The sequence below is a fragment of the Pristiophorus japonicus genome, chromosome 5 (assembly GCF_044704955.1).
Source record: "Pristiophorus japonicus isolate sPriJap1 chromosome 5, sPriJap1.hap1, whole genome shotgun sequence".
Lineage (NCBI taxonomy): Eukaryota > Metazoa > Chordata > Chondrichthyes > Pristiophoridae > Pristiophorus > Pristiophorus japonicus.
The window spans coordinates 102883354-103027532 of NC_091981.1; positions in this window are offsets into that span (position 1 = coordinate 102883354).

Genomic DNA, 144179 nt, shown 5'->3' on the forward strand with positions numbered 1-144179 from the left:
GGGGTTGCGGAAGGGAGTCGTGAGCCAGGTGGAGAACGGATAGCCATTGTCTGACGTGGGTTTGATGTGGTGGTTCAAAGATTACTGGTACACCGGACTGCCGCAGCATTAAGGTATCATGCTAGAATGCCAGGCATTCAGCATCAAGATGCACTGGATGTCATCGCACACCAACTGCACATTAAGTGAATGGTAGGCTTTACAGTTACAGAACATCTCAGGATTGGTATGTAGCATCCGCAAAGCCACATGTGTGCAGTCGATGGTGCCTTGCACCATGGGGAAGCCTGATATCCTGGCAAAGCAACATGTGCATTCATCCTGTGACTGTTTAGAGGGAAGACAATTGTTGTGAATGGAGAAAGAGTCAGGCTGAACACTGTGAGCTCAAAATAAAGTGTGACCTTAGTCTTTTATTGCAGGTCTCCAGAGTGCCTCTCCAACCTGTGAAGCCTTCTTAAATACCTGTGCTCCCAAGCTACAAAAGGCCAGCGTGAGTCGGGGAGGCCCTGCAGGAGGTCGAGAGGTGGAATGGCAGCGTCCCAGGCCTACAAAAAGCCAGCGTGAGTCGGGGAGGCCCAGCGGGAGGTCGAGAGGTGGAGCGGCAGTGTCCCAGTGGGATGAGGGCAGAGTTGGCTAAAGTAGACTGGGCACACAGACTAAACGGTGGCACAATTGAGGAACAGTGGAGGACTTTTAAGGAGCTCTTTCATAGTGCTCAACAAAAATATATTCCAGTGAAAAAGAAGGGCGGTAAGAGAAGGGATAACCTGCCGTGGATAACCAAGGAAATAAAGGAGAGTATCAAATTAAAAACCAATGCGTATAAGGTGGCCAAGGTTAGTGGGAAACTAGAAGATTGGGAAAATTTTAAATGACAGCAAAGAATGTCTAAGAAAGCAATAAAGAAAGGAAAGATAGATTACGAAAGCAAACTTGCGCAAAACATAAAAACAGATAGTAAAAGCTTTAACCGATATATAAAACGGAAAAGAGTGACTAAAGTAAATGTTGGTCCCTTAGAAGATGAGAAGGGGGATTTAATAATGGGAAATGTGGAAATGGCTGAGACCTTAAACAATTATTTTGCTTCGGTCTTCACAGTGGAAGACACAAAAACCATGCCAAAAATTGCTGGTCACGGGAATGTGGGAAGGGAGGAACTTGAGATAATCACTATCACTAGGGGGGTAGTGCTGGACAGGTTAAAGGGACTCAAGGTAGACAAGTCCCCTGGTCCTGATGAAATGCATCCCAGGGTATTAAAAGAGATGGTGGAAGTTAGAGCAGATGCATTTGTTATAATCTACCAAAATTCTCTGGACTCTGGGGAGGTACCATCGGATTGGAAAGCAACTAATGTAACACCTCTGTTTAAAAAGGGGGGCAGATAAAAGGCAGGCCGGTTAGTTTAACCTCTGTAGTGGGGAAAATGTTTGAAGCTATCATTAAGGAAGAAATAGCGGGACATCTAGATAGGAATAGTGCAATCAAGCAGATGCAACATGGATTCATGAAGGGGAAATCATGTTTAACTAATTTACTGGAATTCTTTGAGGATATAATGAGCATGGTGGATAGAGGTGTACCGATGGATGTGGTGTATTTAGATTTCCAAAAGGCATTCGATAAAGTGCCACACAAAGGGTTACTGCAGAAGATAAAGGTACGCGGAGTCAGAGGAAATGTATTAGCATGGATAGAGAATTGGCTGGCTAACAGAAAGCAGAGAGTCGGGATAAATGGGTCATTTTCGAGTTGGAAATCGGTGGTTAGTGGTGTGCCACAGGGATCGGTGCTGGGACCACAACTATTTACAATATACATAGATGACCTGGAAGAGGGGACAGAGTGTAGTGTAACAAAATTTGTAGATGACACAAAGATTAGTAGGAAAGCGGATTGTGTAGAGGACACAGAGAGGCTGCAAAGAGATTTAGATAGGTTAAGCGACTGGGCTAAGGTTTGGCAGATGGAATACAATGTCGGAAAATGTGAGGTCATCCACCTTGGAAACAAAAACAGTAAAAGTGAATATTATTTGAATGGGGAGAAATTACAACATGCTGCGGTGCAGAGGGACCTGGGGGTCCTTGTGCATGAAACTCTTTTGAGTTTACCTGAAAATAAACATAAACATTAAAACCATGCCACCCGCCTGGGTGACACAGCAGACATTTTCAAGGCCCCTTTTTTTTTTTTCCTTTTTTTTGGTTTTTTTTTGGGGCGCTAAAATCAAAGTTTTCCAGTGCCCCCTACAAAAGGGGAGGGGGACACTAAAAGCACCGGCAATGAAAACAAATTAAACTTTAAAACGTAAAATCAAATTAAAATTTGGTTGCCGGGCGTGATGATGCACTCCAGTCCCTCCGGTGCCCAACTCTCGCGGAAGACCGCGAGCGTACCGGTGGACACCGCGTGCTCCATCTCCAAGGACACCCTGGACCGGATGTAAGAGCGGAAGAGAGGCAGGCAGTCAGGTTGAACGACCCCCTCGACCGCCCGCTGCCTGGACCGGCTGATGGCACCCTTGGCCGTGCCCAGGAGCAGTCCTACGAGGAGGCCTTCGGACCTACCCGCTCCCCTCCGCACAGGGTGCCCAAAGATCAGGAGAGTGGGACTGAAGTGCAGCCAGAATTTCAGGAGCAGCCCCTTCAAATAATGGAAGAGGGGCTGCAACCTCGTGCACTCAATAAAAACATGGAACACGGACTCCTCCAGACCGCAGAAATTGCAGGCGGCCTGGGAGTCCGTGAACCGGCTTAAAAATTTATTGCACGGCACTGCTCCGTGCACCACCCTCCAGGCCAAGTCCCCGATGAATAGTGGGAGGACCCCTGCGTAGAGTGCCCTCCATCGGGGACCCCCGCCTCCTCCGGACGGCAAGATGATATCCTTGTGCATGAAACTCTTTTGAGTATATCCTTGTGTATGAATCCCCAAAAGTTAGTTTGCAGGTGCAGCAGGTAATCAGGAAGGCGAATGGAATGTTGGCCTTCATTGCGAGAGGGATGGAGTACAAAAGCAGGGAGGTCCTGCTGCAACTGTACAGGTTATGGGTGAGGCCACACCTGGTACTGCGTGCAGTTTTGGTCACCTTACTTAAGGAAGGATATACTAGCTTTGGAGCGGGTACGGAGACGATTCACTAGGCTGATTCCGGAGATGAGGGGGTTACCTTATGATGATAGATTGAGTAGACTGGGTCTTTACTCGTTGGAGTTCAGAAGGATGAGGGGTGATCTTATAGAAACATTTAAAATAATGAAAGGGATAGACAAGATAGAGGCAGAGAGGTTGTTACCACTGGTCGGGGAGACTAGAACTAGGGGGCACAGCCTCAAAATACGGGGGAGCCAATTTAAAACCGAGTTGAGAAGGAATTTCTTCTCCCAGAGGGTTGTGAATCTGTACAATTCTCTGCGCAAGGAAGCAGTTGAGGCGAGCTCATTGAATGTATTCAAATCACAGATAGATAGATATTTAACCAACAAGTGAATTAAGGGTTACGGGGAGCGGGCAGGTAAGTGGAGCTGAGTGCACGGCCAGATCAGCCATGATCTTGTTGAATGGCGGAGCAGGCTCGAGGGGCTAGATGGCCTACTCCTGTTCCTAATTCTTATGTTGTTATGTTCTTATGGGATCCCTTGGGACTCCAGGGACGGAGCCATCTGGTGGCTGTACAGAGTAAATACAAGTCCACATATATAACAACATTCCCCCCCAAAGTCAATAGTGTAACTATTTACAATGTGAGTCGATCTGGGGCCCTTCTTGCCCTGGTTGATTGTTTCGTTGTGAAAGCTGGTGTTGTTGAATCATTTGTTGGGCCCTCGCTGGGCTGCTGTGCAGCTAGCCTTGCTGGGCTGCCTGGTGTGTTGGTTCCTGCAGGGCTGCTGTGGATGATGGGATCTGCTTCGTGGTCAACCGTGGTGTCGGTTGCCACTGGTGTGTGTGTTGGGGGATCAAAAAAGGTAAGCTCCAAGGTGGGTTGCTCAGGGTAGTCCGTGAATCTGAGTTTGATTTGGTCCAATTGTACATTTGAAAGTTTGACTCGAAAAAGCCTGCTCCCCTCTTTGGCCACGACAGTACCAGGAAGCCACTTGGGACCTTGTCCACAGTTTAACACAAATACAGGATCATTGATTTCAATCTCGTGTGACACATTTGCGCTATCATGGAATGCACTTTGTTGAAGCCGCCTGCTCTCTACCTGTTCATGTAGATCAGGGTGAATTAATGAGAGCCTTGTCTTAAGTGCTCTTTTCATGAGCAGTTCAGCAGGTGGGATCCCAGTGAGTGAGTGTGGTCTCATGCAGTAGCTAAGCAGGACTTGGGATAGGTGAGTCTGCAGTGAGCCTTCAATTACCCTATTCAAGCCTTGCTTGATGATTTGCACTGCTCTCTTTGCCTGACCATTGGACGCTGGTTTAAACGGGGCAGATGTGACATGTTTGATCCTGTTACGGGTCATGAATTCTTTGAACTCAGCACTTGTAAAACATGGCCCGTTGTCGCTCACCAGGACATCGGGTAAGCCGTGTGTGGCAAACATGGTCCGCAGGCTTTCAGTGGTGGCAGCGGACGTGCTAGCCGACATTATCTCGCATTCAATCCACTTGGAGTACACGTCTACAACCACAAGGAACATTTTACTCAAGAACGGGCCTGCATAGTCAACGTGTAACCTAGACCACGGTTTGGAGGGCCAAGACCATAAACTTAGCGGCGTCTCCCTGGGTACATTGCTTAACTGCGAGCATGTATTACATCTGTGAACGCAGGACTCCAAGTCCGCATCAATACCGGGCCACCACACGTGGGATCTGGCTATCGCTTTCATCATTCCGATGCCTGGGTGGGTACTGTGGCGTTCATTGATGAAGGTGTCTCTGGCCTTCTTGGGGACCACTACGCGATTGCCCCACAGAAGGCAGTCTGTCTATACAGACATTTCATCTTTGCGCCACTGGAACGACTTTATCTCTTCCTGCATTTCCACTGGGACATTGGACCAGCTCCCGTGAAGCACACAGCTTTTGACTAGAGATAATAAGGGGTCCTGGCTTGTCCAGGTTTTGATCTGCCGGGCAGTGACAGATGATTGCTCACTCTCAAATGCTTCCATAACCATGGCTAGATCTGCGGGCTGCACCATTTCCACCTCCGAGGTGGGTAATGGCAGCCTACTGAGAGCATCGGTGCAGTTTTCTATGCCTGGCCTGTGGCGGATGGCGTAGTTGTATGCAGACAACGTGAGTGCCCATCTTTGGATGCGGGCCAATGCGTTGGTATTTATCCCTTTACTCTCGGAAAACAGGGATATAAGTGGCTTATGGTCAGTTTCCAATTCGAATTTTAGCCCAAACACGTATTGATGCATTTTCTTTACCCCATAGACACATGCTAATGCTTCTTTTTCAATCATGCTGTAGGGTCTCTCGGCTTCAGACAGACTCCTGGATGCATAAGCAACTGGTTCAGTTTCCTGAAATCATTAGCTTGTTGCAATACACACCCGACATCATATGACGACACATCACATGCTAGTACCAAACGCTTACAAGATCATACAACACAAGCAATTTGTTTCAGCATAACAATTTTCTCGCTTTTACAAAGGCATTTTCTTGGCTTTTGCCCCAAACCCATTCACCCCCTTTTCATAGTAAGACATGCAGTAGTTCTAGCAAGGTGCTGAGACCTGTTAAGAAGTTACCAAAGTAGTTCAAGAGTTCCAGAAACGACCGCAGCTCCATCACGTTCTGTGGCCTTGGTGCATTCTCAATTGCCTCCTTCTTCGCGTTGGTGGGCCTGATGCCATCTGCTGCAATCCTCCTTCCCTGGAACTCCACTCAGGTACCAGGAAAACGCACTTTGAGCGTTTTAACCTGAGCCCCACGTGGTTGAGTCGACTAAGAACCTCCTCCAGATTCTGCAGGTGTTCGACTGCGTTGCGACCTGTGACCAAGATATCGTCCTGGAAAACCACGGTTTGTGGGACCGACTTCAGTAAACTTTCCATGTTGCTCTGGAATATCGCTGCCGCTGATCGGATTTCAAATGGGCATCTGTTGTAAACAAAACGATCTTTGTGCGTGTTGATGCAGGTGAGGGCCTTCGATGATTCATCCAGTTCCTGCATCATGTTGGCTGAAGTCAGATCCAGCTTCCTCCCGCCAGCGTTGCAAAGAGGTCAACAGCTTTTGGTAGTGGGTATTGGTCCTGCAGGGAGAAACGATTGATACTTACTTTGTAATAGCCACAGATTCTGACGGTGCCGTCTCTCTTGAGGACTGGGACAATAGGACTGGCCCACTCGCTGAACCCGATCGGTGAAATGATGCCCTCTCGTTGCAGCCGGTCTAGTTCGATCTCTACCCTTTTTCTCATCATGTATGGTACTGCTCTCGCCTTGTGGAGGTGGATCTGCACTTTTGCTCCTTGCAATTTCCCAATGCCTGGTTCGAACAGTGAAGGAAATTTGTTTAAGACCTGGGCACATGAAGTATGGTCAGCGGGCAATAGCGCTCGGACGTCGCCCCAGTTCCAGTGTATCTTTCCCAGCCAGCTCCTGCCGAGCAGCCTGGGACCATCACCCGGTACCAACCAGAGTGGTAGCTTGTGCACCGCTCCATCGTAGGAGACCTTTACGGTCACACTGCTGATTACAGGAATCAGTTCTTTAGTGTAAGTTCTTAGCCTCGTGCGAACTGGAGTTAAGACTGGCCTTGAGGCCTTGTTATACCACAACCTTTCGAAAGTCTTTTTGCCCATGATGGACTGGCTCGTGCCCGTGTCCAGCTACATTGACACCGGGAGTCCATTTAGTTCAACATTCTGCATTGTCGGGGGACAATTCATGGTGAATGTGTGCACCCCATGTACTTCTGCCTCCTCTATCTGAGGCTCTGGTTCGTAGTGATCCTCCGTGAATCTGTCCTTCTCTGCAGGTTTGCAGGTTTAACATGCTTAGCAGCTCGCCTGCACACTTGTAGGAGGTGTCCCGTTGTTCCACAGCCCTTGCAAACGCATCCTTTGAATCGGCATGAATGGAAACGATGATCACCCCCGCCAACAGCGCCAACAAGATGGTAATGGTCTTGCATTCATCACCCTTGATGGTGGACTCTGAGACATCTGCGGATGTGCAGCTGCAGGTCTGTGTGACCTGCCCTGTACGTTATGATTTGAAAATATCACTTTGTTCACAGTACTTGTAGCAGCACTTGTGTGCTGAGAGATTTGCTTACTATTGTCACTGGTGGCAATGGACGCCTGGGCTATTACTATGGCCTTACTCAAGGTTGGGGTCTCTACATTCAAAAGCTTGCGAAGTATGGTTTCGTGGCCAATGCTAAGTACGAAAAAGTCTCTGAGCATGTGCTCCAAAGGTCCTTCAAATTCACAATGTCCTGCAAGGCCTCTTAGCTCGGCGACATAACTCGCCATTTCCTGGCCTTCGGACCTTTTGTCGGTGTAGAACCGGCACCTCACCATCAGAACACTTTCCTTCAGGTTCAACTGCTCTCGGACCTGTGTGCACAAATCGCCGTATGATTTCTCTGTGGGTTTCGCTGGAATGAGCAGATTCTTCATGAGGCCATACATTGGTGCCCCACAGATGGTGAGGAAGATCACCCTTCATTTGGCAGTGCTCTCTTCCCCATCTAGCTCATTGGCCACGAAGTATTGGTCGAGGTGCTCCACAAAGGTTTCCCAATCATCTCCTTACGAAAATTTCTCCAGGATGCCCACTGTTCTCTGCATCTTTGTGTTCGCTATTTGTATCTCGTCACCAGTTGTTGTGTATGGAGAAAGAGTCAGACTGAACACTGTGAGCTCAAAGTAAAGTGTGACCTTAGTCTTTTAATGCAGGTCTCCAGAGTGCCTCTCCAACCTGTGAAGCCTTCTTAAATACCTGTGTTCCTAAGGGTTTATGGGATCCATTGGGACTCCGGGGAATGAGCCCTCTGGTGGCTGTACAGAGTAAATACAAGTCCACCTACATAACAACAATGAAGTCCTTTCTCCTGGAGTAGAGAGCCTCTGTGACTTCCCAGATGCAGCGATGGAGGGTATACTATGAGATGTTAGCTATGTCGCTTGCTGCAGACTTGAAGGACCAGTGGTGAAAAAATTGAGGGCCATGGTGTCTTTGACCCTGCTGCACCATCATTGCCCTGCTCTGAGGCTGCAGGTCTGATTGCAGGAGGTGGCAGTGTTCTGTGACCATCTTCTTGGTGAGTGGAACCTCCTAATACACTGTTCCTGACTTGGGTGCAGTTAAGAGAAGTGTTATCGGAAGACCCTAGTTGGGTAAAGCCTCTTGCTGAGAGCCCTCTTGCCCCTTCTCCTCTTCCCTCTGCAAGCATCTTGTCCTCTTCTTCACTGCCTCCGCTCCATCTCCCTGTCATACACAAGTGCCAGGGGGACTTCAAATAGACCGCCACCCCCCCATGACTGGGACCAAGTGGTGTGAGCAGAACCTTATAAATGAGAAGGAAGGCATTCTCCATTCCACTTGAAGCACCTCTCCCTGTCATCTCAGCAACTTTAAGCAACTCTCGAAAGCTCTGAACAGTTGCACAAACGTACACAGAGCCCGTAGAAATGTAAAAGCAAGTCAACTGCAAGCTGTTGATGATCCCTTTATGTAGCGCTAGTGGGGGATCCTTTCTTCTGCTGAATGCATGTTCTGTTGGTCATGATTAAGAGGGGGCGTTAAATAGAGCGGCGACATCCAAAATGGTGGATTGTGCGTCAAATCAGTGTTGCAGACTCATTGATGCCACCATCTGCCTCATGTCATTATCATCATAGGCAATCCATCGCCCTGGACCATCTGCCCTGGGGTCCAGAGTCAATGTTGAGGACTCCCAGGGCCATCCATCCCAACTGAATACTGCAGTGCCGCAACCTTTGACGGGTCTATCCTGCTGGTGGGGCAGGACGTACCCAGGGATGGTAATGGAGGAGTCTGGGATGTTGGTTGAAAGGTATGATTCTGTAAGTATGACTATGTCAGGCTGTTAAAGTTAAAGTTTAAGTTAAAATTATTCCTTGAGTCCTGAGGCACCCCACTCACACTAACAAGTACCAATTGTTTACTACCCAAAATGTTAGCCTTGGCTCAGTGTGAGCAGTCCTGCCTTTAAATCATAAGGTTGTGGGTTCAAGCCCCACTCCAGTGACTTGAGCACATAATGTAGGCTGGCACTTCAGTGCAGTACTGAGGGAGTGTTGTACTGTAAGAGGTCTTTCAGCTGAGATGGTGAACCTCTCAGGTTGACTAGAACACTATTTGAAGAAGAGCAGGTGAGTTCTCCCTCAGCTAACACCTTAAACAGATGATCTGGTTGTTTATTTCATTGTTTTTTTGGGACCATGTAAGTTGGCTGGTGTTTATTTTTAAATTCGTTCATGGGGGATGTGGGCATTGCTGGCAAGGCCAGCATTTATTGCTCATCGCGAATTGCCCTTGAGAAGGTGGTGGTGAGCCATCTTCTTGAACCACTGCATTACAATAGTGACTTCCTGTCAAAAGTACTTCATTGGTAGTTAAAGCGCACTGGAAGATCCTGAGGTTGAAAAGGGTGCTATAAAAATGCGAATCCTTTCGTTCCTACCCATCAGCCAATTTCTTATCCATTCCAAGTTTTACTTTGAATCTCTACATTTTTGGGCTATATTAGTGGTGTTCTGAGTAGGACGATGGAGGAAGGAGCAAGGTGGATTGGAAATGGGAGATAAAGGGAGGGAGACGGGAGAGGAAAAGATGAGGCGTAGAGGGGGAGGATAAGGGGAAGGTGGAAAGGGACCAATGGAGGTAAGAAATGTCATTTCAATGGAGAAGAGTGTGGGGAACTCTAGAATTGCCTGGGTGGGCGGGGGTGGGGGAGGTAGATTGGGGTGGGTAGGAATGGCTCATAGGAGAATTGTTGGTGGGTGGATTAGGGTTAATTTTCACAAGAAAAGTTGAATTCAATGGAAATGAAAATGTTCTTGAACCAGGGCTGATAATCTTATCAGTGGAAGGGTTGGGATGCATTGGGCCTGGGTTCATTTTCTTCATAGTGGGGCATGGAGGGGGAGATGGGGAAGGCCCAAAGTGGATGGAGAACAGGATAGCAAAAGGCAGAGTGGATGGGGAAATGGGTGGAGAGGAGGGGGCATAGAGGAACGGAGAAGGAGTGGGTGGCACTGGGTTAGGGCTGATTTTTTCAGTGAGAGAGGTTGCCATGGTCCTTAATAAAGAGAAACTGATCTGATATCATCCATTTTACAGTATTGCCCAGCGCAAAATTACTCACATTGAAACAGACGTAAATAAAAGGACATTTATAATGGAAAAAGCATTGATGTAAAGCGTCCACCAATGTGGAAAGATGTCTTATTACACTTTAAGTCACAGTTAGACAATAATTATGTCACAGTAACACCAAATAAACTTTTAAATGATTTGAACAGTCACTCTCCTCCATTTAACAACAAGAAATTGCATTTGTATAGCACCTTTAATATAATAAAACATCCAAAGGCGCTTCACAGGAATATTATCAGACAAAATTGATTACTTTACGCAACAGCCCTGTTCAGTCCTCAAGTGTGACCCTGAGCTTCCGATCGCCCGTCACTTTAATTCTCCGCTCCATTCCCACACTGACCTCTCGGTTCTCGGCCCCCGACACTGTTCCAATGAAGCTCAACGTAAGCTCGAGGAACAGCACCTCATTTTTCGATTAGGTACTTTTCAGCCTTCAGGACTCAACAATTTCAGATCATAACCTCTGCCCCTATTTCTTGCAGACGGCAGCTGTTGATGATTCTGTTATTCCCATTTACACCCCTTATAGACCATTCTTTTGCTTCTTTACTTGTCCCATTACCATCTCCTTTTGCCTTGTACAATCATATCTTTTGTCATTTAATCTTTCCTGCCTTCCACCCTATCACAAACCTTCCCTTTTGTTCTTTCCTCCACTCCCCCCTTTCCCTGCCTCTGCACTTGTTTAAAACCTTGTTATATCTCTAACTTTTTCCTGTTCTGACAAATGGTCATCGACCTGAAACGTTAACTCTGTTTCTCTCTCCACAGATGCTGCCTGACCTGCTGAGTATTTTCTGTTTTTATTTCAGATTTTCAGCATCCTCAGTATTTAGCTTTTGTTTTAATTTAGTATAGATATGACTTAATATAGATAGAAGTATATGTGTGTAATTTAATATAGGTATAATCCTATAACATGTTTGAATCAGTTGTCTGTTTTTGCTTCATTATGGATTGCATTTTTATTTGGTCACAGAAATGGTCGAGGTACATAAAATTCCTGGTAATATGCACGCATGTTTTACCAGGTTAATAGTGCTTTATAATTGCAAGTTGTTGTTGTCTTCTACAGTATCCTGTATCTCAGTAATGCTGCAAGTCTACAGTACAGATTCTCCTGTGTTTGATGTGTGAGGTAGCAGAAGTGTTCATTTTGGAGTTAGGGAAATATGCGACGTAACTCACCTACCTTTCAATTTCCAGTCTCTGCAATACATTGGTACACCGACCAATAATCCCACCAAGACCATCTCAATAAACTTTTTAATCCTAGAACTCCACTCCACAAGGGAATAATAGCAATGTATTATATGTCCATGGTCTTATCAATTACTTTAAAATTACATTCTGTAAACTATTATTTTCATTTGAAAATAATGGACTGACTAAGGGGTCAAAATTCGATTGCTACCGCCAGCTGATACCGCCTGAGTGAAGTGGCAACGGGGTGTGAATGACTGGCTGCCGGCGTTATGCAAGGTGCCGCCTGATGGGAAATTCGGTTGTCCTTTTTCAAGGGTGGAAAGATTTGCCGCCCCGCCGACTACCACCACGGAAATCATGACGTTAGTATGCGTGCAATTCCTTCTTGTCGCCAATCTCGCCAAATTCACTTTTGTCGCCTCACTTACCAGCTGGCAACAATGATGCTTGAAAAAGTTAGCGTGCACAAGTTGGGGAAACTCATCTGGGGTGTTATGTACAGGGAGTTGCAGCCGGCCCGGAAAGCCAGCGGTCCGTGCTGCATTGGCTGCTCGCACAGTTCAAAGGTGCTGGCGGCCTGCGGCTACTGACCCTTAAGCTTCAGAACTAACATCTCGGAGACATTGTTGCCTTCACCATCGGATACATTTGGAACTATGATATCGCTGTTACCTCTGAAAGTTATGGGGGCAGCGATTGCACACCATGTCGTCCTGCGGCAACGTCTTCAAAGGTGCCGGCTGCAGAGATGCTCGCCAAAGGAGAGACCCCAGATGGAGGGGCAGAAGGCCATAAAGTTGCAGGGTTTCCTGTGCGCATTATTGTCACCTTGAGATATCTGAGGGTCAGTGCCTAAGAAGAGGTGGTGACGGAGCTCTGCCACCTCCTGCAGACATACCTGGCAGCTGACATCAGCACCAGGACCTCGCTGTCAGTGGCAGTGAAAATAACAGCAGCCCTCAACTTCTATGCTTCTGGCTCCTTCCAGTCTCCTGTAGGCGATATATGCAACATCTTGCAGTTTGCAGTACATTGCTGCATTCGCCAGATGACCGATGCTCTCTACAGCAAACGAATGGACTACATCAAGTTCAGCATGTCCAGGGAACACCTGGATGAGCGCTGCCGTGACTTCGCCAGGATAGTGTGCTTCCCCATGGTTCAGGGGGCCATCAATTGTACGCATCTGGCATTGCGGGCCTCGCCTCACCTGGCCAGCCTATTCACCTGGCTATCTGCTGAAGTCATTGCGCCCCACCCTCCAAACCTCCGTGCATACAAATAGCAACACAACATTGTGATAAATGAAACAAATTTTTATTTACAGAAAACACCAGTGTGCTGTAAAGAAGCACTAAAGTATGCCATCATCCACAGTAGACAATAATTGAAACCAGTCCCTTTGAAGCATTATCACCTACATCCATGTGCAACTATTCATATTGCTTCATCATTGGAGCAAGGAGATCATTTCTGCCCACTAGCACACACATGTTTACCGGCTCGTTCTTAATGCTTTCCCACCCCTTCACTTTTCCTCCCTCCCAGACCTACTGCTCCTCCTCAATGAGGTCTCAGTGCCTGCAGCAAGGCTGGTAGAAGGTCACTGTGTTGGCGCCACTGCCACAGCTGCTGGCCTAGTAGGACATTCCACACCAGCTCGGGCCTTGGAACTAATGGCTGTGGACTGCATTGTCTCAGCATGGGCGGCAGCACTCTGTGGTGGATGGGTTGCAGAAAGTGGCAGGGGCAAGGGCCGAATGATGTTGGCCTGAGAGAGTACATCACATTCCAACAGGCCTGACACACTGCTACACCCCCGGGGCAGAGCCTCAACATTTGGAGCTATCTGGTTGAGCACAGATTGCTGCCATGCTTCACCAACATTAATTACCTGTGCAAATGATGGGGCCTCAGACATGATGGCAGTGGTCAGTGCCTGCATGGATTCAAGTTGGCTCTGCATCAGGACAGACTGCAACTGCAGCACACCACAGATCTGATTGATGCCACCATGCACTGATGACATGACAGTCTGCAGGCATACCATAGCATCAGCCTGGTGCTCAATGGCTACTGCCACGTCAGCCATACCCCCTGCCACCATGTCTGGAATTCCATGGTCACTTGAATCATCCAATATCCGTTGGTATCTACCTAGGATGGGCTCAATGGGCTGCTGAAACACAAATACAGTCATTGAGGTGGCCTCCACCACACTCAAAGCAAGTGCATTGACACTCTCGGGCACTCCTGACAAAACACCCAGCAGATCGCTGTGCATCTGCAATGACTGTCTTCCGAGATCCTCTAAGTCTGCCTCATCATCAGAGTGCTGCTGAGAATCACTCAGGTGTGCACTCACCCTCCGGGAAGCTGGGCTCCTGATCTCCCCTCCCCCATGGCATTGCTGCTGGCCACTGGTTCCCGGTGCATCACCCACCTCCATCTCTCCAACCCCGACGACTTCCGAAAAAAAGCTGTTGGCTCTGTGAGCACGTTAGATCCTCAGTCATGTCCAGAGAGGTGTCCTCTGCCTCCACATCCTCTGTACCAACACCCGCAATGTAAGGCTGACGTGCAGGCCCCTGGCCGGCTGAGTCATCATCTGAAAGCACAAAGCCAAAGTAGAGTGGTTAGCTCCAGGGGAGGGGGCCAGGAGCGGGAAACGCATTTGAGAACGGCAGTCTTGTGGAAAGAGCTGAACAATTGTGGTGTCAGCCTAAGTGTCCTGCTGGATGCTGCAAAGGAACTCAACATACCATCACGGTCCCCGGGGGGGGGGGCGGGGGGAGGGTTCGGCCTCACCCACCGCCATGGCACCAACTTGAATGCTCATCAGGGCCAAGACGTGTTCCTCGAACGGAGTCAGGACCTGCAGGTCACACTCTCCTCCTGCAGTCTGCATCTGTTCCCTGCAGTTGTGGCCGAGCTTGTCTTGTAAGATTAGATTGAACATCTGAGTTCGAGTCCTTCTATCAGTGTGTCCCAGGTGCCTTACATAGTTTAGTGGATGTAACTGTCTGAGAGTCTTCACACCTCGATGTAACTACCATTCGCTGTGTGGACTTACTTTGGCAATGCTTGAATTAGAGGACCAGGACCTACCAGTAATGGAGAGGCTACCGTCTTCGATATGCATATGAAGACTGAGGAGTTAACAACATCAGGGGTGGGTCTTCAGAACCAACTAGCATGCTTAACAGCACACGCAGGCCCTTGCAGTGGGTGAGGCTTCAAATGGGAACCTTGCATCTGGCCTCACCCGCAGAGCGCATGGATGCCAAAACAGTACATTGAGCTGAGAATGCATATTGAACTCAGAGCTTAGCATGGTGACGGTTCAAATTTAAGATACTCACCCATACCAGCCGCATTATCTTGTTCCACTTTTGTAGGCATTGAGTGGTTGTCCTTACCACCGTGTCACTCGAAGAAACTAGGTCTGAGATCTTCTTCCATAGGCCTCTGTGAGTTTGTCCTCGTTGCCTTTCCAGGGCATCAAGGAGTGCACCCACGACGGTGTCCGAGAACCGATGGGCACGCTGATGAGCTGCTGCTAGGTCTGCCAACCTCACCGTCTGAGTGCGTAGGAAGCGAATATAACCATGAGGTGTTGAGGCGGCCAATCAACGCCTCAATGGAATCCAGGTGGTGCCACTATGTGTATGGTGCAGCTCCAAATGCTGCCTAATGCCTGGATGTTGAGGCCCCGCTTAACGGCCCACTCAACGCCGCTTACCGCCTCCAGGTAAGTGCAACGCCATGATTTTATGCTGCAATCCACTTGTTAGGCGGCAAAAATGAATTTTGAGTTTGAGGCTGCGCCTAACGCCTGGTGGTAAAAAATCATCTCAGCCGGTGACACCATCTCAAAATCGGCGATACCAAATTTCGACCCCTAAGTTTTTAAAATTTCATACTCATAATCCAAAGGTGGCAAGGATCCAATGCTTAATTTTCATATTTCAGGTACAACACAAAGGCTAATATTGTAACATATTGTAACAAAAAAAAAATTAGTCAAAATAAGAGGGATGTTAGTGCTGGAAAATAGAACATTTCTCATTCCAGGTCCCACTTCCAGCATCAAGCGGTTCCAGATCAGGTGTAGCACAAATTTGATGCTGAATAAAGACCCCTTCTACAATGCCCCAAACATGTGCCTCAATCCCAACCTTTGTGCAACATTTCCATTTTGCATCGCAGTCATCAATTTCGACTATTTTAATGCCAAACAGAGCAGTTTTGCACTATGGTCCAAGATCCGCTATGACGTGGAGTGAAAGTATTCAAACCCATTCCTTGTGTGATCCTGACATTCAGCTGTCATAGGAGTCTTCCATCCCCTAAAGCTGGACTGTATTAAAAGCCAGTCCCAGAGGTAAAAGACAGCATGCTAGTCCACTCAAAAGTGCTTTGCCTTTTCTTAATCCTTAACCCACACACTGACCATTCTCATATCTTTTCATTCAAGAGAAGTATCTAATAAACTAATGATAAAAAAATCATGTATCACCAAGCAATGTATGGCATCATAGAAAACACAGATGCCTACATATAGAAATGTTAACATTCATTGAATATAAACTTGTAACTATTCATTTAAAAAAAAGTAATATTCGTGCATTTGGGTTTTGAGAATACAATAATAAAACTGCTTTTCTTAGGCTCCTGATATAGTGAACAACCTATTTATAATACACTCTATTAAGGGTGCTTTAACTTTAAAAATGTGATTTTCTTTCCCTCAATGGCACTTTGAGCTGTTGCATCTACTGGCCCAAAGGGAAGGTAGTGAAAACTCATTTATTGCTTCCCTTCTACATTTCTCTCATCTAAGACAGCATTGCCTTACTTAAGGTAATTGGCAACAGAGTCAGAGGTGACCCGAGGAAAACAATATTTATGCAGTGAGTTGTTATGATCTGGATTGCAATGCCTGAAAGGTTGGTGGAAGCAGATTCAATTCTAACTTTCACAAGGGAATTGGATAAATACTTGAGGAAACATTTGCAGGACTAAGGGGAAAGAGCAGGAGAGTGGGACTAATGGATTGCTCAGGCACGTTTGCCGGTGTGGCAGCGGCCCGAATGGCAGAGGTGGGCGACCTAAACTAAATCATTATCACCTTGCTGTCAGATGCTTAAGCACCTTTTTTAGCCTATCTTTCAAATTTCCTTGGTTACTCACGGGATTCACGCAGCTCGGGAACCACGTCTTTCAGCCTGAGGCAAGAGTTGAGTGGCATTGCTCCACCTGATTAGATAACAGCATGAAATGTACTATAAAACCTCCTATCTCACAGCTGATCACTTTCCTCAGTCAGAAGCTGTTGTTGACTGCGTTCCCAGCATAGAATTAGCTTTCTAGTGTTTGCAGCAAAGTCGCCACCCAGTCTCACTTCATTGGTACAAACTATCACACCATTGACAGATTGCTTCTACCTTCTTAACGTGACCTATCTATTCCATCAGCATGGATGCCATTTATACTGTCTCACCTTGGTCTTCAGAATCGGACCATGATGAGTCCTAACATCAGCAGCACCAGGCACACCAGCAACACCAACAACAACACCACCACCAACCTTCTCCTCAACCACCACCTGATGCTCCACAGGACAGAGGGCATCAGCGCAGGGCTGTGCCACACCAGAGGCGTTACCCCAACACAGGGTATACAGACAGAGGATGAACTTCCTCAACATGACTGAGCAGCTGTGCCAAAGGAGGCTCAGGCTATCGTGCCAGGTCATCACATCTAGGTGCAGATTGCTGGAGGAAAACCTGCAGCCCAGAGGATTGGGTGGATATTCCTTACCAGTGGCTGTCAAAGTCACCAACTTCTTTGTCTCAGGCTCCTTCCAGGGATCTGCAACAGACAGTTGCGGCATCTCGCAGATGGTCTCCCACAGCTGTATCACACAGGTCAACGATGCCCACTTTAATAAGTCAGCCAATTATATCAATTTTTCCACTGATTAAGCCAGTGTTAATGAGCTTGCACTAAGCTTTGCCACTCTGGCTGGCTTCCCATAGGTGCTAGGCATCATCGACTGCACACATGTGGCCAGCAGAGCACTCTATCATAATCCAGAAGTCTTTTTCAACTGCAAGGGCTTCCACTCCCTCAATGTGCAGCTGATCTGCAACCATAGGAAGATCATCATGAACATGGGTGCCAAATTCCCTGGCAGCTGCAATGACTCTTTTGTCCTTTGCCCGTCCACCATTCCACAGCTCTTCGCTCCTCCAAACAGACTTTCTGGCTGGCTGCTTATAAACAAGACTTATCAACTGAAGGCATGGCTAATGGAAACCTTGAAGCGGCCAAGTACTGAGAAGAGATATAATAAAAACCACATTTTCACCAGAAGTGTCATATAGCAAATATTAGGCATGCTCAAAATGTGCTTCAGAAGCTCTGACAGATCTGGAGGAGCCCTTCAGTACGCACCAGCCAGGGTCTCCAGCATCATCGTGGTCTGCTCTGCCCTGCACAACATAGCACAGCAGCGAGGATTCGGGTTGCATGAGAAGCAAGGCTCTGAGCACACAGCCTTTTCAGAGGAAGAGGAGGAGGAGCATCAAGTGGAAGATGAAGAGGAGCAGGAGATGGAGGAACCTACAGCCCAGATCCCACCAACACTCAAGCACATTGCTGCTTGGGAGGCACGGGATGGTCTCATCTTGGCCAGATTTACTTACAAACATAAGAACAGAAGAAATAGGAGCAGGAGTAGGCCAATTGATCCCTTGATCCTGCTCCATCATTTAATAAGATCATGACTGATCTGATCTTGGCCTTAACTCCACTTCCCTTCCCGCTCCCCATAACCCTTGACTCCCTTATCATTCAAAAATCTGTCTTCTCCACCTTAAATATATTCAATGACCCAGCCTCCACAGCTCTCTGGGGTAGAGAATTCCAAAGATTTACTACCCTGAGAGAGAAGAAATTCCTCCTCATTTCTGTTTTAAATGGGTGATCCATTATTCTGAAACTATGCCGCCTAGTTCTAGATTCCCCCTCGAGGGGAAACATCTTCTCTGCATCTACCATCTCAAGCCCCCTCAAAATTCTTATAAGTTTCAATAAGATCACCTCTCATTCTTTTAAACTCCAGTGAGTATAGATAGCCCCAAACTGCTCAACCTTTCTTCATAAGACAACCCCTTCTTCTCAGGAATCAATCTCGTGAATCTTCTCTGAACTACCTCGAATACAAGTATAACCCTCCTTAAATAAGGAGACCAAAACTGTACGCAGTACTCTAGGTGTGGTCTCACCAACGCCATGTACAGTTGTAGCAGGACTTCCCTACTTTTATACGCCATCCGCCTTACAATAAAGGCCAACATTTCATTTGCCTTCCTAATTACTTGCTGTACCTGCATGCGAACATTTAAGTGTTTCATGTATAAGGACCCCCAGATCCCTTTGTACTGCAGCATTTTGTAATCTCTCCCCATTTAAATAATACTTTGCTTTTTTATTTTCCCTACCAAAGTGGATAACCTCACATTTTCCCACATTATACTCCTTCTGCCAAATTTTGGCCCATTCACTTAACCTATCTATATCCCTTTGCAGATTCTTTGCTCCCTCCTCACAACTTGCTTTCTCGCCTATCTTTGTATCATCAGCAAATTTTGCTACATTACACTCGGTCCCTTCATCCAAGTCATTAATATAGATTGTAAATAGTTGAGACCCCAGCACTGATCCCTGTGGCACCCCAATAGTCACTGTTTGCCAACTTGAAAATGACCCATTTATCCTGATTCTCTGTTTTCTGTTAGTTAACCTTTTGTTTATCCATGCTAATATATTACTCCCAACTCTGTGAGCTCTTATTTTGTGCAGTAAACTTTTATGTGGCACCTTATCGAATGCCTTCTGGAAATCCAAATACACGACATCTACTGGTTCAATTTTATCCACCCTGCTCATTACATCCTCAAAGAACTCCAGCAAATTTGTCAAACGTGATTTTCCTTTCATAAATCCATGCTGACTCTGTTTCACTGTATTATGATTTTCGAAGTGCCCTGCTAATACTTCCTTAATAATGGACTCCAGCATTTTCCCAATGACTTTAAGCAGTACACCCATTTGGCTGCCACATTCTGTGCCAGGTTGGCCCACCCCACAGCAACATCATAAAGGATCCCTATAATGACCAAACCATTCTTTTCACACTGACCATCATTGCTGGAGATATGTTTCACAATTCACTGCAACTCACTAAGCCACTTCCAAAGATGCACACAAATTTGTCCAAGACCGCAAAGTGGTGAAAATAAAGATTTTTATGGTTCAGGACGCAATGGAAACTTGACATTAAACATAGAAACATAGAAACATAGAAACATAGAAAATAGGAGTAGGCCATTCGGCCCTTCGCGCCTGCACCACCATTCAATAAGATCATGGCTGAACATTCACCTCAGTACCCCTTTCCTGCTTTCTCTCCATACCCATTGATCCCTTTAGCCGTAAGGTCCATATCTAACTCCCTCTTGTATATATATCCAATGACCTGGCATCAACAACTCTCTGCGGTAGAGAATTCCACAGGTTAACAACTCTCTGAGTGAAGAAGTTTCTCCTCATCTCAGTCCTAAATGGCTTACCCCTTATCCTTAGACTGTGTCCCCTGGTTCTGGACTTTCCCAACATCGGGAACATTCTTCCTGCATCTAACCTGTCCAGTCCCGTCAGAATTTTATATGTTTCTATGAGATCACCTCTCATCCTTCTAAACTCCAGTGAATAAAAGCCCAGTCAATCCAGTCTCTCCTCATATGTCAGTCCAGCCATATGAGTAAAATTATTTATTTTACGCTATTTATATTTTTATAATAAAGGTTACGGTACTTTGATGTTGTAAGTAATAATTTGAACAGGAATAATATTTCAAAAATTAAATAAAATAGAATATTCTGCACAGACAGAAGCTTAACAGATAATCGCAGCACTTTTCCTCTCTCTCTCTTTTTCTCTCAGCCTCCCTCTGCTTCTGAGCATGTGTGATGACCCCTGACCTCTCAAAACGCAGCAAAAAAAACACAAAAAAACCCCACACATGCGCACACTACCGTTGCTAGGGAAGTTTTTTTTCACTTACGTTTAAGATGGCCGATCGTGAGATCACCCAAAAATCACATTGCCCATTTGACATCGCCGGGGTAAGGCCGAATGGAAAATCGCAAAAAAAAATGGACAATGTACTGGTGATCAGCAAGGCCGAGACGTCCCACAAAGCTGGAACATCGCCCATTTTTTTCGGCGAACACCCCCGAGTGGAAAATCTAGCTCATAGGCTTAGAAATTCAAGAGCGCTGGAAATCTGCTGCTGGCACCGTGGGCTGCAGTTGACGGCTGCTGAAATGAACGTGCTGACAGGCCCGGTATATTGGTGCTGTTTGCTAATTAACATTAACGCAGTGCTAAACCTACTCTGCAAGGCCGGTTTTCAGGCGGTTGTCTCAGCAGGACACCCAATGTAGCGTGGCCGCAGCATCATTGCAGCAAGAACAGATTTCTCTTCGAGCAAGGCTGTCATTTTAGAAACCAGTTTCGGTCCCTGAAAGGGGAACTACAAGATGCACTGCAGCAACTTGCCAAGACTTCTTTAACAACACCTCCCAAATCCACAACCTCTACCTCCGAGAAGGACAAAGGTAGGCGCACAGGAACACCAGCACCTCCAAGTCACACACCATCTTGACTTGGAAATACATCACTGCTCCTTTATAGTCGCTGGAACTTCCTCCCTAACAGCACTATGGAAGTACTTTCACCACATGGACTGCAGTAGTTCAAGAAGACGGCTCGCCACCACCTTCTCAAGGGCAATTAGGGAGGGGCAATAAATTCTGCCCTTGCCAGTGATGCCCACATTCCAGGAATGAATATTGAAAAAAACTGCCTTCTAAAATTACAAAATAAAAAACCTTTAAAAATAGGCAGTTTTTAACCTTTAGAGCTCAACTGCCTTCTGGAAAAAAATAAACATTAAAAAGAATTCCCAAATGGGAATCTTCAGCTCTTAAAGCTGATTTGCCTTACACACCAAAAAAAGGAAAAAAGTGCTTCAGCACTAACACAAATGGCTCAGCAAGCCAGGGAAGGAGCACCAAGGGTCCCGCATGGAGCACTCCAGCTTTGTGCAGGGGGCCAACACTGCAAGAGAGGTCCTCTACCCACAGGGGCCGGGAAGCCCTCCAAAAAGAATGATGTGGGACCAGATCACCGAAGCTGTCACTACCAGCATTGTAGCCCCCACCATCTGGCTCCAGTGCCCAAAGAACCTTCATGATCTCAGACCACTGGTCAAGGTCAGTGAATGCATCTTCAAAAGCTGTCTCCTACCAACTGAACCACTAGCCTCACACGCTGCTCAATGCACAATTCCGCCCCCCCCGCACCCCCCACCCCCCACCTCCTCCCAATCACCAACCAACAATCTGTATCAAACACAAAGCATACTTCTCATTCCGAGCTTCATCTCAGCCCCTTGGAGGAGAAGGAGCTGGTCATTCTTGGCAGGGGCATGGCTGAGCCCTTGGCCAGTGGTGGGGCAGAAAGGATACAAGATTCTGATATATTCATACGTTATCCTCCTTCCCACATGCACCTTTTGCTTTCCTGCCCTCCTCTCACAACAACTACACCCTTGTGCCTTCCTCATCTCACACACCCATGAAATGCAGCCTGCCCAGCCAATGGTTGACCAAGAAGAAGAAGAGGAGAGTGAAGAAGAAGACGAAGAAGAAACAGGAACACGAAGAAACATAGAAAATAGGTGCAGGAGTAGGCAATTCGGCCCTTCGAGCCTGTACCACCACTCAACAAGATCATGGTTGACCATCCCCTCAGCACCCCTTTCCTGCCCTTCCTCCACACCCACCGATCTCCTTAGCTGCAAGGGCCATATCTAACTCCCTCTTGAATATATCCAATGAACTGGCATCAATAACTCTCTGCGGTAGGGAATTCCACAGGTTAACAACTCTCTGAGTGAAGAAGCTTCTCCTCATCTCAGTCCTAAATGGCCTACTCCTTTTTCAAAGACTGTGTCCCTGGTTCTGGACTTCTCCAACATCGGGAACATTCTTTCCACATCTAACCAGTCCAGTCCCATCAGAATCTTATATGTTTCTATGAGATCCTCTCTCATCCTTCTAAATTCCAGTGTATAAAGACCCAGTTGATCCGGTCTCTCCTCACATGTCAGTCCATCCATCCCGGGAATCAGTCTGGTGAACCTTCGCTGTACTTCTTCAATAGCAAGAATGTCCTTCCTCAGATTAGGAGACCAAACTGAACACAATATTTCAGGTGAGGCCTCACCAAGGCCCTGTACAACTGCAGTAAGACCTCCCTGCTCCTATTCTCAAATCCCCCAGCTATGAAGGTCAACATACCATTTGCCTTCTTCACTGCCTGCTGTACCTGCATGTCAACTTTCAATGACTGATGAATCATGACAGCCAGCGATAGTGATAGGGGATTCAATTGTAACGGGAATAGATTGATGTTTCTGCGGCCGCAACCGAGACTCCAGGATGGTATGTTGCCTCCTTGGTGCAAGGGTCAAGGATGTCTTGGAGCGGGTGCAGGACATTCTGAAAAGGGAGGGTGAACAGCCAGTTGTCGTGGTGCACATTGGTACCAAAGATATCGGTAAAAAAAGGGATGAGGTCCTACGAGACGAATTTAAGGAGCTAGGAGCTAAATTAAAACCTAGGACCTCAAAAGTAGTAATCTCGGGATTGCTACCAGTGCCACGTGCTAGTCAGAATAGGAATCGCAGGATAGCTCAGATGTATACATGGCTTGAGCAGTGGTGCAGCAGGGAGGGATTCAAATTCCTGGGGCATTGGAACCGGTTCTGGGGGAGGTGGGACCAGTGCAAACCGAACAGTCTGCACCTGGGCAGGACCGGAACCAATGTCCGAGGGGGACTGTTTGCTAGTGCTGTTGGGGAGGAGTTAAACTAATGTGGCAGGGGATGGGAACCAATGCAGGGAGATAGAGGGAAAAAAAATGGAGACAGAAGCAAAAGACAGAAAGGAGATGAGTAAAAGTGGAGGGCAGAGAAACCCAAGGCACAAAACAAAAAGGGCCACTGTACAGCAAAATTTTAAAGGGTCAAAATGTAATTGAAAGGCAAGCATGAAAGCTCGGTGCCTCAATGCGAAGAATATTCAGAACCCCCCCCCCCCCCCAACCCCGCCCAGGAGAGGGCTCTGAGCAAGTTAGAGTGGGTGAGGGCTCAGATGAACAGGACCCCAAGAAAGAATGCGAAAGGCAGGAGGCAACAGAGCAGAGTAGCACTGGGGTAAGTGTAAACCACAAGGTGATAGGAAGGGACAATATGTATGAATATAAAGGGGTCAAAACTAAAAATCATGGTTTAAAAACGAGAATTAAAACACTCTACCTAAATGCACACAGCATTCGAAATAAAGTAAATGAGTTGACGGTACAAATCATTACAAATGGGTTTGATTTGGTGGCCATTACAGAAGCGTGATTGCAGAGTGGCCAAGACTGGGAATTAAACATACAGGGGTATCTGACAATTCGGAAAGATAGACAAGAAGGGAAAGGAGGTGGGGTAGCTCTGTTAATAAAGGATGATATCAGGGCAGTTGTGAGAGATGATATTGGCTCTAATGAACAAAATGTTGAATCATTGTGGGTGGAGATTAGAGATAGTAAGGGGAAAAAGTCACCGGTGGGCGTAGTTTATAGGCCCCCAAATAATAACTTCATGGTGGGGCGGACAATAATCAAGGGAATAATGGTGGCATGTGAAAAAGGAATGGCAGTAATCATGGGGGATTTTAATCTACATATCGATTGGTCAAATCAAATCGCACGGAGTAGCCTTGAGGAGGAATTCATAGAATGCATACGGGATTGTTTCTTAGAACAGCATGTTACAGAATCTACAAGGGAGCAAGCTATCTTAGATCTGGTCCTGTGTAATGAGACAGGAATAATAAACGATCTCCTAGTAAAAGGTCCTCTCGGAATGAGTGATCACAGTATGGTTGAATTTGTAATACAGATTGAGGGTGAGGAAGTTGTATCTCAAACGAGCGTACTATGCTTAAACAAAGGGGACTACAGTGGGATGAGGGCAGAATTGGTTAAAGTAGAGTGGAAACACGGACTAAATGGTGGCACAATTGAGGAACAGTGGAGGACATTTAAGGAGCTCTTTCATCGTGCTCAACAAAAATATATTCCAGTGAAAAAGAAGGGCGGTAAGAGAAGGGATAACCAGCCATGGATAAACAAGGAAATAAAGGAGAGTATCAAATTAAAAACCAATGCGTATAAGGTGGCCAAGGTTAGTGGGAAACTAGAAGATTGGGAAAATTTTAAACGACAGCAAAGAATGACTAAGAAAGCAATAAAGAAAGGAAAGATAGATTACGAAAGTAAACTTGTGCAAAACATAAAAACAGATAGGAAAAGCTTTCACCGATATATAAAACGGAAATGAGTGACTAAAGTAAATGTTGGTCCCTTAGAAGATGAGAAGGGGGATTTAATAATGGGAAATGTGGAAATGGCTGAGACCTTAAACAATTATTTTGCTTCCGTCTTCACAGTGGAAGACACAAAAACCATGCCAAAAATTGCTGGTCACGGGAATGTGGGAAGGGAGGACCTTAAGATAATCACTATCACTAAGGGGGTAGTGCTGGACAGGCTAATGGGACTCAAGGTAGACAAGTCCCCTGGTCCTGATGAAATGCATCCCAGGGTATTAAAAGAGATGGCGGAAGTTATAGCAGATGCATTCGTTATAATCTACCAAAATTATCTGGACACTGGGGAGGGACCAGCGGATTGGAAAGCGGCTAAAGTAATGCCTCTGTTTAAAAAAGGGGGCAGACAAAAGGCCGGTTAGTTTAACATCTGTCGTGGGGAAAATGCTTGAAGCTATCATTAAGGAAGAAATAGCGGGACATCTAGATAGGAATAGTGCAATCAAGCAGACGCAACATGAATTCATGAAGGAGAAATCATGTGTAGCTAATTTACTGGAATTCTTTGAGGATAAAACGAGCATGGTGGATAGAGGTGTACCGATGGATGTGGTGTATTTAGATTTCCAAAAGGCATTCGATAAGGTGCCACACAAAAGGTTACTGCAGAAGATAAAGGTACGCGGAGTCAGAGGAAATGTATTCGCATGGATCGAGAATTGGCTGGCTAACAGAAAGCAGAGAGTCGGGATAAATGGGTCGTTTTCGGGTTGGAAATCGGTGGTTAGTGGTGTGCCACAGGGATCGGTGCTGGGACCACAACTGTTTACAATATACATAGATGACCTGGAAGAGGGGACAGAGTGCAGTGTCACAAAATTTGCAGATGACACAAAGATTAGTGGGAAAGCGGATTGTGTAGAGGACACAGTGAGGCTGCACAGAGATTTAGATAGGTTAAGCGAATGGGCTAAGGTTTGGCAGATGGAATACAATTTCGGAAAATGTGAGGTCATCCACCTTGGAAAAAAACCCAGTAAAAGTGAATATTATTTGAATGAGGAGAAATTACAACATGCTGCGGTGCAGAGGGACCTGGGGGTCCTTGTGCATGAATCCCCAAAAGTTAGTTTGCAGGTGCAGCAGGTAATCAGGAAGGCGAATGGAATGTTGGCCTTCATTGCGAGAGGGATGGAGTACAAAAGCAGGGAGGCTCTGCTGCAACTGTACAGGGTATTGGTGAGGCCGCACCTGGAGTACTACGTGCAGTTTTGGTCACCTTACTTAAGGAAGGATATACTAGCTTTGGAGGGGGTACAGAGACGATTCACTCGGCTGATTCCGGAGATGAGGAGGTTACCTTATGATGATAGATTGAGTAGACTGGGTCTTTACTCGTTGGATTCAGAAGGATGAGGGGTGATCTTATAGAAACATTTAAAATAATGAAAGGGATAGACAAGCTAAAGGCAGAGAGGTTGTTTCCACTGGTTGGGGAGACTAGAACTATGGGGGCACAGCCTCAAAATATGGGGGAGCCAATTTAAAACCGAGTTGAGAAGGAATTTCTTCTCCCAGAGGGTTGTGAATCTGTGGAATTATCTGCCCAAGGAAGCAGTTGAGGCTAGCTCATTGAATGTATTCAAATCACAGATTGATAGATTTTTAACCAATAAGGGAATTAAGGGTTATAGGGAGCGGGCGGGTAAGTGGAGCTGAGTCCACGGCCAGATCAGCCATGATCTTGTGAATGGCAGAGCAGGCTTGAGGGGCTAGATGGCCTACTCCTGTTCCTAATTCTTATGAATTATGAATAAAATCTCGTTGCACCTCCCCTTCTCCTAATCTGCCACCATTCAGATAATATTCTGCCTTTGAGTTTTTGCCCCCAAAGTGGATAACCTCACATTTATCCGCATTATACTGCATCTGCCATGTATTTGCCCACTTTCCTAACCTGTCCAAATCACCCTGCAGCCTCTTAGCGTCCTCCTCACAGCTCGTACCACCACCCAGTTTAGTGTCATCTGCAAACTTGGAGGTATTACACTCAATTCCTTCATCTAAATCATTAATGTATTTTGTAAAGAGCTGGGGTCCCAGCACTGAGCCCTGCGGCACCCCACTAGTCACTGCCTGCCATTCTGAAAATGACCAGTTTATCCCGACTCTCTGCTTCCTATCTGCCAACCAGTTCTTTATCCACGTCAGTACATTACCTCCAATACCATGTGCTTTGATTTTGCACACCAATCTCTTGTGTGGGGCCTTGTCAAAAGCCTTTTGAAAGTCCAAATACACCACATCCACTGCTTCTCCCTTGTCCACTCTGCAAGTTACATTCTCAAAAAATTCCAGAAGATTTGTCAAGCATGATTTCCCTTTCATAAATCCATGCTGACTTGGACCGATCACGTCACTGCTTTCCAAATGCACTGCAATTTCATCTTTAATAATTGATTCCAACATTTTCCCCACTGCTGATGTCAGGCTAACCGATCTATAATTACCCGTTTTCTCTCTCCCTCCTTTTTTGAAAAGTGGTCTTACATTCGCTACTATCCAGTCCATAGGGACTAATCCAGAGTTGATAGACTGTTGGAATATGATCAACAATGCATCCACTATTTCTCAGGCCTCTTCCTTAAGTACTCTGGGATGCAGATTATCAGGCCCCGGGGATTTATCGGCCTTCAATCCCATCAATTTCCCCAACACAATTTCCCGCCTAATATGGATATCCTTCAGTTCCTCCTTCTCACTAGACCGTCGGTCCCCTTGTACTTCTGGAAGGTTATTTGTGTCTTCCTTCGTAAAGACAGAACCAAAGTATTTGTACGACTGGTCTGCCATTTCTTTGTTCCCTATTATAAATTCATCTGAATCTGACTGCAAGGGACCTATGTTTGTCTTAACTAATCTTTTTCTCCACATATCTATCGAAGCTTTTGCAGTCAGTTTTTATGTTGCCAGCAAGCTTCCTCTCATACTCTAATTTCCCCCTCCTAATTAAACCCTTTGTCCTCCTCTGCTGAATTCTAAATTTCTCCCAGTCCTCAGGTTTGCTGCTTTTTCTGGCCAATTTATATGCCTCTTCCTTGGATTTAACACTACCCTTAATTTCCCTTGTTAGCCACGGTTGAGCCACCCTCCCCGTTTTATTTTTACTCCAGACAGGGATGTACAATTGTCGAAGTTCTTCCATGTGATCTTTAAATGTTTGCTATTGCCTATCCACCGTCAACCCTTTAAGTATCATTTGCCAGTCTATTCTAGCCAATTCACGCCTCATATCATCGAAGTTACTTTTCCCCAAGTTCAGGACCCGAGCCTCTGAATTAACTGTGTCACTCTCCATCTTAACAAAGAATTCTACCATATTATGGTCACTCTTCCCCAAGGGGCCTCGCACAACAAGATTGCTAATTCGTCCTTTCTCATTATGCATCACCCAGTCTAGAATGGCCAGCCCTCTAGTTGGTTCCTCGCCATATTGGTCCAGAAAACCATCCCTAATACAATCCAGGAAATCCTCCTCCACCGTATTGCTACCAGTTTGGTTAGCTCAATCTATATGTAGATTAAAGTCGCCCATGATAACTGCTGTACCTTTATTGCACGCATCCCTAATTTCTTGTTTGATGCTGTCCCCAACCTCACTACTACTGTTTGCTGGTCTGTACACAACTCCCACTAGCTTTTTCTGCCCGTTGGTATTCCGCAGCTCCACCCATACAGATTCCACATCATCCAAGCTAATGTCCTTCCTTACTATTGCATTAATTTCCGCTTTAACATTGAAAAAAACACCCAAGTGGCTACCCTTGTGAATCTTTCTCTTATGTGGGCTTCTATGTGGTGCTACACCTGTGGCTTCAGCAGAGGCAGAGGCAGGCTGCTCACTTCCCTGCTGCGACTGCTTCGACACTCTTGGCGGATGTCCTCTTGGTTTTGGAATCTGTGATGGCCCTGCCAAAGTCTGCTCCTCCTGCAACTGTGCAGGGGCTGATTTAGCCATCGCTGTCCAAGGAGGCATCTGGGGCTCTGATTGAAGAGGTGGAAACTGGGGAGATGTGTATGTGCTTTGAGAGGAACCCACTCTTCCATGTCCCCACGTATGGGCCACCCGCACTTCCCTACTAGAAAGTTGCTGGAGGGACATGGAGCCATGAGGACCCAGGTCGATGCTGACATCCCTCCTAGACAGGCAGTCTATGAGCATCTGCCATCTATTCTCCATAGAGACCATGCGCTCCTGTGAGTGGCGCATTAGTTGCTCCATGCAGGTGGTCATTCTATCCATGGAAGAGCCTACAGTCGCCATTTCCTGCGACATGGGTGGTGCACATGTTGGAGATAGACTCCTCCATTGTCTAAATATTTGCAGACATGGCAGTCGCAAAACCTGTCAGAACCCCTGTAGTTCTTCCTGCACCTCTGGATTGCCTTCCTTCTGGATGGCTACCGAGGTTCAGCGTTTGCATTCAGCTGAGCAGAGCTGGGAAAGTCCTATGCCTTCCAGCGATGTGCCTCCACTGCTGTCCCTGTCTTCACCATCTGCTCTTGCTCACTTATGACTTGTGACAGGCTAGGTGACAACACTATATCTCGCATGGTACCCACTGAGGTGTGCATATCTGTACAGGCGCTGGGTGTGCTTATGTCTGGTGACGCTGCACCCTCAGAGGCTGGAGGCTTCTCTGAGGAGTCATTTCCCTGGTCATCCTAGACAGTGGGTGGGGTTCTTGATGGACCTGTGGGAGAGTAAAGAGATGAGTTTGATATGCAATATAAATAATGGGTGCAGATACCATTATGAACATGTTGGCCATTCAGTGGCTGATAACATCAGTTCACATATGAGTGACTGATGTATGCCATGTGGCTGTATAATATGTAATTCTGTCACCAGGTTGCTGAGATGTCTCCCTCTCTCTGTCTCCCACCTCTAGAGGCTCGGCCACTCCCGATGCTTCCTATGCAGCCTCCTTTGCTGTTGTGGGGGTGGCAAGTGATGGAGGCCTACCTTTAGTTCTCTCCCTTTCCCTCTTATTGTGTGCTCTCTTTTCCTGAAGATTGAGTGAGAGTGATGGAATGAGTGTAAGGAATGGATGGGTTACATCTTTAGAGGGAGACCATGATGGATTGGGGTGACAATGCCAAGCGGCTTCTTTGTGTGCTGTTAGTTGGTTTGATTGCAGTAGGATGATGGTGAGTGTGAGGGGTGGCTAGTAAGATGGGGATATGACAATGTAGATAGAGAGAGAGAGAGAGGGGTGGACATGCAAGTTTTTGTGATATGAGTAAGGATGTGTAGTAGTAGGGCTGGAAAGGCAGAATAATGGGGATGTGATGAGAGGCACAGCAGGATGAAGTTAAGTGTGGCTTGTACTCACCTTTTCTGATCGAATGAGATCATTGAAACATTTCCGGCACTGCACCCAGGTCCTCCTGAATACATCACTGCTGTTAATCTCCTCTGTAATTTGGAGCCAGGCTCTTTTTTGTCTCCTGGGGAGGTCTCTTGCGCCCATTTGAAGGGAAGAAGCCTCCCTGCGTGCTTTGACTCCTTCCAAATGCATATGGAGGGAGTCAGCGGAGAACCTGGGTGTAGGCCTCGGCCTTTGTGTAGTCATGTCTCCAAGTGTTTGGAGCAATCAAAGCCTCCAGTGCAGTGACTGCACACTTCTAGATGAGCCTTCAAATGCAACGTGGCCATGGCTCCTTTAAACATCCTGGCTGAAAACGCGTCATCGATAATGTCTTCAGACCTGCACCATTTAATAGGGGCGGGTAAGGTGCAGAGCGGGCTTAATAGGCCCCATTAGTACAAAGTCGATTTCTGCAGTGGGATGACAGCAAGAACGAGATCGCGACCTGCCATGCCGACCGCCCACACCCGACCCACCCAGGTAAGGACAATTCTGGCCCAAGTGTTTTATTTTGGCAACACACACTGAATTACACAAATAAATACATTTATTTGTTTCAACTTATAACATATTCACCTATGTTTATTTTGGGACTGATCATTCGTTGCATTCTAGATATTGTGCTTTCAATTAAAGTAATGGACAGAATCTATAATTTACATGACCAATCCGATCATTTCAGACATCTTTCGTACTTCTTGCCTTTCAAAGTCTATGTCTATTATATAGGTGTGGAGTGGTCTCTGGTTTGTACATCCTGCAAACTTTGGAATCTCTATATTCTGTAAACACCTACACAAGTATTCTGATAACATTCATCTTTGTGACTCGAAGCATTGTAATAAAAAAATCCTTTTCTGTCAAGTACCTTCAGATCTCCAAGGGTAACTGTGGTCATATATATTGTTATTTGCATTTTTCTTTCATCAGAGAGCAGGTGAATTTACGTTAAATACAATTGAGAGTATACTGCTTTTACCATCTTTGTGCAGCAGTTTGAGACATGCATAAAATTGATATTTTTCAAACAATAACAACAATTTGCACTTCTATAGCGCATTTAACGTAGTTGGATGTCCTAAGGCACTTGACAGGAGCATTATCAAATAGAATTTGACACCGAGCCACATAAGGGGATATTAGGGCAGATGAACAAAAGCTTCATCAAAGAGGTAGGTTTTAAAGAGTGACTTAAAGGAGGAAAGAGAGCTAGAGAGGTGGAGAGGCTTAAAGAGGGAATTCTAGAGCTTATGGCCAAGGCAGCTGAAGGCATGGCAGCAAATCACGCAGTGAAGAAAATCGTGGATGTGTAAGAGGCCAGAATTGGAGGAGCCGAGAGACCTGGAGGAGGTTACAGAGATAGGGAAGGGCGAGGCCATGGAAGAATTTTGAAAACAAGGATGAGAATTTTAAAATCAAGGCATTGCCAGACCAGGAGCCAATATAGGTCAGCGAGCACAGGGGTGACTTCTACTTTCCTCTCCAAACAAAGCATCCCCTTTCTCATATGTTTTTCCAGTCATAATATTCTGGACAATTTGAAGACAGTCAATACTGTATATGAAGTCTGATCTCTACATTATGGCACCATTACATGGGAGGAGGAGGCTCCATGAATATCCCCATCTTCAATGATGGCAGAGCCGAGCACGTGAGTGCAGAAGACAAGGCTGAAGTGTTTGCAACCATCTTCAGCCAGAAGTGCCAGGTGGATGATCCTTACCGGCCTCCTCCTGAGGTCTCCACCATCACAAAAGTCAGTCTTCAGCCAATTCTATTCATTCCACGTGATCTCAAGAAATGGTTGAGCACACTGGATACAGCAAAGGTTATGGGCCCTGACAACATCCCAGCTGTCTTGCTGAAGACTTGTGCTCCATAACTAGCTGCGCCTTTAGCCAAGCTGTTGCAGTACATCTACAACACTGGCATCTACCCGACAATGTGGAAAACTGCCCAGGAATGTCCTGCCTACAAAAAGTAGAACAAATCCAATCCAGCCAATTACTGTCCCATCAGTCTACTCTCAATCATCAGCAAAATGGTGAAAGGTGACATCGACAGTGCTATCAAGTGGCAATTACTGACCAATAACCTGCTCACCGATGCTCAGTTGGGTTCTGACAGGATCACTCAGCTCCAGACCTTATTACAGCCTTGGTCTAAACATAGATATGAGATGAATTCCAGAGGGGAGGTGAGAGTGGCTGTTCTTGACATCAAGGCAGCATTTGACTGAGTGTGGCATCAAGGAGCCCTAGTAAAATTTAAGTCAATGGAAATCAGGGGCAAACTCTCCATTGGCTGGAGTCATACCTAGTACAAAGGAAGATGGTTGTAGTTGTTGGAGGTCAATCATCTCAGTCCTAGCACTTTGCTGCAGGAGTTCCACAGGGCAGTGTCCTAGGCTCAACCATCTTCAGCTGCTTCATCACTGACTTTCCCTCCATCATAAGGTCAGTGGGGATGTTCGTTGATGATTGAACAGTGTTTATTTCCAATCGCAACTCCTCAGATAATGAAGCAGTCCATGCCCGAATGCAGCAAGGCCTGGAATTAATTCAAGCTTTAGCTGATAAGTGGCAAGTAACATTTGCGCCACATAAGTGCCAGGCAATGACTATCTCCAACAAGCGAGAGTTGAACTATTGCCCCTTGACATTCAATGGCATTAGCATTGCCAAATCCCCCACCATCAATATCCTGGGAGTCACTATTGACAAAAAACTTAACTGGACCGGGCACGTAAGTCATCATCATCAAAGGCAGTCCCTCAGAGTCAAGGATGACTTGCTTCCACTCTAAAAGTGAGTTCTCAGGTGATTGAGGAGTCCAATGAGAGACCTACAGTCTCTGTCACAGGTGGGACAGACAGTGGTTGAAGGAAAGGGTGGTCAGTTGAAGTCTGCTCCTTCCGCTGTCTATGCTTGGTTTCTGCTTGTTCTCGATGATGGGACTCGAGATGCTTAGTACCCTCCCAGATACTCTTCCTCCACTTTGTGCGGTCTTGGGCCAGGAATTTCCAGGAGTCGGTGAGGATGTTGCACTTTGTCAAGGAGGCTTTGAGGTTGTCGCTAAAACGTTTCCTCTGTCCACCAGGGGCTCGCTTGCCGTATAGAAGCTCCGCGTAGAGCACTTGCTTTGGGAGTCTCGTGTCAGGCATGCAGATGATGTGGCCCCCCAATGGAGCTGATTGAGCATGGTCAATGCTTCGATGCTGAGGATGTTGGCCTGAGTGAGAACACTGATGTTGGTGCGTCTGTCCTGCCAATGGATTTGCAGCATCTTGCGGAGGCAGCGCTGGTGGTACTTTTCCAGCTGCTTTAAGGTGTCTGCTGTATATAGTCCATGTCTCTGAGCCATATAGGAGGGCGGGTATCACTATCACCCTGTAGACCATGAGCTTGGTGCTGAATTTGAGGCCCTGGTCTTCAAACACTCTCTTCCTCAGGCACAAAAGTACTGTGGCTACAAGAGCAGGTCAGAGGCTGGGTATTCTGCGGCGAGTGTCTCACCTCTTGACTCCTCAAAGCCTTTCCACCATCTACAAGGCACAAGTCTGGAATGTGATGGAATACTCTCCACTTGCCTGGATGAGTGCAGCTCCAACAACACTCAAGAAGCTCGACACCATCCAAGACAAAGCAGCCCATTTGATTGGCACCCCACCCACCACCTTAAACATTCACTCCCTCCACTACCGGTGCACTGTGGCTGCAGTGTGCACCATCTACAAGATGCACCGCAGCAACTCGCCAAATCTTGCTCGGCAGCACTTCCAAACCCGCAACCTCCACCACCTAGAAGGACAAGGTCAGCAGGCTCATGGAACACCATCACTGCAAGTTCCCCTCCAAGTTACACACTATCCTGACTTGGAAATATATCGCCGTTCCTTCATCGTTGCTGTGTCAAAATCCTGGAACTCCCTCCCTAACAGCACTGTGGGAGTACCTTCACCACACAGATTGCAACGGTTCAAGAAGATGGCTCACCCACACTTTCTCAAGGGCAATGCTGGTCTTGCCATCAACGCTCTTTTCCCATGAATGAATTTTTAAAAAGTGGGGATGTTAGCCTGGTTGAGGACACTGATGTTGGTGCGCCTGTCCTCCCAGGAGATTTGCAGGATCTTGCGGAGACATCGTTGGTGATATATCTCCAGCGACTTGAGGTGCCTTCTGTACATTGCCCATGCCTCAGACCCATACTGGAGAGCAGGTAGTGCGCTGGCACACTGGAGTGATGCTGAATCTCCGCATCAATGTCTGCCTTTGTTGATAAGAGGCTCCCGAGATATGGGAAATGGTCCACGTTGTCCAGGATCGCGCCATGGATCTTGATGATTGGAGGGCAGTGCTGTGCGGCGATGACAGGCTGGTGAAGGATCTTTGTCTTATGGATGTTAAGCGTAAGGCCCATGCTTTCATATGCCTCAGTGAATACATTGACTATATCCTGGAGTTCAGTCTCAGAATGTGCACAGACACAGGCGTCGTCCGCGTACTGCAGCTCAATGACAGAGGTTGGGGTAACCTTGGACCTGGCCTGGAGGCGGCGTAGGTTAAACAGCTTCCCACTGGTTCTGTAGTTTAATTCCACTCCAGCGGGGAGCTTGTTGATTGTGAGGTGGAGCATGGCGGCGAGGAAGATTGAGAAGAGGGTTGGAGTGATAACGCAGCCCTGTTTGACCCCGGTCCGGACGTGGATTGGGTCTGTAATGGATCCGTTGGTAAGGATCACGGCCTGCATGTCATTGTGAAGCAGGTGAAGGATGTTGACAAACTTTTGGGGGCAACCGAAACGGAGGAGGACGCTCCATAGACCCTCACGGTTGACAGTGTCAAAGGCCTTTGTAAGATCGAAAAAGGCCATGTATAAGGGCTGGCGCTGCTCCCTGCATTTTTCGTGCAATTGGCAGACTGCAAAGATCATGTCTGTTGTGCCCCGTAGGGGCTGAAATCCGCATTGTGATTCCGGGAGGAGCTCCTCGGCCACAGGGAGAAGACGATTGAGGAGAACTCGAGCGACAATTTTCCCAGTGGCTGAAAGCAAGGCGATTCCCTTGTAGTTGCCGCAGTCGGACTTTTCCCCCTTTTTAAAGATGGTCACAATTACTGCATCTCTGAGATCTCCCAGCATGCTCTCCTCCCTCCAGATGAGAGAGATGAGGTCATGTATCCACGCCAACAGCGCCTCTCCACCATATTTTAGCGCCTCAGTAGGGATTCCATCCGCACCCGTAGCCTTGTTATTCTTAAGCTGTTTTATGGCTTTGCCAAACTCGTGCAAATTTGGAGTTTCACTGAGTTGGTGGCGGGTGGCATGCTGCGGGATGGAATCGAGAACACTTGAGTCAAAGACAGAGTCTTGATTGAGGAGATCTTCAAAGTGCTCCTTCCATCGGGCCCTGACAGCCTCGGTGTCCCTGATGAGTGTTTCCCCATTCTTGGCCAGGAGTTGGGTGGGGCCTTGGGAGTTTGGACCGTAGATGACCTTGATTGCAATGAAGAATCCTTGCACTTCGAGCCTGTCGGCCAGTTGTTGTATCTCCTGTGCTTTCTCCATCCAGCACCTGTTCTTTAGGTCCCGAGTGTTTTGTTGGACCTGAGCCTTGAGCCGTCTGTAATGTTGTTTTGCAGCTCCCGAGTTGGGCTGTTGCTTGAGGATCAGAAATGCTTTGCGCTTGCGATCTATTAGTTCTTCGATCTCCTGATGTTTGGGCCTCATGTGAATACAGCAGGTGAGCTGCCAGCAGTGATGCCGCTCCCTATAGACAGCTTAGGAGCATGGAAAATCCAGCAAGGTGGCTGCTAATTTAAGGCAGCCTGCAGCGTTTAAAGGGGAGGTGCACATTTTAAAGGATGACAGTGAAGAACGAGGAAATAGAGCAGCAGGCAACTTGATGTCACCAAGGCCCCCTAATTCTCCGATGCAGCCATGGAGATGCTCGTAAAGTAGGTGAGGAATGAGAAGGAGGTCTTCTTTTCTTCCAACGAATAATGGGTGCCCTGAAAAATTAGTCAACAGCAAGAGAGAAAGGTGGCTGACGAGGTGAATGGCAGCAACATTGGGGTAATTTTAACTGCCAAAAATAAGAACATAAGAAATAGGAGCAGGAGTTGGCCATACCGCCCCTCGAGCCTGCTCCGCCATTCAATAAGGTCATGGCTGATCTGATCATGGACTCAGCTCCACTTCCCCGCCCGCTCCCCATAACCCCTTATCCCTTTATCGTTTAAGAAACTATCTATTTCTGTCTTAAATTTATTCAACATCCCAGCTGCCACAGCTTCCTGAGGCAGTGAATTGCACAGATTTACAACCCTCTGAGAGAAGAATTTTCTCCTCATCTCAGTTTTAACTGGGCGGCCCCTTATTCTAAGATCATGCCCTCTAGTTCTAGTCTCCCCCATCAGTGGAAACATTCTCTCTGCATCTACCTTGTCAAGCCATCTCATAACCTTATACGTTTCGATAAGATCACCTCTCATTCTTCTGAGTTCCAATGAGTAGAGGCCCAAACGACTCAACCTTTCCTCATAAGTCAACCCCCTCATCCCCGGAATCAAGCTAGTGAACCTTCTCTGAACTGCCTCCAAAGCAAGTATATCTTTTCGTAAATACGGAAACCATATGGTGGCTTTGGGTCGGGTGGGAAGTTAAGATGTTAAAAATTTCAAATCAAAGTGCAAGTTGCCTCGAACCCACTCACATCCAGTTTTAACTGAGGTGAGATGAGGGCGGGCGACCAATCCATGACCAGGATGAGGGTCGGTCATTAAAACCTTTTAATCAGGTTGCGTGCCTTTATTTTAACAATGTTTCTGTTTGTAACTGGTGTTGGCTAGTTTCCCAGACCGCAGGAAACCTGGCAGGTAAAAGGAGGAAGGAAGGGCTGGATTTATGAGTTAAGTTCCTTTACAGCACTAGTGAGCTTGGAGGAATAGGAGTGTTTCCACTCCACGGCATTTGGGGAAATCTGTATGTCCGTGTTTCCTGACAATAACTACTTCCCTTAGCTCCGAGGTTGGGGCCACAGTTTCAAGGAGCAACAATGTAAGGAGTAATTTCGTAACCTGACCAGGTCTGCCCAGATAAGATGTCCCTTTACAACTCCCCTACTCTTTGTACAGCCCTGCATCATCCTATTTTAGCCCAAGCACTATAAATGCTCCCCTCCCCGCTTCCCAAGACTCTCCTCCAATCACAACAGAGCACTTTGCTGCACCTCCATCTGTTTGCACTCACACTCTCAATATATGTTACTACTGTCTCAACCATTTCTTTCTTGGCTACACTTGCTGCTTCTTCCTCTCAGCACGCACATGATGCCTTACACTTTTTAAAATCCTTCAACAGGACATTTCAAGAACAGGAAAAGATTCTGCTAGCCTACAAACTCTAAACACCAATGGAGGTAGTAGCCATTGACATATTGGCAGAGAGAAGACAAACAGCACTGGAGATGGAGAGACTGGAGGCCATGCACAGCCAGATGTTTCACTTTCGACTTAACTCTCTCACTCACTCACATACTCAGCATTACAGCTTGGTGTTGCAATGTCCTACCATTCATCTGCTGCCTGCTGACCCTTTCCATTATGTGCTAAATCTTGTTCATCAGTGCTGTTTTAGAAAACACATAATTTGAGGGACTGAACCCTCCTGAAGATGTACTGTCATTCACTCTTACCCTCCCAAGCATAAGCACTGATACCAGCACCCTGCATCGTATAGACGGTGTGTTCGAGGGATCTGAGCACAAGTGAGCAGGAGCTCTGCTGAAGAGGACAGAGATACAAAATTTATGGGCCCTGCATGTAAAAGGAAAATGCAGTTGCTGAATGTATTGGATCATCTGTAGAGTACTTCTGCAATATCTCGGATAGTGTGGAGGAGTCCACTACCAAATTGTGTGGGGTTCTCATGTATGGGATCATGGAGCATGCTGTTACCTCAATGGAAGCTGCAGCTGGGGTCTCCTTGCAGTAGCATCTCTCAGTAATGCTCATACTGGTGTCATGCTGGCTCTGGGCTCCACCATCTCATTTGCCTTGAACAGGCTAGGGGACAAAATAGATAAGGACATCAATCGGATCACACACGCCCTACACGCTGTTCTCCTGCAGATCAGTGGGAGTGCTGAGCCACAGCCCAATAGCAGAGCAGTTATGGAATGGGAATGTGGCTCTCTTTCCTTGCTACCTCCTCAACTAATGCTTGCCCTGGGCCAGACTACCCTGGCAGTTGCTGAGATACTAAAATCTGCTGCCGGGCCCGAATTCTTAGAGGTCGCTGACCACAAGCATCTCAAGGGCCCTTGACTGAGCTTTCCAGCTCTCATGCTGAAGCCACTGAGGAGTACCTCATAGGAACACTATAAGGTAAGAGAGTACTTGAGACTAGCTTACACCAAGATAATAATCCGATGCAGGCATTTGTGTAAGCCAGTAAAATACTGAGACTTTTTGCAATTTTTATGTTCCTGTTGGTGATCCTGCAATATTAGTTGTCTTGAATATCAATGTTGGTCTTTGGGAAGTTGCTAATTATTCAAGGGCAGAAGGGCGAGGAGAGAAGTTGTACCCAACTGTAACGCAGAAAATAAAGAATTATTCAGCTCATGCGCTCTTCAATGAGTTTCTGCTGAAGACCCTTGGCTGCAAGCAGGAGTTGGAACCTTCCTACTTCCTCACCATTCTCAATGTCTTCAGTGTTATCTGTCTCATTATACTGAACATCCTTGTTCTGTGATGCCTCCATGCGTTGTCCCTGTTGCAGAGCAAATCTATGCAACATACAGCAAACCACTATTATATAGGACATTCTTGGTGTGCTGCAGGAAGCCATCAAACCTGTCCAGGCATTGGAATCATGGCTTGAGGACTTGAGGAATGGTTAGCTCCAAGAAGGTTCCAGTCGACCTGTGGATCTAATTGTTGGACAAAAATTATGAAAATATTTGTTCGAGCAAACATGGCATTAGTCACCTCCTTAATGAAAGTATGAACTGTAGACTGACCAATGCTATTGATAATCCCTGTGGAAGCTAGGAAGGATCGGAGGGAAAGAAGTGACGTACTGCAGTGACCGTGACTGTAACAGGTCTAACTGTGCTAGCTGTGCCAGTTTAAGGGTGGCCGCCTAGCCACTGGCAGCTTCCCGCCGCGCGAAGCTGTCAGGGGCACCCACTGGCGGCGGCCGCGCTCCCGCGGGACAATTTCCCCCACAGGGCAGTAAGGGGTTGCTGCCGGTCGGTAAGTCGGGAGGGACGGAAACATCAGGGTGTGGCGGAAACCCGTTCCCACCGCCCCCCCAGCTCAGGGGCAATTGCAGATGGGCCTACCCCCAGCCGGAAAGGCCTTACCGCTCCATTACCGCTCCAAAGAAGGGGGCAATTTCCCCCCTCAAAATCTAATAATGAAAAGGCAGCATGGAATTTAAAAGGGAAAGTCTTGGTTGTCGAACCGAATTGAATTTTTTGAAGAGGTAACAGAGAGTAGACAAGGGTAATGCAGTAGATGTAACTTAGCTCGATTTTCAAAAGGCCTTCGATTCGATACCACATAATAGACGAATGAATACGGTCAGAGAATGTGGAGTCAGGGGACATGTAGCAGAATGGATAGCTAGCTGGCTTCAAGACAGAAAGCAGAGAGTAGGGGTAAAGGGTAGCTATTCATAGTGGCAGAAGGTGGGAAGTGGTGTTCCACGGGGATCAGTGCTGGGACCACTGTTGTTCACAATTTATATTAACGATTTAGACTTTGGAATCAAAGCACAATTTCTAAATTTGCGGATGACACCAAATTGGAGGGGATAGTCGACACAGAGGAGGATTGCAACAAATTACAGTATGTCATTAATAAACTTGTAGAATGGACATATCATTGGTAAATTAATTTCAACATAGAAAAATTATGTATTATATTTTGGTAGGAAGAATAAGGAGGTCACTTATTAGTTGGGAGGTACGAGTCTGGGCGGGGTTGAGGAGCAAAGGCATCTCAGAGTAAAATACACAAATCAATAAAAGTAGCAACACAGGTTAACAAGCAAACCAAACACTAGGGTTTATTTCTGGAGGGATAGAATTGAAAAGTAGTGAAGTTATGCTAAACTTGCATCGAACCTTGGTTAGACCACACTTAGAGTAATGCATACAATTCTGGTCGCCATATTATAAACAGGATATAGAGGCACTGGAGAGGATGCAGAGAAGATTTAAAAGGATGATATCAGAAATGCGAGGATATACCTATCAGGAAAAGATGAACAGGCTGGGTCTCTTTTCTCTTGAAGAGAGAAGGCTGAGGGATGACCTAATTGAGGTCTTTAAAATTCTGAAAAGTTTTGATAGAGAGGATAAGAGAGAATGTTTCCACTTGTGAGCATAACTAGAGGCTATCAATATCAAGAAATCGAATAGGGAATTCAAAAGAAACCTCTTTACCCAGAGAATGGCGAGAATTTTGAACTCGCTACCACAGGGAGTAGTTGAAGTGAATAGCATTTAAGGGGAGGCTAGATAAGCATATGAGGGAGAAGAGAATAGAGGGTTATGCTGATAGAGTTAGATGAGGAAAGACAGAAGGAGGCTCGAGTGGAGCATAAACTTGTTGGGCCGAATGACTTGTTTCTGTGCTGTATATCCTATGCAATGCGATGAAAATATTTCCCAAAACCAGAGGGCTGATTGGCTAGCGGGTGTCCTGTGCAACGATTCAGTTTGTGGCCCTGCATTTTATTAGTTAATAATACTAAATGCTACCAATTCAACTTGATTTCAAATCTACACACATACGATTATTAAAAGCCATGTTTGCAATAGGTAATATAAAAATAGTTGACAAAATGATAAGCGATAGTCAACAGTAGAGCAAATGACATCAAACGATTAGATAAATCCTGAAACACTGATGTGGTTTCAGTATATGAGCCATGACAATGCAGAAACTAGTTTTTGTGCTTTAGCTGCAGGAAAACTTGTATAATATCTGAGTAGTCAACAGAGCTCAAGTTCATTTGAGGTCTCTGCCAGGCCATTTAGATGCTTTTGTGACGTAGTCGACCTTAAATAGTTCTTTATCAATTTCAGTCGAGAAAAGCTTCTGTTGCCTGATGAAACTGTCACAGACACCGTTAACAGCAATCTGAATGTAATACAGAGGTTAGAATAAAGGTGTAGGTGTCTTTATTTGTAAATATAATCAAGCATATCAATTGGTGTTGAGGAAAGCTTTACTGGAAAAGTGTCAATGGCTGCGCGAATTTCAAGTGCCATGTCGGATGGATCAATATTGCCGATTGTTAGGGCCGGATTTTTCCATCATACTTCGAGATTACCTTCTTTGATAGCCTTCTTTGGGCCGTATAATGAGTGACTTTAATATGCACATAGATTGGGCTAACCAAACTGGAAGCAATACGGTGGAGGAGGATTTCCTGGAGTGCATAAGGGATGGTTTTCTAGACCAATATGTCAAGGAACCAACTAGGGGGGAGGCCATCTTAGACTGGGTGTTGTGTAATGAGAGAGGATTAATTAGCAATCTCGTTGTGCGAGGCCCCTTGGGGAAGAGTGACCATAACATGGTGGAATTCTGCATTAGGATGGAGAAAGAAACAGTTAATTCAGAGACCATGGTCCAGAACTTAAAGAAGGGTAACTTTGAAGGTATGAGGCGTGAATTGGCTAGGATAGATTGGCAAATGATACTTAAGGGGTTGACTGTGGATGGGCAATGGCAGACATTTAGAGACCGCATGGATGAACTACAACAATTGTACATTCCTGTCTGGCGTAAAAATAAAAAAGGGAAGGTGGCTCAACCGTGGCTATCAAGGGAAATCAGGGATAGTATTAAAGCCAAGGAAGTGGCATACAAATTGGCCAGAAATAGCAGCGAACCCAGGAACTGGGAGAAATTTAGAACTCAGCAGAGGAGGACAAAGGGTTTGATTAGGGCAGGGAAAATGGAGTACGAGAAGAAGCTTGTAGGGAACATTAAGACGGATTGCAAAAGTTTCAATAGATATGTAAAGAGAAAAAGGTTAGTAAAGACAAACGTAGGTCCCCTGCAGTCAGAATCAGGGGAAGTCATAACTGGGAACAAAGAAATGGCAGACCAATTGAACAAGTACTTTGGTTCGGTATTCACTAAGGAGGACACAAGCAACCTTCCGGATATAAAAGGGATCAGAGGGTCTAGTAAGGAGGAGGAACTGAGGGAAATCCTTATTAGCCGGGAAATTGTGTTGTGGAAATTGATGGGATTGAAGGCCGATAAATCCCCAGGGCCTGATGGACTGCATCCCAGAGTACTTAAGGAGGTGGCCTTGGAAATAGCGGATGCATTGACAGTCATTTTCCAACATTCCATTGACTCTGGATCAGTTCCTATGGAGTGGAGGGTAGCCAATATAACCCCACTTTTTAAAAAAGGAGGGAGAGAGAAAACAGGGAATTATAGACCGGTCAGTCTGACCTCAGTAGTGGGTAAAATTATGGAATCAATTATTAAGGATGTCACAGCAGCGCATTTGGAAAGAGGTAATATGATAGGTCCAAGTCAGCATGGATTTGTGAAAGGGAAATCATGCTTGACAAATCTTCTGGAATTTTTTGAGGATGTTTCCAGTAGAGTGGACAAGGGGGAACCAGTTGATGTGGTATATTTGGACTTTCAGAAGGCTTTCGACAAGGTCCCACACAAGAGATTAATGTGCAAAGTTAAAACACATGGGATTGGGGGTAGTGTGCTGACATGGATTGAGAACTGGTTGTCAGACAGGAAGCAAAGAGTAGGAGTAAATGGGTACTTTTCAGAATGGCAGGCAGTGACGAGTGGGGTACCGCAAGGTTCTGTGCTGGGGCCCCAGCTGTTTACATTGTACATTAATGATTTAGACGAGGGGATTAAATGAAGTATCTCCAAATTTGCGGATGACACTAAGTTGGGTGGCAGTGTGAGCTGCGAGGAGGATGCTATGAGGCTGCAGAGTGACTTGGATAGGTTAGGTGAGTGGGCAAATGCATGGCAGATGAAGTATAATGTGGATAAATGTGAGGTTATCCACTTTGGTGGTAAAAACAGAGAGACAGACTATTATCTGAATGGTGACAGATTAGGAAAAGGGGAGGTGCAACGAGACCTGGGTGTCATGGTACATCAGTCATTGAAGGTTGGCATGCAGGTACAGCAGGCGGTGAAGAAAGCAAGTGGCATGTTGGCCTTCATAGCGAGGGGATTTGAGTACAGGGGCAGGGAGGTGTTGCTACAATTGTACAGGGCCTTGGTGAGGCCACACCTGGAGTACTGTGTACAGTTTTGGTCTCCTAACTTGAGGAAGGACATTCTTGCTATTGAGGGAGTGCATTGAAGGTTCACCAGACTGATTCCCGGGATGGCGGGACTGACCTATCAAGAAAGACTGGATCAACTGGGCTTGTATTCACTGGAGTTCAGAAGAATGAGAGGGGACCTCATAGAAACGTTTAAAATTCTGATGGGTTCAGACAGGTTAGATGCAGGAAGAATGTTCCCAATGTTGGGGAAGTCCAGAACCAGGGGTCACAGTCTAAGGATAAGGGGTAAGCCATTTAGGACCGAGATGAGGAGAAACTTCTTCACCCAGAGAGTGGTGAACCTGTGGAATTCTCTACCACAGAAAGTTGTTGAGGCCAATTCAAGAAGGAGTTAGATGAAGTTCTTACTACTAGGGAGATCAAGGGGTATGGCGAGAAAGCAGGAATGGGGTACTGAAGTTGCATGTTCAGCCATGAACTCATTGAATGGCGGTGCAGGCTAGAAGGCCTACTCCTGCACCTATTTTCTATGTTTCTATGTTTCTATGAAGTTTCCCCAGGAGTTGCTCCGTTTTTTTTGGAGCAACTAGATTTTTTTTGTGTAACTTAAAAATCGCAATTCTCTCCATTTATTGTGCTCCAGTGTAAGTGAGTTAATTAGGTTTTTTTTTAGTTTACTTTTTTTTTTCGAAAGGGTGCGTTACCAGCCACTTACATCTGTTTTGGACATTGAAGCAAGTTTAGCCAGCTAAAAGTTAATTCATAGTGAGAGGATTTGAGTATAGGAGCAGGGAGGTCTTACTGCAGTTGTACAGGGACTTGGTGAGGCCACACCTTGAATATTGTGTACAGTTTTGGTCTCCTAATCTGAGGAAGGACATTCTTGCTATTGAGAGAGTGCAGTGAAGGTTCACCAGACTGATTCCTGGGATGGCAGGACTGACATATGAAGAAAGACTGGATCGACTAGGCTTATATTCACTGGAATTTAGAAGAATGAGAGGGGATCTCATAGAAACATATAAAATTCTGACGGGATTGGACAGGTTAGATGCAGGAAGAATGTTCCCAATGTTGGGGAAGTCCAGAACCAGGGGTCACAGTCTAAGGATAAGGGGTAAGCCATTTAGGACCAAGATGAGGAGAAACTTCTTCACTCAGAGAATTGTGAACCTGTGGAATTCTCTACCAAAGTTGTTGAGGCCAGTTCATTAGATATATTAAAAAGGGAGTCAGATGTGGCCCTTACGGCTGAAGGGATCAAGGGGTATGGAGAGAAAGCAGGAATGGGGTACTAAAGTTGCACAAATGATTAGCCATGATCATATTGAATAGTGGTGCAGGCTCAAAGGGCCGAATGGCCGACTCCTGCACCTATTTTCTATGTTTCTATGTATATGTCCGCTCAGAAAAGCCTTGCGGTGAATTAAGAAATCAGCACAGGTAGCCAGAGATGTGGGGGGCGGTGGGGGGGGCCGGCGGGGAGGGAAGTGTAGTAGCAATCTTAGCCAAAACGGATACTAGAAACGACTATTTTTTCATGTGAAAGCTTGTGATTGAACAAGTGTTCCTTTTACCAAAGTGTTACATTAACTAGTTTGTATATTAAACTGAGACACGGTGGGGGGGGGGGGGGGCGGGGATGTGGGGGGAGGGGCGGAGAGGGACATGGGCGGGAAGGCAGCGGCCGGCCTGTGCGGCAGGCCACACGGCCCGAGATAGGGGTGGCGAGCATGGCGACGCGCTGGGAGGAGCTACTTTTACAAAGGTAAACAACAAATTAATAGCATATAGATGGTGAACTTTTATTCTTTTCCTTTGAAGAGCAGGTTGGCATATCAACTGTAGATATATTACTGTTACATGTTCACATATTATTCAATCAATTCAATCAATTCACTTGTTAATTCTGAAATGAAGTGTGATGTGATGCTCTGCTGCTTTTGAGAGATGGAAGAAAGTTCCTGTGGAGGCATAGAATAAATCCAGTAGCAATTTACAGAGAGCTTTCTGTTCATTATCCTGAACTCGCTGTCAGAAACTTACCTAGAAATCAGAGCCACTGAGTGTGATCTAAATGACAAAGGCCAAAGTAGAAAAGACCCAAAAACGTCAAACATGAATCTCATATCTCCATAGTGGGGCAGCTAATATACTCATCAAATCTGTTTAACAGCGGCAGGCCACTCGGCCCGGCATGGGGTGGCAAGCATCGGGATGCGCTGGGAGGGCGAGGAGCTACTGCGCATGTGCGCAGACTCCACAGCGCATGCGCACAGCTGCCAGCACTGTTTTCGGTGCAGGGCTGTAGCTCCCTCCTCCCCACTCAAACAGAAACGCCACGCCAGGACCAGGGAGACACAGTAGAACTGCCAGAATACGCAGTAAGTTTTTTGCTGCCGTTTTAAGCGCACAAAGTCGGCGCATCTCGTGTTAGTACGCCGGAAAAAGGTGTTGGGGAAACTTGCACCTTTTATTTCTTCGGTGGTATACAGAAAACTAAACAGAGTGTAGAAGCACTCCAGCCAGCTATAGCGTTCGGTGAGGCTGGACAACACCACGTTGATCAAGTAACGAAAGAAGACACTTCGGAACCTGTCTTCGGATGATTTTATGAGGCTGTCTTGTACCTCGTAGTTAAAAATGAGCCTCTTTTCTCCTTTGTCTTTCCTGAGGGAGTTCTAAAACTGCTCCTGTCTGTTTTTCTATTTCTCACAATTTCATCGCCCTTTACAGATGCGAGTTATTTTATCCTATAAGCCTGCATATACTTTCGCACTGCTCCTATGTCATTCCTGACAACATTGATTTTGCTGTTGGGGCTTTGAAGAAACTTGCTTGCACGATTATTCTGGTCCAAGACATCAGACCATATAACAAGTCACACAATGAAGTGTCATGAACCAATCTCTGTTGCAAGGCTCTCTGCTTCCAAGTTTCTGTTCACATATTTTGCTAAAAGTGTAAAATTAATTTTAATAATTACTGTACATTTTAAAGTGCTTGAAATGCAAAGTTTGTAATAATATTCTGAACAACTTAAAAAAATGTAATGGTTATTTAAGGCCCCAAGTTTCCACATGATTTGCTCCTGATTTTTAGGAGCAACTGGTGTAGAACGGAGTATCTTAGAAATCGGAATTCTCGTCATTTAGTTTGCTCCAGTTCCAGTCAGTTAGAACAGTTTCACTTTGGAACAGAATTTTTTTTTCAAAAGGGGGCGTGTCCGGCCACTTACGCCTGTTTTCAAAGTTTCGTCAGTAAAAACTTACTCCAAACTAACTTAGAATGGAGTAAGTGAAGATTTTTGTACGCTTGAAAAAACCTTGTTACACTTTAGAAAATCAGGCGTAGGTTACAAATCAGGCGTAGGGAATGGTGAGGGGGGGGGGGGTGTTTCAAGGGAAGTTTTACAAACATTAAACACTTAAGTTTTACAAATAAAGAGCCATCATCAATAATAAATGATAAATACATCAATAAATCAACCAATAAATCAATCAAAAAAAATTAATAAGAAATAATTTTTTTTTTAAATCAATAAATAAAACATTTTCTACTTGCCGACTGCAGCACCGGGAGCCCTCCAACAGCGTGCTGGGATGCCCCCCTCAGTGTGTCTCTGTCAGTGTCTCTATCTCTCTGTCTGTCTGTGTGTCACTCATTCTCTGTCTGTCAGTGTCTGTGTTTCTGACAGCGAGGGGAGGGGGAGGAGGGGGTAGAGGGAGAGAGGGGGGAGCAGAGGGAGGGAAGGGGGAGGGAAGTTGGAGAAGGGGGAGGGATGGGGGAGAAGGGGGAGGGGGGAGAAGGGGGAGGGATGGGGAGAAGGGGGAGGGGGGAGAAGGGGGAGGGGGGAGAAGGGGATAAAGGGGAGAACGGAGAGAAAGGAGATGGGGGGGAAAGGAGATGGGGGGAGAAGGAGATTGGGGGGGAAGGAGATTGGGGGGGGAAGGAGATTGGGGTGGGAAGGAGATTGGGGGGGAGGAGATTGGGGGGGGAAGGAGATTGGGGGGGGAGGAGATTGGGTGGGAAGGAGATTGAGGGGGGAAGGAGATTGGGGGGGGAAGGAGATTGGGGGTGGGGAAGGAGATCGGGGGGAGGGAAGAGATGGGGGGGAAGGAGATTGGGGGGGAAGGAGATTGGGGGGGGAAGGAGATTGGGGGTGGGGAAGGAGATCGGGGGGAGGGAAGAGATGGGGGGGAAGGAGATTGGGGGGGAAGGAGATTGGGGGGGGGAAGGAGATTGGGGGTGGTGAGGGGGAAGGAGAAGGGGGAGGGAGGCTGAACGGGCCGGGCCCGAGACTTCGGGCAGGGCCCGTCCCCAGCACCAGATTTACAGGTAGGTGGCGTTGGGTCGGGTCGGGGGGGGGTGGTGGGAGGGAGTTCAGTTCGGTTCGGGTCGGTGGGAGGGAGGGAGGGAGGGAGGGAGAGGGAGGTCAGGTCGGCGGGAGGGAGGTCAGGTCGGATCCAGTCCGGGGGCGGGTGGGGTGGGGGGGGGGGAGGCGGGTGTCGGGTCTGGTCCGGGGGCGGGGGGAGTGGGGGAGCGGGTGTTGGGTCCGGTCCGGGGGCGGAGTTGGGGGGAGCGGGTGTCGGGTTCGGTCCGGGGGCGGCGGGGGGGGGAGCGGGTGTCGGGTCCGGTCCGGGGGCAGGGGGGGGCAGGTGGAGCGGGTGTCGGGTCCGGTCCGGGGGCGATGGGGGGGGGGGGAGCGGGTGTCGGGTCCGGTCCGGGGGTGGGGGAGGAGCGGTGTCGGGTCCGATCCGGGGGCGGGGGGTGGGTGGGGAGCGGGTGTCGAGTCCGTCCGGAGGCGGGAAACGGGAGTCGAGTCGGAACGGGAGGAAGCAGGAGCTGGCCGTGGCAGGAGCCTTATTCACGCAGCCCCAGTGAGGCCATTCGGCCAGGGCTAGGGGCTGCGTGCTTCGGGCCCCTCCCACACAGTTTCGGGCGCCTGGAGCTACTGTACTTGCGTGCCCACTGTAGCGCATGTGCAGAGGTCCCGGCACTGTTTTCAGCGCAGGGACCTGGCTCCGCCCCCTACAGCTTGTGCTGCGCTATGCCGAGGGCCAGAGGACCTGCAGGGAGTTGGAGAATCTAGAGGTTTTTTTTAGGCGCACTTTGTGGCGCGAAAAACGGGCGTCTAGGTCGGGACTGCGCCATTCTAGGCGCGGCTCGAAACTTGGGCCCTTAGGTCCTAGGTGACCAATTTGTTGCACCTAAATTTCCGCTTTGAGGATTTCAAATGCCACAGAGGAATTATAAGTAGAACCAATCACAATATTTTGCAAGCTATCGTTTACTGGAATAAAACTTTAACCCCACATTGGTACGGCTGAGCGTGCAAAATCCTGAGTTCCTTAATTTTTTCTTAATTTGGTTTTCTTAACCACTGACTCCATCCCTCTCCCCAACTTTTGTCTGAGGTTGAACCAGACTGTTCGCAACTTTGGCGTCATATTTGACCCTGAAATGAGCTTTCGACCACATATCCACACAATAACTAAGACCGCCTATTTCCACCTGCATAACATCGCCCGTCTCCGCCCTTGCCCCAGCTCATCCGCTGCTGAAGCCTTCATCCAATCCTTTGTTACCTCTAGATTTGACTATTTCAATGCACTCCTGGCTGGCCTCCCACATTCTACCCTATGTAAACTAGAGGTGATCCAAAACTCGGTTGCCCATGTCCTAACTCACACCAAGTCCCGCTCACCCATCACCCCAGTCCTCACTGACTACATTGGCTCCCGGTTAAGCAACGCCTCTATTTCAAAATACTTATCCTTGTTTTCAAATCCCTCCCGATCGTCGTAATCTCCTCCAGCCCCACAACCCCCATAGATATCTGTGCTCCTCTAATTCTGCCTTCTTGAGCATCCCTGACTATAATCATTCAACCATTGGTGGCCTTCTGTTGCCTAGGCCCTAAGCTCTGGAATGCACTGCCTAAACCTCTGCTTCTCTACCTCTCTTTCCTCCTTTAAGATGCTCCATAAGGACATAAGGACATAAGACCTGCAAAAGGACATAGACAGGCTAAATGAGTGGGCAAAAATTTGGAGATGGAGTATAATGTTGGAAAGTGTGAGGTCATGCACTTTGGCAGAAAAAAAATCAAAGAGCAAGTTACGATTTAAATGGAGAAAGATTGCAAAGTGCTGCAGTACAGCTGGACCTGGGGGTACTTGTGCATGAAACACAAAAGGATAGTATGCAGGTACAGCAAGTGATCAGGAAGGTCAATGGAATCTTGGCCTTTATTTCAGAGCGGATGGAGTATAAAAGCAGGGAAGTCTTGCTACAGTTATGCGGGATATTGGTGAGGCCACACCTGGAATACTGCGTGCAGTTTTGGTTTCCATATTTACGAAAGGATATACTTGCTTTGGAGGCAGTTCAGAGAAGGTTCACTAGGTTGATTCTGGGGATGAGGGGGTTGACTTATGAGGAAAGGTTGAGTAGGTTGGGCCTCTACTCATTGGAATTCAGAAGATTGAGAGGTGATCTTATCGAAACATATAAGATTATCAGCCAAGATTGTATTAAATGGTGGAGTAGGCTCGAGGGGCCATATGGCCTACTCCTGCTCCTATGTTCTTATAAAACTTACCTCTTTGACCAAGCTTTTCGTCACCTGCCCTAATATCTCTTTATGTGGCTTGGTGTCAAATCTTTTGGGGGGAAAATTCAGGGCACAAACTGTCATGAATGTAACCAGCATACTACTGTAAACCTTATACAATTGTAACCCTCATGTAACCACTACATACTGTACATACTTACTAGAAATGCACACCTTGACCACAGGGGGTGTACTTGTGGGAGACACTTCTTACCTGGAGATTCAGGTATATAAGGGGAGGTCCCTTGCAGGGCCAGCACTGCTTGAACCCGGTAATAAAGGTGAAGGTCTGCAGTGCATGCCTCGTGTGATTATGTTTAAGAATTAAGGACTCAACACCTGGCGACGGGAAACAGGAATCACTGAACCCAGAGGATGGCCACCGGTAGCTCAGAGGAATGTTACTGTGTGGGTGAAGACTGGGACAATTTTGTGGAGAGACTCCAGCAGACCTTTGTCACGAAGCACTGGCTGGGAGAGGATGCGGCGGACAAGCGGAGGGCGCATCTACTAACAAGCTGCGGGACAAAAACGTATGCGCTGATGAAGGACCTGCTCGCACCCCACAAACCGGCCAACAAGTTTTTTGAAGAGCTCAGCCAGCTGATCAGTGAACACCTAAAACCAGCGAGCAGCATACACATGGCCCGGCACCGGTTCTACGCACACCGACGTCGGGATGGGCAAGACATCTCGGACTTCGTGGCAGACTTGCGGCGCTTGGCCAACCTCTGTAAGTTCTCAGACGCCTGCAAGGGGGAGATGTTGAGGGATTTTTTTCATTGAGGGCATTAGCCATGCCAGGATCTTCAGGAAGCTCATAGAGACCAAGGACTTAACTCTAGAAGGGGCAGCATTGATAGCTCAAACTTTCATAGTGGGGGAAGAAGAGACCAAGAGAATTTATGCGAGTAGTCCTGGGTCCAACGTGGCGACGGACCAAGGAATTAATGTGATAAACGCGGCTCAAGATCTCGCAGTCAGGCAAAGGCATTTTGAAACTGCAGCAGTCAGACAAAGGCATTTTGTAACTGCCCAAGCTGAAACTGACTCTAAGGTGGGCCCCCGACAGGGACAATGGAGAGGGGAGCGGCAGTTCATGCCATCAAGGGGACCATTAACACCCACCATCAGAGTATTTAGAAACAACCAAGGGAACAATCAGAGAGGAATACCTGCTAACAGTCCTTTTGTGAACAACGATCTCAGCCAATGCTGGAGATGTGGGGGCAGACATTATACGAAAAGCTGCAAATTCCAGCAGTTCGTCTGTAGGAATTGTAATGCCAGAGAACATTTGGCTAGGGTTTGCAAACAGCCGGTAGCGAGGCTAATCTATGAAACAGAGGAATCAGGCGAGGGGCTTGCAGTGCAGGACAATGCCTGGGGTAAAGCCATGGATGCTGAAGTTCAGCGGGTTCATGTGGCTGACGTCCACAGCTCATACACCAAAACGCCACCCATGATGATGAAAGTTTTATTGAATGGCATCCCGGTGCACATGGAGCTGGACACGGGAGCTAGCCAGTCCCTCATGAGTGCACAACAATTTGAGAAACTATGGCCACACAGAGCTAGCAGGCCCAAACTGGAACAAATTAATATGCAGCTACGGACGTACACCCAAGAGATCATTCCAGTGCTAGGCAGTGCAAACGTGGTGGTAACACAGAATGGGTCACAGAACCAGCTGCCACTCTGGATTGTTCCGGGAAATGGCCCCGCGCTTTTGGGAAGGAGCTGGTTAGCTGAGATGAACTGGAAATGGGGGGTTGTGCACGCCATTTCATCTGTGGAGCGAAGCTCATACTCACAGGTACTACAAAATTCAGGTCACTGTTTCAACCTGGTGTCGGAACGTTCAAGAGCGCAAAAGTAGTTATACGCATCACCCCGGACGCCAGACCAGTGCACCACAAAGCCAGAGCGATGCCGTACGTGATGCGTGAGAAAATAGAGAGTGAACTGGACAGGCTGCTCAGAGAAGGCATAATTTCGCCCTTTGAATTCAGTGACTGGGCAAGTCCCATTGTTCCTGTCCTTAAAGCGGATGGCTCGGTTAGGATCTGCGGTGACTACAAAGCCACCATCAACCGGGTGTCCCTGCAGGACCAATACCCGCTCCCGAGGGCGGAGGGCCTTTTTGCCACATTGGCAGGTGGCAAGCTGTTCACTAAATTGGACCTCACTTCGGCCTACATGATTCAGGAACTGGCTGAAGAATCCAAGCTTCTGACCACCATCACGACGCACAAGGGATTATTCATCTACAACAGGTGTCCTTTTGGCATCCGTTCAGCGGCCACCATCTTTCAGAGAAACATGGAAAGCTTGCTGAAATCCATTTCCGGCACAATCATATTCCAGGACGACATCCTAATAACGGGTCGAGACACCGAGGAACACCTCCACAACCTGGAGGAGGTGCTACGCCGATTGGATCGGGTAGGCCTGCGGCTGAAGAAAGCCAAGTGTGTGTTTTTGGCCCCAGAGGTCAAGTTTTTCGGCAGGAGGGTTGCCGCAGACGGGATCCGGCCTACCGAATCCAAAACGGAGGCGATCCGTCGTGCGCCCCGGCCCGGCAACACATCGGAGTTGCGATCGTTCCTGGGACTTTTGAACTATTTCGGGAACTTCCTGCCAAACTTAAGCACATTGTTGGAGCCATTACACATGCTCCTGTGTAAGGGTTGCGAGTGGTTTTGGGGGGACTGTCAAGAACATGCTTTCAACAGGGCGTGGAACCTGCTTTGTTCTAACAAACTGTTAACGTTGTATGACCCCTGTAAAAAACTAGTTTTAACATGCAATGCATCATCATATGGGGTTGGGTGTGTGTTGCAGGAGGGCAATGGAGACGGACAACTCCAACCGGTGGCAGAGCGTGGGTACGGCATGGTCGAAAAGAAAGCACTCGCTTGCGTTTATGGTGTGAAAATGCACCAATACCTTTTTGGCAGACCATTCGAGTTAGAAATGGACCACAAGCCGTTAACTTCTCTGTTGTCCGACAGCAAGGCGGTCAATGCAAATGCGTCAGCTCACATACAGCGATGGGCTCTCATGCTGGCTGCATATGACTACACCATACGGCACCGGCCAAGCACCGAAAACTGCGCTGATGCGCTCAGCAGGCTTCCACTGGCCACCACCGAGGGGGCGGCGGAGCAAAGCGCTGAGATGGTCATGGCCGTTGAGGCTTTTGACACTGCAGGCTCCCCCATCACAGCCCGCCAGATCAAACTCTGGACCATCAGAGACCCTTTCCTGTCCATGATAAAGAAATGTGTCCTGACAGGGGATTGGGCGCCCACGCACGGGGCGTGCCCCGAGGAGGTCAGACCATTTCAGAGACGGATGGATGAGCTCTCCATCCAAGCCGACTGCCTGCTATGGGGCAGCCGAGTGGTCATGCCCCAGAAGGGGAGGGAAGCATTCACTACTGTAAACCTTATACAATTGTAACCCTCATGTAACCACTACATACTGTACATACTTACTAGAAATGCACACCTTGACCACAGGGGGTGTACTTGTGGGAGACACTCCATAACTGGAGATTCAGGTATATAAGGGGAGGTCCCTTCCAGGGCCAGCACTGCTTGGGCCCGATAATAAAGGTGAAGGTCACAGAGTGACTGTGTCTGCAGTACGTGCCTCGTGTGATTATGTTTAAGAGTTAAGGACTCAACACAAACGATTTTTTGCCCGCGCGCGGCGCCACTACCGACTCCCACGAAATTCCACGGGAGTTTAGCAGTGGCACTGCCAGTAGCGCCCTGCTCCTGCCGGTAGCACCCCAGGTCACCGAGCGATGTTATCACCGAGCGCAGCGGACCGTTTTCGCCCTGGAGCAAAAATTTGGCAGAATATAGCAGCATACCGGGCATTAGGCTGCTCGCAAGGTGAAAATTAAAGGGAAGGTGCGGCGCTGAAAATGTTTTAAATGGCCGACTTACCAGTCGTAGCCTTCTCATCTTCATATCGCGGTGTCCATGCCATGATGTTGCAGGCTGGCACTCTGCTTCTGTGCTGAGCTGCTGCAACGGCACCCCGCTCCCTGGTCATCATCATCATAGGCAGTCTTTCAAAACGAGGATGACTTGCTTCCACACCAAAAAGGGATGAGTTCACAGGTGCTTCAATGAAGGACCTAATATTCCAGGTCCTGAAATACATCTTGAAGGGTGGAAGATGCCTGTGCATGGATTTTTTTTAACGTGTGGTGGTCGTTGCACACCAGCCATCACACGGGCTTGACAGAGCTAGGTCTTGTTCCAGTGGCAAGGATTAACCAAGACGACTGGAGACTAGCTCTGCTGCACGGACCTCCATCATCATAGGCAGTCCCTCGGAATCAAGGAAGACTTGTTTCCACTCTTAGCATGAGTTCTTAGGTGGCTGTACAGTCCAATATGAGAACCACAGTCTCTGTCACAGGTGGGACAGATAGTCATTAAGGGAAAGGGTGGGCAGGGAGCCTGGTTTGCTGTACGCTTGATTTCTGCATGTTCTCGGCGATGATACTCGAGGAGCTCAGCGCCCTCCCAAATACACTTCCTCCACTTAGGGCGGTCTATGAACAGGGACTCCCAGGTGTCAGTGGGGATGTCGCACTTTATCAGGGAGGCTTTGAGGGTGTCCTTGTAACGTTTCCTCTGCCCGCCTTTGGCTCATTTGTCGTGGTTGAGTTCGAGTAGAGCGTTTGCTTTGGGAGTCTCGTGTCTGGAATGTGAACTATGTGCCCTGCCCAGCGGAGCTGATCAAGTGTGGTCAGTGCTTCAACGCTGGGGCTGTTGGCTTGGACGAGGGCGCTAATGTTTGTGCGTCTGTCCTCCCAGGGGATTTGCAGGATCTTGCGGAGACATCGCTGGTGGTATTTCTCCAGCGACTTGAGGTGTCTACTGTACATAGTCCATGTCTCTGAGCCATACAGGAGGGCGGTTATTACTATGGCCCTTTAGACCATGAGCTTGGTGACAGTCTTGAGGGACTGGTCTTCAAACGCTCTTTTCCTCAGGCGGCCGAAGGCTGCACTGGCGCACTGGAGGCAGTGTTGGATCTCGTCGTCAATGCCTGCTCTTGTTGAGAGGAGGCTCCCGAGATAGGGGAAGTGGTCCACGTTGTCCAGGGCCACGCCATGGATCTTGATGTCTGGGGGGCAGTGCTGTGCGGCAAGGGCAGGCTGGTGGAGGACCTTTGTATTACTAATGTTTAGCTTAAGGCCCATGCTTTCATACGCCTCGGTAAGTACGTCGATTATGTCCTGGAGTTCAGCCTCTGTGTGTGCACAGACGTAGGCATCGTCCGCCTACTGTAGCTCAACGACAGAGGTTGGAGTGGTCTTGGACGTGGCCTGGAACAGCTTCCCACTGGTTCTGTAGTTTAGCTCCACTCCAGCGGGGAGCTTATCAACTGTGAGGTGGAGCATGGCAGCGAGGAAGACTGAGAAGAGGGTTGGGGCGATGACGCAGCCCTGCTTGACCCTGGTCCGGACATGAATTGGGTCTGTGGTGGATCCATTGGTAAGGATCATGGCTTGCATGTCGTTGCGGAGCAGACGGAGGATGGTGACGTACTTTTGGGGGCATCCGAAACGGAGGAGGACGCTCCATAGACCCTCGCGGTTGACAGAGTCAAAGGCCTTTATAAGGTCAAAGAAAGCCATGTATAAGGGCTGTGCTGTTCCCTGCGTTTTTCCTGCAGCTGTTGTGCTGCAAAAATCATGTCCGTTGTGCCCCGGAGGGGCCGAAATCCGCACTGCGACTCCGGGAGGAGCTCCTCGGCCACGGGGAGAAGACGGCTGTGAAGGACTCTAACAACGACTTTCCCAGTGGTTGATAGCAGAGAGATTCCTCTGTAGTTGCCGCAGTCGGACTTGTCCCCTTTTTTAAAGATGGTCACGATCACTGCATCTCAAAGATCTCCCGGCATGCACTCCTCCCTCCAGATGAGAGAGATGAGGTTGTGTATTCGCACCAGTAGTGCCTCTGTGCCTCAGCAGGGATTCCATCCGCTCCCATAGTCTTGTTTTTTAGCTGACTTATGGCCTTTTCTACTTCGTGCAGTGTTGGGGTCTCACTGAAGTGGTGGAGGGTAGCATGCTGCGGAATGGAGTCGAGAACACTCGAGTCAAAGGCAGAGTCCTGATTGAGGAGATCTTCGAATGGGCCTTCCAGTGGGCCCTGACTGCCTCGGTGTCCTTGATGAATGTTTCCCCGTTCTTGGCCAGGACCTAGTGTGCACACATATTGCAGTGTGGGTTGGATCGTGCTGCCCCTGGGTCCTCGCCTCTTCTGGGCCCCGAACTCATGCCTCTCCTGGGCCCCGATCACATCCCTCTCCGAGCGTTCGCTGTTCCTTCGCCCCGACCTCGCCACTCCTGCTGTAACTGCCCCCACTTCAATCAGCGACCTGGATTTATGTGACATCAAATCCAGTCGCCCTCTTCGCAGCCATCGCTCTCCTGCAGCAGAACTCGCTGCTCCCTGCAATGGCATGCCACCGCACGTTGCTCCCTCGAATGGCTGGTAGTCTAGTGGTGGCCCCTTCTCCCTAATGAGCCAGACCCACCTCCGAGAGGAAGTGGAGCACAAAATTTTGTATTCCACTTCCTCTCAGGGGTGGTAAGCCCAATTTAGCTGGCGTGGCGGGACTTTTGCGCCTGGTGCAGGGAGTCTCACCTCACAGTTGTTACCGCCCCTGTATGCAACTTAGCACTCTGTCTTATAATACTCCTGTGTAGCGCCATGGGGTGTTTTACTACGCTAAAGGTGCTATATAAATACAAGTTGTATTTTGTTGTTGTTGAAGTCTTTATTTATTTATTTATTATATTTGCTGTTATGGTGGAAGTGTACTACTTTTAACTTGGTGGGGCTGAGTAATCGGCCTCACCAGCAGCCTAAGTACATGTCCCATGCACTCCATGGTACAGTGATAAATGCAGTAGGCTCAGTAGGCCACTGACTAGGAAGACAGGACCAGTTAGCTTAAAGTATTGGTTTACAAACATCAAAAATAAAGTAATACATGATGCACTGCAGAACTTATATTTTGAAGATGAATTTAAAAAAAATGTGCGACATAGAAACATAGAAACATAGAAAATAGGTGCAGGAGTAGGCCATTTGGCCCTTCTAGCCTGCACCGCCATTCAATGAGTTCATGGCTGAACATGCAACTTCAGTACCCCATTCCTGCTTTCTCACCATACCCCTTGATTCCCCCAGTAGTAAGGACTTCATCTAACTCCTTTTTGAATATATTCAGTGAACTAGCCTCAACCTTCTGTGGTAGAGAATTCCACAGATTCACCACTCTCTGCGTGAAGAAATTCCTCCTCATCTCGGTCCTAAATGGCTTACCCCTTATCCTTAGACTGTGTCCCCTGGTTCTGGACTTCCCCAACATTGGGAACATTCTTCCTGCATCTAACCTGTCTAACCCCATCAGAATTTTAAACGTTTCTATGAGGTCCCCTCTCATTCTTCTGAACTCCAGTGAATACAAGCCCAGTTGATCGAATCTTTCTTGATAGGTCAGTCCCGCCATCCCGGGAATCAGTCTGGTGAACCTTCGCTGCACTCCCTCAATAGCAAGAATGTCCTTCCTCAGGTTAGGAGACCAAAACTGTACACAATACTCCAGGTGTGGCCTCACCAATGCCCTGCACAACTGTAGCAACACCTCCCTGCCCCTGTACTCAAATCCCCTCGCTATGAAGGCCAACATGCCATTTGCTTTCTTAACCGCCTGCTGTACCTGCATGCCAACCTTCAATGACTGATGTACCATGACACCCAGGTCTCGTTGCACCTCCCCTTTTCCTAATCTGTCACCATTCAGATAATAGTCTGTTTCTCTGTTTTTACCACCAAAGTGGATAACCTCACATTTATCCACATTATACTTCATCTGCCATGCATTTGCCCACTCACCTAACCTATCCAAGTCACTCTGCAGCCTCATAGCATCCTCCTCGCAGCTCACACTGCCACCCAACTTAGTGTCATCCGCAAATTTGGAGATACTACATATAATCCCCTCGTCTAAATCATTAATGTACAGTGTAAACAGCTGGGGCCCCAGCACAGAACCTTGCGGTACCCCACTAGTCACTGCCTGCCATTCTGAAAAGTCCCCATTTACTCCTACTCTTTGCTTCCTGTCTGACAACCAGTTCTCAATCCATGTCAGCACACTACCCCCAATCCCATGTGCTTTAACTTTGCACATTAATCTCTTGTGTGAGACCTTGTCGAAAGCCTTCTGAAAGTCCAAATATACCACATCAACTGGTTCTCCCTTGTCCACTCTACTGGAAACATCCTCAAAAAATTCCAGAAGATTTGTCAAGCATGATTTCCCTTTCACAAATCTATGCTGACTTGGACCTATCATATCACCTCTTTCCAAATGCACTGCTATGACATCCTTAATAATTGATTCCATCATTTTACCCACTACCGATGTCAGGCTGACCGGTCTATAATTCCCTGTTTTCTCTCTCCCTCCTTTTTTAAAAAGTGGGGTTACATTGGCTACCCTCCACTCCATAGGAACTGATCCAGAGTCAATGGAATGTTGGAAAATGACTGTCAATGCATCCACTATTTCCAAGGCCACTTCCTTAAGTACTCTGGGATGCAATCCATCAGGCCCTGGGGATTTATCGGCATTCAATCACATCAGTTTCCCCAATACAATTTCCTGACTAATAAGGATTTCCCTCAGTTCCTCCTCCTTACTTGACCCTCTGACCCCTTTTATATCCGGAAGGTTGTTTGTGTCCTCCTCAGTGAATACCGAACCAAAGTACTTGTTCAATTGGTCCGCCATTTCTTTGTTCCCCGTTATGACTTCCCCTGATTCTGACTGCAGGGGACCTACGTTTGTCTTTACTAACCTTTTTCTCTTTACATATCTATAGAAACTTTTGCAATCCGTCTTAATGTTCCCTGCAAGCTTCTTCTCGTACTCCATTTTCCCTGCCCTAATCAAACCCTTTGTCCTCCTCTGCTGAGTTCTAAATTTCTCCCAGTCCCCGGGTTCGCTGCTATTTCTAGCCAATTTGTATGCCACTTCCTTGGCTTTAATACTATCCCTGATTTCCCTTGATAGCCACGGTTGAGCCACCTTCCCTTTTTTATTTTTACGCCAGACAGGAATGTACAATTGTTGTAGTTCATCCATGCGGTCTCTAAATGTCTGCCATTGCCCATCCACAGTCAACCCCTTCAGTATCATTCGGCAATCTATCCTAGCCAATTCACGCCTCATACCTTCAAAGTTACCCTTCTTTAAGTTCTGGACCATGGTCTCTGAATTAACTGTTTCATTCTCCATCCTAATGCAGAATTCCACCATATTATGGTCACTCTTCCCCAAGGGGCCTCGCACAACGAGATTGCTAATTAATCCTCTCTCATTACACAACACCCAGTCTAAGATGGCCTCCCCCCTAGTTGGTTCCTCGACATATTGGTCTAAAAGACCATCCCTTATGCACTCCAGGAAATCCTCCTCCACCGTATTGCTTCCAGTTTGGTTAACCCAATCGATGTGCATATTAAAGTCACCCATTATAACTGCTACACCTTTATTGCACGCACCCCTAATTTCATGTTTGATGCCCTCCCGAACATCAGTACTACTGTTTGGAGGTCTGTACACAACTCCGACTAACGTTTTTTGCCCTTTGGTATTCAGCAACTCTACCCATATAGATTCCACATCGTCCAAGCTAATGTCCTTCTGAACTATTGCCTTAATTTCCTCCTTAACCAGCAATGCTACCCCACCTCCTTTTCCTTTTATTCTATTTTTCCTGAATGTTGAATACCCCTGGATGTTGAGTTCCCAGCCCTGATCATCCTGGAGCCACGTCTCCGTAATCCCAATCACATCATATTTGTTAACATCTATTTGCACAGTTAATTCATCCACCTTATTGCGGATACTCCTTGCATTAAGACACAAAGCCTTCAGGCTTGTTTTTTTAACACCCTTTGTCCTTTTAGAATTTTGCTGTACAGTGACCCTTTTTGTTCTTTGCCTTGGGTTTCTCTGCCCTCCACTTTTCCTCATCTCCTTTCTGTCTTTTGCTTTTGCCTCCTTTTTGTTTCCCTCTGTCTCCCTGCATTGGTACCCATCCCCCTGCCATATTAGTTTAAATCCTCCCCAACAGCACGAGCAAACACTCCCCCTAGGACATTGGTTCTGGTCCTGCCCAGGTGCAGACCATCCGGTTTGTACTGGTCCCACCTCCCCCAGAACCGGTCCCAATGCCCCAGGAATTTGAATCCCTCCCTGCTGCACCACTGCTCAAGCCACGTATTCATCTGCGCTATCCTGCGATTCCTACTCTGACTATCACGTGGCACTGGTAGCAATCCCGAAATTACTACTTTTGAGGTCCTACTTTTTAATTTAGCTCCTAGCTCCTTAAATTCATTTCATAGGACCTCATCCCTTTTTTTACCTATGTCGTTGGTACCAATGTGCACCACGACAACTGGCTGATCTCCCTCCCTTTTTAGAATGTCCTGCACCCGCTCCGAGACATCCTTGACCCTTGCACCAGGGAGGCAACATACCATCCTGGAGTCTCGGTTGCGGCCGCAGAAACGCCTATCTATTCCCTTTACAATTGAATCCCCTATCACTACCGCTCTCCCACTCTTTTTTCTGCCCTCCTGTGCAACAGAGCCAGCCACGGTGCCATGAACTTGGCTGCTGATGCCCTCCCCTGATGAGTCATTCCCCCTCGACAGTACCCAAAGCAGTGTATCTGTTTTGCAGGGGGATGACCACAGGGGACCCCTGCACTACCTTCCTTGCACTGCTCTTCCTGTTGGTCTTCCATTCCCTATCTGGCTGTGGACCCTTTCCCTGCGGTACGACCAACTCGCTACACGTGATACTCACGTCATTCTCAGCATTGTGGATGCTCCAGAGTGAATCCACCCTCAGCTCCAACTCCGCAACGCGGACCGTCAGGAGCTGGAGGTGGATACACTTCCTGCAGATATAGTCGTCAGCGACACTGGAGTCATCCCTGAGTTCCCACATGGTACAGGAGGAGCATAACACCCGACCGAGCTCTCCTGCCATGACTTAACCCTTAGATACACTTAAATTGGCAACAACAATGTGAAAAGTTACTCACTGATATAGAAGAGAAAAAAGAAAAACTACTCACCAATCACCAGCCAATCACTTACCCTCTTGGCTGTGACGTCACCTTTTGATTTCTTTCTACTTCTTTTTGCCTTCTCCCTGTAGCTGCACAAGTCACGCCTTTTATAGGCCTCTCCAACGCACCTCCGACGCTGCTCCCGACTGCCACCGACGCTGGGCCCCGGACTCCCTGCTGTGCCTTTTATAGGCCTCTCCAACGCACCTCCTCAACGCTGCTCCCGACTGCCGCCGACGCTGGGCCCCGGACTCCTTGCTGTGCCTTTTATAGGCCTCTCCACACACCTCCTCGACGCTGCTCCTGACTGCCGCCGACGCTGGGCCCCGGACTCCCTGCTGTGCCTTTTATAGGCCTCTCCAACGCACCTCCTCGACGCTGCTCCCAACTGCCGCCGACGCTGGGCCCCGGACTCCTTGCTGTGCCTTTTATAGGCCTCTCCACGCACCTCCTCGACGCTGCTCCCGACTGCCGCCGACGCTGGGCCCCGGACTCCCTGCTGTGCCTTTTATAGGCTTCTCCACGCACCTCCTCGACGCTGCTCCCGACTGCTGCCGACATGTCTGAAGGTAAGAACTGTGGAAGCTAAATATTGGCCTAGAAATGCGATTGTGCCGGTAAATGGGCGCGCAGATGGCAGGGACCCATTCACGTGGTCGCAGGATATGTGCTGGCAGCTCATTGTAATGAGACAGGCATGCAGCCAAGGCTATGCACTCCGCATATTGGCTGCATGGCTGTTTTGAAGTGGGGGGGCTGCGGGTGGTGGGGGTGAATTGGATGTCACTGACTCCACTTAAAGGTAGCCTGAACTCTTAAAGGGGAGGTGTACTGTGGCTGCAGACAGCAGGAGGTATTTGAAACTGAGTGACATGGCTAGAAAACTTGCAGATACAGCCTCCAGTTATTTAGGTGCTGCTTTGGAGACCCTGGTCTGGGTGGTTGGCATTCGGAGGGAGACTGTATTCTCCTCGTGGGGCAGACAACCCTTCAGGCAATAGATGCACAGGCAGTGGGAAGAAGTGTCTCAGGACATCAATTGCAGGAGCTTAGCACCCAGGACCTGGCTGCAATGCAGGAAAAAATTAAATGGCAGAACTCGATTACAGCCTCTCAGGTGAAGCACAAGCACCTGAAACATTGACCCTCCATCAGGTTGAGGCACAAAAAGTGTTTCCAGACATCCCGCTGTGGGTGTGGCCTCCTGTTGTCCTCCTTCCTCTTTTCCCAGCTGCTCCTGCTCACTTCAGTCTTCTTTGCTGCTCCTTATTTCCTCCAGTCCCAAAGGCAGACCCGACTGACCATGCATGAGAAGAAAGAAAGACTTACATTTATACAGCGCCTTCCACGATCTCAGAACGTTCGAAAGTGCTTTACAGCCAATTATGGACTTTTGAAGTGTAGTCACTCTTGTAACGTAGGAAATGCGGCAGCCAATTTGTGAATAGCAAGCTCTCACAAACAGCAATGTGCTAATGACCAGATAATCTGTTTTAGTGATGTTGACTGAAAGATAAATATTGGCTAGGTGCTGAAGATAATACTTCAAAATAGCGTCATGGTATTTTTTATGTCCACCTGATGGGACCTCAGTTTAATGTCTCATCTGAAAAACAGCACCTCCAACAATGCAGCACTCCCTGAGTGTGGCGCCAGCAGACCCGACCTGGTGGGAAACACCAGCAGCAGGAGCGGAGATAAAGGATGGATCAGCCACCGCAGGGAGTAGCGTGAGCCAACCTGAGAAGGCGCCAGAATCAAAAAGGGTGACGAAACCTGCATCACCGGAACCCAGGTAGCTGATTGAAACGAGGTCAAGCCCAGTGGTGGGGTTGGAACCCAGGAAAGGTCGGTGAGCATCGGGATACCCAGAGGTCGGCAAGCAGTGGGTGGTCCGGAGGTTGGCGGGGAGAGGGAGGAGTGGAGGTCGGTGAGGAGAGGGAGGTCCAAAGGTTGGCGAGAAGAGGGAGGAGCAGAGGTCGGTCAGGAGAGGAAGGTCCTGAGGTTGGCGAGAAGAGGGAGGAGCAGAGGTCAGTGAGGCCCGGAGGTCGGCGATGAGAGGGCGGCCCGAAGGTCGGCGAGGAGAGGGAGGCCCGAAGGTCGGCGAGAAGAGGGAGGAGCAGAGGTCAGCGAGGCCGTGAGGGCGGCGATGAGAGGAAGGAGCAGAGGTCGGTCAGGAGAGGGAGGCCTGGAGGTCAGCAAGGTGGGGGAGGAGTGGAGGTCGGCGAGGCCCGGAGGTTGGCGAGGCCCGGAGATCGTGAGGCACGGAGGTTGGCGAGGAGAGGAAGGAATGGAGGTCAGCGAGGTGTGGGAGGAGTGGAGGTCGGCGAGGCCTGGAGATCGGCAAGGAGAGGAAGGAGCAGAGGTCGACGAGCAGCAGAGGTAGGTGAGGAGCGGAGGACGGGAACGACGAGACCCGGAGGTGGCAAGTGGCGAGGAACAGAGATCAGGGCTGACGAGGTCAGGGCCCAGGAGCGGCGAGGTCGAGGACCAGGAGTGGCGCAGCATTGACCAGCAGTGAGGTCAGAGTCCAGGGAAGGAACAACATTGGCCAACAGCGAATTCGTGAGCCTGGCACTGCGTCCTATGAATCCCAAGGAGAGAGGACCTGCAGGAAGGAGAAAGAAGGACAGCAGGAGTATGTATGTGAATGAACTAGGCCCATGCAAAGGAGCCTGGTCTCCAGTCGTCTTGGATACCCTTGCCACTGAACCAAGACCTTGCTCTGCCAAGCCCATGTGGTAGCTGGCATGCAACGGCCACCCCACGTTAAAATAAGAACAAAAGAACATAAGAATTAGAAACAGGAGTAGGTCATCTAGCCCCTCGAGCCTGCTCCGCCATTCAATAAGATCATGGCTGATCTGGCCATGGACTCAGCTCCACTTACCCACCTGCTCCCCATAACCCTTAATTCCCTTATTGGTTAAAAATCTATCTATCTGTGATTTGAATACATTCAATGAGCTAGCCTCAACTGCTTCCTTGTGCAGAGAATTCCACAGATTCACAACCCTCTGGGAGAAGAAATTCCTTCTCAACTCGGTTTTAAATTGGCTCCCCCGTATTTTGAGGTTGTGTCCCCTAATTCTAGTCTCCCCTACCAGTGGAAACAACCTCTCTGCCTCTATCTTGTCTATCTCTTTCATGATTTTAAATGTTTCTATAAGATCACACCTCATCCTTCTGAACTCCAACGAGTAAAGACCCAATCTACTCAATCTATCATCATAAGGTAACCCCCTCATCTCCGGAATCAGCCTAGTGAATCGTCTCTGTACCCCCTCCAAAGCCAGTATATCCTTCCTTAAGTAAGGTGACCAAAACTGCACGCAGTACTCCAGGTGCGGCCTTACCAATACCCTATACAGTTGCAGCAGGACCTCCCTGCTTTTGTACTCTATCCCTCTTGCAATGAAGGCCAACATTCTATTTGCCTTCCTGATTACCTGCTGCACCTGCAAACTAACTTTTTGGGATTCATGCACAAGGACCCCAAGGTCCCTCTGCACCTCAGCATGTTGTAATTTCTCCCCATTCAAATAATATTCCCTTTTACTGTTTTTTTTCCCAAGGTGGATGACCTCACACTTTCCGACATTGTATTCCATCTGCCAAACCTTAGCCCATTCGCTTAACCTATCCAAATCTCTTTGCAGCCTCTCTGTGTCCTCTACACAACCCGCTTTCCCACTAATCTTAGTGTCATCTGCAAATTTTGTTACACTACACTCTGTCCCCTCTTCCAGGTCATCTATCTATATTGTAAATAGTTGTGGTCCCAGCTCCGATCCCTGTAGCACACCACTAACCACCGATTTCCAACCCGAAAACGACCCATTTATCCCGACTCTCTGCTTTCTGTTAGCCAGCCAATTCTCTATCTATGCTAATACATTTCCACTGACCCCACATACCTTTATCTTCTGCAGTAACCTTTTGTGTGGCACCTTATCGAATGCCTTTTGAAAATCTAAATACACCACATCCATCGGTACACCTCTATCCACCATGCTCATTATATCCTCAAAGAATTCCAGTAAATTAGTTAAACATGATTTCCCCTTCATGAACCCATGCTGCGTCTGCTTGATTGCACTATTCCTATCTAGATGTCCCGCTATTTCTTCCTTAATGATAGTTTCAAGCATTTTTCCCACTACAGATGTTAAACTAACCGGCCTATAGTTACCTGCCTTTTATCTGCCCCCTTTTTTAAACAGAGGCGTTACTTTAGCTGCTTTCCAATCCGATGGTACCTCCCCAGAGTCCAGAGAATTTTGGTAGATTATAACGAATGCATCTGCTATAACTTCCGCCATCTCTTTTAATATCCTGGGATGCATTTCATCAGGACCAGGGGACTTGTCTATCTTGAGTCCCATTAGCCTGTCCAGCACTACCCCCCTAGTGATAGTGATTGTCTCAAGGTCCTCCCTTCCCACATTCCTGTGACCAGCAATTTTTGGCATGGTTTTTGTGTCTTCCACTGTGAAGACCGAAGCAAAATAATTGTTTAAGGTCTCAGCCATTTCCACATTTCCCATTATTAAATCCACCTTCTCATCTTCTAAGGGACCAACATTTACTTTAGTCACTCTTTTCTGTTTTATATATCTGTAAAAGCTTTTACTATCTGTTTTTATGTTTTGCGCAAGTTTACTTTCATAATCTATCTTTCCTTTCTTTATTGCTTTTTTAGTCATTCTTTGCTGTTGTTTAAAATTTTCCCAATCCTCTAGTTTCCCACTAACCTTGGCCACCTTATACGCATTGGTCTTTGATTTGATACTCTCCTTTATTTCCTTGGTTATCCACGTCTGGTTATCCCTTCTCTTACCGCCCTTCTTTTTCACTGGAATATATTTTTGTTGCGCACTGTGAAAGAGCTCCTTAAAAGTCCTCCACTGTTCCTCAATTGTGCCACCGTTTAGTCTGTGTTCCCAGTCTACTTTAGCCAACTCTGCCCTCATCCCACTGTAGTCCTCTTTGTTTAAGCATAGTACGCTCGTTTCTGACACAACTTCTTCACCCTCAATCTGTATTACAAATTCAACCATACTGTGATCACTCATTCCGAGAGGATCTTTTACTAGGAGATTGTTTATTTTTCCTGTCTCATTACACAGGACCAGATCTAAGATAGCTTGCTCCCTTGTAGGTTCTGTTGCATACTGTTCCAAGAAAAATCCCGTATGCATTCTATGAATTCCTCCTCCAGGCTACCCCGTGCGATTTGAGTTGACCAATCGAAATGTAGGTTAAAATCCCCCATGACTACTGCCGTTCCTTTTTCACATGCCACCATTATTCCCTTGATTATTGCCCGCCCCACCGTGAAGTTTTTATTTGGGGGCCTATAAACTACGCCCACCGGTGACTTTTTCCCCTTACTATCTCTAATCTCCACCCACAATGATTCAACATTTTGTTCATTAGAGCCAATATCGTCTCTCACAACTGCCCTGATATCATCCTTTATTAACAGAGCTACCCCACCTCCTTTCCCTTCTTGTCTATCTTTCCGAATCGTCTGATACCCCTGTATGTTTAATTCCCAGTCTTGGCCACCCTGCAACCATGTTTCTGTAATGGCCACCAAATCAAACCCATTTATAATGATTTGTGTTGTCAACTCATTTACTTTATTTCGAATGCTGTGTGCATTTAGGTAGAGTGTTTTAATCCTAGTTTTTAAACCATGATTTTCAGTTTTGACCCCTCCTGCAGCCCCTTTATATTCAGTGGCCCTTTTTGTTTTTTGCCTTGGGTTTCTCTGCCCTCAACTTTTACTCATCTCCTTTCTGTCTTTTGCTTTTGTCTCCTTTTTGTTTCCCTCTGTCTCCCTGCATTGGTTCCCATCCCCCTGCCACATTAGTTTAACTCCTCCCCAACAGCACTAGCAAACACTCCCCCTAGGACATTGGTTCCGGTCCTGCCTAGGTGCAGACCGTCCGGTTTGTACTGGTCCCACCTCCCCCAGAACCTGTTCCAATGCCCCAGGAATTTGAATCCCTCCCTGCTGCACCACTGCTCAAGCCACGTATTCATCTGCGCTATCCTACGATTCCTACTCTGACTAGCACGTGACACAGGCACCTTCCACCCTTCAAAATTAAGTTTGGGACCTGGAACGTCAGGACCCTCATGAAACCGCAACAGTGACAGACCGGAATGTCGCACTGCTATCATTGCCAAGGAACTCAGACATTTCGACGTAGACATCGCCACCCTAAGCGAGAGCCGATGGGCAGGGGTAGGCCAGCTCAAAGAATAAGGTGGTGGTGACACCTTTTGGAAAGGTAAACCAGAAGAAGAACACCGCCTCCATGGGATAGGCTTCGCCATAAAAAATGAGCTAGTTATCCTTGCGGGATAAACAAACGCCTCATGACCCTTCGGCTCACCCTAGCCCGGAACCAGTACGTTACAGCCTTCAGTGCGCACACCTCAACACTGGAAGCTACAGACGAGACCAAAGAGGAATTCTACTCCAACTACGAACAATCCCTGTTCCGAGTTCCAACGGGCAACAAGCTGATCCTCCTTGGCGACTTCAACGCCAGAGTTGGAAAGGACACAGACCTCTGGGGAGGTATGATCGGCAGAGAGGTGGGTAGGGAAAACCAGCTCCAATGGTACCCTCCGCCTGACGAAATGCTTAGAACACGGCCTTGTCATAACCAACATCTTGTTCCATCAGAAAGTCAAGTATAAGGCTTCATGGCAACACCCTCGCTCCAAGCACTGGCATCTGGTCGACTACATCATCATCCAAGTGAGGGACTGCAAGGACATGCGTATCACCCGTGCCATGACAGGAGCTGACGACTGCTGGATGGACCACCGCCTAATCTGCTCTGTCATCACCATCAATGTAGCCCCAATGCAGCGACGGTAACAGAAACGCTGCAGCAGGAAAATCAACGCTGGAGCATTCAAAGATCCTGAAAACAAAGTCCGATTCAGCCAGCGCCTCACTGCAAACCTGACGATGCCCAGTGACCCTGAGACGCAGAATGTCCACAGTGCCTGGTCTGTCCTCAAGGCCTCCATAATTTGCACCTATGAAGAGATCCTCAGTCACTCAACCAGGAAACACTAAGACTGGTTCAACAAGAGCGACCAGGAGATCCAAGAGCTAATAAGCCGCACGCGCTAGGCATTCTTGAACTGGAAACAGCAACACAACTCGAGAGCAAGAAAGAAGCTCTACAGATGTCTGAAGGCCGAGGTCCAACAAAAAACCCGCGACCTAAAAAACAGATGGTGGGTGGAAAAAGCACTGGAGATCAAACAACTAGCCGACAGTCACGACGTGTGAGGATTCTTTAGCGCAGTCAAGACCACCTACGGCCCAAGCGCCCAAGGCTCTACCCCACTGCTGGCCAAGAACGGAGAAGTACTCATCAAGGACAGAGAGGCAGTCAGTGCCTGCTGGAAGGAGCACTTCGAAGATCTCCTTAACCGAGACTCTGTCTTCGAAGTGACTGTCCTCGACTCAATCCCGCAGCATGCTGCCCACCACCATGTCAGCACAATCCCAGCCCAGCATAAGGTAGAAAAGGCCATCCGACAACTGAAGAACAACAAGGCCTCAGGAGCAGATGGAATCTCCGCTGAAGCACTAAAACATGGTGGAGAAGCACTATTGGTGCGAATATATGATCTAATTTCTCTTATCTGGAAGAAGGAGAGCTTACCAGGGCATCTCAGAGACACTGTAATCGTGACCATCTTCAAAAAATGTGACAAGTCGGATCGCGGTAATTACAGAGGAGCTTCCCTGTTGTCTGCCACAAGGAGAGTCATCGCAAGAATCCTCCTCAATCGCTTTCTCCCTGTGGCTGAAGAGCTCCTCCCAGAGTCGCAACGCGGATTCCATCCACTAAGGGGCACAATAGACATGATCTTCACCACGCGGCAAATCAAAGAGAAATGCATGGAACAGCGCCAACCCCTGTGCATGGCCTTCTTTGACCTCACAAAGACTTTAGAAACTGTCAACTGTGAGGGATTAGGGAGTGTCCTCCTCAAATTCGGCTTCCCTCAAGGGTTTGGCACCATCCTTCGCCCACTTCACGATAACATACGAGTCATGATCCTGACCAACGGATCCACCACAGACCAATTCGGACCAGGGTCAAGCAAGGCTGTGTCATCACACCAATGCTCTTCTCGATCTTCTTTGCTGCAATGCTCCATCTCACCCTGGAGTAGAGCTAATCTACAGAATACACAGGAATCTGTTCTACCTCCGCCGCCTCCAGGGCAGATCCAAGGTCGTCCCATCCACTGTCATCGAATTACAGTACGCCGACGACACTTGCATCTACACACACTCGGAGGTTGAACTCCAAGTCATCATCAACACTTTCACTGAAGCGTACGAGAGCATAGGCCTTTGGTAAAATAATGGGACTAAAGGCAGACAAGTCCCCAGGACCTGATGGCTTGCATCCTATGGTCTTAAAAGCAGTGGCTGCAGAGATAGTGGATGCATTGGTTGTAATCTACCAAAATTCCCTGGATTCTGGGGAGATCCCAGCAGATTGGAAAACCGCAAATTTAACGTCCATATTTAAAAAGGTGGCAGACAGAAAGCAGGAAATTATAGACCAGTTAGCCTAACATCTGTCATTGTGAAAATGCTGGGGTCCATTATTAAGGAAGTAGTAACAGGACATTTGGAAAAGCATGGTTCAATCAAGCAGAGTCAGCATGGTTTTGTGAAAGGGAAATCATGTTTGACAAATTTGCTAAAGTTCTCTGTGGATATAACGAGCAGGGTGGATAAGGGGGAACCATTGGATGTGGTGTATTTAGATTTCCAGAAGGCATTCGATAAGGTGCCACATAAAAGGATACTGTACAAGATAAAAGTTCACGGGGTTGGGGGTAATATATTAGCATGGATAGAGGATTGGCGAACTAACAGAAAACAGAGAGTCAGGATAAATGGGTAATTTTCCGGTTGGCAAACAGTGACTAGTGCGGTGCCGCAAGGATCGGTGCTGGGTCCTCAAGTATTTACAATCTATATTAATGACTTGGATGAAGAGACCGAGTGTAATATAGCCAAATTTACTGATGATACAAAGATGGGTGGGAGAGCAAATTGTGAGGAGGACACAAGAAATCTGCAAAGGGATATAGACAGGCTAAGTGAGTGGGCAAAAATTTGGCAGATGGAGTATAATGTGGGAAAAAGTGAGGTTATCCACTTTGGCAGAAAAAATAGAAAAGCAAATTATAATTTAAATGGAGAAAAATTGCAAAGTGTTGCAGTACAGAGGGAACTGGGGATCCTTGTTCATGAAACACACAAAGTTAGTATGCAGGTATAGTAAGTGATCAGGAAGGCAAATGGAATGTTGGCCTTTATTGCAAGGGGGATAGAGTATAAAAGCAGAGAAGTCCTGCTACAACTGTACAGGGTATTGGTGAGGCCAAACTTAGAGTACTGCGTACAGTTTTGTTCTCCGTATTGTAGGTGGTTTTCTCAGGCATACCGAAAATGCACCTCCTACTGCAAATTCTGGACGATAGGGATTATAAGGACAGATCAGACTCACATACATGTTTTTTGAGCTCAACCATATTGTGTTTAATAAGATTAACAACACCACTCATAAACAGTACAAAATAGTACAACCCTGGCTTGTCCAATAAGCCCTGCCGTGCTAAGTTACCACGGCCAAAAAAGAGAACCCTCCCGTGAAATAAACTAACACAGGGCCCCCATAAGCACTAAACCCCTTGAGTTTGGTTGGGGCTTACAATCACCCCCTCACACAGCTAAGTGGTCTTGCGGATGTGTAGGCACAGGCAATATGCTCACCCTGATTGCCCGTTGCCTTGCTTGTAGCTTCTTCCTGTAAGTCTCGTTCCTGGTTCCCTACTGCCGATGTAGTATCCAAGTTCCAGTTTGAGTCGAGGTCCGTAGGTGAGGGTTAAAGAGCAGCGCTCAGCTCCTGGCGGTGTTTCGTTGAATGAAACCCATCATCTTTCCTTCCGCCAATACTGACTGGTGTATTGACTCAGGTGATCTGTCTGGACCCCCCACCCCCGTGGCCTGGAGTGGCTCATAACCTTTGAAATCTATGTGAAAAATGATATTTCGTTTTCCCGCTCCCAGGCCTTGCACCTGGCGAGACAATGGGTGCTGATTACTGGATGTCTGTCATTTCCTGAGTTGATGGGCCCCCATTAGCAGGTAATGGGTTTCGATCTCAAACAGATCTTGCTTATCTCCTGGAAGACAATGGCCCGGCCATCTCCTGCCTTCCACCAGTTTCAGTTGGGACTGAGTCGTGACTGTGCTTTAATAATGTGAGGCCATAGTGTCTCTGAGTTATCTCTCGGAGTATTGTTCCCAGTAATCACATTAGATCGTGATGACATCAATCGGCCTGGATTCTCTTCCACCCAGCCTGTCAGTGTGAAATGTCCGTTTGCATATGAATGCACCTTAGTCAGATTAGCTCGGCTCGAAACTCCTGCCAGTCAATCCTATTCCCTAAGCCACTCCCACAAGCTTGCCAAACAGTACAGTTATTTCTTGGGGTTTTGGATTTAAGGATTTAAAGTATTGTTCATAAAAATGGCCATAAAGCTCCAGCATTTAAGGAAGGATCATCATCATCATAGGCAGTCCCTTGAAGTGAGGATGACTTGCTTCCACGCCAGAAAGGGATGAGTTCACAGGTGTTTCAATATTCCAGATCCCGAACTACATCTTGAAGGGTGGAAGATCCTGTTCGTGGATTTTTTTTAACGTGTGGTGGCCATTGCACACCAGCCACCACACGGGCTTGACAGAGCTAGGTCTTGGTCCAGTGGCAAGGATTAACCAAGACGACTGGAGAGCAGCTCTGCTGCATGGACCTAGCATGCACACATATCGCAGTGTGGGTTGGCCTGTGCTGCCCCGGGCCCTCGCCTCTTCTGAGCCCCAAACTCATTCCTCTATTGGGCCCTGGTCACTTCCATCTACAAACTCTTGCACTCCTTCATCCCTCCTGTTATGCCTGCCCGCACTGCAATCAGCGACCTGGCTTCACAGCTGTCGCCCTCCTGCAGCTGCACGCACAGTGGCCCAGGCCTACTGATGGTCTTGCAGGCTGCGACCGTGCTGATTTCCGAAAGGATATACTTGCATTGGAGGCTGTTCAGAGAAGGTTCATTAGGTTGACTCTGGAGATGAGGAGGTTGACTTATGAAGATAGATTGAGTAGGTTAGGCCGATACTCATTGGAGGTCAGAAGAATGAGAGGTGATCTTATCGAAACATATAAGATAATGAGGGGGCTCAACAAGATGGATGCAGAGAAGATATTTTCACTCATAGGGGAAACTAAAACACGGGGGCATAGTCTCAGAATTAGGGGCCACCCATTTAAAACTGAGATGAGGAGGAATTTCTTCTCTCAGAGAGTTGTAAATCTGTGGAATTCTATGCCCCAGGGAGCTGTGGCTGGGTCATGGAATATATTTAAGGTGGAGATAGACGGACTTTTGAGCGCTAAGGGACTAAAGGGTTATGGTGAGCGGGTAGAGAAGTGGAGCTGAGACCATGACCTGATCAGTCATGATCTTACTAAATGGTGGAGCAGGCTCGAGGGGCCAAATGGCCTACTCCTGCTATTTCTTATGTTCTTATGTTCTTACACTAAACATCCGTAAGACAAAGGTCCTCTACCAACCTGCCCCCACCACACAGTACCGCGATTATTAAAATCCACGACGAGGCCTTGCACAACGTAGACCATTTTCCATACCTTGGGAGCCTACTGTCAACAAGGGCAGACATCAACGATGAGGTCCAACACCACCTTCAGTGTGCTAGTGCAGCCTTCAGTTGCCTGAGGAAGAGAGTGTTTGAAGACCAGGACTTCAAATCTGGCACCAAGCTCATGGTAAACAAAACAGTAGTGATACCAGCCCTCCTATATGGTTCAGAGGCATGGACCATGTGCAGCAGGCACCTCAAAATGCTGGAGAAGTACCATCAACGCTGCCTCCGCAAGATACTGCAAATCCATTGGCAAGATAGGCGCACCAACATCAGTGTTCACGCTCAGGCCAACATCCCCAGCATCAAAGCATTGACCACGCTCGATCAGCTCCGATGGACGGGCCACATCGTCCGCATGCCCGATACAAGACTCCCAAAGCAAACGCCCTACTCGGAGCTTTGACACGACAAGCAAGCCCCAGGTGGGCAAAGGAAATGCTTGAAGGACACCCTCAAAGCCTTTTTGAAAAAGTGCAATATCCCCACCAACACCTGGGAATCCTTGGTCCAAGACCACTTAAAGTGAAGGAAAAGCATCCGGGAAGGCGTCGAACACCTCAAATCTCTTCGCCGAGAGCAAGCTGAAACCAAGCATAAACAGCAGAAGGAGTGCACGACAACCCAAGCACCCCACCCACCCGTTCCTTCAACCATTGTCTGCCTGACCTGTGACAGAGACTGTAGGTCCTATTTTGGACTCATCAGTCACCTGAGTACTCATTTTTGTGTGGAAGCAAGTCATCCGCGACTCCAAGGGACTGCCTATGAAGAAGAAGACTACCTCAATTCTGCATTGGAGTGTCTCTGAGGTAGAACTTGAACCCACAGGAAAATAAAATATTTCACCCCGAAAGGAAATCTAATGTATTTTGGCATTCAGCCATTTTCTACAATTACGCACTTCACAGCTGGATTAATAATCCTGACGTTTAGTGCAGCTAATTCCCTTGTTAATGCTTGAGAAGCATTAAAGAACCATTATTACAGGCATTTTATTGATTGGCTGCTGTTTCTCTGTTAAAGCCAACAAAACCACATTCTCAGAATTCAAGGAGTTTTCCTTGAGTATACTGCTGGATTTTGGGAAATATAGTGGTCATGCAGCAGGAAAAGTGGGGAAAGGGGAGATTTTCCACTCTAAATTCCACTCCTATATCTACTCTTGAAATTTTCCTCCACCCCCCATGCGCCGCAGAAAAGATCTCAGCCATCACAGTTAAATAATGGTGAGGAGGCATGTTAGGGAAACTGGGAGATTTCCTGCCTTTCCATCAGTATTGCTGACCTATTTGAAGAATAGGGGTGTTGGTGCTGACTCTGCAGCGACAGAAAGACCATCAAAGATAATGAAGCAGAGAGAGGACCTGGTCCTAACCACTTCTCTCTCTCCTCTGCTCTCCTAATTTTGGCTGCCACAACATTGACATATGCAGAGCCATTTTGCATGCCTTTTTAATATCTACAGGGAACCTCCCTCTTCTAGTGTTGCAGGACCATTGAATTGTTTGACTGTGCAGTGGCAGGCTCCCTCTCTCGAGTGGAGTTATAGCCGGGAGAACTCCCAGCATGTATAATTGGCCCCCATACAGGAAGTTGGGTTAGGGTTACTGCAGAGTTCTGGAGCAGGTAGAAGTCCTCTGATAACTATACTATCCTGGAGGAAAATCCAGCAACTTTGAAAAATGTTAGTTCTGGTGAAGTTGTTAGTGGTTCATTCATGTTGACAAAAAAAAGGCATCTATCTGCGAACTTTTGGGGAGAAAAATTGGAATTTTAACCCCAATCTGGGACTGTGAGATATCTATATTTCCTGGTGGTCCAATCAGAGGAGGATTTTTGTCTGTATTCATTGTGAGCTAATAGGGCCATCTATTCCCTAGCAATCTGATGATGTGACATCTGATCCCTGCTGGTGATTGTGCATCCCGACTCCTTAGAAGTCTTAGGGGAGGGAAAGAAGAGAGGATAGATGTGCATTTATATAGCATCTTATCATGCCTCTGAGAAACATCTCACAGTACTTCAAACACAATGAATTACTTGGAAATACAGTGACTCTGTGGCATACCTGGGCATACAAAATTTAAGCAAATGAACAGACTTTTTATCGCCTGTGTAGTAAATTAGCTATGTTTGCTCTGCAACAGCTGGTCTGCTACCCATTCACTGATGTTCCTCTTGCTGTATACAGTCCTGTCAACATTGTTGTTCAGTACAAACACAGCAGCCATTTGACACAGTAAAAACATAAAGACGAATGACTAATTAATCTTTTTCACGATGTTGGTGTCTATACACCTTGATAGACTACTTCTAGGGTAGGACCTTGCATCCATGTGTTATATATTCTGCTCATTGACTATGAACGGATGGCACATTTAACCCCATATTTCCTATTCAGGATTACATGGTGAATAATGGAGGAGTATTTGATGTCTCTGTAGTCCAGTGTTAGAATGAGTATGCATCAGTATCCCATATAATCTTGTAGTATAACAGCTTTGACTTTGGCCAGGTGTAAATTTTGGCCTTTCCAAAGCACACCAGAAAAGTTGAATCACTACTGCTTACTCATAGGACAATTTATCTATCTGTTTTATAGCAGATCCTTTCTACTGTAATCCTTGTTCTTTATCAGCTCTCCAACATAGTTACCTATGGAAGGGGTTACTTCTTTCTTCATTGCTTTAGATGCAAAAAGAGAATGGAAGTATTACTGCTGTTCTAGCAGCTCTGGAAACAATCTAGCTTTATGGCCTTGTTCATCATAAGGATTTCCTAATCGTTCAGCACTGGGTTTTTTCCTAAGTAACTTGTTAAGGTTGAGGGAAAGAAGCGGTGAAAATTAATATCATAGAGCCGAATATTTGATGGATCTAGTATAAATGTTGGATGGTTGCGAGCAGTTTATAAATTTTCCACACAAATAGGCTTGAACTCTGAGATCCATAGTATGAATATTACTTGCAATTTACATGCAGCAAGCTTCCGTCATGGCAATCTTTATGCTAATTATTTATATTATTGCTCAGAATGGACACATCAAGGCTGTGAAATTTGGGGGTGTAGCGCTGGTCTGGTTTGGCTAAAAAAATGGTGGCTGCTCACTCTGGCACCGAACACAGCACCCACTATTTTGGAGAGGTCGTAAGCACTACTACTGCCTGTGCTCACCTCTCACATGTAAATACGCAGTGTGTGACATCAATCGGCATGCAACACATTCATTGCCGCACAACTCAGATTTTGGACGTTGCTGCTCTGGATACCGTATTCTCCAAACCATGCACGAAAGAACATATGTGCAGCAGTCATACTGCTGTCAGCGCTTCTTAAAGGGACACACACACACATTTCGTGGATTTTAGCCTTTGGACAGGGTTTTTTACATTTTGTTTTAGTAGTGGCTTGGTGCAATACATTTTGGGCCTGAAATTGGTCGATACGGAAGGTCCACCCATTTCTCAGCGGTATGTCATTTCACACTGCCGGCATACCACCAAGACCGAAAAGGACAAAATTGGTGAAAATTTTTTCGGCGGTATGTCAGCAGTCTGCATCGGGCGGTATGTATGTTAGTAGTCAATCCAGATTGACTCTCTGTTCGATGGGCAGTGGGCAATTTTTTTTCCCCCTATTTTATACAAGCATTTTACCTGTGAATTTTACCTGTGAATTTTACCTTACTACTAGGGGGATCAAGGGGTATGGCGAGAAAGCAGGAATGGGGGTACTGAAGTTGCATGTTCAGCCATGAACTCATTGAATGGCGGTGCAGGCTCGAAGGACCGAATGGCCTACTCCTGCACCTATTTTCTATGTTTCTATGTTTCTATGAATTCAGGGTTCAGGGGTCACCTGCACATGCGCAGTGAGTTGAGGAGGAGAGAGAGAGAGAGAGTGAGAAGGAGCAGAAAGGTAGTTGATGGGCCATGAGTTTAAAAATAGATAGCACAGTGCAACAAAATTGGTAGGAATTAATAATTCTTCACTTTGAAGACAAGAAGAGCTATTTAACAAGCCAAAATTAATATCAATAAAAAAATTATGGCAATGTTAAAGAAGACATCAAAGCGCAGGAACATCAAGAAGAAGGGGAGGTTGAGGACGCCTGCCTTCGATGAAATGGAGTTACCTGCCCTTCTGGAACACATAACAGAGAGGTACTCTGAGATGGCCAAGGGTGGGCAAGGAATGCCCACCCCCCTCCCCCCACAAAGGAGTACAACCGAATTTGGAACGAGATTGGGGAGGCTGTGTCCTCTAAAAGTATGATGATACACACCGGGGAAAGGTGACGTAAGAGGTGGAACGATCTAGTAAGGGTAGCAAGAGTAAGTAATAATTTTAGTTATGCACCACCCCAACCCCCATGTGCCATGTACCATGTAAACGTAGGGTCAGTGTCACACGGATGATGTTATTTATCTTAAGGTTGCAGCAATATATTCGTGCTTTCCAGGCAATGACAAGAGGATCAACGCAATGCTTTTTTAATGTGTGTGTGTGTGTGTGTGTGTGTGTCTGTGCCATGTTAAATGGATTGAAGATTTATACTTTGATTTACTTTACTTTCTGCAGAAGAAGACATCTGTAATAGCAGCCGATCAGCGGTGTACGGGGGGAGGACCCACAACCCAGGAGCTGCTTACTGATATTGAGATCCATGCCCTGTCCTTAGTTGTGGATCGCAACTGTGCCACCACCGGCATTGGAGCTGACCCACTCACACAGGATTGTAAGTTGAATAAAATGCAGTCTGTGTTGCGGCCCTCTCATATCATGTAATGTAACTGTAACTGTAATGTTGGCCTGATGTAATGTAATGTAAGTTTATTGTACTGTAATGATGGCTTGATGTAATGTAATGTAAGTTTATTGTACTGTAATGTTGGCCTGATGTAATGTAATGTAGCTTTATTGCACTGTAATGTTGGCCTCATGTGATGTACTAGAATGTTGGGGGCATGTAATGCAATGCATGTATGTATTCTGTCAGTGATACGTAATGCAGTACTGCAGTGGCCCCGACCTGTGAGGAACACCAGAGGCAGGTGGGGGCCTTAAAAGAGCATGGAGGCATGCCACTACAAGACACAGCGCATGCTGCTGGCTGCAGGAGGGCGACAGCTGTGAAGAGGGCGACTGGATTTGACATCACCCAAATCCAGGTCGCTGATTGGAGCATGGGCAGGTACAGCAGGAGTGGCGAGGTCGGGCGAAGGAGTGACGAGGTCAGAGCGAAGGAGCGCCGAGAGTTCGTAGAGCGATGTGATCAGGGCCCAGGAGAGGCATGAGTTCGAGCCCAGAAGAGTCGGGGCCCAGGGGCAGCATGGGCCAGCCCACACTGCGATATGTGTGCACTAGGTCTATGCAGCAGAGCTGGTCTCCAGTCGTCTTGGTTAATCCTTGCCACTGGACCTAGACCTAGCTCTGTCAAGCCCATGTGGTGGCTGGTGTGCAACGGGCACAACACGGTCAAAATACTCACGCACAGGCATCTTCCATCATTCAAGATATAGTTCTGGACCTGGAATATTAGGTCCTTCATTGAAACACGTGTGAACTCATCCTTTTTTGGCGTGGAAGCAAGTCATCCGTGATTCGAGGGACTGCCTATGAAGATGAGTACTGCAGCAGTGGACATTTAAGTAAGACTGCGATAAGTCACTGTACTATGCATTAATGTAACCCTCACCCCTCCCCTGGTGCCAAGCTTTTTTAAATGTTATTTTGTACTTCCAGACTCGGATGATTCATACCACAGCGACGCAGACAACAGATCCACTGCCTCCACCTCTGGTGTCACCCAGCCCTCTCCTGACGAGGAAGATGAAGAGGAACAGGAACAGGAACAGCCACTGATCCGGCAGCCAGTGGAGGTGGAGCTGGGGGTGGAGCCGGAGGAGGATACACCATCTCCATGTGGGACAGCTGGGACATCATCCACCACAGAGTCTTTATTCAGGGGATAGTCCCATGATTCTGCGGGACCAAGCCATGCGCAGCAAGGCACCCCCAGTGTTACAGCGCCTTTGCCGCAGCGACGGAGGTTGGTGCAGGAAAAGTCGATTGCTGTTGGCGTGTGCCAGGACATAGTGCGTCTGTCACAGGCCAGCGTTGACATGGGTCGAGAGCTGCTCAAGGGCATGACTACAATAGCCACTCACTAACATCATGGCTCTATCAGAGCGACAATCAGAGGAAAGGTTCCGTAAGATCGCCGCGATGGAGCGAACCGCCGACGGGATCGGGACATGACACGGAATCCCCCCGTGTCATAGTAGTCAGGTCGACAGCACTTGAGGGTAGGGAGTTGACATCATCTCTCAGCCCTGAAGCCTCGCCTTCCACATCACGAGCTTCTCCTGAAGCCCCAGTTATTGCACCTTCCGGAAATACTAGGGGACCGAGGGTCTTGTGAGAAGGAGGAACTGAAGGAAATCCTTATTAGGCGGGATATTGTGTTAGGGAAATTGCTAGGATTGAAGGCCGATAAATCCCCGGGGCCTGATAGTCTGCATCCCAGAGTACTTAAGGATGTGGCCTTAGAAATAGTGGATGCATTGTTGATCATTTTCCAACAATCTATCGACTCTGGATCAGTTCCTATGGACTGGAGGGTAGCTAATGTAATACCACTTTTTAAGAAAGGAGGAAGAGAGAAAATGGGTAATTATAGATCGGTTAGCCTGACATCAGTAGTGGGGAAAATGTTAGAATCAACTATTAAAGATGAAATAACAGCGCATTTGGAAAGCAGTGACAGGATTGGTCCAAGTCAGCATGGATTTATGAAAGGGAAATCATGCTTGACAAATCTAGAATTTTTTGAGGATGTAACTGGTAGGGTAGACAAGGGAGAACCAGTGGATGTGGTGTATTTGGACTTTCAAAAAGCTTTTGACAAGGTCCCACACAAGAGATTTGTGTGCAAAATTAAAGCACATGGTATTGGGGATAATGTACTGACGTGGATAGAGAACTGGTTGGCAAACAGGAAGCAGAGAGTTGGGATAAATGGATCCTTTTTAGAATGGCAGACAGTGACTAGTGGGGTGCCGCAGGGCTCAGTGCTGGGACCTCAGCTATTTACAATATACATTAATGATTTGGATGAAGCAATTGAGTGTAATATCTCCAAGTTTGCAGATGACACTAAGCTGGGTGGCATTATAAGCTGTGAGGAGGAAGCTAAAAGGCTGCAGGATGAATTGAACAGGTTTGGTGAGTGGGCAAATACATGGCAGATGCAGTATAATGTGGATAAATGTGAGGTTATCCACTTTGGTGACAAAAACACGAAGGCAGAATATTATCTGAATGGCGGCAGGTTAGGAAAAGGGGAGGTACAACGAGAACTGGGTGTCATGGTACATCAGTCATTGAAAGTTGGCATGCAGGTATAGCAGGCGGTGAAGAAGGCAAATGGTATAGAAACATAGAAACATAGAAAATAGGTGCAGGAGTAGGCCATTCAGCCCTTCTAGTCTGCACCGCCATTCAATGAGTTCATGGCTGAACATGCAGCTTCAGTACCCCATTCCTGCTTTCTCGCCATATCCCTTGATCCCCCTAGTAGTAAGGACTTCATCTAACTCCTTTTTGAATATATTTAGTGAATTGGCCTCAACAACTTTCTGTGGTAGAGAATTCCACAGGTTCACCATTCTCTGGGTGAAGAAGTTTCTCCTCATCTCGGTCCTAAATGGTTTACCCCTTATCCTTAGACTGTGACCCCTTTTTCTGGACTTCCCCAACATTGGGAACATTCTTCCTGCATCTAACCTGTCTAAACCTGTCAGAATTTTAAACGTTTCTATGAGGTCCCCTCTCATTCTTCTGAACTCCAGTGAATTCAAGCCCAGTTGATCCAGTCTTTCTTGATAGGTCAGTCCCGCCATCCCGGGAATCAGCCTGGTGAACCTTCGCTGCACTCCCTCAATAGCAAGAATGTCCTTCCTCAGGTTAGGAGACCAAAACTGTACACAATACTCCAGGTGTGGCCTCACCAAGGCCCTGTACAACTGTAACAACACCTCCCTGCCCCTGTACTCAAATCTCCTCGCTATGAAGGCCAACATGCCATTTGCTTTCTTAACCGCCTGCTTTACCTGCATGCCAACCTTCAATGACTGATGTACCATGACACCCAGGTCTCGTTGCACCTCCCCTTTTCCTAATCTGTCACCATTCAGATAATAGTCTGTTGGCATCCATAGCTAGGGGATTTGAGTATAGGAGCAGGGAGGTTTTAGTGCAGTTGTACAGGACCTTAGTGAGACCTCACCTGGAATATTGTGTTCAGTTTTGGTCTCCGAATCTGAGGAAGGACATTCTTGCTATTGAGGGAGTGCAGCGAAGCTTCACCAGATTGATTCCCGGGATGGCAGGACTGACATATGAGAAGAGATTGGATCGACTGGGCCTGTATTTACTGGAGTTTAGAAGGATGAGAGGGGATGACATAGAAACATATAAAATCCTGACGGGACTGGACAGGTTAGATGCAGGAAGAATGTTCCCGATGTTGAGGAAGTCCAGAACCAGGAGACATAGTCTAAGGATAAAGGGTAAGCCATTTAGGACTGAGATGAGGAGAAACTTCTTTACTCAGAGGGTTGTTAACCTGTGGAATTCCCTACTGCAGAGAGATGTTGGATATATTCAAGAGGGAGTTATGGCTAAAGGGATCAAGGGGTATGGAGAGAAAGCAGGAAAGGGGTACTGAGGTGAATGATCAGCCATGATCTTATTGAATGGTGGTGCAGGCTCGAAGGGCCGAATGGCCTACTCCTGCACCTATTTTCTATGTTTCTATGTTTCTGTGTATCACCATCCTCCCGCACCCCCCCCCCTCCCCACCGCCAGTGACAGCAATGGCACTTGGGTGCGGTGCTGGACGCCGGCTTGGTATCAACACGGGGAGGTCCCTGCCCACGGGCACTGGGAAAGAGAAGGTCAGGAGTAAGAAAGGGGGGGAATCGTCCCAAGAGTGGTGCACCATGCGGCTGTGGAAGGGGCAGAGGGCATGGGTGGGGAAAGTAAAGGTTTTTTTTGTTGTAATTGAAGTAAAGTTTATTAAAGTTATAACATTTTTGTTAAAGTTGGTATTAAAGTTGTTAAAGTTTTGTTAAAGTTTTTTATTAAAGATCTTAAAGTTGTTACAGTTGTTTTATAGTTATAATTTTTACAAAGTTTTGAAATTTTTACTGAAGTGTTTGAATTGAATTCAAGCGCGGCGGCTGGTGCAGCGGGAGATGGTGGTGAGCCCTGGCTGGCGGTGGCTGCTATTAAATACACTCGGCCTCGTCTGGCTACCTTCTGGAAATATGCCCGGGTGGAGCTGACTCCTCCTTCCCCCGCCAAGATCCCAGTGGCTGTGGAAAGCTTCAAGGGCCTTGTGGCATCGTTTAAGGCCGGGAGTTACAAGCAAGTAACTGTGAAGGATGCCCTGAGGAACACACTGGTGGCCACTGAAATTGCGATGTGGCTTTACATTGGCGAGGTCATTGGCCGAGGAAGCCTGATTGGATATGACGTCTGAACTCTGTCCTATGTTGACCCAGAATTCCGTTGTAAATGAATGGATAATAGTTCAAATTAAATAAACCCATTATTAGGACTTCGAAAAAAAAACAGTCATGTCATGCTGAATAATTGTCATTCCTCACATCTGGTTCCTCCATTAGACAAGTGGTCATCAATACGGGCTGAGATAATATAGGCCCCATTCTTTTTAAATATCCATAATATTTTTCGATGGAAAAAATATAAATAAAATGCCTTTCTATCTTAATAATTTACTCAGTAAAAGTACTGGGAAAGGGAAGGGCAGGAGTAAGAAATGACGAATAAGGGATTTTGCCGGATGAGGGGAGGTCAACGGCCCGAGGTTATGGAGTGGGGGGGGGTGGGGTAGACGGGGAGAGGAGGTCGGTGCCCTGGGCAGGCCCAAAATGTCAGCGGGCTGCAAAGGGAGTGTTGGCAGGCTCTTGGTGGGCCGAGTGTTGGAGCGGCCCCAGCGAGTGTCGGAGTGGTCCCAGCGGGCCGAGTGATGGAGTGGTCCCAGCGGGCCGAGTGTCGGAGCGGCCCCAGCGGGCCGAGTGTCGGAGCGGTCCCAGCGGGCCGAGTGATGGAGTGGTCCCAGCGGGCCGAGTGTCGGAGCGGCCCCAGCGGGCCGAGTGTCGGAGTGGTCCCAGCGGGCCGAGTGTCGGAGCGGCCCCAGCGGGCCGAATGTCGGAGTGGTCCCAGCGGGCCGAGTGTCGGAGCAGTCCCAACGGGCCGCGTGTCGGAGCGGCCCCAGCGGGCCGAATGTCGGAGTGGTCCCAGCGGGCCGAGTGTCGGAGCGGTCCCAACGGGCCGAGTGTCGGAGCGGTCCCAGCGGGCCGAGTGTCGGAGCGGTCCCAGCGGGCCGAGTGTCGGAGCGGTCCCAGCGGGCCGAGTGTCGGAGTGGTCCCAGCGGGCCGAGTGTTGGAGCGGCCCCAGCGAGTGTTGGAGTGACCCCAGCGGGCCGAGTGTCGGAGCGGCCCCAGCGGGCCGAGTGTCGGAGCGGCCCCAGCGGGCCGAGTGTCGGAGCGGTCCCAGCGGGCCGAGTGTCGGAGCGGTCCCAGCGGGCCGAGTGTCGGAGTGGTCCCAGCGGGCCGAGTGTTGGAGCGGCCCCAGCGAGTGTTGGAGTGACCCCAGCGGGCCGAGTGTCGGAGCGGCCCCAGCGGGCCGAGTGTCGGAGCGGCCCCAGCGAGTGTCGGAGTGGTCCCAGCGGGCCGAGTGTCGGAGTGGTCCCAGCGGGCCGAGTGTCGGAGCGGTCCCAGCGGGCCGAGTGTCGGAGTGGTCCCAGCGGGCCGAGTGATGGAGTGGTCCCAGCGGGCCGAGTGTCGGAGCGGCCCCAGCGGGCCGAGTGTCGGAGCGGTCCCAGCGGGCCGAGTGTCGGAGCGGTCCCAGCGGGCCGAGTGTCGGAGCGGCACGGTCTGAATGTTGGCACGGCCCCAAAGTTGGCTGTGTTCTGCGCATGCGCCCCCGGCCGCCGTAATCATGCCAGATGAGGGGTGATGCCGGATAAGAGAGTCTTGTATAAGGGAGGTCCAATCTGTATATTTTCCAATCAAAATCAAACTCTAAAATCACTGTTAACCTCAGAGATACAGAGCTACTGCTTTAGCTGACAGTTCCCGATTTCCAAAATGGCGGCTCCGTGCACCCCGCCCATTCCCATCCACTCAGGGGGAGGAGGTCGACGTTTCCGATACCTGGACTACTCTGGAGGCTACCTGCAATACGCCCCTCACCATGTCGGTCAGTCCACTGTTCTGTGCTGCATGCTGCACAATTTAGCCATCATGAGGGGCCAGGCACTGGACATTGTACATCCTCCTGAGGGGAGAAGGGTAGAGGGGGGGAAGAGGAGGACAAGGAGGCCGACAACGAGGACAAGAAGGAGGAGGAGGAGGAAGATGAGAAGGACCAGCAGCAGGAGGAGGACGAGCCCATGCCACCACCTTAACCCGCAGGATGACGGCGGAGGAGGCGGCCTCGTGCACCTATAGCCTTAGCTAGAGACTTGCTTCAGCGGCTAATCCATGATCGCTTTGCTGCCTGAAGGCTAAACGACCTGACAGTGTTGACTCTTTGCACCTGTTAGTGTGAAAAAATAATGTACATAATAATGTACGTAATGTGTTGGTTTGTGTTGCTTTAATTCAAAACATAATGTGCAGGATTCTGCTTAAATTTAAAAAAATGATTAGGTTTATTAAACATTTGTACAGTTTTACTTAACTTAAAAATTTAGTATCAAACTATAAACTTTTCAATTAAGAAAACAACAAGTAGCAGCAACAAACAAACGTAACTCTAGCTGCTGCCATCTCTCCTCCCCCTTATTCAAAGACCTTAGAGCTGTGCGCCCCTCTTGCCCCTGTTGTTGCCTCTACCCCTACCTGTGCCCGTTGTCGCAGACTTCTGCTTCCTCACCCTGACCCCAAGGTTTTTTCTGCTTTCTGCGCGAAGGCGCATTTGTTGTTGGTGGGGTTGGACAGAGACAGACCTAGCAGACAGCATTGTGGAAGGCCCGGGTTCCTCTTCGGACTTTTCTTCAGCCTGTGGATCAACCCGTGGCACACTACCTGAGCTTGGTCTGAGGATTGGAAAGTGAGTGTCAGCAGTTGATGCTGGCAATTGCTGTTGGGCAATGACAGCCTGGGTGTGTCCACTTATTGCAGCTGCTATCTCCGACATCCCTTCCCTAATCTGTCCCAACACTGCACCAGCTGCCTCTGACATTCCCTCCCTAACCTCCGACATCCCCTCCATCATCTGTCCCAACATTGCTCCCATTCCTCCAGACAGTATTTCTACTTCTACTGACAGTCCTGCTAATTCTACCCTCATCCCACCCATGGTGTCCAGGAGTGATCGCGTTAGCTCAATGCTCTCCCCACTCATTCCCATGATCTGTCCTATGTCCCCTGCATCCTGCATTTCAGGTTGAGCTCTCCTCCCCACCCTCCTCGGCTGTCTCCCAGGTGTGGCTTGCTGCAACCCACTGGGACCCACAGCCTCAGACTGAACACCATGAAATGTGTTGGTTGTATCGCTCAGCAAAGGGCTTGGCGTCCTCAGGGGGTTCACTGGCTCCAATTCCAATGTAAACATCTCTGTATTGGGGTCTTCCTGCTGCCCTTCATTGTCCAGCTCATCATCGTCCTGAAGTTGATGAAGAATATCTGGACTGACGGCTTCCTGATCTTCAGCTTCAGCTTCCGTCTCTTCCTGATGCGCAACATCTGCAAAACATAACAGAGCAGATGTTTGGTTAGCAGCAGGGGAGGGGGCAGTGGGGGCAGGGTGACATGAGTACGTGAGTCACATAGCGTAGGCTCTTTTCAAAGACCACGATGACAACCCAGACTGCAATTTGCAGGGCTTACCCTCTCTCGGTATCCTGGTCCCAGTATCCATATTGGTGGTTGATCTTCTCGTGTGACATTTAATCAGCGATCCTCTGTTCCACGGCTGTTAGTTGCAGCCTACTTGGCGCATCTCCTCCAGTTTTTGACCTTTCTCAGTTGATTTGTGAGACCTTCCTCTGCAAAGACGAATATAGCACTTTTTAAGAGAGGGTCCTTCTGCTGTGGTGACCACACACACACACATACACACATACACACACACACATATGAATAACATTTACAAATGTAATTGCAGTGCATAAATAAAAATATTACTGACAGTAATGCTTGGCCAAGGTCCTGCCACTTCTTTTTGACCTGCATGCCGCTTCTCGGGGTCATGGCCACTGCATTGAACTCTTCTGCAACTTTAGAACATAAGAACATAAGAAATAGGAGCAGGAGTAAGCCATACGGTTTCTCGAGCCTGCTCCGCCATTCAATAAGATCATGGCTGATCTGATCATGGACTCAGCTCCATTTCCCTGCCCACTCCCCATAACCCCTTATCATTTAAGAAACTGTCTATTTCTGTCTTAAATGTATTCAATGTTCCAGCTTCCACAGCTCTCTGAGGCAGAAAATTCCACAGATTTACAACCCTCTGAGAGAAGAAGTTTCTCCTCATCTCAGTTCGAAATGGGCGGCCCCTTATTCAAAGATCATGCCCTCTAGATCTTGTCTCCCCCATCAGTGGAAAACATCCTCTCTGCATCCACCTTGTCAAGCCCCCTCATAATCTTATACGTTTCGATAAGATCTCCTCTCATTCTTCGGAATTCCAATGAGTAGAGGTCCAACCTACTCAACCTTTCCTCATAAGTCAACCCCCTCATCCCCGGAATCAACCTAGTGAACCTTCTCTGAACTGCCTCCAAAGCAAGTACATCCTTTCGTAAATATGGAAACCAAAACTGCACGCAGTATTCCAGGTGTGACCTCACCAATACCTTATATAGCTATAGCAAGACATCCCTGCTTTTGTATTCCATTCCCTTTGCAATAAAGGCCAAGATACCATTGGTCTTCCTGATCACCTGCTGTACCTGCATACTATCCTTTTGTGTTTCATGCACAAGTACCCCCAGGTCTTGCTATACTGCGGCACTTTGCAATCTTTCTCCATTTAAATAATAACTTGTTCTTTGATTTTTTCTCTGCCAAAGTGCAGGTCCTCACACTTTCCAACATTATACTCCATCTACCAAATTTTTTCCCACTCACTTAGCCTGTCTATGTCCCTTTGCAGATTTTTTATGTCCTATGCTTTTCCTCCCATCTTTGTATCGTCAGCAAACTTGGCTACATTTCACCCAGTCCCTTCTTCCAAGTTGTTAATATAGATTGTAAATAGTTGGGGTTCCAGCACTGATCCCTGCGCTACCCCACTAGTTACTGGTTGCCAACCAGAGAATGAACCATTTATCCTGACTCTCTGTTCTTTGTTAGTTCACCAGTCCTCTATCCATGCTAATATATTACTCCCCAAGCCCATGAACTTTTATCTTGAGCAGTAACCTTTTATGTGGCACCTTGTCAAATGCCTTCTGGAAATCCAAATACACCACATCCACTGGTTGCTCTTTATCCACCCTGTTCGTTACATCCTCAAAGAACTCCAGCAAATTTGTCAAACATGACTTCCCCTTCATAAATCCATGCTGACTCTGCCTGTCCGAATTTTGCTTTTCCAAATGTTCTGCTACTGCTTCTTTAATAATGGATTCCAACATTTTCCCAACCACAGCTGTTAGGCTAACTGGTCTATAATTTCCTGCTTTTTGTCTGCCTCCTTTTTTAAATAGGGGCGTTACATTTGCAGTTTTCCAATCTGCTGGGACCTCCCCAGAATCCAGGGAATTTTGGTAAATTACAACCAGTGCATCCACAATCCCTGCCGTTACTTCTCTTAAGACCCTGGGATGCAAGCCATCAGGTCCAGGGGATTTATCTGCCTTTAGTCCCATTATCTTACTGAGCACCACCTCCTTAGTAATTGTGATTGTGTTAAGTTCCTCCCCCTGTATAGCCCCTAGACTATCCACTGTCTGAATATTGTTAGTGTCCTCTAACGTAAAGACTGACACAAAATATTTGTTCAGAGTTTCTGCCATCTCCATGTTCCCCATTACTAATTCCCTGGTCTCATCCTCTAAGGGACCAACATTTACTTTAGTCGCCCTTTTCCTTTTTATATACCTATAGAAACTCTTGCTATCTGTTTTTATATTTTGCGCTAATTTACTTTCATAGTCTATCTTCCCTTTCTAAATCATTTTTTTAGTCGTTCTTTGCTGGCTTTTAAATGCTTCCCAATCTTCTGTCCTCCCACTAGTTTTGGCCACTTTGTATGCCCTTGTTTTTAATCGGATACCGTTCTTTATTTCTTTAGTTAGCCACGGATGGCTATCTTTTCTCTTACACCCTTTCCTCCTCATTGGAATATATTTTTCTTGAGAGTTATGAAACATCTCCTCAAGTGTACACCACTGTTCATCAGCTATCCTACACTTTAATCTATTTTCCCAATCCACTTTACCCAACTCTGCCCTCACACCTTTATAGTCTCCTTTATTTAAGCTTAGTACGCTGGTTAGAGATCCAACTTTCTCACCCTCCATCTGAATTTGAAATTCAATCATGCTATGATCACTCATTCCGAGGGAATCCTTTACGAGGAGATTGTTTATTAATCCTGTCTCATTACACAGGACCAGATCTAAGATAGCCTGCCCCTGGTTGGTTCCGTTACATACTGCTCAAGGAACCCATCCCTTACGCACTCAATGAACTCCTCTTCAATGCTATCCTGACCAATTTGATTTGTCCAATCAATATGGAGGTTAAATCACCCATGGTTATTGCTGTTCCCTTTTTACAAGCCCCCACTATTTCCTGGTTTATGCTCCGACCAACAGAGTTGCTACTGTTAGGAGGCCTATAGACTATGCCCACCAGTGACTTTTTCCCCTTATTGTTCCTTATCTCCATCCAAACTGTTTCAATACCCTTATCATTTGAGCCAATATCGTTTCTTACTATTGCAGTGATTCCGTCCTTAAAAATAGAGCGACCCCACCTCCTTTTCCTTTCTGTCTGTCCTTCCAGATTTTCAAGTACCCCATAATATTTCATTCACAGTCCTGGTCACCTTGCAACCACGTCTCTGTAATGGTTATCAGATCATACCCATTTGTCTCAATTTGTGCCATCAACTCACCTATTTTGTTGCAAATGCTACGTGCATTTAGACAAAGTGCCTTTAAGTTGTTTTTTTACCCTTTTTTTCCTGCTTGTTTCCTCTCTCCTTCAAACTCACTTTCTTTATTTTTGCTTTCTAATTCCAGCTTTACTCCCCTTCCTATGGAATCTATTTTCAGGTTCCCATCCCCCTGCCAAACTTGTTTAAACCCTCCCAAAAGCACTAGCAACACCCCCCCCCCTCCCCGCAAGGATATTGTCCCGGCTCTGTTGAGGTGCAACCCGTCCGGTTTGTACAGGTCTCACCTCCCCCAGAAGCAGTCCCAATGCCTCATGAAACTAAAGCCCTCCCACCTGCACCATCTCTCCAGCCATGTATTCATCTGCTCTATCCTCCTATTTCAGTACTCATTAGCTCGTGGCACTGGGAGTAATCTGGAGATTACTACCTTTGAGGTCCTGCTTTTTAATCTCTCTCCTAGCTCCTTAAACTCTGCCTGCAGGACCTCATCCTTCTTCCTACCTATGTCATTGGTACCGATGTGGACCACGACCTCTGGCTGTTCACCCTCTCCCCCCAGAATGCCCTGCAGCCGCTCAGTGACATCCTTGACTCTGGCACCAGGGAGGCAACATACCATCCAGGAGTCACACCTGCAGCCGCAGAAACGCCTGTCTGCTCTCCTGACTATTGAATCCCCTACCACTATAGCTCTTCCATTCTTCTTCCTCCCCCCCACCTCCTGTGCAGCTGAGTCACCCACGGTGCCATGGACATGGCTCTGGCTGCACTCCCCAGAGCCAGCATCGCCCCCATTGGTACTCAGAACAGAGTACCGGTTGGAGAGCGAGATGGACTCGGTGGACTCCTGCTCTACCTGCCTAGTCCCCCTCTTCTGTCTGGCGGTTACCCACTCTCTCTTTGCCTGCACACTCTTAAGCTGCGGGGTGACCGCCTCTAGAAATGTGCTATCCACGTTGCTCTCAGTCTCGCGGATGCACCACAGTGACCCCAGCTGCCGCTCAAGCTCCAAAACGCGGAGCTCGAGTTGGTGCAGCTGGAGACACCTCCTACACACTTGGTCGTCCCGGCTGCGCGAAGCACCCAGGACTTCCCACATGTCACAGGATGTGCAATCCACGGGACTGAGCTGCCCTGCCATCCCTCTAGTTATACTCGCAACTATAGAGTAGAGCAAAATTCTAAACCTTAGCACAACACACCCAGCCACTACTCAGCAAACAGCTGATTTAATTAACTGGCTATCCTTAGATAATAAAGATCAAATATATTTACTGGCAGATCCTACTTACAACAATGCCAAAGATTTCCTACGGAAAGAAAAAGAAAAATACACCAGCCAACCTCTTACCCACTTGGCTGTGACGTCACACTTCGATTTTGATTTTTAAAAAATCTTTTTGCCTTTGCACCAGCTGGCTCCTCCCAATTGCTGCTGGCCTTTCTATGGGCCTCGACCTCCCGCTCCTGTGACTCCTCCCGACTGCTGCTGGCCTTTTTATGGGCCTCGACCTCCCGCTCCTGTGACTCCTCCTGACTGCTGCTGGCCTTTTTATGGGCCTCGACCTCCTGCTCCTGATGTCCCCTCTCAGGATGACAGCACTCGTCCTCCCACCCCTGCCACTCCCAATGTCCTTGCTGTTGCCTGTCGGCCATTCAGCCCAGACTGCTGCCGTCCTCACTAAGGTGGTGCAGTCCGCAGTTGGACCTTCTAGGACCAGAGCTGCTCGAGGTCCTCCTGCAAGGCCATCTGCAGTCTCCCCCACTGAAAGACACCAACCTTCCACCAGCCATGCTACAGCCACTGAGGTAGTACTTCTTAGGTGCACTAGACAGGCAAAGCCATACCAAAACAGGCACTAAGAGAATGCACAAGGGTGATCAAAGTGGACACGGTAGCACAGTGGTTATATTACTGGACTACTAATTCAGAAGCCAGGACAAATGAACCAAGTGACATGAGTTCTAAATCTCACCATGGCTGCTGGGGAATTTAAATTCAGTTAATTAAATAAATCTGGAAATAAAAGCTAGTCTCAGTGACCATGAAACTATCGATTGTTGTAAAAACCCATCTGGTTGAATAATGCCTTCAGGGAAGGAAATCTGCCATCCTTACCTGGTCTGGTCTATTTGTGACTCCAGATCAATAGCAATATGGTTGATTCTTAACTGCCCTCTGAAATGGCCTAGGAAGCCACTCAGTTGTAAAGAACCGCTACGAACAGCAATAAGAAGAATACAATTGGACTGATCACCCGGCATCGACCTAGGCACCGGCTTCAGACATGAAAACTGCACAACCAGCCCAGTCGACCCTGCAAAGTCCTCCTCACTAACATCTGAGGCAATGTGTTGTACTTGAACTGTAGTGACCTGAGTGCTTTATTTGTTAACTCCAGAGTGAGGATCACACCTGATGGCCTGCCTTTTATACTAGGCCAGGCACACCTGTACAGGTAACCTACAAGTCTCCCACTGCTGTGCCCTCTAGTGGTACACCTTATGATAGTACCAATAGTAGACATGTAGGATTGTAGGATACATGATATCACTCTCCCCTGAGCCTTTAGTGCAAATTGCCTCTGCATTGACTGTGCTCTGGGCATAGCTCTATGTGTGCTCTATCTGGTTGACCCTTGGCAGGTCGTTTCAATCTAGGGTGGGTGGTTGGTGCAGTAGAGTGCTGATGGTTGCTGTTTGTGTGTGTGTCCCTGACCACTCCATTCTCCACCACCCCCCCCCCCCCCGCCCCCCCGCCTACATATAGTTTATGCCGGAGGCTCGTTGCATTCATATACATTCAAGTTCAGGAAAACAGGTTTGCATTACATTTGTGGTTCCGTTGTGAGACAAGTACGTTAGACTGGTGAGATACCTTATCGATGCAGTGACTGTGCGTGAGGACAAACTAGTTCCAGAGCTGCTGGATGGTGTCCCTGCAGTCTGGTGGCGGCGCAGTGCCCAGTGCTGGCAGTGGGAACCCTGTTGACTCAAGTTGCCTGCTCTTGGGGCTGTTGCCGTGGTCCCTAGTGTCGGGCAGGTTCACAGATGCCTGTCATCTCCCTGTCCTTTCTCTGCACCCTGGGTCGCTGCTGCTCCCTGAGGAGCTGTCGTCTAGCAGTGCACAGGGGACTGCTGACTCGCTGGACTGGGCGTTGTTTGGTTTGGGATCCTGGCTGGTCCCGGTCCCCTTTGGGGGAACTGTGGTAGGTGACCTTTTATTTACAGGTATGGCCTTGGGTGGCGATGGGGTCTGGGGACTGCGCCTTGGCACTGTCTGCTCTTTCAGGCTCATGGTAATTGCTGCCAACGGGTGCCTGAGAGGTGGAGCCGATCTGGGACAGGGTATCGATACTGATGCCGTTGCCCTGCTGAGGTCGCTTGCTCTGCTGGATCATCTCCATGCAGTCGTGCTGAGCAGTCTGTGCCTCGGGTGCCATGCTGGTCTGCTCTCCGGTGCTGGGTCCACCCTCAGGTGAGGGCTTGCTTTGCCTCTGAGCGCAGAGGACGTCGATCGCTGTAGGGATGAAGTCTTCTCACTTCCAAGGGATCTTCTCCATTCACCTTCTGCCGAGCAGCATTGGTCCATCACCTACAACAATCCACAGAGGTAATTTATGCACCACGCCATCATGGAGTACCTTTACATTCTCACTACCAACAACTGGGATGACTTCATCGGTGTAGGTGCATAGCTTTGCCTGAACCGAGACCAACTTGGGTCGTTCAGCTTGATTGTCCCATAGCCTCTCAAAGGCTTTTTGATTCATCACTGACTGGCTCGCCCCCGTGCCCACTTCCATGAAGACTGGAATGCCATCTATCTCAACTTCCATCTTCAGTGGGAACACTCGGTGGTGCAGGTAAACATGCTATGTACCTCCCCATAGGGCTGGGCTGCCTCTCTGACTATCGTTTCATATTCCGTGCTGGATTCATGGCCATCTGCAGACTCTTCATCGACACAGTGAGTCGTATTTCTCTTACACATTCGTTGGAGGTGGCCCTTTGTAATGCAATCTTTGCATACATAGTCTTTAAAGCGGCGCTGGTGTGCCCTGTGGTTTCCTCCGCAACGCCAGCATGGTGTAACTCGATTAGCCCCCTCGGCAGACCCTGAGAGGGTTCGCGCCCTACAGTCCAGCCTCTAAACGGCACCACTCTGTGCACAGTACCTGCCAGGTTCGAGTCCTGAGGGTGAGTCATCTGCCTAGAGCTGCAGGTCGAGGTCATGAATGACTGGCTCACAGAGATGGCCTTCTGCAGTGTGACTGTGGTACCCACCGACAGTAGCTTATGAAGAAGGCCCTCATGGCCAATTCCAATGATAAAAATGTCCCGCAGCACTTCATTGAGGTGGTTGCCGAACTCGCACGGTGCCGCCAGCCTCCTGAGGTCTACGGCGTATTTCGCGATTTCCTGGCCTTCGGGCCATCGGTGGGTGTAAAACCGATGTCTGGCTGTGAAGATGCTCTCCTTGGGCTTGAGTTGCTCATGGATCAGGATTATGAGCTCCTTGTACGTCTTGGCTGCTGTCTTCGCTGGTGCCAGCAAGTCCCTGACGAGGCCATAGACGGTGGGCCCACAACTGTTTAGCAAGATAGCTCTGCGCTTATCAGCCAGTGTGGCCGGGTCATCTCCTGCCAGGTCATTTGCTGTAAAGAAATATTCAAGCCTCTCCCAAAGGCGTCCCAATTATCATCATCAGCAAACTGCTGCAATGTGCCAAAGGTAGCCATTTTCGCGTGAAAGTTCATAATCTCATCGCCAATTGTTGTGTCCTTAGATGCTCTATTAATGACTCCATGAGGCAATGTGTTGTACTTGAACTGTAGTGACCTTAATCCTTTATTTGTTAACTCCAGAGTGAGGATCACACCTGGTGGCCTACCTTTTATACTAGGCCAGGCACACCTGTACAAGTAACCTATAAGTCTCCCACTGCTGTGCCCTCTAGTGGCACACCTTGAGATAGTACCAACAGTAGCCATGTCGGATACATGACAGGGAGAGCTGTCCCACAGATTAGTAAAGCAGCAGTCTGACATAGTCATACTCACAGAATCATACGTTTCAGCCATCATCCCAGATTCCTCCATCACAATTTCTGGGTATATCCTGTCTCACTAGCAGGAGAGACCCACGAGAGCTGGCAGTCCAATGGCGTACAGTCAGGAGGGAGTGGCCCTGGAGCACTCAACATTGACTCTGGACCCCATGAAGTTTCATGGCTTCAGGTTAGGCAGAAAACCTCCTGCTGATTATCACCTACCGCCCTCCCTCAGCTGATGAGTCAGTACTCCTCCATGTTGAACACCACTTGGAAGAAGTACTGAGGGAGCAAGGGCACAGAATGTACTCCGGGTGGGGCACTTCAATGTCCATCACCAGAGTGGCTCAGTAGCACCACGATTGAGCAAACACGAGGGAAAAGCATACTTGACCTCATCCTCACCAATCTACCTGTCGCAGATGCATCTGTCCATGACAGCATTTGTAGCAGTGACCACAGCAAAGTCCTTGTGGAGACGAAGTCTCATCTTCACACTGAGGCATCCTCCATCGTGTTGTGTGGCAGTACCGCAGTACTAAATAGGATAGATTCAGAACAAATATAGCAACTCAAAACTGGGCATCCATGAGGCACTGTGGGCCATCAACAGCAGTAGAATTGTATTCCACCACAACCTGTAACTGCATGGCCCGGTATATCCCTCACTCTACCATTACCATAAAGTCAAGGGACCAACCCTGGATCCATGAGGAGTGTAGAAGATCATGCTAGGAGCAGCACTAGGTGTAGTAAAATGAGGTGCCAACCTGGGGAAGCTGCAACACAGGACTACATGCATATTAAACAGCGGAAGCAGCATGCTATAGACAGAGCTAAGCAATCCCACAATCAACGGATCAGATCAAAGCTCTGCAGTCCTGCCACATCCAATCATGAATGGTGGTGGACAATTAAATAACTAATGGGAGGAGAAGGCTCCATAAATATCCCCATCCTCAATAATGGTGGAGCCCAGCACGTGAGTGCAAAAGACAAGGCTGAAGAGTTTACAACCATCTTTAGCCAGAAGTATCGAGTGGATGATCCATATTGGCCTTCTCCTGAGCTCCCTACTATCACAGAAGCCAGTCTTCAGTCAATTAACTTCACTTCATGTGATATCAAGCAACGGCTGAGCACACTGGATATATCAAAGGCCATGGGCCCTGACAACATCTCGGCTACTCGTGCTGAAGACTTGTGCTCCTGAACTAGCTGCACCTCTACCAAGGTGTTCCAGTACAGCTACAACCCTGGCATCTAGCCGACAGTAAATACTATGGCAACAAGAGCAGGTCAGAGGCTGGGTATTCTGTGGCAGATGTCTCACCTCCTGACTCCCAAAAACCTTTCCCCCATCTACAAGGCACAAGTCAAGCTTGTGATGGAATACTCTCCACTTGCCTGGGTGAGTGCAGTTCCAACAACACTCAAGAAGCTTGACACCATCCAGGACAAAACAGCCCACAAGATTGGCACATCATCCACCACTTGAAGTATTCACTCCCTCCACCACAGACGCAACGTGACTGCAGTGTGTACCATCTACAAGATGTACTGCAGCAACTCGCCAAGGCTTCATCCGCAACACCACCCAAACCCGTGACTTTTTCCACCTGGAAGAACAAGGGCAGCAGGTGCATAGGAACACCACCACCTCCAAGTTCCCCTCCAAGTTACACACCATCCTGACTTGTAAATATATTGCTGTTGCTTCATCGTTGCAGGGTGAAAATCCTGGAACTCCCTTTCTGTGGGAGTAACTTCGCCACACAGACTGCAGCGGTTCAAGGAGGTGGCTCACCATCATCTTCTCAAGGGCAATTAGGGATGGGCAATAAATGCTGGCCTTGCCACATCCCGTGAACGAATAAGAAAAATTATTGTTATATTCAGAATAACTTCACAAGGTTGTATGCTGTAAGTTCAAACTGATGTGACCTTAGTCTCTTTAATCAAACTTCAGAGTGCTGAAGCAGCATGGCAGACAACCTTTTATACTTGCTTGCACTGGGTGTGCAGGTGACCCTTGGGTCGCCAACACATGCGCCCCCTGGTGGAAAGTCTTACATTATTATAAAGTTTACATACATAACATCATTCTCCCTCCCAAAGTCTTCGATAAAGTTATTTACAAGTTGAGGTGATCAGTGGCTCTTCGTTCCCAGGTTGATCACCTGAGTTGAAGTCCAGGCATGGGTGAGTCGGTCGGATCATTGATGCACTGCAGTGTGGCTGGTCTGATCGGACTGTCGGGCATGGTGGGTTCATCCTCGTGATTGACAGCAAGGTCGATTGCTGATTGGGTGTGTGTTGGTGGATCAATGATGGTAATGTCCTTTTAAAACTGTTCTTGGTTGTCAGTGAATCGCAGTTTGGTCTGATCCAAATGCTTTCTGCACGTTTGTCCATTCAGCAGTTTGACAACAAACACTCTATTCCCCTCCTTGGCTAAAACAGTGCCAGCAACCCATTTGGGACCATGACCGTAATTAAGAACAAATACAGAGTCATTAGCCTCAATGTCACGTGATACAGCCGTGCAATCGTGGTACATGTTATGCCGGTGACGCTGGGTTTCTACATGATCATTGAGATCCGGGTGGACTGAGGAGAGCCTGGTTTTGAGTGCTCTCTTCATTAGCAATTCTGCCGGGGGAACCCCGGTAAGCGAGTGGGGTCGTGTCCGGCAGCTGAGCAGAACCCGAGATAACTGGGTCTGCAGGGAACCGTCCGTCATGCGTTTCAAGCTCTGCTTGATAGTTTGGACTGCCTGTTCCGCTTGACCGCTGGATGCGGACATAAACGGGGCAGACCTGACATGCAGGTCATGAACTCATTGAATTCAGAGCTGGTGAAACATAGTCCATTGTCACTAACAAGAACGTCGGGCAAACCATGGCTGGCGAACATGACCCGGAGGCTTTCAATAGTGGCAGTGGACGTACATGATGACATTATTACACATTCAATCCATTTGGAGTAAGCGTCCACTGCTACTAGGAACATCTTTCCTAGACAGGGGCCAGCGAAATCTACGTGGATCTGGACCACGGTTTGGAAGACCATGACCACAGACTCAATGGGGCCTCCCTTGGTGCATTGCTCAATTGTGAGCAAATGTTACATTGGTGTACGTATGACTCCAATTCTAAGTCAATGCCAGGCCACCAAATGTGCGACCTGGCGATAGCCTTCATCATGACTATGCCTGGGTGGGGTACTGTGTTGGTCGTGTATAAATGTTCCCCTGCCTTTTTTTGGCAAAATCACCCCACATGAGATAATCCGATTGGATGGACATTTCATCCTTGCATCGGTAAAACGGCTTAATTTTGTCTTGCAATTCCCCAGGAACAGCCGACCAGCTCCCATTAAGGACGCAGTTTTTTTTACTAGTGATAGCACCGTGTCCTGGCTTGTCCATGTCCTGATCTGGCGAGCCGTGATGGGTGACCCCTTGCTCTCAAAAACATCCATTACAAGAAGCAAGTCTGCGGGTTGCGCCATTGGTGGTGATGGGCAATGGTAGCCGACTGAGGGCATCAGCACAGTTCTCAGTGCCTGGTCTGTGGAGGATTGCAGATAATGTTAGTGCCCATCTTTGGATGCGGGACGAAGCATTGGTGTTAATACCTTTGCTTTCTGAAAACAGCGAAATGAGCGGTTTGTGGTCGGTTTCGAGCTCGAACCGGAGCCCAAATAGGTATTGGTGCATTTTCTTAACCCTGTATACGCATGCTAATGCTTCTTTCTCAACCATACTGTAGGCTCTTTCAGCCTTAGATAAACTTCTGGATGCCGAGGCAACCGGTTGCAGTTTGCTCGACACATTGGCTTAGTGTAACACACAACCGACCCCGTACGGAGATGCAACACAAGCTAGTACTAAATGTTTACATGGGTCATACAATACAAGTAATTTGTTAGAACATAGCAGGTTTCTGGCCTTGTTAAAGGCTGTCTCTTGAGATTTACCCCAAACCCAGTCACCACCCTTACGTAGCAATAAATGCAAAGGTTCCAGCAAAGTGCTCAACCCGGGTAGAAAGTTAACAAAATAGTTGAGGAGTCCCAGGAACGAACGCAACTCCGTCATATTCTGTGGTCTGAGTGCATTCTTGATGGCCTCCGTCTTAGAGTCCGTGGGTCTGATGCCATCTGCCGCAATCTTTCTCCCAAAAACTTCGACCTCGGCCGCCAGGAAAACACACTTGGAGCATTTCAGCCTGAGTCCCACTCTGTCCAGTTGCTTTAGAATCTCTTCCAGGTTGTGCAAGTGTTCGGTGGTGTCATGACCAGTGATCAGGGTGTCGTCTTGAAACACAACGGTGCATGGAACTGATTTCAGCAGCCTCTCCATGTTCCTCTGGAAGATGGCAGCAGCCGAGCGAATCCTAAAGGGCACCTGTGGTATATGAACAGTCCTTTGTTCGTGTTGATGCACGTCAATCTTTTCTAAGATTCAGCCAGCTCCTGTGTCATGTAAGCAGAGGTTAGATCCAGCTTGGTGAACGACTTCCCCCCTGCTAGTGTTGCAAATAGGTCCTCCGCTTTGGGTAGTAGGTACTGGTCCTGTAACGAGACTCGGTTGATCGTTGCTTTGTAGTCTCCACAGATTCTGACCGTGCCATTGCTTTTCAACACCGGAACAATTGGTCTGGCCCACTCGTTGAACTCGACTGCCGATATAATTTCCTCTCGTTGAAGTCTGTCCAGTTCGATCTCACATCATATATGAAACCGCTCGGGCCTTGTGGTGAACGGGTCGTGTATCAGGGACTAGATGGATCTACACTTTGGTGCCTGTGAAGTTGACGATGCCTGGCTCAAATAGCGACAGAAATTTGTTTAGCACTTGGGCGCACGAGGCGTCATCCACCGCAGATAGAGCTTTGATGTCGTCCCAGTTCCATCGGATCTTTCCTAGCCAGCCTCTGCCGAACAGCATTGGGCCATCGCCTGGTACAGTCCATAGTGATAAATCATGCGCAGCTCCATCGTACGATACCTTCACTACCGCACTGCTAATGACTGGTATGAGCTCTTTGGTGTAAGTGCGCAGCTTTGTATGAATCAGGCTTAGTTTGGGCCTTTGTGCCTTGTTGCCCCACAGTTTCTCAAAAGCCTTCTGGCTCATAATTGACTGACTCGCCCCCATGTCCAATTCCATGGAAACTGGAATGCCTTTTAATTTGACTTTCAACATTATCGGAGTGCTTTTGGTGGTGAAGGTGTGTACCCCATACACTTCCTCTTCAACCTCGGGTTGAGTTGCCTCTCTTACTCGTTCAGCGTGATCTGCGCCGGATCGATCACCTTCTGCCGACTCTGCCACATGGTGAGTTGCAGCACGTCTGCGCATTCGCTGGAGGTGCCCCATTGTTCCGCAGCCTTTGCACATGTAGTGCTTGAATTGACATTGATGGGCTCTATGATTACCCTGCAGTGCCAACATGGTGCTAATGGATTCGCATTCACGCCCCACGTTCCTAGGTCTGGCCTCTGCCGGCGTGTAGGCCCTGCCATGTATAGTTCTGCCTGCTGAAGGCATTATTTTATGCACAGTATTTGCCGGTGAGCTTCGTTGCTGAGAAGATATCTGCTTAATGTTATCGTTTGTGGACATGAAAGCCTGGGTTATCGTGATGGCCTTGCTCAGATCTAGAGATTTGCAGACAGCAGTTTGCGAAGAATGACCTCGTGGCCGATTCCAAGCACGAAAAAGTCCCGCAACATTTCCCCCAAAAATCCAACAAATTCGCACGGTCCCGCAAGACGTCTTAGGTTGATGACATAGCTCGCCACGTCCTGGCCCTCGGAGCGATGGTGTGTATAAAAGTGATATTTGGCCATTAAGATGCTCTCCTTCGGCTTGAGGTGTTCCCGAACCAGCGTACACAACTCTATATATGTCTTATCCTTTGGTTTCGTCGGTGCTAGCAGATTTTTGATGAGGCCATATATCGTGGACCCACAAACAGTGAGAAGAATCGCCTTGCGCTTGACCGCATTACTGTCCGTATCCAACTCGTTGGCCATGAAGGACTGCTCAAAACGCTCAACGAAGGCTTCCCAATCATCACCCTTAACAAATCTCTCAAGAATACCAACGACAGCCATAACCGTGTGAAAGTTCGCGATCCATTACTCATCGCCAATTGTTATGTTCAGAATAACTCCAGAAGACTGTATGCTGTAAGCTCAAACTGATGTGACCTTAGTCTCTTTAATCAAACTCCAGAGTGCTGAAGCAGCATGGCAGACAACCTTTTATACTTGCTTGCACGAGATTTGCAGGTGACCCTTGGGTCTCCAACAGGTGCACCCCCTGGTGGCAAGTCTTACACTATTATAACATTTACATACATAACAATGATGACATTGTTATGTAATAAAGTTGGATTGGAATGTTTCTTTTGTGGTGGCTTTTATTTCAGGATTGTGGTCAGTAACAGTGGGAAGGTAAGATGCGGAACTATTGTTGAATGAGGAATTGGGTTTGGGTTCACTCGTACTGCAGTCGGATGAGTTGGTCAGAGAAGGAGTGGGTGACCACCAGACAAAAGAGTAGGACCAGGCAGTAGTGCAAGAGTCCCCTGAGTGCATCTCGCTCTCAAACCAGTATTCTGTACTGAGTACTGGTGGGGGCGATGGTTCCTCTGGGGAATGCAGCCAAAACCAAGTCCACTGCACCAAGGGTGGCTCAGTTGCACAGAGCAGGAGGAAGAAGAGTGCAAGAGCAAGAGTGATCGGGGATTTGATAGTTAGGGGAGCAGACAATCATTTCTGCAGGCGGAGACGTGACTCCAGGATGGCATGTTGCCCCCCTGGTGCCAGGGTCAATGATGTCACCGAGTGGCTGCAGGGCATTCTGCGGGGTGGGGGGGGGAGGAAAGTCCATATCGGCAGCCAGAGGTCGTGGTCCATATTAGTGCCAATGACATAGGTAGAAAGAGGGATGAGGTCCTTCAGGTAGGCTTTTAGGGAGCTAGGAGTGAGATTAAAATGCAGAACCTCTCCAGATTACTCCCAGTGCCACAAGCTAATGAGTACAGAAATAGGATGGTAGAACAGATGAATGCATGGCTGGAGGGATGGTGCAGGAGGGAGGGATTTAGAGTCCTGAGGCATTGGAGCCATTTCTGGAGGAGGTGGGACCTGTAGAAGCTGGACGGCTTGCACCTCAACAGAGCTGGGACCAATATCCACACGGGGTGGTGGGGGGCAGTGCGGGGGGTGGTTGTTAGTGCTCTTGGGGAGGGTCTCAACTAGCTTGGCAGGGGGATGGGAACCTGAGAATAGATTCAGTGGGGAGAGAAGCAAAGCTGGAATTTGGAAGACAGAGAAAACAAGGGCGAGAAAATAAACAACAAGGAAGTTTGGCAGTGCTAAATGGTGTATATACTTCAATGCAAGGAATATAGGGAATAAGATAGATGAGCTGAGAGCACAGATAGACACTTGAGAATATGATATTATAGCTACTACTGAGACATGGCTGAAAGAAGGGCAGGTATAGCAGCTCAACATTCCTGGTTACAGGGTTTTCAGACGGGATAGAGAGGGAGGTAAAAAAAAAGGGGGGGTCGCAGTATTGATTAAAGAAACAATTACAGCTGTGAGGAGGTATGATATATTTGAAGGATCATCAAATGAGGCCATATGGGTTGAATTGAAGAACAAAAAGGGGCAATCACATTGCTGGGAGTGAACTATAGACCCCCAAACAGTCAGAGGGAAATAGAAGAGCAAATATGTAGGCAAATTTCTGAGGTGCAAAAATCATAGAGAAGTAATAGTAGGGGATTTCAACTACCCTAATATTAACTGGGATAAAATTAATGGAAAGAGGGTGTGGAATTCATAAGTCGCTTTCAGCAGACCTTTTTTATCCAGTATGTAGCAAGCTCAACAAGGGAGGGATGGTTTCTGACTTAGATTTAGGAAATGAAGCTGGGCAGGTGGAAGGGGCATCAATGGGAGAGCATTTTGATGCTAATGCTCATAATTCAGTTAAATTTAGGGTAGTTTTGGAAAAGGACAAAGATAGACCAGGAATAAAAGTTCTCAATAGCGGAAAAGCCAATTTTGCTAAATTGAGATGGGATTTAGCCAGAGTGGACTGGAACCAGCTACTTGAAGGTAAATCAGTGTCAGAGCATTGGGAGGCATTCAAAGAGGAGATCCTGAGGGTTCAGGGCAAGTATGTTCCCTTAAAGAAAAAATGTGGGAGTAACAAATCTAGAGCCCCCTGGATATCAAGGGGCATACAGGGTAGGATAAGGAAAAAAAGGGAGGCTTATGACAGACACCAAGGGCTCAATACTGCAGAAATGCTAGAGGAGGAGAGAAAGTGCAGGGGTGTGATTTAAAAGGAAACTTGGAAAGCAAAGAGAGAGCATGAAAATTTTTTGGCAAGTCAGATCAAGAAAAACCCAAAGATGTTTTATAAATACATTAAGAGCAAGAGGATAACTAAAGAAATAATAGAGCCTATTAGAACCCATAAAGTTAGATTGTGTGTGGAGGCAGAAGATGAGGGTTTGGTTCTTAATGAATACTTTCCATCCGTTTTCACAAAAGAGAGGGATGATGCAGACATTTTAATCAGGGAGGAGGAGCATGAAATATTAGGTGAAATAAACATAGTGAGAGAGGAAGTATTAAGGGGTTTAGCAGCTTTGAAAGTAGATAAATACCCAGGCCCAGATGAAATGTATCCAACTGTTAAGAGAAGCAAAAGAGGAAATAGCAGGGGCCCTGACCATCATTTTCCAATCCTCTCTGGCTACAGGTGTGGTGCCTGAGGATTGGAGGAGTGCTAACGTGGTACCTTTATTTAAAAAGGGAGAAAGGGATAGACTGAGTAACTACCGGCCAGTCAGCCTAACCTCGATGCTGGGAAAATTATTGGAAAAAATCCTGAGGGACAGGATAAATCTTCATTTAGAAAGACATGGAGTAATCAAGGACAGTCAGCATGGATTTGTTAAGGGAACGTCGTGTCTAACTAACTTGATTGAATTTTTTGAGGAGGTAACAAGGAGAGTCGATGAGGGTGGTACATTGATGTAGTATATATGGATTTTAGCAAGGCATTTGATAAGGTCCCACATGGCAGACTGGTCAAGAAAATAAAAGCCCATGTGATTCAGGGCAAAGTGGCAAGTTGAATCCAAAATTAGCTCAGAGGCAGGAAGCAAAGGGTAATGGTTGCTGGGTGTTTTTGTGACTGGAAGGCTGTTTCCAGTGGGATTCCGCAGGGCTCGATACTAAGACCCTTGCTTTGAGTGGTATATATCAATGATTTAGACTTGAATGCAGGGGATATGATTAAGAAGTTTGCAGATGAGAGTAAAATTGGCTGTGGGGTTGATAATGAAGAAGAAAGCTGTAGACTGCAGAAAGATATCAGTCTACAGCTTTCAGGTGGGCAGAACATTGGCAAATGGAATATAATCCGGAGAAGTGTGAGTTAATGCATTTGGGGAGGGATAAGCAAGGCAAGGGAATACACATTAAATGGAAAGACACTGAGAAGTGTCATCATAGGCAGTCCCTTGAAATCGAGGAAGACTTGCTTCCACTCAAAAATGAGTTCTTAGGTGACTGAACAGTCCAATACAAGAACTATAGTCTCTGCCACAGGTGGGACAGACAGTCGTTGAGGGACAGTGTGGGTGGGACTTGTTATGTATTTAACCCCTTGTAACCTGTATTACATTACCACCAGAGGGCCTACCTGTTGGAGTCCCAAGGGATCCCAGCATGGTATATAAGTAGGCCACCCACGAGGTACCTGCACTCTGGAGTCTTATTAATGGAGCTAAGGTCACACTTGCTCATTGAACACAGTACTCAGTTTCATCCTTTATTATGAACACATCAATTGCCGACGAGGTAACGAACAACCGCGCGAAAATGCAAAGAACAGTTGGTATCCTGGAGAAGTTCTCAGAAGGGGATGATCTGGATGTCTTCATAGAGAGACTCGACCAATACTTTGTGGCCAACGAGTTGGAAGGGGATGAGAACGCTGCCAAATGAAGGCCGATCCTCCTAACTGTCTGTGGGACAATCTCCGAGCTCCGGTAAAACCAACAGCTAAGTACCATGAAGAATTGTGTATGCTGGTACGGGAGCACTTAAATCCTAAAGAAAGTGTTTTGATGGCGAGATATCGGTTCTACACGTATGAACAGTCGGAGGGCCAGAAAGTGGCAAGCTATGTCGCCGAACTAAGGCGCCTCGCAGGACATTGCGAATTTGAGGGATTCCTAGAACAAATGCTCAGAGACTTTTTTGTACTGGGCATTGGCCATGAGATAATCCTTCGCAAACTGTTGATTGTTGAAACTCCGAATCTAAGTAAAGCCATAACGATAGCCCAGGCATTTATGTCCACCAGCGATAACACCAAATAGATTTCGCAGAGTAAAGAAGTTTCCGCCAATACTGTGCAAAAACTAACATCATTTTTGAGCAGGAATATACATGGCAGTGCAAGCCAGCTGCAGCTGCTCGACCTCAGATAACCCAGAGTCTGCCATCAATCATTAACGCGAGGCAGTTAATACCTTGTTGGCGCTGTGGAGGTGATCATCGGCCCCATCAATGCCGCTTCAAGCACTATGCGTGCAATGGTTGCAGAACAATGGGACACCTCTAGCGAATGTGCAGGCGAGCTGCAAAACCTGCAAACCCTGCAAACCACCATGTTGCAGAGGATGATCGATCTACTGTGTATCAGGCTGAATTGGAGACTCGTACCAAGGAGGCAGAAGTGTACGGGGTACACACATTCACCACAAAATGTCCACCAATAATGTTGAAAATTTAACTGAACGGAATTCCAGTATCTATGGAACTGGACACGGGTGCAAATCAGTCCATAATGAGTAAAAAGGCCTTCGACAGGCTGTAAGGCAAAAATGTACACAGACCCAAGCTCATCCCCATTCACACTAAACTAAGGACTTACACCAAGGAACTAATCCCTGTAATTGGCAGTGCAGAAGTCAAAGTCTCCTATGATGGAGTAGTACGTGAACTCCCGCTGTGGATTGTGCCAGGGGATGGCCCCACATTGTTTGGTAGAAGCTGGCTGGGAAAAATTTGCTAGAACTGGGACGACATCAAGTGCTTTCGTCCGTCGACGACACCTTATGAGCCCAGGTTCTGAGCAGGTTTCCATCGTTGTTTGAGCCAGGCATTGGAAGTTTCTCGGCGGCGAAAGTGCAGATCCATTTGGTTCCTGGTACGCGACCCATCCACCACAAGGCACGGGCGGTACCCTATATGATGCGTGAGAAAGTGGAAATTGAGCTGGACAGTGGAATTCAACGAGTGGGCCAGTCCAATTGTCCCAGTACTTAAAGAAGACGGCATGGACAGAATTTATGGGGACTATAAAGTAACGATTAATTGTTTGTCGCTACAGGACCAGTACCTGCTACCCAAGGTAGACGACCTATTTGCGACCCTGGCTGGAGGGAAGATGTTCACCAAGCTGGACCTGACCTCAGTCTACATGACGCAGGAGCTGGAGGCGTCATCAAAAGGCCTCTCCTGCATCAACACGCACAAAGGTCTGTTCATCTATAACAGATGCCCGTTTGGGATCCGGTCAGCCACGGCAATCTTCTAATGGAACATGGAGAGTCTGCTAAAGTCGGTTCATCACACTGTGGTTTTCCAGGACGACATACTGGTTACAGGTCGGGCCATCATTGAGCACTTGAAGAATCTGGAAGAGGTTCTCAGTCAGTTGGATCGCGTGGGGCTCAGGTTGAAACACTCGAAGTGTGTTTTCCTGACACAAGAGGTCGAGTTCTTGGGACGAAGAATTGCAGCAGATGGCATCAGACCCACTGACGCCAAGACGGAGGCCATCAAGAACGCGCCGAGAACGTGACAGAGCTGCGGTCGTTCCTGGGACTCCTTAACTATTTCGGTAATTTCCTACCTGGGTTAAGCACCCTGCTAGAACCCCTACATGCGCTACTGCGCAAGGGAGACGACTGGATATGGGGGAATTCACAAGAGGCTGCCTTTAAGAAAGCCAGAAATCTGTTATGTTCAAACAAACTGCTTGTCCTGCATAATCCTTGTAAACAATTAGTGCTAGCTTGCGATGCCTCATCATACGGGGTCGGGTGTGTTTTACAACAGGCTAACGAATCGGGGATTTTGCTATCGGTCGCTTATGCGTCCAGGAGTTTGTCCAAGGCTGAATGGGCCTACAGCATGATTGAAAAAGAGGCTCTGACGTGCGTTTACGGGTTAAGGAAAATGCACCAGTACTTATTTGGCCTCAAGTTTGAGCTTGAAACTGACCATGAGCCGCTCATATCGCTGTTCTCTGAGAGTGAAGGGATTAACACCAATGCCTCTACCCACATCCACGCTGTCGGCATATAACTATGTAATCCTTCACAGACCAGGCACAGAGAACTGCGTTGATGCTCTCAGTCGGCTGCCATTGCCCACCACCGTGGTGGAAATGGCACAGCCGGCGGACTTGCTCATGGTAATGGATGCATTCTAAAACGAAAAGTCTCCCGTTACGGCCCGCCAGATCAGGACCTGGACCAGCCAGGATCCTTTACTGTCCTTGGTAAAAAAACTGTATCCTCCATGGGAGCTGGTCCAGGGTTCCAGCGGAGATGCAGGAGGCAATTAAGCCGTTCTACAGGCGCAAAGATGAAATGTCCATGCAGAAGGACTGTCTGTTGTGGGGCAATCGCGTGGTCTTGCCCAAGATAGGCAGAGATACATTCATTTGTGAACTGCACAGCACCCACCCAGGCATTGTAATGATGAAAGCCATAGCCAGATCTCATGTGTGGTGGCCCGGATTCGACTCAGATTTAGAGCCATGCATGCGCCAGTGCAACACTTGCTCTCAGCTGAGCAATGCTCATTGAGAGGCACTGCTAAGTTTGTGGTCGTGGCCCTCCAAACCGTGGTCGAGGATCCACGTGGACTATGTGGGCCCATTTCTAGGTTAAATATTTTTGGTTGTCGTGGACGCTTACTCAAAATGTATTGAATGTGCAATAATGTCTGCCAGCACGTCCACGGCAACTATTGAAAGCCTATGAGCCATGTTTGCCACCCATGGTCTGCCTGATGTCCTAGTCAGTGACAATGGGCCGTGTTTCACCAGTGCTGAATTCAAGAAATTCATGACCCACAATGGGATCAAGCATGGCACACCTGCCCTGTTCAAGCTCGCATCCAATGGCCAGGCAGAACGGGCAGTTCAGACCATCAAGCAAAGCTTAAAATGTGTGACGGAAGGCTCCCTGCAGACCCGGCTATCCCGAGTGCTGCTCAGCTACTGCACCAGACCCCATTCACTCACCGGGGATTCCCCAGCCAAGCTGCTCATGAAAAGGGTACTCAAAACAAGGCTCTCTCTTGTCCACCCTGCTCTCCATGATCACGTGGAGGGCAGGCGGCATCAACAAAGTGTGTACCATGACCGCGCAAATTTGTCACGCGATATTGAGGTCAAGGACCCGGTGTTTGTACTCAATTATGGACATGGTCTCAAATGGCTCGCTGGCACGGTCATAGCCAAAGAGGGAAGTAGGGTGTTTCAGGTCAAATTGGTCAATGGACTAACGTGCAGAAACCATTTGGACCAAATCAAATTGAGGTACACCAACAGCCACGACCAACCCGAAGAAGACACCACCAACTTTGACCCTCCAATACACATACAAGTGGCAACTGACATCATAGTTGACCAGGAAGCCGTACTCACCATCCCCAGTAGCCCGGCAAGGCCGGCCGCTCAGCAGCCCAGTGACGAACTAACCAACTCACCCACACCTGCATTTGTACCGAGACGATCGACAAGGGAGCGAAAAGCCCCAGATCGTCTCAGCTTGTAAATAAGTGTACTATTGACTTCATGGGGGAGTGATGCTATGTATTTAACCTCTTGTAACCTGTATTACACTACCACCAGAGGGCCCACCTGTTGGAGTCCCAAGGGATCCTAGCATCCCTTGGGAGCACGGTATATAAGCAGGCCACCCACGAGGTACCTGCGCTCTGGAGTCTTATTAAAGGAGCTAAGGTCTCACTTGCTCATTGTACACAGTACTCAGTTTCATCCTTTATTATGAACGCATCAGAACTGGATTGCTGCATGCTCCCTCCGCTGCCTGCACCCGGTTTCTGCGTGCCCTCGGCGATGAGACTCGAGGTGCTCAGCGCCCTCGTGGATGCACTTCCTCCATTTAGGGCGATCTTTGGCCAGGGACTCCCAGGTGTCAGTGGGGATGTTGCACCTTATCAAGGAGGCTTTGAGGGTGTCCTTGAAATATTTCCTCTGCCCACCTTTGGCTCGTTTGCCGTGAAGGAGTTCCGAGTTGAGCGTTTGCTTTGGGAGTCTTGTGTCAGGCATGCGAACAATGTGGCCCGCCAAGCGGAGCTGATCAAGCATGCTCAGTGCTTCAATGCTGGAGATGTTAGCCCGGTCGAGGACGCTAATGCTGGTGCATCTGTCCTCCCAGGGGATTTTCAGGATCTTGCGGAGACATCGTTGATGGTATTTCTCCAACAATTTGAGGTGTCTACTGTATATGGTCCATGTCTCTGAGCCATACAGGTCAGTGGGTATCACTACAGCCCCTGTAGACCATGAGCTTAGTGGTAGATTTGAGGGCATCTCAGAGATGCAGTAATTGTGACCATCTTTAAAAAAGGGTCAAGTCTGATTGAGGCAATTATAGAGGAATCTCCCTGTTATCAGCCACTGGGAAAGTCGTCGCTAGAATCGTCCTCAATCATCTTCTCCCTGTGGCTGAGGAACTCCTCCCTGAGTCACAGTGCGGATTTTGTCCCCTACGGGGTACAATGGACATGATTTTTACAGTGCGACAGCTGCAAGAAAAATGCAGGGAACAGTATCAACCCTTGTACATGGCCTTTTTGACCTTACAAAGGCCTTTGACACTGTCAACCGCGAGGGTCTATGGAGCGTCCTCCACCGTTTCAGCTGCCTCCAAAAGTTTGTCACTATCCTCCGCCTGAGAAGTCTAGAGGAACCTTGGCGTGCATGTCCACAGATCCCTGAAGGTAGCAGGCCAGGTAGATAAAGTGGTTAAGATGGCGTATGGAATATTGCCTTTATTAGCCGAGGCATAGAATACAAGAGCAGGGAGGTTATGCTTGAACTGAATAAACACTAGTTAGGCCACAGCTAGTGTACTGCATGTAGTTCTGGTCACCACTTGACAGGAAAGATGTGATTGCACTAGAGAGGGTACAGAGATTCACAAGGATATTGCCTGGACTGGAGTATTTTAGTTATGAGGTAAGATTGGATAGGCTGGATTATTTTTCTTTGGAACAGAGAAGGCTGAGGGGAAACTTTATTGATGTGTATAAAATGATGAGGGGCCCAGGTAGAGTGGATAGGAAGGATCTATTTCCCTTCGCAGAGGGGTCAACAACCAGGAGGCATAGATTTAAAGTAATTGGTAGGAGGTTTAGAGGGGATTTGAGGGGAAATTTCTTCACCCAGAGGGTGTGGGTCTGGAGCTCACTGCTAAAAGGATGGTAGAGGCAGAAACCCTCACCACATTTAAAAAGTACTTGGATGTGCACTTGAAGTGCCGTAACCTATAGGGCTACGGACCAAGAGCTGGAAAGTGGGATTCGGCTTGTTAGCTCTTTGTTGGCAGGTGCGGACATGATGGGCCGAAATGGCCTCCTTCTGTGCTGTAAATTTATATGACTCTATGATTCTATGATCACAGACAGCCAGGGCAAAAATGGGCTCTCTGTGTTGCCTCCTTCCTTCCCCTTCCTATTCCTCTGCTTCCTCCTCCTCCTCTTCCTCCTCATCCTCCTCTTCCTCCTCCTGTTCCACTTCCACTTCCTCCTGTTCCACTTCCTCCTCCTCTTCCTCAGCTGGTTGCATCATACCTGGTGGCAAGGGCTGTGCCCTCATGATGGCCAGGTTGTGGAGCACTCAGCAGATGACGATAAATATTGACAGGCGTTCAGGGCTCCTGCAGAATGGTCCAGGTGGTGGAAATGTTGTCAAAGCACACCAATCGTCTGCTCTATCATATTCTGTGTGGCAGCACGACTCTCATTGCACGCATGCTGCCCACGTGTGGTTTGGTTAAGAATCGGAGTCATGAGCCAGGTGGTCAGCAAAAGGGCAGAGGAGCAGCGCGAGATTGTGGCTGAAGAACGGTGAGAGATTGTGGCGGAGGAACGGTGAGACATCGTGGCGGAGGTGCGGTGAATGTTTGTGGCTGAGGAGCGGCGAGAATCTGTGAACTCATGTGGAAGCAAGATGATGATGATGATGATGAATGTCAGCAAATAGTCCTTGTTGCCCAGTAGCCATCCTCTGGTTTGTCTTGGTAGCTCAAAGACTGTGGGAACAATGGACTGGCACAGAATAAAAGCATAATGACTGCTGCTAGGATACCAGGCATTCACCATCATGCTATGCTGAGCATGTTCGTACACCAACTGCACATTCAGTGAATGATAATCTTTGCAGTTGTGGTACTTCTCAGCATTTAGATGCAGCACCCAAAAAGCAGTGTGAATGTAGTTGATGGGGCCCTGCACCATTGCAAGCCTGCTATCCCAACAATGTCACGTACACACTCCGCCTGATTCTCTCTGATCAGAGAAAAGCCAATGAATTCCCTTCTACTGGCATAAAGCACGTCTGTCACCTCTCTTATGCAGCAGTGGACAGCGAACTGGGAGACGTTACAGATGTTGCCTGCTCTAGTCTGGAAGGATCCTGAAGTGAAGATATTCAGGGCCATGGTCACCTGCTCAGCCACTGGCAGCGCTGTCCTTGTCCTGGACTGAGGCTGCAGGTCTGGTTGCAAAAGGCTGCACAGTTCTGTGAGCACCTCCATTGTAAAGCACAGATGCCTCACACACTGCTCCTGGCTCAGGTTGAGATTACAGAATTGCTCTTGGAAGACCCTAGGTGGGAATGCCTCCTGCTGGGAGTCCTTCTCTCACTCCTCCTCTTCCCTCTGTGAGCAATTTTTCCTCTTCGTAGCTATCTCTGCTTCATCTCCCTGTCATGCTTGAGGCCAAGGGGAATGACAACTGGGTACAAGTGGTCTGACCATAACCCTTGAAGTCAGCACCAAGGCCTTTTCCACTTGCAGCACCACTTCCTGTCACCTCATCAACTTTAAACAACTCTATAAAGCTCCAAACACTTGCACAAACTTAGACAGAGCCAGTAGAAATTAATCAGCGACGAAACAGTAAGTAGTTGAGACCCCTGTAAATATCACTGGTTACACTTCTGGTGCATGCTACCAACGCTGAAGCTAACACCCTCACCAAGATGGCACCCGTAGTTCCAAAATAACGGGCATTACATAACCAAATTTTAGCATCTCTGACATTGCAGCATTCCCTCAGTATTGCACTACAGTGTTAGCCTAGATTACGTACACCAAATTTCTGGATAAGACCTTGAACCCATGAGCTTCTTACTATGAGGTAAGAACACGACTACTAATAAATGTCTTAAGAAGTTGTCAATGCATCATTGATCTTTGTGATGTTTCATAGTTATTTTATGATTTCCGTTTTTCAGCAATGGTCATTTTAAGTACCCGAAGACTGAAATTAAATTACTCAGGCCTAGAAATTGGCCTCCTTAGCACCTCTCGTTATTGCCTCCGGGGGACAATAATGGGGCGCTAACGACTTACTGACCGGTTGTGGAGAGATAAACAACTCCCGCTAACTTCGGCGAGAGGTTTGTGGCAGCGGTAAGATGTTGCACCCTGATCTCTTTTGCCTGGAGATCATGACATCATTGCCATACGCATCGCCCCGGAAGCATCCCAGACCCGAACTTCAGTTCCGCCCCTTGCAGAAGAACTGGGCGAAAAAACCGACAGCTGCAGGAAGTGTTGATCGAGAGGCCGAGCACTTCAGGGGTGAAAGTTAAATGGGTGGTTGCTGAGGTGAGTAGCAAAATTTCTGAAATGGTTTATTTCAATCTTTAAAAATTCTCCTGGGCTGTGATCGATCAACCCAGCACTCTGCTGGAGTGCATGGGGCTGATCGAGTCGATCGCAGCTGCTGTTGGGGACCAGCTAACTAGTCCCAATGCAGAGCCTGAAGAACGCGACAGCACTGCATGGCTTATTGTGCAGTGCTGCGGTCATTCCCTACAAAACAGATACACCGCTTTGGGTACTGTTGGGGGGATGACTCATCAGGGGAGGGCAGCAGCAGCCAAGTTCCTAGCACTGTGGGTGGCTCTGCTGCACAGGAGGGCAGGAAAAAGAATGGGAGAGCTATAGTGATAGGGGATTCAATTGTAAGGGGATAGAGGTTTCTGCGGCCGCAACTGAGGCTCCAGGATGGTATGTTGCCTCCCTGGTGCAAGGGTCAAGAATGTATCGGAGCGGGTGCAGGGCATTATGAAAAGGGAGGGTGAACAGCCAGTTGTCGTGGTGCATATAGGTACCAACGATATAGGTAAAAAACGGGATGAGGTCCTACAAGGCGAATTTAGGGAGCTAGGAGCTAAATTAAAAAGTAGGACCTCAAAAGTAGTCATCTCAAGATTGCTACCAGTGTCACATGCTAGTCAGAGTTGGAATTGTAGGACAGCTCAGATGAATACGTGGCTTGAGGAGAGGTGCAGAAGGGAGGGATTCAAATTCCTGGGACATTGGAACCGGTTCTGGGGGAGGTGGGACCAGTACAAACTGGATGATCTGCACGTGGGCAGGACCGGAACCAATGTCCCAGGGGGCGTGTTTGCTAGTGCTGTTCGGGAGGAGTTAAACTAATATGGAAGGGGGATGGGAACCTAAGCAGGGAGACAGAGGGAAGTAGAATGGGGGCAGAAGCAAAAGATAGAAAGAAGAAAAGTAAAAGTGGAGGGCAGAGAAACCTAAGGCAAAAATCAAAAAGGGCACATTACAGCAAAATTCTAAAGGGGCAAAGTGTGTTAGAAAGACAAGCCTGAAGACCCTGTGCCTCAACGCGAGGAGTATTCGGAATAAGGTGGATGAGTTAACGACGCAGATAGCAGTTAACGGGTATGATGTAATTGGCATCACGGAGACATGGTTCCAGGGTGACCAAGGCTGGGAACTCAACATCCAGGGGTATTCAACATTTAGGAAGGATAGACAGAAAGGAAAAGGAGGCGGGGTGGCATTGCTGGTTAAAGAGGAAATTAATGCAATAGTAAGAAAGGACATTAGCTTGGATGATGTGGAATTGGCATGGGTGGAGCTACGGAATACCAAAGGGTAGAGAACGCTAGTGGGAGTTGTGTACAGACCACCAAACAGTCGTAGTGAGGTTAGGGGCAGTATCAAACAAGAAAGTAGGGATGCATGCAATAAAGGTACAGCAGTTATCATGGGTGACTTTAATCTACATATTGATTGGGCTAACCAAACTGGTAGCAATGCGGTGGAGGAGGATTTCCTGGAGTGTATTAGGGATGATTTTCTGGACCAATATGTCGAGGAATCAACTAGGGAGCTGGCCATCCTAGACTGGGTGATGTGTAATGAGAAAGGACTAATTAGCAATCTTGTTGTGCGAGGCCCCTTGGGAAGAGTGACAATAACATGGTAGAATACTTTATTAAGATGGAGAGTGACACAGTTAATTCAGAAACTAGGGTCTTGAACTTAAGGAAAGGTAACTTTGATGGTTTGAGGCGTGAATTGGCTAGAATAGACTGGCAAATGATACTTAAAGGGTTAACGATGGATAGGCAATGGCAAAAATTTAAAGATCACATGGATGCACTTCAGCAATTGTATATTCCTGTCTGAAGTAAAAATAAAACGGGGAAGGTGGCTCAACTGTGGCTAACAAGGGAAATTAAGGATAGTGTTAAATCCAAGGAAGAGGCATATAAATTGGCCAGAAAAAGCAGAAAACCTGAGAACTGGGAGAAATTTAGAATTCAACAGAAGAGGACAAAGGGTTTAATTAAGAGGGGGAAAATAGAGTACGAGAAGAAGCTTGCCGGGAACATAAAAACTGACTGCAAATGTTTCTATAGATATGTGAAGAGAAAAAGATTAGTGAAGACAAACGTAGGTCCCTTGCAGTCGGATTCAGGTGAATTTATAATGGGGAACAAAGAAATGGCAGACCAATTGAACAAATACTTTGGTTCTGTCTTCACGAAGGAAGACACAAATAACCTTCCGGATGTACTAAGGGACCGAGCGTCCAGTGAGAAGGAGGAACTGAAGGATATCCTTATTAGGCAGGAAATTGTGTTAGGGAAATTGATGGGAATGAAGGTCGATAAATCCCGGGGGCCTGATAGTCTGCATTCCAGAGTACTTAAGGAAACGGCCCTAGAAATAGTAGAAGTATTGGTGATCATTTTCAAACAGTCTATCGACTCTGGATCAGTTCCTATGGACTGGAGTGTAGCTAATGTAACACCACTTTTTAAAAAGGGAGGGACAGAGAAAGCGGGTAATTATAGACTGGTTAACCTGACATCAGTAGTGGGGAAAATGTTGGAACCAATTATTAAGGATGAAATAGCAACACATTTGGAAAGCAGTGACAGGATCGGTCCAAGTCAGCATGGATTTATGAAGGGGAAATCTTGACAAATCTTCTGGAATTTTTTGAGAATCTACCTAGTAGCGTGGACAAGGGAGAAGCAGTGGATGTGGTGTATTTGGACTTTAAAAAGGCTTTTGAGAAGGTCCCACATAAGAGATTGGTGTGCAAAATCAAAGCACATGGTATTGGGGGTAATATACTGGCGTGGATAGAGAACTGGTCGGCAGATAGGAAGCAGAGGGTCGGGATAAACGGATCCTTTTCAGAATGGCAGGCAGTGACTAGTGGATTGCCGCAGGGCTCAGTGTTGGAACCCCAGCTCTTTACAATATACATCAATGATTTAGATGATGGAATTGAGTGTAATATCTCCAAGTTTGCAGATGACACTAAACTGGGTGGCGGTGTGAGCTGTGATGGGGGGCACTAAGAGGCTGCAGGTTGACTTGGACAGGTTAGGTGAGTGGGCAAATGCATGGCAGATGCAGTATAATGTGGGTAAATGTAAGGTTATCCACTTTGGGGGCAAAAACGCGGGCAGGATATTATCTGAATGGCGGCAGATTAGGAAAAGGGGAGGTGCAACGAGAGCTGGGTGACATGGTACCTCAATCATTGAAAGTTGGCATACAGGTACAGCAGGCGGTGAAGAAGGCAAAAGGTATGCTGGGCTTCATAGCTAGGGGATTTGAGTATAGGAGCAGGGAGGTCTTACTGCAGTTGTACAGGGCCTTAGTGAGTCCTCACCTGGAATATTGTGTTCAGTTTTGGTCTCCTAATCTGAGGAAGGACGTTCTTGCTATTGAGGGAGTGCAGCGAAGGTTCACCGGACTGATTCCCCGGATGACTGGACTGACTTATGAGGAGAGACTGGATCAACTGGGCCTTTATACATTGGAGTTTAGAAGGATGAGCGGGGATCTCATAGAAACATATAAAATTCTGATGGGACTGGACAGGTTAGATGCAGGTAGAATATTCCTGATGTTGGGGAAGTCCAGAACCAGGGGACACAGTCTTAGGATAAGGGGTAGGCCATTTAGGACTGAGATGAGGAGAAACTTCTTCACTCAGAGAGTTGTTAACCTGTGGAATTCCCTGCCGCAGAGAGTTGTTGATGCCAGTTCATTGGATATATTCAAGGGGGAGTTAGATATGGCCCTTACGGCTAAGAGGGTCAAGGGGTATGGAGAGAAAGCAGGAAAGGAGTACTGAGGGAATGATCAGCCATGATCTTATTGAATGGTGGTGCAGGCTCGAAGGGCTGAATGGCCTACTCCTGCACCTATTTTCTATGTTTCTATGTTTCTAACTACCACCCCACCTGTGTCCTTTAACACTCACCATCCTTCCTGGAGTGGAAACACTGAGGGGCTGAAATTCGATACCGCCCAACAGTAGCCTCATGGGGGCACTACCGAATTTTCACTATGTGTTGAAAACAGGTCACTGCGTACGGTGATGACGTTGTCATCGCCGGCACCGCCACACGTAACACTACCAGCAGGAGCAGGGTTCTACCGGTTAGCACCCCCTCGGGGACACTAACGGGAGGCACAAACTACGTGAATTTCTCCCCCCCAATTTTTTTACAACTGAAAATCTTTAACACCTGCTGCTAATTTTTTCAACTTTCAAAAGTTAGCGCCCCAAATGGGCCGCTCCTGAATTCCTCGTTGTCACTTTTTAATTTGACAGATTGTTGATGAGTTCCTTCGCAAATGCAAGTTGACTAAAATTTTCAAGATTTTTTGTTGAGCCAATTTCAGACGGGCAGGAATATGCAGATCAACATTAAATGCAGATAAATAATCCATTAGTGCTTTCTGTCAATATTGAGCTAGCTCTTATACGATTTTCTCCCTCAAGTCCAAGGGGCACAGATCGAAGCACATCTAGCACACAACTGGTTTACCCATTCATCACTAGATCTAGCTGAACAACAACAAGCTGTACTGGGACTCATGCTCCTCAACTGTCCACTACTCTACGATCGTCCTGAAGAGCAAAGATAACCCCCAGCTTCATTTCTTCACTACCAAATGCCTTCTTAATCCTCTTTTTCCTGATCCCTACATCCTCACTTTTAATAACATGTGCAAGGAGCTCATGGACTACTTTGTCACCAACATAAAGACCATCCATTCATCTGCCTCTGCTGCTTCCCCACTTCTCCTGTGAAGGTGATCATGGCTCAAAAAGCCAAAACTCCCCCCATTCTAGGTCTAAAACCTGTCTCTCTCTTTAGCGTTTCTCCTATCTAACACCCACACATTCTCTAAACTAATTTTGTCAGTGCAACCTGCCTCCTGCTCTCTCAACCCCTTTCCCATGAAACTGCTGCCCACCGTGGCCCCAATGCTAACTGACATTGTAAATGGTTTCCTGTCCTCCCTTTCACAACTGCTGTCATCACCCCCTCCTCAAAAACCCACCTTCAGTTCCTCTGTCCTTGCAAATTAGCATCCGTGCCCAATCTTCCCATTCCGCCCCAATGTCCGTGAGCATGTTCCGCTTCCCAAACCTGAACCGATCTCTCCTGCAACTTCCTGTTTGAATCTTTCAAATGAGATTTTCATCTTGCCCTCCCACTTCCACTTCCCCGTCCTCACTGACCTATGATGTCTTCCATGCCCCAACTCCTCAGTTTTAAAATATTTTTTCTTGTGCTTAAATCTGTCCATGGAATCTCTCCATTGACTGACCTCTTTTGAACTATGTAACTTCCCCCAGCACTACCATCTTACCCCCCTCAAACTCTCTGTTCCGCTGACTTTGGCTTCTTGTGCATCACCATGCCCCCCCACACCCTCCGTGCTCCCCCGTTTCCCTTTGCCCCACCATTGATGACCTTGCCTTCAACCATCTAGGCCTCAAGCTTAGGAATTTACTTTCTAAACCTCTCCATCTTCTCTCCTCTCCTCCTTTAAGATCCTCCTTAAAAGTCTTCTCTTAGACCAAACATTTGATCACCCATCCTAATATCTCCTTTTTTGGCTCAGTGTCCATTTATTTCTTACACTTCTGCAAAATGCATTCAAACTTTTTTCTACGTTAAAGGTGCTATATAAAGTGCAATTTGTTGTTGTGCATCTTTTTTTATTACCTTTAAAATGGGATGTTAATGAACAGAGAAAGACATGGGCCCAGAACTTCCTTCAAGTTCCTTCCACTGTACTGCCATAAATTCACCGGAAGAGTCCCAGTTTATGTGTGGAAACTGGGTTTCCACCACGCTTCCGGTGAAATGACAGTAGCACGCTCTAAGGAAATTGCCCCAGTCCTGTTTGCAGTCTTGTATTTTGAGTCAGAACTGTATTTTGAGTCAGAGCTATATTTCTGGTTAAACAGTGTAAATCCCGCACCTGAAGTAAAGCAATATGAAATGGGGTTATGTGGAACAAAACCAACTGTATTTACTTGCTGAATGGAATAAGATTTTTTATTCTTCTCATTCTAAATTCCTAGACAAGCCCCTCCATTCGAAAGACAACTGGGACTTAGTGAAAGCTGCAAAAAAAGTAGCCATCACTCATGTTTCATTGGATTCCTATGACAGAACAATCAAACCCTGGAGAACCTGGCATAAGCACATCATTATCAGACCCTGCTCTAGCATTTCTTAACTGATCAGGAATGCTGAAGTCCTTGGCGACTCTTGTTTTCTGCCACTATTTGTAGTTATTTGACCTTTCCTCAGTGGATAATCCGCTAAAAAACCTAATTACTCCACCAGCTCTGAGCAACCCATTGGTGTGTGAATAATCAATGAAGCTGATTTAGGTATTGCACAATCAGACGCTTATGCTGTTTGAAGAACAATTTTCCATTGACCTGTCACAGCTGTAGGACAGTAACAAGCCTCAAATCTGCTGCTGCAATCAAAAGTTGACCAGTTGACCTTATTTAATCAAGGTCAAGCAATGAAGCCTTGATTTAAACAATATAATTGTTATAGGACATAAAAAGAGGGATTGTCAGGCTATTGTATTTTTCTATCGTAGGCCTTTGTTAAAATAAATCACTACCATTACAGTATCTGTATCATTCTGTTAAACTACCTTATAGCTTTAAGTTAGCATAATTAGTGGCGTCAGCTTCAGATAAGGTGTCACCGTATTGTTTAGCATCAGTGAATGATAGAAAAAACTGGGTTGATTTAACAAAGGGCACCTGCAAAATAATATCCTATTATACAGTTTCTAAAAGTGCTGTAAAGTGCATCATAAAGAAAGCCATTTTTTTCTTAAATTTACAAACACACAATTTAAATCACACTGAAATACATTGTTTTACTTGCATGTGAAATCATTGTGATGGAGCTTTTGTGGTTCTTTTTTTTGATAAAGCAAAATAAGGTTTTCCAAACACTTTTTGTGTAAACACTGGGGGCGAAATTGGGCTTGGTTTTAACGCCCGTCTTTTGGGTGCTATGAGGCCCCTTAGATTCCAAAATGGCATCCGTGGCGCAGGCACACATCTGATGCAAAATGCGCCGGACGCCATATTGATAAAGGGATTAGCGTGTGTGTTCCCAATGTCTGCCAGAAGTATGCAGAGTAGGCAGATCATGATGCCACACTGATTTGACGCCAGCACTGCCATTTTGGAGCTTCACACTCCAGCTTAAGCCCTCTCTTAACCTCGTACAGCTGAACACAACATTAAGCAGCAAGAAGGAACCTCCTCCCCCACCAGCACTATTTAAAGGGATCACCAACTATCATCATTGTCTCTTCTGGCTGTTGCTACAATTCTACACATTTTTGGTGCTTTCCATAGTATTTCAGGTTTCAAAATTCAAAATTCTACATCATCATCATAGGCAGTCCCTCAAAATTGAGTAAGACTTGCTTCCACTCTAAAAGTGAGTTCTCAGATAACTGTACAGTCCAATACGGGAATTACAGTCTCTGTCACAGGTGGAACAGACAGTGGTTGAAGGAAAGGGTGGGTGGGGAGTCTGGTTTGCGGCACGCTCCTTTTGCTGTCTGCACTTGATTTCTGCATGCCTTCGGCGTTGAGACTCCAGGTGCTCAACGCCCTCCCAGATGCTCTTCCTCCACTTAGGGCGGTCTTGGACCAAGGATTCCCAGGTGCCGGTGGAGATGTTGCACTTTATCAAGGAGGCTTTGAGGGTGTCATTGAAGCATTTCCTCTGCCCACCTGGGACTCGATTGTCGTGTAGGAATTCTGAGTAGAGCGCTTGCTTTGGGAATCTCGTGTCGGGCATGCGGACGATGTGGCCCACGCAGCGGAGCTGGTCGAGTGTGGTTAGTGCTTCGATGCTGGGAATGTTGACCTGAGCGAGAACACTGACGTTGGTGCGTCTATCCTCCCAGTGGATTTGCAGGATCTTGCGGAGACAGTGTTGGTGGCACTTCTCCAGCGCTTTGAAGTATCTACTATATATGGTCCACATCTCTGAGCCATATAGGAGGGCGGGTATCACTACTGCCCTGTAGACCATAAGCTTGGTGCCACTCTCTTCCTCAGGTGACTGAAGACTGTGTTGGCACACTGGAGGCAGTGTTGAACCTCATCATCGATGTCTGCCCTTGTTGATAGTAGGCTCCCAATGTATGGAAAATGGTTTACATTGTTCAAGGCTGTGTTGTGTATTTTGATGACTGGGGTCAGTGCTGTGTGGTGGGGTCAGGTTGATGGAGGACAGGGCAAGTGCTGAAGTACTTTTTGCTGACTTCAGGCTTCTGCATAAGCCAATTGCTCCGAGACACGGGTGGCCTAGTAGGCCTTTCTCTTGGAATCGAGCATGACTAAGAGAATGAGCAGAGGCCATGAAGAGCAGGACAAGCTCCAAAAAGAGGGAGGAGAAGGAGGGGGAGAAGGGCTCTCTGCAGGAGGCTATTTCTGCCCAGGGTGTTCAGGGAATTATTCTCCTTTCTGAACTTCAGCGACGACCAATGATTGATATGTGGCCGTTTCACTAAAGAGGTTGCCACTGAAATCTGCCAAGTGATGCAGGCACAACACCAACCTCAGAGCAGGGCAAGGACCACTTGCCCTGTGGCTGCAAAGGTGATACTGGCTATGAACTTCTACGTGTCGCGCTCCTTCCAGGCTGGTGTTGGAGATATCAGCAACATCTCAAGTTTGCAGTGCATTGCTGCATAAGGCAGGTCACTGAAGCTCTCTATGCAAAGAGAGATATATTGCATTCATTCCCTCCTGCCAAAGAGAAGCAGGCAGAGTGAACATAAGGGTTTGCAAGGATTGCAGGCTACCCCATGGTGCAGGGTGCCATTGACTGCAGGCACATTGCAAGATTTTGGTAAGGGGAGAGGAGAAAGTGCATGCTTACACCATCTGCAGCTTGTAATTCATAAGAGATTGTGGAATGAGGAGGAAGTGAAATGTGAGAATGAGGATTAGGTATGAGGATACTGGCATCTTCAATGGATTCAGCCCCATCTGTGGCTATGGCCTCAGCTATGGCCCTTCCCATAATGGCCATCACCGTCTCCTTCATGGGGGTTAAAACATGCAGGCGTACCTCTCCCTCACTGGTTAGTTCCTGTTGCCTCTGGTTGTGCGTTACTTTCTCTTGTAAGAGAGAGGGAAGTGTGACATTGAGTGTCGTGCAATATGTTTGGGTGATGTGGCTGTCATAGAATGTGGTAGAATAGCTGGCAGTGTGTGCAAGCTGTGAGATGTGGGTGTGAGGCTTTCAGCAGTGCTAAGGGCGTGAGGGTGAGGTGAAGCATATGAATGTTGGTTATGAATCCTGATTGATAGAGATTGCTGGTAGGTGAGTGAATTGAGCAGTGACTGAGGCTAGTGGTGCAGTTGGTACGATATGGCATTGGAAGATGCATTCACTGACCTTGCCCACTCGAGAGAGGTCATTAAACTTCTTGCGGCACTACATTCCTTGGGGCTAAACTCCTGGCATTGACCTCGATGGCTCTCTGTTCCCACTGCCTTCTCATCATGTGGGCACCCAATGTGCTGGCACTACTTAAAGCTGTAGCCTCCTGTCTCCCTGCAAATACAGGACATCTCTCCTTCTTTCCACCACCAAGACCTCCAGTGCCACGCCCAAAAACCTTGGTGCACGCTTTCTCCCATGGTCAGCCATTGTTGATGGTTACCAATTATCTCAGCACCTCCAGCAGCCACAATACAACTTCTTTTTAAGAGGTGGAGCATAGCTTTAAGTAGTGTTAGTATATTGGGCAACCTGGCTGATGTGTGTAGCCAATGAACAGTGCAGAAATCATTACAATGAGCAGGCAGCATGAAGTTGGCGCGCTGCCTGCATTACGCTGTAGGGGCGGGGCATAATCGCACATCACCAACCCCGTGCCCATTTACGGGGGCTATTCAATTTAACCCCCTCTCCCTTTTATAACTATGGCATTATGTAACAATGTTTGCCAATAATGAAGAATATAATATAAAAGAAAAATAGTTAACATTTTTATTGCAAAGTAGACGTAAAATTAATTGGGAGTCACAAACTAATTTATTTTACTATAATAAATGCATGAGTCATTTATCTTATTAATTATTCACTCTTTGCCCATTAGCACAATTCTAAATAATAAAAATCTGGAAAATGCTCGAAGTCTTTAGTAAAAACAGAAAATGTTGGAAGTAATATTATTAGCATCTGTAAAGGGAACAGATGGATTAATTTTTTGCATAGAACTGAATGATTTTCAGTTGTGAAATCATACCGCATACATATGCTTAATTTCTCCCTCTGCTATTTGAGTACAGGTATTAATGGCTCCATTAAAATACCAGAGATTCATTTCAGATAAATGTGCTAAGTATTATTACTTTATTATCCTTCGGTATAGTTTCAGTTACTTTCTGCACCGACAGGTGTGTATAAAAGCGAGAGGAATGAAAAGAAACCACAGCTGTTTCTTCTGAGACAAAAGCAGTTACTTACAATCTGTGCATGGTGTAAGAAAACCAGCATTAATAACACAATGGGGGGAATATTGTGGTCAAAGGCTTCCTTTGGATGAACACCTACGACCCAAAATCTTTTTACGAAAATACCTGGTGATCACGGAGGCGCCTTTGATTCTGGTTGGAGCCTTCATTTGATGCGCAGCATACCGGGAGGTGACTTCCCCGAACATAGGGAAATACTGGAGTCATATGGGCCTGGACCACCAATCACCAGGTAGTATTTTCATTGATAAACATGGGATCTCCATTTTTGTGAGATCCCATTACTATCAATGAGAACACCCTCCTAAAACAAGAAACACAGCACAATAAATTAAAAAAACTCACATATTTAAAATTAATTGAAATTAAATGTAATTAAATGTTTTAGAAAAAAAAACTATTTTTAAATGTGTTTTAATAGGGCTAAAAACAAAAGTACCTTAATTGACAGGGTTTTTAACATAAAAATGAATGATTAAATTTAATTTTTATTTGTTTTAAAACGCTTATGCTGGCAAAAGTAGGCTATGTGCCTGCTTTTACCAGGTGTAAAAGCTTGAAGAACATTCGCTGGGCATGAGTTGGGCAAATAGCCCAATCTCTCCTGCGCGGATGTCCTTCTCCCGGTAATGTGGAGGATCTGTCAAGAGAAACCTTTGACAGATCAGAAAAGCTGGTTTTCGGCACATGCGCATTGCGGCCCGAAAACCGGCTTTTGCGAGGCCTCGCTGGGTCTGTGCGCACTTCGTACGGACCCAGCGAGGCCAGAATTTTTGGCCCATTGGCCCAAATTTTATTGAAGCAGCAAGATCGGCGATGTACACCGTAGATTTTGCCATCTATCTTGCCAATCTCACCATTGATAACTTACTCCATATTTTCCTGCATTTCTACTTAGAACATCCTGCAGCGGGCATAGCAGCGATCGGAGGCCATGTAACCAATGACCAATGTTTATTAGCTCTTAGTAATTCTCATCTGAGCTACTTCTCTGCTGATGATGGCACCAGGGCGACTCTGATAGATTGCCCGCTGACGAGGTGCTAGCCATGGTATCTTGCCGCAGATAATTTACAGGTAGTTAAAATGATCTCCGGGCTCCTCGTATTAACTTGTGGAACATGCCATATATGAGTTTCCAGTATTGTGAACTTTTGATGACTGACAAAATAAATTCCATTTTTAGTGGAACTTTGGTGATCAAATTCCGTGAATGTCCATCATTATGTGAAAACCGCAGTGACCTCCATTTTTCATCGCCCCGATTTTAACTTGGGACGGGAATAAGGTGTGTGGGGTCGAAGCAGGTGGCGAACCGTCTGAACCCCCGGAGTGTGAGGCCCAGGAGAATTTAACTCAAAAGCATGTCTCAAAACTGACTGCTGCCCGAAATCAATGGAAAGGAAAATTGGGTGGGGTGTATCACGGGCATCTGGTCTGCAACCGCCAGTTACCTGCCCACACCAAAAGTGAAAGTTGCCTCCTCCATCTGTAATGGCAGTCATTAATTAGAATAATTTACATTTTTTAACTATCAACAAAGCACTGATAATCAGAGCTCTTCTGTTTCCTTGTGAAACTTCAATTAATTTGTACCTTGGGAAAAGAGAAAAGAATTCAAATTAAGATAAAGAAAGATAGTGGGGGCTAATTGGGAGGGGTGGATGCCAGCATCTCTGCTGATGTATACTGAGTGGGACCTCTGCCATTAACCATATTAAAGTCTGCAGGATCTGCAGGAGTTTCCTCTATTTAAAGGATTTGCTCAGGTGCTCGTATCACTAGTTGTGCATCTTGGGTGCCGTCCTGCCACTGAGAGACCACAGATGGTGGTAAAAGTGTGCCAACCAGTGGGTGCCAGGGCTTCCAACCACTCCAGCAACAATTCCTTATTGTACCCTGTAAGGGGGTCCCACCTAAAAATGAGAAAAAATACTTCTCTCTTTATCTTCTCAGGTCCATGTCATAATCATTGCCATGGGCCCCCAGGTTAGGTCCACATGTACTCATTATCAGCCTGAAATGCACCAAAAGGGCTATAGCTATTTAGCCCACTGTCTTCTGTCCCTGTCCCTCTCTCAGCTTGAAACACTTATTGATGTGAAAAAATCAATAATTTTTATTTAAATGTTTAATTGAAAACCAAGTCACATTCCTCATGCAGTTTGTATTGAAAGCATTTCAAAAACAAAACAAGTGAAATATTGTTGTACGCAGCAATAGAATCTGACATTTCAACTGAAAGAAATGAATAATAGGTTGTTTATAATTGGAACATATACAAAAGTTACAACAGGTGCATAAACAGTACAGTTAGTCATATTTGAAGGTTTTCTCTCTCTGACAAATATATGTATAGACACAAATATAGACACACAGAAGGGGATTTTAACAGCCAAGAATCCCCTTGGGTGAGAAGTAAAAATAGAATAAATTTGAAGCACAATTGCAACCTGGCTCCAATGTGGCCACGACCAAGTAGCTGTTTTACTGTAGCATTCTCCATCTCAACGACAGCGCCCGGGGTTCAGCACCTGTGTCCAGCTGAGCATATCTTGGTGAGAATTGCGACCCCAGATCTTAAGTCTCCATAGCTGTCCCTGCCACCAGTGCCTGTTCGTGCTCACTTGTGAATTGTGAATCACCAGGTGAAAATCTAGCTAACTCTCTAATTGAACCAAAGTGTGAGTATTTGATTTGGTGCAATGCTGTACATCCCATGACATAGCACCATCAGAAGGTGTTATGTATGTAAACCTGTAATTACCATGTCTAACCACCAGAGGGCTTATCCCCTGGAGTCCCAAGGGATCCCACAATCCCTTGGGAGCACCTGTATATAATGAGGCCTCACAGGCTGGAGAGGCACTCTGAGATCTGCAATAAAGGATTACGGTCACACTTACTTTGAGCTTGCAGTATCTAGTCTGACTCCTTATCCGAGACATAACAACTGGCGACGAGATACAGATGACGAACCCCAACGCAACAATGCAGAGAGCTATGGGCATTCTGGAGAAATTTTCAGAGGGAGATGATTGGGAAACCTTTGTGGAGCGACTTGACCAATACTTCGTGGCCAACGAGCTGGAAGGAGAAGGGAATGCTGCCAAACGAAGGGCGATCCTCCTCACCGCTTGCGGGGCACCAACGTATGGCCTCATGAAAAACATGCTCGCTCCAGCAAAACCCACAGACAAGTCATATGATGAGTTGTGCACACTGGTCCAGGAGCATCTAAACCCAAAGAAAAGCGTTCTGATGGCGAGGTATCGGTTCTACACGTACAAGAGTGGCGAGCTACGTCGCCGAGCTAAGGCGTCTTGCAGAACATTGAAAATTTGAAGGACACTTGGAGCATATGCTCAGGGAGTTCTTTGTACTTAGCATTGGCCATGAAGTAATACTTCGCAAACTTTTGACTTAGAGACCCCACCTTGAGTAAAGCCATAGCGATAGCCCAGGCGTTTATCTACACCAGTGACAATACTAAACAAATTTCCCAGCACAGTAGTGTTGCTGCAAGTACTGTGAACAAAGTAACGTTGTTTTCAAATTGATTTACAAGCCTGTAGCTGCACGTCCACAGATGACTCAGAGTTCATCATCAAGGTGGTGAATACAAGACAATTAACACCTTGTTGGCACTGCAGGGGTGATCATCGATTCCATTCATGCCACTTCAAAGGATATGTTTGCAAGGGCTGTGGAACAATGGGACACCTCCAATGTATGTGCAGATGAGCTGCAAATCCTGCTAATCCTGCAAACCACCATGTTGCAGAGGAGGACAGATCCACGGTGGATCATGACGAACCAGAGCCTCACACCAAGGAGGCAGAGGTATATGGGGTGCACACATTTACCACAAAGTGTCCCCCGATAATGCTGAAGGTTGAATTAAATGGACTTCCGGTGTCCATGGAGCTGGACACGGGCACAAGTGGATTGCTGGCACTGTTTTGGCCAAAGAGGGGAGTAGGGTGTTTGTGGTCAAACTTGCAAAGGAACTCACCTGCAGAAAACACTTGGACCAAACCAAACTCAGATTTACTGACTATCCAGAATAATCCACAATAGACTCTACCTTTTTCAATCCTCCAATACACACACACAAGTGGCAACCAACCCAGTGGTTGACCACGAAGCAGAACCCATCACTGGCAGCAGACCAGCAAGCCTCACCATCCCCAGCAGTCCAGCAAGGCCAGCTGCACAGCAGCCCAGCGAAGGCCCAACAAACGACTCACCAACACCAGCATTTGCACTGAGACGATCAACCAGGGAAAGGAAGGCCCCAGATGGACTCACATTGTAAATAGTTACACTATTGACTTTGGGGGAGGGGGGTGTTGTTATGTATGTAAACCTATAATTACCATGTCTAACCACCAGAAGGCTTATCCCCTGGAGTCACAAGGGATCCCACAATCCCTTGGGAGCACATGTATATAAGGAGGCCTCACAGGCTGGAGAGACACTCTGAGATCTATAATAAAGGGCTACGGTCACACTTACTTTGAGCTCACAGTATCTAGTCTGACTTCTTATCCAAGACATAACAGAAGGAATGAGGTCCTCTGAGGAATCTTCCTCATGGATGTCCTGTGACATTTGCTGTCATGCAAAGGAGGGAGAGAGAAAACAGGGAATTATAGACCGGTCAGCCTGACCTCATTAGTGGGTAAAATGATGGAATCAATTATTAAGGATGTCATAGCAATGCATCTGGAAAATGGTGACATGATAGGTCCAAGTCAGCATGGATTTGTGAAAGGGAAAGGGAAAGGGAAATCATGCTTGACAAATCTTCTGGAATTTTTTGAGGATGTTTCCAGTAAAGTGGACAAAGGAGAACCAGTTGATGTGGTATATTTGGACTTTCAGAAGGCTTTCGACAAGGTCCCACACAAGAGATTAATGTGCAAAGTTAAAGCACATGGGATTGGGGGTAGTGTGCTGACGTGGATTGAGAACTGGTTGTCAGACAGGAAGCAAAGAGTAGGAGTAAACGGGTACTTTTCAGAATGGCAGGCAGTGACTAGTGGGGTGCCGCAAGGTTCTGGCTGGGGCCCCAGCTGTTTACATTGTACATTAATGATTTAGACGAGGGGATTAAATGCAGTATCTCCAAATTTGCGGATGACACTAAGTTGGGTGGCAGTGTGAGCTGCGAGGAGGATGCTATTAGGCTGCAGAGTGACTTGGATAGGTTAGGTGAGTGGGCAAATGCATGGCAGATGAAGTATAATGTGGATAAATGTGAGGTTATCCACTTTGGTGGTAAAAACAGAGAGACAGACTATTATCTGAATGGTGACAGATTAGGAAAAGGGAAGGTGCAACGAGACCTGGGTGTCATGGTACATCAGTCATTGAAGGTTGGCATGCAGGTACAGCAGGCGGTTAAGAAAGCAAATGGCATGTTGGCCTTCATAGCGAGGGGATTTGAATACAGGGGCAGGGAGGTGTTGCTACAGTTGTACAGTGCCTTGGTGAGGCCACACCTGGAGTATTGTGTACAGTTTTGGTCTCCTAACTTGAGGAAGGACATTCTTGCTATTGAGGGAGTGCAGCGAAGATTCACCAGACTGATTCCCGGGATGGCGGGACTGACCTATCAAGAAAGACTGGATCAACTGGGCTTGTATTCACTGGAGTTCAGAAGAATGAGAGGGGACCTCATAGAAACGTTTAAAATTCTGACGGGTTTAGACAGGTTAGATGCAGGAAGAATGTTCCCAATGTTGGGGAAGTCCAGAACCAGGGGTCACAGTCTGAGGATAAGGGGTAAGCCATTTAGGACCGAGATGAGGAGAAACTTCTTCACCCAGAGAGTGGTGAACCTGTGGAATTCTCTACCACAGAAAGTAGTTGAGGCCAATTCACTAAATATATTCAAAAGGGAGTTAGATGAAGTCCTTACTACTCGGGGGATCAAGGGTTATGGCGAGAAAGCAGGAAGGGGGTACTGAAGTTTCATGTTCAGCCATGAACTCATTGAATGGCGGTGCAGGCTAGAAGGGCTGAATGGCCTGCTCCTGCACCTATTTTCTATGTTTTGAAAAAGCACCAAGTAGATATTGCTGCAAGGTGAAGTGAAACATTTACATCCTGCGAGGAGGATGCTAAGAGGCTGCAGGGTGACTTGGACAGGTTAGGTGAGTGGGAAAATGCATGGCAGATGCAGTATAATGTGGATAAATGTGAGGTTATATAGTTTGGTGGCAAAAACACGAGGGCAGAATATTATCTGAATGATGGCAGATTACGAAAAGGGGAGGTGCAACGAGACCTGGGTGTCATGGTACATCAGTCATTGAAAGTTGGTATGCAGGTACAGCAGGCAGTGAAGAAGGCAAATGGCATGTTGTCCTTCATAGCTAGGGGATTTGAGTATAGGAGTAGGGAGATCTTACTGCAGTTGTACAGGGCCTTGGTGAGGCCTCACCTAGAATATTGTGTTCAGCTTTGGTCTCCTAATCTGAGGCAGGACGTTCTTGCTATTGAGGGAGTGCAGCGGAGGTTCACCAGACTGATTCCCGGGATGGCAGGACTGACATATGAGGAGAGACTGGATCGACTGGGCATTTATTCACTGGAGTTTAGAAGAATGAGAGGGGATCTCATAGAAACATATAAAATACTGACGGGACTGGTATAGGGGGTTTTTGCTCTGCCCAATTACGGGGGCTTTTGGTGGCTGTTGGTGTATTGGGCCTCTCTGTCCCTTCTAGGGGACGGTCCAACAGCTTATGGCTCGCTGACCACTAAACTGGTGATTTCAAAGCGCCCTAGCACCCCGATCTGATTCTAAGCTCAGAATTTTGGTGGATTATGAGCTTCCACAAGGGAAAACAAAACACTCAGAGACAAGTGGTCCTTGGAACAAAAAAAAAACAGGTATGTCCAATTTATTAACCACAGTAAGTTTCCAACAAGGTCAAACTTCATCAAAACACATATCTGACACACACTTATAAACTATGAAAATCTATGAGAAGAAACGGACACAACGAAAACCTTACACAATTTTACCTTTACAAGACACCCCCACCCCCCTTTCTACCTGACTGACCTAGGCTGACAGTTGGGAAAAGAAAACCCCAGGATAATACTTACGATCCCTTTTTGACAGTTATTCCTTTTAGCCTTAGGATGGTTGGTTTACGGGATAGCTGGAGTGAATGTTGCCTCTCCCAGTAACTTCGGTCTCCGGTTCTTCAGCTGGTTGGCCTCGGAGCGTTGTTTGGTGTGCGGCTCGGCTTCTTGAGACGATGTTGGGCCTCTCGGTAGTTGGGTTGTATTTTCTGCACACAAGTCGAGTCCAGGGCCCGTTCGATGGTAGGTTTCCCAGCCGGTAACAGTCCGTCTCCGTTCTCTCTCGGTTTCTGTCGGTCTGTGACTGCAGCTGCTTCTCGACTCCTTCTCCTACTGCTCCAGCGGCTTCCTATCTTTTCTCACTGCTCCTGTTCTTCAAGTGGTTCTCTAGGTCTATATTTGGAGCCAATTGTGTAAGTTTGGGCGGGGAGATAGCTTTGAATGTTTCATCAGAAGATGTTCATAATTTGATTAGGGGTGAGTCATATTTTCAAACTGGGCCGGGTAGTCCCCATTGGTTGAGGATTTCCCCGCTTCAGGCCCGACTCGACCCCTGATTGGCCTGCCAGAATGCACTTTTCCCCCATTGGTCAGTGCCTCTGACTCGCTTGTGAGCCAGACTCCACAATGTCTGTATCCGCCCACACGTTTCCCAACCTGCCTGGTCTGAGGATTTTATTTGGTCAAAAATGTTCATTTAAAATGTATAGAACGATCCCATTTAGTTTTCTTGTCCTTAGGGTGTTCCAATAAAATGCAGCCGTGGATTTTCGAACCTTACACTGGACAGGTTAGATGCAGGAAGAATGTTCCCGATGTTGGGGAAGTCCAGAACCAGTCTAAGGATAAGGGGTAAGCCATTTAGGACTGAGATGAGGAGAAACTTCTTCACTCAGAGAGTCGTTAACCTGTGGAATTCTCAGAGAGTTGTTGATGTCAGTTCGTTGGATATATTCAAGAGGGAGTTAGATATGGCCCTTACAGCTAAAGGGATCAAGGCGTATGGAGAGAAAGTAGGAAAGGGGTACTGAGGTGATGATCAGCCATGACCTTATTGAATGGTGGTGCAGGCTCGAAGGGCCGAATGGCCTACTCCTGCACCTATTTTCTATGTTTCCATGTTTCTACACACATTTACTTGACTAAATTTCTCTGATGGATCTTGGGAAAGATGAATTCTGCACATGCTTGGATGCAAGATTTGTTTTCATCTAAAAAATGTTACAGCTAAGGGCAAAACTATCCTGTCCAAGTCCAAACTTTTGGGAGAGTAAAGCATTAATGAAGATATTAAAGGGCTCAAAGGACAATTCAGTAGGTAAGTTTAATCTTTTACGAAGAAATATGTAATTTTATGTTTTTATATTATTTAAAACCTTAATTCCAACATTTGAAATGTCAGTGACCGAAAGAAAGAACTTGCATCTATGTATCCCCTTTCATATTCCCAAGACATCCCAAAGTGCTTCATACACAAAGAATTATTTTTATTGAGTCAAAGAATTATTTTTAATCTGTAGTTACAGTTGTTGTGCGGTCAAATGCCGCAGCCAATTTGCACACAACAAAGTCCTGCAAGCAGCAGTGATTGCTATTGTTTTACTTTGCGCCAATCAACAAAAATGAATGTGTGGTAACAAAAGCTTGAGGTTATATGTAGGAAGTAAGTATGAAAAACTGTAGGTCTGTGCCAGATGCAAGTCTTAAGATTTAAGTTTTCATGTCATTGCAAATGGGGAGTCAAGATCAAATGCAATCTTCAGGTCGATTTCATTGGCTGTGAAGGATTTCATTACATACACAGGATTACATAGCAGATACAACACTGAAACAGACCATTCGGCCCAACCAGTCCATGTCGGCGATTATGCTCTATTCGCACCTCCTCCCGTCTTTCCTCATCTAAATCTATCAGCATAACCCTTTATTCCCTTCTCCCTCATATGCTTGTCTAGTCTCCCCTTAAATGCATCTATACTATTCGCTTCAACCATTTCCCGTGGTAGCGAGTTCCTCATTCTCATCACTCTTTGGGTAAAGAACTTTCTTCTGAATTCCCTATTGGATTTCTTGGTGACTATCTTATATTGATGGCCTCTAGTTATGCTCTTCCCCACAAGTGGAAACACTCTCTCTTTATCCACTCTATCAAAACCTTTCATAATTTTAAAGACCTCTTTTAGGTCACTCCCTCAGCCTTCTCTTTTCAAGAGAAAAGAGACCCATCTTTTCCTGATATGTATACCTTCGCATTTCTGGTATCATCCTTGTAAAGCTTCCCTGCCTCTATATCCTTTTTATAATATGGCGACCAGAACTGTATGCAGCAGTCTAAGTGTGGTCTAACCAAGGTTTGATACAGATTAAGCAAAACTTCCCTATTTTTCAATCCTGTGGGCTCAATTTTCCCCGGTCATTTGTGCCGTATTTTTGCCGTGCTCCGTTTTTTTGGGCCTATTTATTTTTTTCAAAGTTTTCCCCTGCGATCTGTGCCGGTGTAACTGACTTAGTTACGATTATTCTTGGCCAGATTTTTTATACGTCATAGTGGTTCCCTCATGCCTGCGCCAGTTTTTATAATTTTTCGCAGTTTGGCCAACATTTTCTCCTCCTTGACCACTCCCGAAAAACCTTCTGGGCACTTAAGAAAACCAGCACACATTGACAAATCAGTGCTGAAAGACGCCATTGTTTTTAAATTGAAAATTTCGGGGCTCGACTAGAAAACAAGCTGTGGGAGCGGGGGTGGGGGCGGGGGAGGTGGGAAGGAGAGAGAGAGAGAGAGAGCAAGGGTTGATCGGAAGGCTTTGAGCCCGGGGAGCGAGGTGCCGATTGGAAGCTATCTGCACTGAGGCCGGGGAGCGAGGTGCCGATCCGAAGGCATCTGAAGACTGCAATGAGTGGGGCGGGAGGCAGGGAGAGAGAAGGGAAGAAGTCACAAGACTGCAATTAGTTAAGTACTGCGGCACTTTGCAATTTTTCTCCATTTAAATAATAATTTGCTCTTTAAGTTTTTCTGCCAAAGTGCATGACCTCACACTTTCCAACATTATACTCCATCTGCCAATTTTTTGCCCACTCACTTAGCCTGTCTATGTCCTTTTGCAGATTTTTTGTGTCCTCCTTACACATTGATTTTCCTCCTATCTTTGTATCGTCAGCAAACTTGGCTACGTTACACTCAGTCTCTTCTTCCAAGTCGTTAATATAGATTGTAAATAATTGGGGTCCCAGCACTGATCCCTGCGGCACCCCACTAGTTACTGTTTGCCAACCAGAGAATGAACCATTTATCCCGACTCTCTGTTTTCTGTTAATTAGCCAATCCTCTATCCATGCTAATATATTACCCCCAACCCGTGAACTTTTATCTTGTGCAGTAACCTTTTATGTGGCACCTTGTCAAATGCCTTCTGTCAGTAGATGCAAGATACCCTGGGAGTACCCATGTTTCAGCAGCAGCAGCCAGAAGGGCAGAGCTGGCTACTGGGAGACAATGGGTATGGCTTCGCCACCTGGCTCATGACGCCTTTACGCGTAACCCGGACAGAAGCTGACCGTGAATACAACATGTCGCATCATAGAGAGGACCATTGGCATCTTGAAACAGCATTTCCGATGTCTGAACCATTCCAGAGGCCACTTGCTGTACTCCCCTGATATTGTCAGTGAGTTCACTGTTGAGCACTGCATGCTGCATAACTTAGCCATCATGAGGGAGCAGCAGCTGGTAGTGGAAGACCCACCTGCGGTGAGAGTGGCTGATGCTAATGATGTGGAAGGTGCAATTGGCCATCAGGAGGAGGATGACGAGGATGAGGAAGCCATGCAAGTGTCTGAGGCCGGAGCACGATGGCAGAGGTGGGCAAACCATCGTGCCCCTTTAACGATTACTCGAGCCTTGCACCAGCAGCTCATCCGTGAATGCTTTTGTTGTGTGTGTAGGCACCTTTAGTAATGACTCCACGAGGCAGGGTATGATACTTAAACTGTGTAGACCTATAGTCCTTTATTTGCAGCTCCTGAGTGACGACAACAAGCTGTGAGTTCCCTTTTATAGGTCTCCAGCAGCAGCACCCTCTGGTGTACCGGTAAGGTGTGTACAGTATAAGGGTACATTCAATGTGGCATAACAGTGTTACAGATATCACACAGTAAACAGGCATGAATACACAACAATACCCCCCCCCACCCCGAGCATTTTTCATATCCCTATTGTCATGCCCAGGGGAGGTGACCAGTGGTGGGCTATAGGAGGTTGTGGTGAGGGTTGTGTGGTTGCCAGGTGTGACGACTGTGCTTGAGGCTGGCCTTGTACGTTTCCCCTCCCTCACACACAAACCAAGTTGGTGTCACTGTTGTGGGATCCCTCGCGGAGGTAGCCACGGCAGCAGTGGGTGGTGTGTATACACTGTGATGTGGGTAGTTGTGTGGTGGTGGGCAGGGCCACAAGATTGGGTGGGCTCCTTGTCCACCAATTGGGATGAGGATCAGGTCATCCCAGGCTTTGCCAGGGAAGCTGGAGGGTATTGGCCTCATGCTCCTGGTGTTGGCCCTGGTGGCCAGGGGCTGTAGAGCTGGTCTGGTGCAGGTTGCCATTGGTGGTGGCTGGGCTGCCCATTGACCACTGTCCCTGCAGTGGGTCTGCTCCCACTGCCTGTGCATGTGTCCTGCAAGGGGCATCACATTCGTTCCAAAGGTCCAGGCTACATGGTCAGGTAGCCTGCTGGACTTGGGGGTCTCCCACAGGGGGATTCCATTGGCATCAGCATGGTCCCTGTAGGACCCAATGTCCTTTGGCAGTGTCCTACCAGTATACATGACACCTTGGCTCTGATCACACATAATCGAGCCTGCATTATACATTCTAGCATTTGCATCACTTTTGGGTGTCCTGGTTTCAACAGACATGGTTACATTAGGCATTTCACAATCTCTAACATTACTATTAAGCATAATAAACTTGTTCTTAACCTTACTGACACCTGCATTCATATCATTATCACATTAGTTAAACCAGCATCACAATTCATTGTTACCTTGCATATATTTTCATACTTGCACCCTTTAATCGCATCTTTAGCTTTAAAGTCCATGTACTCAAATAGTTGAAACTTCCCCTTTAAATTTCTTTGGTTCCCGGTCTCCTTTAAGGGAACTTTCAAATCCGATTGGCCACTCGGTGTCATGTGATGCTCCTCCATGCTCACTGGTGGCATGGCGGTGGCCATTTTGATTACAAGTGTTTCTCCTTGTGCTGCTGGTGCTGCAGCCATTTCCTGGCTTCCCTGCAGGAGGGCTGTAGTGGTCTATTCTTCCACAGGGCCACTTCGCCTGATATGGACCTGGTTCATCCAATTCCTGCTCAGCAGCGTGGGACCATCGCCGGCTACAATCCACAGGGGGAGTTTGTTCAACACACCGCCCTGGGATACCTGGACGTCAACACTGCCAACGATTTGGATTTTACCTTTGGTGTAGGTGAACAGCTTTGCCTGGACAGGAGACAGTTTTGGTCGAGTGGCAGGATTCATCCAAATTTTTTCAAAGGTCATTTGACTCATCACAAACTGGCTCGCCCCTGTGTCGATCTCCATGGTGACTGGGACCCCATCGATGTCCACTTCCATCATGCACAGAGAACTTCCGGTGGAGCAGGTAAAGATTCCATACATTTCTTCCAGGGTTGAGCAGCTTCATCTTCATCTGTGTCGGAGCCCCGGTGATCAGCCAACTTATCAGAGATGCGGTGAGCACAGTCTTTTCTGCACATTCTCTGAAGTTGCCCTTTCCCTTTGCAGCCTTTGCATGCATAGTCTTTGTAACGGCACCGGTGGGCCCTGTGGTTTCCTCCACAGCGCCAGCACGGGGCCATCGGTTTGCCCCATGTGGCGGACTCAGGGTTACGCGACTTGGGGCAGCATTTCTGCCTTTAGAAGTATCCATGCGGTGCACTGCGCTTGCCGGTTTAGAATCCTGGGTCAGTATTCGCCTGGAGTCGCTGGCCGAAACCATGTAGGCCTGGCTCACTTTAATTGCTTTCTGCAGGGTGACCGTGATGTCAGCCGAGAGCAATTTGTGTAGGAGGCCTTCGTGGCCGATTCCGATGACAAATATGTCCCTTAGTGCTTCATTAAGGTGGTTGCCAAAATCACACGGTGCAGCTAGTCTTCTTAAGTGTGCAGCATACTTGGCAATTTCTTGGCCCTCAGGTCGCCATGTAGAACGGTGCCTGGCTGTGAGGATGCTTTCTTTCGGTTTTAGTTGTTCCTGTTTGATTGTTACAAGTTGCTCATAGCTCTTGGTGGTTGTCTTCTCTGGAGCTAGTAAGTCCCTGACGAGATCGTAGATGGTGGGCCCGCAAATGCTAAGCAGGATGGCCCTGTGTTTGTTCGGTAGTGTAGCCGGTGTGTCCTCATCCAGGTCGTTGGCTATAAAGAAGTATTCCAATCTTTCCACAAAAGTGTCCCAATCTTCCCCCTCTGTAAATTGATGAAGGTTGCTGAGGTTAGACATGTTGAGTGTATAGTTCGTGACCTTGTATTCCCGTCGCCAGTTGTTGTGTGTGTAGGCACCTTTAGTAATGACTCCATGAGCAGGGTATGATACTTAAACTGTGTAGACCTGTAGTCCTTTATTTGCAGCTCCTGAGTGATGACAACAAGCTGTGAGTTCCCTTTTATACTGGGTTACCTGCCGTGTGCAGGCAACCCCTAGGTCTCCAGCAGCAGCACCCTCTGGTGTACCTGTAAGGTGTGTACAGTATAAGGGTACATTCAATGTGGCACAACAGTGTTACAGACATCACACAGTAAACAGGCATACATACACAACAGCTTTACTGATGCTTGAGGGCTGAGCGACAACTATTCCACATGGACCATGTTTACGATTTGGATCTGTTCCATAATGTTGTGTTGTGTTAATGGAACATCATTCAGTTTTAATGTAAAATCTATTTTATTCAAAAGTATAACAAAACAGTTCTTTTGTATTTAACTTAACTTTAATAAAGTCTCAAACTTTACTTTAAGATCACTCTTTAAGATCACTTCAAAACTTTACATCACTTACAAACTTTTAAACTTGTAAATTTTCATAACTTACAAAAAACTTTTAATTTGAGAACAGTTACAACAACAACAATACTAATATTAACAGCAACAATAATAATAACAACAACAAATACAGCTGCAAACAAAGGCTACACCCACCCATCTCTGCTTCACCTTATTCTAAGACCGCCCGCTGCGCTTGGTCTTGGAGGTATTGGCTGATACATTCACAATAAAGGATGAAACTGAGTACTGTGTACAATGAGCAAGTGAGACCTTAGCTCCTTTAATAAGACTCCAGAGTGCTGGTACCTCGTGGGTGGCCTGCTTATATACCATGCTCCCAAGAGATGCTGGGATCCCTTGGGACTCCAACAGGTAGGCCCTCTGGTGGTAGTGTAATACAGGTTACAAGGGGTTAAATACATAACATTCACTCCCCCGTGAAGTCAATAGTACACTTATTTACAAGGTGAGATGATCTGGGGCTTTTCGCTCCCTTGTCGATCGTCTCGGTACAAATGCGGGTGTGGGTGAGTTGGTTACTTCGTCACTGGGCTGCTGGGCAGCTGGCCTTGCTGGGCTGCTGGGGCTGGTGAGTTCGGCTTTGTGGTCAACCATGATGTCAGTTGCCATTTGTGTGTGTGTTGGAGGGTCAAAGTTGGTGGAGTCTTGTTCGGGTTGTTCGTAGCTGTTGGTGAACCGCAATTTGATTTGGTCCCAATGTTTCCTGTACGTTTGCCCATTGGCCAATTTGACCTGAAATACCCTACTCCCCTCTTTGGCTGTGACCGTGCCAGCGAGTCATTTGGGATCATGTCCATAATTGAGTACAAACACAGGATCATTGACCTCAATATCACATGACAAATTTGCGTGGTCATTGTACACATTTTGTTGATGCCGCCTGCCCTCCACGTGGTCATGGAGATCAGGGTGGACAAGAGAGAGCCTTGTTTTGAACGCACTTTTCATGAGCACCTCAGCTGGGGGAACTCTGGTGAATGAGTGAGGTCTGGTGTGGTAACTGAGCAGCACACGGGACAGTCGGGTCTGCAGGGAGCCTTCCGACATGCTTTTCAAGCTTTGCTTGATGGTCTGAACTACCCGTTCTACCTGGCAGTTGGATGCGGGCTTGAACGGGGCAGATGTGACGTGCTTGATCTCATTGCGGGTCATGAATTCCTTGAATTCAGCACTGGTGAAACACGGCCCATGTCGCTGACTAGGACATCAGGTAGGCCGTGCGTGGCAAACATGGTTCGTAGGCTTTCAATAGTGGCCGTGGACGTGCTTACAGACATTATTGCACATTCAATCCATTTTGAGTAAGCGTCCACGACAACCAAAAACATCTTGCCTAGAAATGGGCCCGCAATGGTCCACGTGGATCCTTGACCACGGTTTGGAGGGCCACGACTACAAACTTAGCGGTGCCTCTCTGTGTGCATTGTTCAGCTGAGCGCAAGTGTTGCACTGGCGCCGCTTGACTCTAAACCTGAGTCGATGCCGGGCCACCACACATGGGATCTGGCTATGGCTTTCATCATTACAATGCCTGGGTGGGTGCTGTGCAGTTCACAAATGAACATATCTCTGCCTATCTTGGGCAAGACCACGCGATTGCCCCACAATAGACAGTCCGCCTGCAGGAACCTTTCATCTTTGGGCCTGTGGAACAGTTTAATTGCCTCCTGCATCTCTGCTGGGATGCTGGACCAGCTCCTATAAGAACATAAGAACATAAGAATTAGGAACAGGAGTAGGCCATCTAGCCCCTCGAGCCTGCTCCGCCATTCAACAAGATCATGGCTGATCTGGCCGTGGACTCAGCTCCACTTACCCGCCCGCTCCCCATAACCCTTAATTCTCTTATTGGTTAAAAATCTATCTATCTGTGATTTGAATACATTCAATGAGCTAGCCTCAACTGCTTCCTTGGGCAGAGAATTCCACAGATTCACAACCCTCTGGGAGAAGAAATTCCTTCTCAACTCGGTTTTAAATTGGCTCCCCCATATTTTGAGGCTGTGCCCCCTAGTTCTAGTCTCCCCGACCAGTGGAAACAACCTCTCTGCTTCTATCTTGTCTATCCCTTTCATTATTTTAAATGTTTCTATAAGATCATCCCTCATCCTTCTGAACTCCAACGAGTAAAGACCCAGTCTACTCAATCTATCTTCATAAGGTAACCCCCTCATCTCCGGAATCAGCTTAGTGAATCATGTTAGGGTAACATTTTTTGACCTTCTGCCGTAAACTGTCGGCATCCATAGCAACGCCATGGCAACAGTCATTTCCTGCGCTTCAGGAGGTCAGGGGTTATCAATACATGTGCAGAGGAGGGGAGAGAGAGGGAACAGAGAGAACCTGAAAGCATGTGTGGATGTGTTGTGTGCATGCTTGGCTGTTGTGGGAGGTAGGAGGGAGATTCACCAGCAGCAAAAAGACTTGTGAGCACAAAGAAAGTTGTCCCCATAGAGTTTTTGGTGAAAAAAAAATTAAAATGGAAGGGATGGACAAGATAGAAGCAGAGAGGTTGTTTCCACTGGTCGGGGAGACTAGAACTAGGGGGCACAGCACACTGTGGAGACTGAGGACACTGGCGAAAGCAGTGAGAAACAATTGGGAGGACACAACGAGCGAGGAGTGTCAGGGGGTAGTCTCTATGAGGGGGTCAGGTTTCCTTCTGATCAACTTGAGCGGTTCGAATTGCTCCCACTCCCTTGGGTTCTAGACTCTGGAGTTATTTGCTGGGGTGATGGCGGGCGGGGGGTGCTCGTGACAAAAGTGCAAAGGACACTGGCTTGAAGCAAAAGAACTATGTTTTTATTACAGTCAAGGAAATATAAGCTTATTACTCGAGTAAGAAAATACAAGGCCAAACTTACAATCGTTCTGATAAGGGACAATACAAGGAAAGGTACAAGGTCAAACTTATAATCACTCTAATAAAGAACCATACACTACACATTCAAAGGGGGTTACAGTAAAATTATACCCCCCACCTCCCAATACCTAATTCTAGCTAGGTTGGACTCCAGGACAGGCAGGGACTATGCTTACCAATCCTTTTGACAGTTAATGGTACATCGCTGTTTCGGAGTTCGCTGGATGCAGTAGGGTCTGCTTGCCGTACCCCGAACATCAGAGAAGACTTCTAGCTGCGCAATCTTCAGTTGGGTTGAGTCCGCTGATGTGGTAAGATGCATTTTGGATCTGTGGGGTAAGTACCTGTTTTCTTTGGTTAGAAATAGGTTTCTACAGTCTTTTAGGTAATGTTTTACCCGTTGGTAGATCAGGATTAGATTGTAGATTGGAAACTTTTCGATTCTTCGTTTTTTTCCTGTTGGGGTTTTGTTTGAGTTTGGTCGATCGCAGTGGTTTTTCCGTTAACTGTGGTCAGTTGCTGCCGCGATGGTGATGTTCTTCCTTTCTTCAGGACTTCAGGACTTCGAGGCTAGAGAAGTTAGTTTACAACTGTCGCGTTGGTTTCTCTCCTTGTCTTGATGACACAAGCGTGGTCTTGGTTGTATAGCCAAGTATGTCATACCCTCTGTTGAAAACAGGGGCCAGTTATACGATTTCAGTGTTTTTAATCTTCGCGTCAAATCAGTTCAAAATCCTTTGTATAATTTTGGCGGGCTTGGTTCTTCTTTGCAATATTTTGGCGGGCTCGTTAAAAGTTGATATGTTTTGGGTGAGTTGATGTTCGAAAACTGTTTCCTGATGGAAATATTAGTTTGGTAATTGCAATGTCCTTTTGTGATTAGTCTTTCACATACAGGCTGGATTGGGCCTCTTTGTGATGGATATGCTGAAATGGGTTTCCAGACCCATGTTGATGGGTTGCTATCTATGGGTGATTTTGTGATGTGAATGTTTCTTGTGGGGGAAGGATTCTCGAATACTCATCCCTCCAGACAGGTTAACTTAGCCCTCACACCCAGGTAGCTTCATTTAATCAGACTGTCTCCTGCTAGTTCCTTAGGCCCACCCACAGCCTTGAGTTTGTCTTTTAAAATCCAAAATTCTATTAAAGTTTGTAGTTTCTTTCATAAACACTTTAGAGTTCCAAACTTTTTGGTAGATATTCCAAAATTAAATTTCCTTTTGAATGACCCCAATCACTGGGGGGTTTCTTGTGAATATTGCATCTCCTTCAGGCCCCCCTGGTGACACTCCATGCTCTTGAGTGTCAATCAAGGTAAGCAAAATTCCTGCTCCCGAGCGTCAACCTTCCTTGCATTTATACTAGCTAAACATTACCCTGCATCTCCCATTGAAATGCAATGCAATTTACAGGTGAATATAGTCATTACAGTTCGGTTATAGCATAGAGGGGGTATGATGTTCCTCTTTTACTCGGTTTTCACAGTAAAATAACGGTACATAGTCAAATACAGTTTAAGTAAAATAACTAAAAGCACATAGTCAAATACATTCTCAAGTGACATAAAGGTCCATAGTCAAACACATTTTAAGTTCAGTAAAATAAAGGTACATGATCAAACACATTTTAGGTAGCATTCTCACAATACTCGAGATTTCTGCGGTTTACAGCAGGTAAAATCAAACACAAATTAAACATGGCAGTATGGTGTCACACCGCCCTGCATGATCCCAAAGTTCGGCCAAGGAATGTACAGCACCCTTTGGTGCCTGAACTGAAGGTCTCTGCGTTTCACTCGACAAGTGAGACACCATAAGTAAAGTATAATCGCGAGTTGACAAATAACTAAAGTATGGGAAGCGATTCTGATCCAGACTGGGACCTCTATAATTCTGAAAAGGTCCCACCAAGGCGGAATGGTGATCTCGAGAATCTTTTCCTCTATCTCAATTGTTTTCTGTTCCAGAGTGTAGAAGTGTTTTTGTGAGATAATTACAGCTTTTAGCAGAGCGGTAAGATGTTCGGGTAGAGGGGGAATTGCATAGCCAAAATGTACAACATAATCGTGCAGGTTTGTAATGTTTTCCTTCACAGTGAGGTGGACAGTGGAGGGTTCAGGAATGGGGACAATCTGTTCCTGGGCCACTTGAACTGATGCCTCAGGTTTGAAGCAAAAACTGCTGTCACTTACCGGACACCAGAAGTGTCCATGTTGGTAGTGGGGCGCACTGGTGGTGACACAATATGTCCCAGCCCCTGTGTATGCTACCTGTGGAGGGACTTGGTCTTGTTCCAATACCTCCATGGTACAGTTAATAGACTGTGCGCCAGCAGCTTTAAACCCACACTGTGACTTTGAATGGCACTCAAGTACTGGGGACATAATATTACGTGTGCACCCCGGCTCAGGCACCCGGAGAGGTCAGTACCCGTTACAGCGTGCTCCCACTTTATGACATAGGGTGGGATCGCTGCAAAACAAATGTGTGCGCCTCCCTGAATAACTCCAATGTTCTCCACCTGGTATACCGGTGCGGGTCAGGCTGTCCCACCCATGACTGGCATCCTTAATACTATTCCCATAATGGTGTGGTTAGATTTCCCACAGTTTACTGGGACAGGGTAGGCTTCAGAGACTAGGCGGAGCTGGCACGGACTTAGTGAATTGCTGTACGGTTGGAGGGCTGCGAGGTGCTTGTTCCTGATCCAAGAGGGGACTACACCTTGTTTTAAATCCTCCAGGTTATTGCGGCCCTCGCCCAATGACCATGCCCCATATAGTACGCACACCTCATTCTGTGCAGCCTGGTCAGAAGCGTTTCTATCCTCCCGTATGAGTGCATTCACTGTCTCACTGTCTGTGCATATTTTTCCAGCTCAGCCACTATTTCTTTTAAACGGACAGTCATAGCCTGGTCCTCGTGTAATTCTGAACCTACTACAGTGTTCTCCTGTTTCAGGAATTTTCGCAATTGGGTCTTTAAACTGTTTTTCTGTGTTTGCAGCTCAAAGTCATATAGGCTATTTATTACAGATGATGCTGCATTGTAGGTAGTGAAAATGTCGTTTATGATTCCCCTTCTAGGTCTCCCTGAGCCCATGGTGTCCCTAGCGTTTAGGGTGTATAGGTCTGCTTTGTCAACATTTCCAAAGTCAAACTCATAAAATTTCTTGACCAAGTCTCTAAGTAGGGCCTGGTATAGCAGCTCTGTTTCCTTCGGACACCATGCAGGTAGGTGTACCTCGGTAAGGTATAAATTACTGAAGCTACTACATAATGTACCCCCTTGTATAACACCTTTTCAGTCGGTGCCAATACTTATCCATTTCCAGGTCCCTTGTTGCTGGTAGGACACCTTTCTATTACTGTGTGTATTGGCGGGGTTGTGGGCAGGGGTTTCTTAATGTGTGCTCTTAGTTCGGTGGCATTAATTGGGAGTGGGGAGTGTGGGCCCGTGCACCGTGTAGGCTAGAATCCCACCCCATTCCTTTCCCTTCATCTTGCCATTGCCTGGCGAAGGCGATCGATATGCCTGCGGGCCAAATACTCTCTGATCCCCACATGCAAATATAAATTCCTTGTTCGGATTCCTACCATTTGTCCCAACACACTTTTACTCCTCCCCGTGTTCCCGTGATGGTGCAGTACGTATCATTACTGAGTCTTTCCCAGTCCGATTCCTGGTCCCATGCATCCTTGTTGAGTTTTCAGAGCCACCATCATCTTCCCAGGGGAATGTTCCCTTTGCAAGTCAACACACACACGCTTTCCCTCTGTAACACTGACTCGGGCAGCGATGATCCGCATCCGGGGGCATGGAAGTAAGGCCTCCCCATAGGTAAAACCTTCCTGGCTGGAGTAGCGGGTAGAATTAGATCCCAGCCACCCTGACCATCTTCCCTCATGGGCGTAAACAGCGAGCTCTTCCATGTCTCGGGGGCCACCCCCGGCTGTTAAGATCGGTGCTCTTCCTCCTGAACA